General features: G+C 44.0%; 20 protein-coding genes across 20 annotated transcripts; 13 read left to right on the top strand and 7 right to left on the bottom strand.

Moving 5' to 3' along the window:
• Positions 1-33,028: 33,028 nt before the first annotated feature.
• On the bottom strand, positions 33,029-34,759 carry GGS23DRAFT_590659 (phosphotransferase). Its single transcript, XM_051517713.1, has one exon. The coding sequence runs from the start codon at positions 34,607-34,609 to the stop codon at positions 33,098-33,100; it is 1,512 nt and encodes a 503-aa protein (XP_051367074.1). The 5' UTR covers positions 34,610-34,759; the 3' UTR covers positions 33,029-33,097.
• A 1,889-nt stretch (positions 34,760-36,648) lies between these two features.
• GGS23DRAFT_590658 (uncharacterized protein) lies at positions 36,649-37,696 on the bottom strand. The gene is made up of 4 exons (XM_051517712.1): positions 37,503-37,696; positions 37,295-37,450; positions 36,974-37,242; positions 36,649-36,922 (listed from the first exon to the last, which is right to left on the bottom strand). Exons 1-4 carry the CDS (start codon positions 37,645-37,647, stop codon positions 36,902-36,904), a joined length of 591 nt encoding a protein of 196 aa, XP_051367073.1. The 5' UTR covers positions 37,648-37,696; the 3' UTR covers positions 36,649-36,901.
• A 6,615-nt stretch (positions 37,697-44,311) lies between these two features.
• GGS23DRAFT_619758 (major facilitator superfamily domain-containing protein) lies at positions 44,312-45,961 on the bottom strand (the record flags this gene model as incomplete). The annotated part of the gene is made up of 4 exons (XM_051521041.1): positions 45,353-45,961; positions 45,225-45,287; positions 45,068-45,171; positions 44,312-44,990 (listed from the first exon to the last, which is right to left on the bottom strand). The coding sequence occupies exons 1-4, from the start codon at positions 45,566-45,568 to the stop codon at positions 44,312-44,314; spliced, it is 1,062 nt and encodes a 353-aa protein (XP_051367072.1). The 5' UTR covers positions 45,569-45,961.
• A 786-nt stretch (positions 45,962-46,747) lies between these two features.
• Positions 46,748-48,218, top strand: GGS23DRAFT_474836 (uncharacterized protein). Its single transcript, XM_051514254.1, has 5 exons — positions 46,748-47,054; positions 47,113-47,271; positions 47,328-47,434; positions 47,506-47,822; positions 47,885-48,218. The coding sequence occupies exons 1-5, from the start codon at positions 47,013-47,015 to the stop codon at positions 48,070-48,072; spliced, it is 813 nt and encodes a 270-aa protein (XP_051367071.1). The 5' UTR covers positions 46,748-47,012; the 3' UTR covers positions 48,073-48,218.
• A 1,459-nt stretch (positions 48,219-49,677) lies between these two features.
• GGS23DRAFT_590635 (uncharacterized protein) lies at positions 49,678-52,286 on the bottom strand. Its single transcript, XM_051517711.1, has 6 exons — positions 52,127-52,286; positions 51,485-52,030; positions 51,217-51,430; positions 50,759-51,159; positions 50,313-50,689; positions 49,678-50,243 (listed from the first exon to the last, which is right to left on the bottom strand). The coding sequence occupies exons 2-6, from the start codon at positions 51,782-51,784 to the stop codon at positions 49,943-49,945; spliced, it is 1,593 nt and encodes a 530-aa protein (XP_051367070.1). The 5' UTR covers positions 51,785-52,030; positions 52,127-52,286; the 3' UTR covers positions 49,678-49,942.
• An 861-nt stretch (positions 52,287-53,147) lies between these two features.
• Positions 53,148-55,800, bottom strand: GGS23DRAFT_590631 (cytochrome P450). Its single transcript, XM_051517710.1, has 6 exons — positions 55,250-55,800; positions 54,891-55,133; positions 54,801-54,836; positions 54,583-54,741; positions 54,153-54,526; positions 53,148-54,070 (listed from the first exon to the last, which is right to left on the bottom strand). The coding sequence occupies exons 1-6, from the start codon at positions 55,610-55,612 to the stop codon at positions 53,602-53,604; spliced, it is 1,644 nt and encodes a 547-aa protein (XP_051367069.1). The 5' UTR covers positions 55,613-55,800; the 3' UTR covers positions 53,148-53,601.
• A 2,151-nt stretch (positions 55,801-57,951) lies between these two features.
• On the top strand, positions 57,952-60,434 carry GGS23DRAFT_590628 (uncharacterized protein). Its single transcript, XM_051517709.1, has 5 exons — positions 57,952-58,458; positions 58,516-58,599; positions 58,660-58,943; positions 59,003-59,245; positions 59,300-60,434. The coding sequence occupies exons 1-5, from the start codon at positions 58,218-58,220 to the stop codon at positions 59,867-59,869; spliced, it is 1,422 nt and encodes a 473-aa protein (XP_051367068.1). The 5' UTR covers positions 57,952-58,217; the 3' UTR covers positions 59,870-60,434.
• A 37-nt stretch (positions 60,435-60,471) lies between these two features.
• On the top strand, positions 60,472-62,098 carry GGS23DRAFT_619752 (uncharacterized protein). Its single transcript, XM_051521040.1, has 2 exons — positions 60,472-61,477; positions 61,585-62,098. The coding sequence occupies exons 1-2, from the start codon at positions 60,564-60,566 to the stop codon at positions 61,709-61,711; spliced, it is 1,041 nt and encodes a 346-aa protein (XP_051367067.1). The 5' UTR covers positions 60,472-60,563; the 3' UTR covers positions 61,712-62,098.
• A 314-nt stretch (positions 62,099-62,412) lies between these two features.
• On the top strand, positions 62,413-64,347 carry GGS23DRAFT_474725 (uncharacterized protein). Its single transcript, XM_051514253.1, has 5 exons — positions 62,413-62,995; positions 63,065-63,190; positions 63,268-63,549; positions 63,610-64,090; positions 64,163-64,347. Exons 1-4 carry the CDS (start codon positions 62,799-62,801, stop codon positions 63,647-63,649), a joined length of 645 nt encoding a protein of 214 aa, XP_051367066.1. The 5' UTR covers positions 62,413-62,798; the 3' UTR covers positions 63,650-64,090; positions 64,163-64,347.
• Positions 64,348-65,729: 1,382 nt separating this feature from the next.
• On the top strand, positions 65,730-67,504 carry GGS23DRAFT_608303 (uncharacterized protein; the record flags this gene model as incomplete). Its single annotated transcript, XM_051520184.1, has 5 exons — positions 65,730-66,002; positions 66,055-66,286; positions 66,351-66,739; positions 66,805-67,181; positions 67,243-67,504. 5 exons carry the CDS (start codon positions 65,730-65,732, stop codon positions 67,502-67,504), a joined length of 1,533 nt encoding a protein of 510 aa, XP_051367065.1.
• Positions 67,505-69,097: 1,593 nt separating this feature from the next.
• Positions 69,098-71,251, top strand: GGS23DRAFT_590617 (Phospholipase/Carboxylesterase family protein). The gene has a single exon (XM_051517708.1). It carries the CDS (start codon positions 69,702-69,704, stop codon positions 70,527-70,529), a length of 828 nt encoding a protein of 275 aa, XP_051367064.1. The 5' UTR covers positions 69,098-69,701; the 3' UTR covers positions 70,530-71,251.
• A 1,629-nt stretch (positions 71,252-72,880) lies between these two features.
• GGS23DRAFT_590615 (uncharacterized protein) lies at positions 72,881-75,252 on the top strand. The gene is made up of 4 exons (XM_051517707.1): positions 72,881-73,234; positions 73,297-73,463; positions 73,529-73,714; positions 73,774-75,252. The coding sequence occupies exons 1-4, from the start codon at positions 73,015-73,017 to the stop codon at positions 74,914-74,916; spliced, it is 1,716 nt and encodes a 571-aa protein (XP_051367063.1). The 5' UTR covers positions 72,881-73,014; the 3' UTR covers positions 74,917-75,252.
• A 453-nt stretch (positions 75,253-75,705) lies between these two features.
• GGS23DRAFT_590612 (acetyl-CoA synthetase-like protein) lies at positions 75,706-78,045 on the bottom strand. Its single transcript, XM_051517706.1, has 2 exons — positions 77,893-78,045; positions 75,706-77,837 (listed from the first exon to the last, which is right to left on the bottom strand). The coding sequence occupies exons 1-2, from the start codon at positions 78,024-78,026 to the stop codon at positions 75,914-75,916; spliced, it is 2,058 nt and encodes a 685-aa protein (XP_051367062.1). The 5' UTR covers positions 78,027-78,045; the 3' UTR covers positions 75,706-75,913.
• Positions 78,046-85,761: 7,716 nt separating this feature from the next.
• GGS23DRAFT_474640 (Alpha/beta hydrolase fold-1) lies at positions 85,762-87,146 on the top strand. The gene is made up of 3 exons (XM_051514252.1): positions 85,762-86,339; positions 86,409-86,792; positions 86,846-87,146. The coding sequence occupies exons 1-3, from the start codon at positions 85,951-85,953 to the stop codon at positions 87,009-87,011; spliced, it is 939 nt and encodes a 312-aa protein (XP_051367061.1). The 5' UTR covers positions 85,762-85,950; the 3' UTR covers positions 87,012-87,146.
• Positions 87,147-88,181: 1,035 nt separating this feature from the next.
• Positions 88,182-89,551, top strand: GGS23DRAFT_619745 (uncharacterized protein; the record flags this gene model as incomplete). The annotated part of the gene is made up of 5 exons (XM_051521039.1): positions 88,182-88,243; positions 88,311-88,359; positions 88,534-88,938; positions 89,037-89,095; positions 89,149-89,551. 5 exons carry the CDS (start codon positions 88,182-88,184, stop codon positions 89,549-89,551), a joined length of 978 nt encoding a protein of 325 aa, XP_051367060.1.
• Positions 89,552-90,044: 493 nt separating this feature from the next.
• Positions 90,045-90,432, top strand: GGS23DRAFT_590606 (uncharacterized protein). The gene has a single exon (XM_051517705.1). The coding sequence runs from the start codon at positions 90,205-90,207 to the stop codon at positions 90,415-90,417; it is 213 nt and encodes a 70-aa protein (XP_051367059.1). The 5' UTR covers positions 90,045-90,204; the 3' UTR covers positions 90,418-90,432.
• Positions 90,433-93,509: 3,077 nt separating this feature from the next.
• Positions 93,510-94,868, top strand: GGS23DRAFT_590603 (putative short-chain dehydrogenase/reductase family protein). Its single transcript, XM_051517704.1, has 2 exons — positions 93,510-94,543; positions 94,611-94,868. Exons 1-2 carry the CDS (start codon positions 93,642-93,644, stop codon positions 94,735-94,737), a joined length of 1,029 nt encoding a protein of 342 aa, XP_051367058.1. The 5' UTR covers positions 93,510-93,641; the 3' UTR covers positions 94,738-94,868.
• Positions 94,869-95,832: 964 nt separating this feature from the next.
• GGS23DRAFT_619741 (NAD(P)-binding protein) lies at positions 95,833-97,839 on the top strand (the record flags this gene model as incomplete). Its single annotated transcript, XM_051521038.1, has 9 exons — positions 95,833-96,523; positions 96,579-96,800; positions 96,857-97,038; positions 97,109-97,181; positions 97,243-97,258; positions 97,324-97,387; positions 97,442-97,498; positions 97,556-97,695; positions 97,759-97,839. Exons 1-9 carry the CDS (start codon positions 96,489-96,491, stop codon positions 97,837-97,839), a joined length of 870 nt encoding a protein of 289 aa, XP_051367057.1. The 5' UTR covers positions 95,833-96,488.
• Positions 97,840-98,258: 419 nt separating this feature from the next.
• On the bottom strand, positions 98,259-99,754 carry GGS23DRAFT_590597 (uncharacterized protein). The gene is made up of 4 exons (XM_051517703.1): positions 99,459-99,754; positions 99,134-99,381; positions 98,768-99,047; positions 98,259-98,700 (listed from the first exon to the last, which is right to left on the bottom strand). The coding sequence occupies exons 1-4, from the start codon at positions 99,499-99,501 to the stop codon at positions 98,444-98,446; spliced, it is 828 nt and encodes a 275-aa protein (XP_051367056.1). The 5' UTR covers positions 99,502-99,754; the 3' UTR covers positions 98,259-98,443.
• Positions 99,755-100,636: 882 nt separating this feature from the next.
• On the top strand, positions 100,637-108,488 carry GGS23DRAFT_601591 (polyketide synthase; the record flags this gene model as incomplete). Its single annotated transcript, XM_051519215.1, has 9 exons — positions 100,637-100,781; positions 100,847-101,318; positions 101,402-101,710; positions 101,789-101,999; positions 102,063-102,186; positions 102,276-105,259; positions 105,320-105,532; positions 105,589-107,181; positions 107,256-108,488. The coding sequence occupies 9 exons, from the start codon at positions 100,637-100,639 to the stop codon at positions 108,486-108,488; spliced, it is 7,284 nt and encodes a 2,427-aa protein (XP_051367055.1).
• Positions 108,489-114,979: the final 6,491 nt, after the last annotated feature.

The following is a 114,979-nucleotide window of genomic DNA, read 5'->3' as shown; positions in this document are numbered from 1 at the left end:
GATCTAGATAGTAAAAAAGGTATTAATTTCGAACTCCCGCCGGTTAATACTAAAGAATTAACCGGTAGGGGTAAGAGACCTAGATAAACCGTTATCGTTAATCGATTAAGATAAGGATTAAAGTAAGACTATTAAAGAAACTATAGCCGGAAACCGTTAAAGCCGTAATATATTTAATTAATATTAGCCTTAGTTAAGCTTATGATCTTCGTATACCTTACGAGCTTTTAGATACTTAGTTTAAATAATACTTTAGATAGTATACTTTAGAGGTAATAAGGGAACTAACGAGCGACCTACGACCGGACTAGAACGGTATTTATATATATAGGTATCGCGCGTATCCCTTAATAAGAAAACGTACTTAGGATCTTAATAAGAGAGGGTTTAAAGTAAACCTACGAGCTTATATCGGATATTTAATAGGATATTATACTTATAACCTATACCGAATTTAGGTTCCTAGGCTAAGTAAAGTAATCCTAACTAAGGATATAATCTTTAACGAAGAAACGTTTTATAACTAAATAAATAAGCTAAAAGCTTAATAACTCGAACGGAAAGAGATTAATCGAATAAATCTCTCGATACGTATAAGTAATAACGTTATTTAATTAATTATCGAAATACTAAACCTATAAGATTCGCTCGTATTATTTAATCGAAAGCTAAGTAGCGAGTTAACTTCCCTCGGAAGTAGCGAGCCTACCTCGGGTAACCAGGATCTAAATACGACTTAATCCGCCGGTCCTAACTCGGGAATAAGGCAGCCTTTAAAAGAAGAAAAACCAGAAATAAATTCCGATAATTTAAAATACGAAACAGCTAGGTCTAAAAACGAATAACCGTAAAAGGTAATAAAATTATTCGAATTAATCGAATAGGAGATATAAAAGTAATTTAAAGCGGGAACTTAGGAGAAATTAAACGAAGAAGCGGATATATCCTACGGGCTCCCGAGTTTAAAACTTACTCTAATCGTACCCGCGGAAGCTACGGGAAGTAAAAATACTCCGATAAGGAATATAAAATAACTAAAGTTAAGTACGGCTATTAATAAAAGTACTAAAAGTCCGGAGCGGCGAATATACTTCGCCGACGGAATAAATACTCGGGAATAGCCTTTAAAATAATTAACTAAAGAAACGCGTACTTCCTCCGAAGAAGAGGAATAATATAGCCTATTCCCGTAAACTACTTAGCGTAAGTAACGTAAGAAAAAGGTCTATCCTCTTATTATCCGTTATAATAAAAGAAAGAAAGGAAAAAGCCCGGAAAGGAATGGAGTAATAAATAACTTAAGTATTAAAATCTACGTAATATCGGATAACCTAACGGCTAAGAATAACCTCCTAAGAAATCGCTAGCTCGACTTCGTAATAACCTTTTAGCTTAATTAATTAAAAGGATAATAAGTAAAGAGTTACGATAAGTATATTACGCTATACTTAGTTTTCGTAATAGCCGTTAATTAAATAAAAGCCGAGCGATTAAGCGTATCGCTTAATAAGATAAGAATTTATCGCGACGATTTACTTAAACCGCTAAAGATATAAAAGGACCTAGATAAGTATTCATTAGGAAAGCGATTTAAAGAAAACGCTAGATCTAAAATTAAGGCCTTCCTACGTATTAAAATATAGCGTATTATTAATCGCGAATAAATAAAAATAAAGCTAATTTTATTAATATAAGTCTTCGACTATAAATTCGACGAAGATAATTTCCTTACTACCTATAAGTCGCGCTTAATAACGCGAGAAGATTTATAACCTAAAAAATTACTCGAGAGTACTTACGTAACTACGTTAGTAGCGAAATCGTTCCGTATAATAATAATTATTATAACTTAATTCGACCTCGAAGTTGATTAATATAATATTAAAAACGCGTTCCTTAACGTTATAAGACCGGAAAGCGACCTTATACCTATAGAGTTACTAAACGGGTTTAAGGAAAAAGGAAAATACGCCCTCGTTATAAGAGTAGTATATAGGTTTAGAGATTTATTCCTACTTTAGTTTAAGGAGATCGAGAGTATCCTTAACCGCCTAAGACTCTAGAGCTCTCTAAAGAAGCCGTACTTATTCTATATAAAAGGACGAGAAGTCTTCGTATTAATATATATAAACGATATATTAGTTATAAACTATAAAAGCTTAGAAGCGATAACATAAAAAGTAGCTCAGGGATTAAAGGATACCTATAAAACGAAAGAACTTAAACCGGTAAAGTAATATTTAGGGATTAAGGTAATACGTAATCGCAAAATACGAACTATAACCTTAATATACGACGCTTATATCGAAGAGATCGCTAAACGCTTTAAACTAACGGATAATAATTAATTTCCGATAATATTACTACTAATTATAGAACTAGTAAAGTATATAGGCGTTACTTCGAAATAATAAGTTAAGAAATATAAGGAAAAAGTAAGGTTACTATTCTATAGCGTAATTATAATACGCTTAAACGTCGCTTTCGTAGCGTCCTAACTATCCTATTTCCTAATTAATCTAAGACCTTAGTACTTTAAAGCGATTAATTAAACGATTAAATACCTATATATTATACGCTTTTTTAATATAAGGTATAAGGATAAAAGTAATAACGCTTAGGTACTCTTAATTAATAGTAACGCTTCGTTTATAAACGATTCTAAGTTAAGAAAGTCGTCTTAGGGATACGTAATATCCCTATTTAAAGGTCCGATTATATAGAGAACCGCTCGCTAGGATATAGTATCGATATCGACGATTAAAGCTAAACTATTCGTACTAAAGTATATAGCTAAGGAAACGATAGCTTTTAAACGTTTCTTTAGGGATATTACCCTAGAGCTAGGAGAACCTTAAAAGGTATATAGCGATAACTAATAAACGATAAAACTAATAATAGGAAAGAAAGAAAGGATTAATACTAGGTTACGTTATATAGATATATAAAATATATAGCTACGTTAGGAGTACTAAAAGGATACCTTCGAAGTAATTTACCTCCTTATTAACTAAATACTAGTAAACGGACTTACGAAAGCTTTATTACGTTAGTCGTTTAAGTACTTTAAAGTATTACTTAACCTATAGGATACTCGCGGAAAAATAATTATAATAATACTTAAAGAGTCGCCGTAAGTACTAACGGTACGTAAATTCTCCCCTTAATTAGCTAATATATAGGTATAAAGTACTACCGCTATATAGAAATAGCTTTTTTTACCGTTAAATACCGAACTCGTATTACTTTTAAATCCTAATATAGGAAGGCTATTTTAAAATAAAGAACTTAACTACGGGAGTAGTAAGTAAAGCCGGACTAGCGAAAGATACGAATATTAACGGGTTCGTTTTAATATTCGATAATTTCCTCGTATAAGCGGTCGGCCTATCGGTATAATACTTCGTATAGGTATTACTCGAAAGAAATAAACGCGTAAGCGCGAGCGATTTTAAATATTACTTCCTTAGAAAATTACTTTTCGTCCTTAGAAGTTTCTTCTTTTCCTTTCCTTCTTCTAACGTCCTTTATTTTTATATCTAACTCCTACTCGGGAGCGATAACAAGCGAGGCTACGTTAAATATTACGATCGATAAACCGGCGGAAACGTTACTTACGTTAATTAAAGTAATAAAAGGGCTAGTAGGTATAAAGCTAAGGACGGGTACGGTAAAGGCGGTCGATAGTCCGGTAGCCGAAGGGCTTACGCTTAACTAGGTAAATTAACCGGAATTAGTTACGCTTCGTCGCGACTTTACGGTTTCGGGAACCGCGGATATTTATTCCTTATCTTAATAAAGGATTAAGAGTTCTTTTATTATCGTAACGAGCTTAAGGACTTATAAGTAACGTTAATAAATACTAAATAATACGAAATAAAGCTTATATATTAACCGAGGATTCGATACGAACGACGATAAGGTAGGTAGCCGGTAAAATTAAAGCGTCGGCCTTATATAATATTAATTCTAGACCTCGATATACGGAAATAGAAATACTTATAGGGATACGTAAGCGTAGCCGGATAAGTAGCGGTAATAACGGCCGGTATTCTAAAGAAAATCGAAGTACTTTCTAATAAATTTATTTTAAGCCGTATTACGTACGTAACTTAAGTAAGGGATTATACGGTAAGCTTTATACTTTCGATTACGAATAACCGAGGCGGTTCTTAAGGCGACGGTAATAAAAGCTAAAGCGGCCGGCGCGACGGAGGTATTAAACGGAACCGCCGGAACCGCCGGGCTAGAAGGCGTAGCGGAAGCGGTAGTAGCTCCGGAAGCCGAGGAAGCGCTACGGCCTCGTCCTTATTTTCGTTTTCGTTCTACGATATTATTACGAATCGAAGTAATAATAATAACGATCGCTTAGGTTACGCGAGTAACGGCGATATTATTAAAAAACGTAACCTAATATACGCGAATTTAGGCTCGGGTTTTATATGAGGAAACCTTACGAGTAATTAATATAACCGGGCGGTCGCTTTTTTCGACTACTTCTTCGTATAAGGAGGAAGAGTCTTCCTCGGAGGATTCTTTCTTAAAAAATTCGTCGGTAGAAACCTTAATAACTTAAAATACGATACCTTAAAAGGCTCGAATAATTAAGGCCTAGGTACGTTACGTTAAGGCGTTAAATACGATTATATCGACGTCGCTTTTATCGATAAAAGGATCCTTAAGAGGCTAAGCGATAATTAAGGCCCCGGACCCGGAAGTAAAGGATATCCTTCCGCGGCGAGCGGAACTACCGGCCGAAGCTTTAACGCTACCTTCCGTATAAATACGGAAGGTAGGCTAGGAACTCGCGGCGGAAAGGCCGAATATCCTTTACTCTAACGAGGCTACGATACCTTAAAGCGCTAGTATTATTTTACGAAGTTCTTAAGTATCGGATATACTAAGAGATCGTTAATTACGGTACTATATTACTACCGGTAAATAACGAATAAGTAATAAACGGATTATTTCGAATAACCTTTTATTTATTAATATAAAATAACTAACGGTCGCTTTATTATCTTAGGATATTTTAATACTAAGAGTAATATATTAATCGTAAATAATAATCCTTACCGTAATAAGCTAAGTTATTATCTTACGGTCGCTTAATAAAAATATATTACGATTTATATAATACGCGAGTTACGTTTTACGTAAACTATAAAAGAAGTAAACTTACCTTACGATAATAAATTAACAAAGCTTTATTAATTATATTAACTTACGATCGCGTAATTAATAGAATTACTTAATTATAGTTAAGGATATATACCTATAATAAATAACCTAGGAAAGAAAGGAAGAAAGAGAGGCACGCTTAATTCGAGAGCGAGAAATCCTAGATATATTTATACTTAACCGCCTTCGTAAGAGAAACGGTAGAATCGGTTAATATAGGTAACGCGCGCGAACGCGCGCGATAGTAATAAAGGAGATTAAATCCTAGTATTAATACTAGAGCTATTATTATTACTATTATATTACCTATATAACTAACTACCGCTTAATCGAAAGCGAGTAATTATACGAATAATTATACGAGTAATTATTTTTATTTATAATAAACTATGGAGTATTAAATAAGGGATACGAAAAGTATATAACTTAGGAAAAAATACTACTAGTAATAAACCGGAACATATACGGATAAGGGGATATAAGGGAGCCCGAAATAAGGTACCTAGTAATCGATTAACCTTAACGAGGCATAGCGAGACTAGGGAATAACTCCTTAGGCTATTATCGTAAGCAAAGAACTATAGTTAACCTTATTATCGTAAGCTTAACTAGGGGATATATTACGTAGGCATATACCCCTAGTAGGAACTACCTAGCTTACCTAAGCTAGTTAAGTACTACTATATGTACCTATAGATCGCTTCATACTCTTTAGTAGCTTTCCTTCTTTTCTAATTAGTTAATATATACCTTCTTACCCTCATTCCATTACTCTCTTTACGAATAACCTATTAACCTAAGCTTAGCTCTCGCTAGCTACGTAACATATTATAATTACTATAAGCTATAAGCCTTTAATTAATTATTTGCTTTAGATTTCCGACCGAGGTTTAATTATAATATGAAATATTATAGAATTACGCTCCCTCGAGCGTCGTATAGCCCGCCGTATTCCTTCGCTCCTTAGAGCCCTTCCCGTTATACTAAAGCCTAAGGCTGTATCTCGTAAGCGGGTTCGTAAGGAAAGTAGCTCTAGAGGTAAGGCTCGTAAGTAATAAATCCGTTATATTAAACGGGAGTAAGTACGTAAAGATTTAAAGCGAGAGAGGGTCCGTCGCGTTATTTACGAATACGGAGCTATAGAGCTAGATAATAATAATAATACTTCCGAATTTATATCTCGGGACGTAGAAACTACGGATAGCTTTATAAAAGGCGACTCCGGAAATAACTTAAAGGTAATTATTTAAGCTACCCCGGGATCCCGTTAAGCGCTTATTATTATAACCGAATAAGAACTAATAATCGTTCTTATTTCGAGAGCTTAAGTCGCTACCGTATTAATAGCTCTTAAGGAAATTATCGGCAAATACCGAGTACTTATTAAGCCGTCGCTATATATATTAGGTATTTTTACGGAAGTTCGGGGCGGGGAGGATAATTCTCTTATTATTATTACCGCCGTCGCGCCGACGCTTATTCGTTTAACGAAAGCCGGCGGCTTTTTTTCTTTTTTAAGCTACGGATAACCTAATAATCGCTCGTTTATCGTTAACGATACTATACCGAATCTAGGGAAGCGTTATCGCGCTAGCGCTACCGCCGTTTTTATTCTTATTTCTAGCTCGGTTTTATTTTTTATATTCGCGCTTAAAGAATAAGCTCTTAATAAAGGTAGCTCTTTTAAATTCGAGACGGCTCCTATCGTTATTCTTATTACTACCCGTTAGTTAGCCGAACTAAACTCTATCCTTATTACTCGCGTTCCTCGAGAACTTTTAATATGATTTAATTCCTAAGGAGTTATTAAACTATCGCTTACGTTTAAAGGAATCGGTCGAGCTATCCGAGCTAGTAATAATATAGCCTCGTTATTTCCCGTTATTACCGAGAAATACGGCCCGCGTAACGATATTCCTTATTATCGGTATATTAATAGCGCTATATAATATCGTTCGATGGGAAAGTATTTCTAATCTTTAGCTTCTATTAACCGTTACTTACGCTATTCGCGTAACTACTTTTACGTAGCTTTATAAGTATCCCTTAAAGCTATATAAGCTTTCGTCGAAAGCTAATTAATTATAATTACCCTCGCGTTATACGTCTTACTTAGCGGTTTATCGCCGCCTAAATAACCGACCTTAATTTTAAAGTAATAAGTTCCGAGCTTCCTTTATCGTAGATCGCTTTTTTAATTATATTACTCTAAATTACCGCTTTCCGGGAAGAAATAAAAGAGCTACTTCGTTAATATTATCCTAAGTAATAACGTTAGCTTATATTACCGTTAATTATTAAATTATTACGCGGATAAGCGACTACGGATACTTTCGCTTAAGACGATAACTTTCCTACTAGACGTAAATAGGTCTTAATTCTAACCCGTTTCCCTCGTAACTCTCGTACTCGCGGTAGTTACGTCCGTAGTAAAGTTAACCGATAACGAGCTACCCGTATTTCTCGCCGGCTCGTTCGTTTCCGTTAAAATATATAGGTTAATATTAAACGAGGAATTACTTCGGCCTAGAACTTTATTCCCGTTATTATTAACCCGGATATTATTAAATTAAGCTTCGAATAATTATATACGGTTTAGTAATAATAAAACTAATAATACCTTAGCTCCGGTTAGGTTAAGTAATCTAAAGAATAAATATAACCTCAAAAAGGATATTAAAGCCGGTAGTTCTAAAGGTCGTTAGGTTTTCGGGAGTTTTAAGAGTATTATATTAGCTTTATTATATGAATTAGCTCTTTCGTTAAAGGGAGAAGTCTTATTACGCGTAGATTCTTTATAAATTAATACCCCTACGTCGCTTTCGAGTAAAGTATATTATTCTAAGTTAATTCTTTTTATAGTTAAATTAAAATCCTATGTTACTTTCGTATTATTTAAGAGCTTTAATGTCGTTATTTCTCCTCTTATATCTTAGAGGTTAAGTAACGATTTAAAATGCTCAAATAATTAACGAAGAAAAGCTTTAATTAATTTATCCGCCGATATTTACCTTATAGGTAGATAAAGTACCTCGAAGGAGCCCTTTTATCGCTTTTATCGGAGCTATAAGTATTATATATTGTTACATAGAGAGCCACTTGTATATGGCTCCCTACTCCTTCTCGAGTTGCTCGCTTACCTAACATAGCTCCTAGTTCGCTTATATAATATAACTCGTAGCTCCTTATCGTTTATATATAGGTAGCTCGTATCTCCTTTATTAATCTCCTTCCTTCTTAGATAGTTAATTAATTTACCTTCTTTTTCCTACCTTTCGTTATTCTTAAGAAGCAACCTTAGTACCTACGTAGCTCTCCCGATCTACGTATTAATTATAAGCCCGGTAGTCCTTCTAAGGAGCTAAGTTAACTAAGGTCTTACTATATAAGCTTTCGAGTAATCTTATTATTTATCTTTATTTCTTTAATCTTTCGATTAATCGTTTTTTTTTTTAAATATCGCTTTCGTTTTCCTTTCGAGTAATATATCTATAGTAATAACTAGTATTAGCGGAAACTTCTTTATTAAGAAGCTACTTATTAATATTAACCTACGTAACTTCGACGAATATTTACGATAGTTTATTACTTTCTAAGACTACGCCGAATAATTCGATATTTAAAAGGATGTTAATCCTAATGCGAACGATTATAAGCTAAGTTCGGCGATACTCCTACCACTCGAAGAATTTATTACTTAGGAAAAGGAACGAGTAAGGAAGTAATACCTCTAAGCTTTCCACGAGTAGGTTAAGAAAGATCCTAAGATTCGTAGGGAGGAGCCGAAAGCTCTAACCGAAAACCCGCGCTACCTTTTTATCGAAGAATATAAGTAATTATTCGAATAAAGTCGCTCTTAAGAGTCTTAAGTTATTATCGCCGGTAAAATTTACCGAGCTTTTTATCATTAGATTATATCTTCGGTTTTTATTAATTATTTCGAATTCGTCGGTATATAATTTAAAGCTTAGGAACTTAAGCCGAACGTTTAAAATACCGTAAGACTATTCCGCGACTACCTCGCTTTTACCTTTATTATTACGTAAACGTTCGTTCGTTAGGGGTACTACGAGGTTTTATAAAAGGTAAAAGCGGTTATCCTTTACGGCGAATAATTCTTTATTACTTAGAATAACGCTTACTACCGAGCTCTCGCTTACGATATTAACGAGATCCGAGGCGTATTTAAAGCGAAGGATTTCTTCGAAGCTATTAAAACTAAGATCGCTTTAGACTAAGCTACTCGCGCGATTATTAAACTAATTACGGCGGACCGGCTTAAACGATAGTTACTTTTCTTTATAAAGTTAGGTAAAATACTCGGAACTTTTATTTCCGAGGATAAGAAGATAGATAAATCGGGCCTTTATATTTTAGCTACGTATTAAAGAGCTACTTTAGGATATAAAGCCGGAGCGATTAGCGTTAGTAGCTTTAGTAGTTCTAGTAGCTCGACCGATAACGCTAGAGGTAATAAGTATCTATATAATAAATAGTACCGTTAGGTTCCGGAGGTATGCGTTAACCTTTAATTCGCTATTACCGGTAAAACGCTACGATAAATCTTATATATACCCGACGACGTAAAACTAGCTATTAAATAACGGTATTACTTAAGCGACTTTACCTCTTTCCGAGTCCTTATTAAGAGCGACGGATAGAAGGTTACCGTTCTTAGTTAAGGTAGCTCCTTCGGAACTAACTTACTTCGGAATAAGCGTAATAAGAATAATAAGTAGTCTGGTAATATTAACGTAACGGTAATCGACTTACGCATTATTTATATAACCTTTAGCGTAGGGGTATTTTCTACTATAGATTTAGTACGATACTTCCTTTCCGAGAGTACTATCTTCGATAATTACGGAGCCGTTTACCTTATTAATAACCGGGATTTATTAGTCGAGGGTTTCTTTGCTCTCGCTAGAGACGGGTAGACTATCGAAGCTAATATTACGAGCTTTCTTATTACTGGTATTAGTATACGAGTTATTAAGAACTACCTTTAGGATAAGTTTAGTAAGCTTACGATCGACCTTACGCTTAAAGACGTTATTTTCGTTAAAGATTTTTATATTAATATTATTTCCGAAGTAAAGCTTTTTGTCGTTAATGTCTGGTATTATAGTTTTAATTACTTTCTTCGCTAGGGGTCGATTAAAAACGGGTTTATTATAAGAAAGCTCGAACGTCGTTATAACTTAGTATTCTTTAAATTTAAGTAGTTTTTCGTTTATTCGTAAGTTCTTTTTATAATACCGTTACGTACGCCTATAATAATATTATATAGCGTAGTATCGTTCGTTATTATTCCGACGATTAAGGAAAGAGAGACCCGATAAAGAAAATCGAAAGATTAAATAAAACCGAAAGAAAGCTCCGAGTAATTCTAGTACCTTAAAGCTAGGTACCTAGGCCCGGAGGCGCTTAAAGTACTCGTAAAGCATGCTTAAAATATCGAAATTAACGGTATGCCTACGTTTAAGTATAAGTATTATAGGCTTACGATAGGTAAGAGAGTAATTTTACGCCGATTATTATTATATCGCTTACTATGCTTTTTTTAGCGTATATATTAGGATTTATTTAACTTTCCGGAAGGATACGACGGCTTTAAATAAATACTCGTTATTAAAAATAAATATAACGGAATGCTTTAGGTAAAGATCCTTAAGAGTAAATAAGGTTACTTAATTACGAAGATTATTCGATTCTTTAAAAGATAGGTACGACGATAATTCCGCCTTTCGATTTATAAGCTCCGATACGATAATAAGCGAGTAATAATCGGGATTAAAGACCTAACCGGATATAAAATCTAGGCTTAGGAAAAAAGCATCGATCTCGAGCTATTACCGGCGAATACTAAAGAGCTAACTAGTAAGGGTAAGAGAGCTAGATAGTTTATCATCGTTAAATCGATTAAAATAAGAATAAGAATAAGGCTCTTAGAAAAGCTATAGCCTAAGTACGTAAAGGCTACGGCATACCTAATAAATATAAGCTCGAGCTATATATATTATCTTCGCTCGCCTTATAAATTATTTAATACCTAATTTACCGTTTACTTTAGATAGTATACACTTACGCTTATAAGGGAGCTAACGAGCGACCTAAGGCTAGATTAGTACGGAATTTATACGTACGGATATCGCGCGTATTCTTTATTAGAAGAACGCGCTTAAAATTTCGATAGAAGAGGGTTTAAAGTTAAACCGAGAGCTTACGTCGGTTATTTAGTTAGATATTATATATTTAATTTATACCGAGTATGGGTTCCTAGACTAGGGAGAGTAATGCTAACTAAAGACGTCGTTTTCGATAAAGAAACGTTTTACGATAAGTCCGAAAAGCTATAAACCGAAGAACTCACTTAAGAGAAGCTAAACCGAATCGACCTTACGGATAAAGTTATTAATAATATAACGGAAGTTATTATTAAAGCTTTAAATATTTAGGATTTATAAGCTTTCTTTATTATAAAGTTTATTAGCGAGCTACCTTAACTTAGGGATAACGAGCTTATTCCGAGTAATAGTCTAGATATAACTTAGTTTATTAACCCGAATTCGAGGATAGGTAAACCTAAACCGGAGAAAGTTCCGGAAGAAGGAGAATCCGTTACTTTAATTTAAAAGAAAGTTAGATTTATATATGATTAACCTTTAAATAATCGACCGCGGACGCCTTTAGACGCTCCGATTTAATTCATAAAGGAACTCCCGGAATTATTCGATTAAGAAAAAGAGATATAAGAATAATTAGAGGTAGAATCTTAAGCTCTAGAGCTAACGAAGTAAGGGAGTAAGGAGAAATCGGATTAACCTAGTAGGCTTCCGAGTCCTAGGCTAATATTAGAATCTCTTTTAAAACCGTTTAATAACTAAAGAGCTCCTACGGGAAGCCTTTTGCGACTAAAGCGAGGTATCGTAACGGAGAATCGCGTAAAAACTAATACCGATCGGGTAATATATTATCCTAATAAAGTAACGCCTAATAAAGAACTTAATATCCCTTAGAATCGAAAGCTATCTGCTTAATCCGAGCTTAACGAGTTATTAAGTTTATTTTTATTATCTAAAAAAGAGCGGAGGAAATATAACCGTAAAGTATATCCCTTAGCTACGCGTTATAACCGGAAAAAGCGAAGAGAAAGTCCCGAAGAAGAGGGATTAAATAAAGGATAGGCTAGTACCGGCGCCTTTATATCGGGCATAACTTCGAGTAAGCTAATTAACCTAACGAGCGACCGTAATTAATACGAATTTACTTCTATATTCTTACCTAATTAGCTCGACGGAACGTAAGACGATTAATCTTTTATTACGCTATATTTAGTTATTATAGCTACCTTAATATAGGTATAAGCTAAGCGATTAAGCGTAGCCCCCGGTAAGATAATAATCTATCGCGATAAACTAACTAAGCTCCTAAAAACCGTAAAAAGAGCTTAATAGTTACTCCTTAGGGGATCGTTTTAAGGAAAATACTAGGTCGGAAATAAATACCTTCCTAAGCGCGGGGGTTTAAAAAGTTATTAATCGCGACTAAGCTTAAATTAAACTAATACCGTTAAAGTAGGTTTTCGATTATAAATTCGATAAAGATAACTATTTCGATAAATGTAAATCGCGTTTAGTTACGTAAGAAAATCTCCTTCCGAAGGGGTTACTCAAATTAACGTATATAGTAACGCTCGTAGTAAAATCTTTTCAAATAATAATAATAATCGCGGCTTATTTTAATCTTAAGGTAAATTAATTCGATATTAAGAACGCTTTTCTTAACGTAGCTCGACCGGAAGACGACTTAATATTAATCGAGCTATTAAACAGATTTAAATAAGAAGGGAAGTACGTACTCGCTATAAGAGTAGTATATAGGTTCCGAAACTTACCTCTACTTTAGTTTAGGAAACTCGAGAGTACCCTTATCCGTTTAAGATTCTAAAGCTCTCCGGAAAAGCCATATATATTCTATATATTAATAAGGAAAGTATTCGTACTAATATACGTCGACGATTTATTACTTATATACGATAAGAGTAACGATTTTATGGCTTAGAAGGTAGCTTAAGGGTTAAAAACTACCTATATAATAAAAGAGCTAGGGCTAGTAAGTTAATATTTAGAAATTCGGGTAATACGTAATCGTAAAAACTAAACGATAACCTTAGTATATAACGCTTACGTTAAGAAAATCGTAAGTCGCTTTAACTTAGCGGATAATAATTAATTCCTTATAATATTACTACCGATTATCGAGCTTATGAAATTTATAAGCGTCGCGTTAAAGTAATAAATCAAGGAATATTAGGAAAAAATAGGGTCGTTACTTTATAGCGTAATTATAATCCGCCCGGACGTAGCTTTTATTACGTTATAGCTCTCTTATTTCCTTACTAATCCGGGACCTGAGGATATAAAAGCCGTTAACTAAGTAATTAAATACCTTTATATTACGCGCTATCTTAATATTAGGTATAAGGATAAGAGTAATAATATATAAGCGTTATTAATCGCTAGCGACGCTTCTTTTGTAAACGATCTAGAAACTAGAAAATCGTTATAAGGCTATATTATATCGCTTTTTAAAGGCCCGATAGTATAGAAGGTAGCTCGCTAAGCTATAATTTCGACGTCGATAACCGAAGCCGAGCTCCTAGGATTAAAGTATATAGCTAAGGAAACAATAGCTCTTAAACGCTTCTTTAGGGATATTACCTTAGATTTAGGAAAGCTATGAATAATCTATAGCGATAACTAATAAACCATTAAATTAATCGTAGAAGATAAGGAAAGAATTAATATAAGGCTCCGCTATATAGATATATGATACGTAGATTGGGAGAGCTACATAGGTACTGAGGTTGCTTCTTAGGAGTAACGGAAGGTAGAAAGAAGAAGGTAAATTAACTAATTATCTAAGAAGGAAGAAGATTAATAAAGGAGATGCGAGCTACCTATATATAAACGATAGAAAGCTACGAGCTATATTATATAAGTAAACTAAGAGCTATGTTAGGTAAGCGAGTAACTCGAGAAGGAATAAGGAGCTATATATAAGTAGCTCTTTATATAATATACCCCCTAGCTAGGCTCGCGATAGCGAGCTTAGCTAAATAATAATAATAGCTTAGCCGAAGGGCTCGCGATAGTTAGCTTAGCTATCCTTTTATTTAACGTCCTAGGTTAGCTTGAGCCTTACTCGCCTTACTAGCTCTCCGGGGTAATATATTCGTCGCTTTAATTACTTACGCCTCCATATAATACTCCTAATAGCTTAAAGTATCCTTTTAATTAATTATTATATTAACTCTTCTTAATATCTTAATAAAAGAGATATATCGTAGCTCTTAATTAAGTATTTCTACCGTATTTATTATACGCTCGCGAAAGCTTTTATTACTTCGCTTTATATTATTATTATCGTACGCGAACCTTTTTATAACTTTACTAGGTTAATACCCGGTAACGCTCCTTCTTATACTTAAGCTCCTATATTATAAGAGAAAAATCTCTTACTCTTTCGTAATAGCTCTCTCCCGTTCCTCTTTTCTTCTATAGAGGTATATCTAGAGCTAACCCGATACGCTCGTTTTTAATTCCCTATCGCTTTCGGTTACGTATATAACCTATATATTATTTTATCCGCGCGTATTTTATTTAAATAAGTTATCTCTTAATTATGGTACTTCCTTACTATCGCTTACTATCGTAGCGAGCTTATAATAATATATTAACGTAAGCTATATATTAATATAATAAATGCGAGGAATAAAATAAACTTACGCACTAGTAATATTAATACGGATATAAATAATTAAAAGCTAATAATTCGATAGAATATCCGACCGTCTTAGCTCTTACGAGATCCTTATTAATATCGATAGCGCGGCTAAGATATTAAGCGATGGAATAAATTAATTCCGTAACTACGCCTAGATATTCGTCGAGAAGCGAGCTTACGATCTCGTTATACCCGACTAAGGTCCGGCCGAATACGTAGAGCTAGTTACTTAATCTACCGTAATAAAGAGAACTATCGCTATCCTAGGTATTCCCGCGGCCGTTAAAACTACTTTAGTTATTACTTCTAACGCCGCCGAAGAGCGACGTAATATATTCCTCGACGTTACTATCGATCGCCTAGATAACTCTACCTACGATATCGCGATTAATATATATATTTCGGTAATTATTATAGGTAGCTTCCCTTTTAATACCGGTATTAATAATCTCTTTATATACCGCGATAAAGGAAAGTAATTTATTTACCGATATATAAGTTAGTTTTTTTATTATAATTATTATAAGTTATAAGCCTTTAATTAATTATTTACTTTAAATTTCCGACCGAGGTTTAATTATAGTATAGAATATTATAGAACTACGCTTCCTCGAGCGTCGTATAACCCGCCGTATTCCTTCGTTTCCTAAAGCCTTTTCCGTTATACTAAAGTCTAAGGCCGTATCTCGTAAGCAGGCTCGTAAGGAAAGTAGCTCTAGAGGTAAGGCTCGTAAGTAACGAGCTTATTATATTAAACGGAAATAAATACGTAAAGATCTAAAGCGAGAAAGGGTCCGTCGCGTTATTCGTAAGTACGGAACTATGGAGCTAGATAACGATAATAATACTTCCGAGTTTATACCTCGGGATATAAAAACTACGGATAACTTTATAAAAACCGATTCCGGGAGCGACTTAGAAGTAATTATTTAAGTTACCCCGGGATCCCGTTAAGCGCTTATTATTATAACCGAATAAAAGCTAATAATCGCTTCTATCTCGAGATCTTAAACCGCCGCCGTATTAATAGCTCCTAAGGAAACTATCGGCGAATACCGAATACTTATTAAACCGTCGCTATATATACTAGGTATTCTTACGGAAGCTCGGAACGGAAAGGATAATTCTCTTATTATTATTACCGCCGTCGCGCCGACGCTTATTCGCTTAACGAAAACCGGTAGCCCCTTTTCTTTTTTAAACTACGGATAGCTTAATAATCGCTCGTTTATTATTAACGATACTATACCGAGTTTAAGGGAGCGCTATCGCGTTAACGCTACTACCGTTTTTATTCTTATTCCTAATTCGGTTCCTTTTTTTATATTCGCGCTTAAAAAGTAAGCTTTTAATAAAGGTAGCTTTTTTAAATTCGAAACGGCTCTTATCGTTACTCTTATTATTACCCGTTAGTTAATCGAACTAAGCTTTACCTTTATTACTCGCGTTTCTCGAGAGCTTTTAATACGGTCTAGCTCCTAAGAAGCTACCGAATTATCGCTTACGTTTAAAGGAATAAGTCGAATTACCCGAGCTAATAATAATACGGCCTCGTTATTTTCCGTTATTACCGAGGAGTACGGCCCGCGTAACGATATCCCTTATTATCGGTATATTAATAACGTTATATAATATCGTTCGACGGAAAAGTATTTCTAATTTTTAGCTTTTATTAACCGTTACTTACGTTATTCGCGTAGCTACTCTTACGTAGCTTTATAAGTATTTCTTAAAGCTATATAAGGTTTCGTCGAAAGTTAATTAATTATAATTACCCTTACGTTATACGTCTTACTTAACGGCTTATCGCTCCTTAAATAACCGACCTTAACTCTAAGGTAGTAAGTTCCGAGCTTTCTTTATCGTAAATTACTTTTTTAATTATATTACTTTAAACTACCGCTTTCCGCGAAGAAATAAAGAAGCTACTTCGTTAATATTATTCCGAGTAATAGCGTTAGCCTATATTACTACTTATTATCGAGTTTTTACGCGGATAAGCGACTACGGATATTCTCGCTTAGGACGATAGCTCTTTTATTAGACGTAAATAAGTCTTAACTCCGACCCGTTTCCCTCGTAGCTTTCGTACTCGCGTTAATCGCGTCCGTAATAAAGTTAGCCGATAGCGAGCTACCCGTATTCCTCGCCGGTTCGTTCGTTTCCGTTAGAGTATATAGGTTAGTATTAAACGAAGAGCTACTTCGGCCTAGAGCTTTATTCCTATTTCTATTAACCCGGATATTACTAAATTAAGCTTCGAATAATTATATGCGGTTTAATAATAATAAAACTAATAATATCTTAGCTCCGGTTAAGTTAAGTAATCTAAAAAATAAATATAACCCTAAAGAAGGTACTAAAACCGGTAGCTCTAAAGGTCGTTAGATTTTCGGGAGCTTTAAGAGTATTATACTAACTTTATTATATGAATTAGCTCTTTCGTTAAGGGAAGAAGTCTTATTACGCGTAGATTCTTTTTAGATTAATATCCTTACGTTACTCTTCGAGTAAAGTATATTATTCTAAGTTAGTTCTTTTTATAATTAAACTAAAATCCTACGTTACTTTCGTATTATTTAAGAGCTTTAATATCGTTATCTCTCCTCTTATATCTTAAAGGTTAAGTAACGATTTAAAATACTCGAATAATTAACGAGGAAGAGCTTTAATTAATCCATCCGCCGATATCTGCCTTATAGGTAAATAAAGTACCTCGAAGGAGCCCTTTTATCGCTCTTATCGGAGCTATAAGTATTATATATCTATATAGCGGAGCCTTATATTAATTCTTTCCTTATCTTCTACGACTAGTTTAATAATTTATTAATTATCGCTATAAATTATTTATAGCTCTCTTAGATCTAGGGTAATATCCCTAAAGAAGCGTTTAAAAGCTATCGTTTCCTTAGCTATATACTTTAATCCTAAAAGCTTAGCTTCGGTTATCGACGTCGAGACTATAGCTTAACGAGCTACCTTCCATATTATCGGGCCTCTAAAGAGCGATATAATATAGCCTTATAACGATTTTTTAGTTTCTAGATCGTTTATAAAAGAAGCGTCGCTAGCGATTAATAGCGCTTATATATTATTATTCTTACCCCTATACCTAATGCTAAAGTAACGCGTAATATAAAGGTATCTAATCGCTTAATTAACGGCTTTTATATATTAAGGTCCCGGATTAGTAAGGAAGTAAGAGAATTATAACGTAATAAAAGCTACGTCCGGGCGGATTATAATTACGCTATAGAATAACGACCCTACTTTTTCCTAATATTCCTTAATTTATTACTTCGACGCGACGCCTATAAATTTTATAAGCTTGATAATCGGTAGTAATATTATAAGAAACTAGCTATTATCCGCTAAATTAAAGCGACTTACGATTTTCTCGACATAGGCGTCGTATACTAAGGTTATCGTTCGGTTTTCGCGATTACGTATTACCCGAATTCCTAAATACTAGCTTACTAGCCCTAGTTCTTTTACTATGTAGGTAGTTTTTAACCCTTAAGCTACCTTTTAAGCCATAGAATCGTTACTTTTATCGTATATAAGTAATAAATCGTCGACGTATATTAGTACGAATACTTCCCTTATTAATATATAGAATATATATAGCTCTTCCGGAAAGCTTTAGAATCTTAAACGGGTAAGGGTACTCTCGAGTTCCCTAAACTAAGGTAAAGGTAAGTCTCGGAATCCGTATATTATTCTTATAACGAACGTATACTTCTCCTCTTATTTAAATCCGTCTAGTAACTCGATTAATATTAAGTCGTCTTCCGGTCGAGCTACGTAAAGAAAAGCGTTTTTAATATCGAATTAATTTACCTTAAGATTAAAACAAGCCGCGACTATTATTATTATTCGGAAAGATTTTATTACGAGTATTACTATATACGTTAATTCGAGTAATCCCTTCGGAAGGAGATCTCCTTACGTAACTAAACGCGATTTATATTTATCGAAATAGTTATCTTTATCGAATTTATAATCGAAAACCTACTTTAACGGTATTAGTTTAATCTAAGCTTAGTCGCGATTAATGACTTTCTAAACCCTAGCGCTTAGGAAGGTATTTATCTCTGACCTAGCGTTTTCCTTAAAACGATCCCTTAAGGGATAGCTATTAAGCTCTTTTTACGTTTTTAAAGGCTTAATTAATTTATCGTAATAAATTATTATCTTACCGGGCGCTACGCTTAGTCGCTCGGCTTATGCTTATTTAAAGGTAGCTATAATAACTAAATATAGCGTAATAAAAGATTAATCGTCTTACGTTCCGTCGAACTAATTAGGTAAAAATATAGAAGTAAATTCGTACTAATTACGGTCGCTCGATAGGTTAATTAACCTATTCGAAGCTATGCCCGATATAAAGGCGCCGGTACTAGCCTATCCTTTATTTAATCCCTTTCCTTCGGGACTTTCTCCTCGCTTCCTCCGGTTATAACGCGTAACTAAGGGATATACTTTACGGTTATATTTCCTCCGCTCTTTTCTAGATAATAGAAATAAACTTAATAACTCGTTAAGCTCGGATTAAGCGGATTACTTTCGATTCCGAAGGATACTAAGCTCTTTATTAATCGTCGCTCCGTTAGGATAATATATTACCCGATCGGTATTAGTTTTTACGCGATTCTCCGTTACGATGCCTCGCTTTAGTTACGAAGGACTTCCCGTAGAAGCCCTTTAGCCTTTAGGCGGTCCCGAAAGAGACTTTAATATTAACCTAAGACTTAAAAGCCTACTAGGTTAATCCGATTTCTCCTTACTCCTTCGCTTCGTTAGCTTTAGAGCTTAGGATTCCGTCTTTAGTTATTCTTATATTTCTTTTTCCTAATCGAATAATTCTAGGGATTCCTTTATGAATTAAATCGGAACCTTAAAAGGCGTTTACGGTCGATCGTTTAAAGGTTAATCGTTTATAAATCTAACTTTCTTCTGGATTAAAGTAACGGATTCTCCTTCTTCCGGAACTTTCTCCGGTTTAGGTTTACCTATCCCCGAATTCGGGTTAATAAACTAAGTTATATCTAGACTATTACTCGGAGTAAGCTCGTTACCCCTAAGTTAAGGTAGCTCGCTAATAAACTCTATAATAAAGAAAGCTTACTAATCCTAGATATCTAGAGCTTCGATAATAACTTCCGTTATATTATTAATAACTTTACCCGTAAGGTCGATTCGGTTTAGCTTCCCTTAAGCGAGCTCTTCGGTTTATAGCTCTTCGGACTTATCGTAAAACGTTTCTTTATCGAAAACGACGTCTTTAGTTAGCATTACTTTCCCTAGTTTAAGAACCTATACTCGGTATAGATTAAATATATAACAATTAATTAAATAACCTACGTAAGCTCTCGGTTTAATTTTAAACCTTCTTCTATCGAGATCTTAAGCGCGTTCTCCTAATAAAGGGTACGCGCGATACCCGTACGTATAAATTCCGTACTAATTTAGCCTTAGGTCGCTCGTTAGCTCCCTTATAAACGTAGGTATATACTATCTAAAGTAAACGGTAAACTAGGTATTAAGTAATTTATAAGGCGAACGAAGATTATATATATAGCTTAGGCTTATATTCATTAGATATGCCGTAGCCTTTACGTATTTAGGCCATAGCTTCTCTAGGAGCCCTGCTTTTATCCTTATTTTAATCGATTTAACAATAATAAATTATCTAGCTCTCTTATTCTTATTAGTTAGCTTTTTAGTATTCGTCGGTAATAGCTTAAGATTAATGCCTTCTTTCTAAGCCTAGATTTTATATCCGGTTAGGCCTTTAATTCCGATTATTATTCGTTCGTTATCGTATCGGAACTTATAGATCGAGAGACGGAATTATCGTCGTACCTATCTTTTAAAGAGTCGAATGATTCTCGTAACTAAGTAACCTTATTTACTTTTAAGGGTCTTTATTTAAAGCATTCCGTTATATTTATTTCTAATAATAAATATTTATTTAAAGCCGTTATATCCTTCCGGAAAATCAAATAAATCCTAATATATGCGCTAAAAAGAACGTAATAAGCGATGTAATAATAGTCGGCGTAAGATTACTTTCTTACCTATCGTAAGCTTATAATGCTCGTACTTAAGCGTAGGTATACCGTTAATTTCGATATTTTAGGCATGCTTTACAAGTACTTTAAGCGCCTCCGGGCTTAGGTATTTAGTTCTAAGGTACTAGAGTTACTCGGAGCTTTCTTTCGGTTTTATTTAATCTTTCGATTTTCTTTATCGGGTTTTTCTTCCCTTAATAATCGGAATAATAATAAGCGATATTACGTTATATAATATTATTATAGGCGTACGTAGCGGTTTTACGGGAAGAACTTACGAATAAACGGAAAACTACTTAAATTTAAAAAACACTAGGTTATAACGACGTTTAAGCTTTCTTATAATAAACCCGTTCTTAATCGATTCCCGGCGAAGAGAGTAATTAAGATTATAATACTAGATATTAATAATAAGAAGCTTTACTTCGGAAATAATATTAATATAGAAATCTTTAACGAGAATAACGTCTTTAAGCGTAAGGTCGATCGTAAGCTTACTCGACTTATCCTAAAGGTAGTTCTTAATAACGCGAGTATTAGTACCGGTAATAGGAAAGCTCGTAGTACTAGCTTCGATAGTCTATCCGTTTTTAGCGGAAGCGAAGGAGCTTTCGATTAATAAATTCCGGTTATTAATAAGGTAAATAGCTCCGTAATTATCGAAGATAGTATTCTTAGAAAGGAGGTATCGTATTAAATCTATAGTAAAAAATACCCCTACGTTAGAGGTTATATAGATAATACGTAGGTCGATTACCGTTACGTTAATATTACCGGACTATTTATTATTTTTATTACGCTTATTCCGAGGTAGGTTAGTTCCGGAGGAGTTACCTTAATTAGGAGCGGTAACCTTTTATTTATCGCTTTTAATAAGAACTCGGAGTAAGGTAAAGTCGCTTAAGTTATACCGTTATTTAATAGCTAGTTTTACGTTATCGGATATATATGAGATTTATCGTAGCGTTTTACCGGTAATAACGAATTATAGGTTAGCGTATACCTCCGGAGCCTAACGGTATTATTTATTATATAGATACTTATTAGCTTTAGCGTTATCGGTCGAATTACTAAAGCTACTAGAGTTATTAGCGTTAATCGTTCCGGCTTTATATCTTAAAGTAGTGAACAGGAGCAGCGTGGGCACGCTGACGGAGGCACGAAACAAGGACTGCCCAACTGCCAACAACTGGCCCAGTGCCGATCAACCAAGATCACAGCTGTAAACAGCTGTAATCGGTTGATCGGCCAGCTGAAAACGGCAGCTGGGAAAGGTGAGACTGGAAAGGCAAAGACGAGGATGGCTAGAAAGGCATGGTAAAAGGAGTGAATAGCTGTAGGCTGTGATGTCTACAGGTCTAAGTCTGACTGATGAAAATATGAGTGCGCGACCCATATAAATACACATCGAAAAGGCTACGTGGCCTAGATCCACCGCACCACTATAGTAGCTCTTTAATACGTAATTAAGATATAAAGGCCCGATTTACTTATCTTCTTATCCTCGGAAATAAAAGCTCCGAATACTTTACTTAGTTTTATAAGAAAAAGTAGCTATCGTTTAAGCCGGTGCGCCGTAGTTAGTTTAATAATCGCGCGAATAGCTTAGTTTAAAGCGATTTTAACTTTAATAACTTCGAGGAAGTCCTTCGCTTCGAGTACGTCTCGGATCTCGTTAATATCATAAACGAAAGCTCGGTAGTAAGCGTTATTCTAAGTAGTAAAGAATTACTCGCCGTAAAGGGTACCTGCTTTTACCTTTTATAAGACCTCGCGGTACTTCTAACGAACGAACGTTTACGTAATAATAAAGGTAGGAGCGAGGTAGTCGCTAAATAGTCTTACGGTATTTTAAACGTTCGGCTTAAGTCCTTAAGCTTTAAGTTATATATCGACGAATTTAAGATAATTAATAAAAACCGTAGATATAATCTAATAATAGAAAGCTTAGTAACTTTTACTAGCGATAGTAGCTTAAAACTCTTAAGAGCGACTTTATTCGAATAGTTACTTATATTCTTCGATAAAGAAGTAGCGCGGGTTTTCGGTTAAAGCTTTCGGCTCCTTCCTACGAGTCTTAGGATCTTTCTTGTCACGGTTTTAAGAGCTGTTCGCTAGGTAAAAGCCGTATGTTAATGAATTAAAGCTAGACGAGGAGAAAAAGGAAGAAAGTGTACCCTATGGGCCGCACTTGCGATAGCTAGCCTTATCCGCCGTAGGTACTAATTACGTACTATGCCCTGGCATTAGTCAGGGCCTTATTATAGGCATAGCCTATTATATAAGGTCTCCTCCCGGAAAAAAAAAGTACGCCCTGCCGCCCTTTTCTTCGGCGTTTAGCCCTAATAACCTAACCCGTTTTTTCTGCGCCTTAGGATGCGTACCGCATCCTTAGGTACTGCTTCCGTCCCCCGGGGTACGCTACTCGCTTCCCGGGTTGCTAACTCCGCCGCTTAGGGTATTAGTATATCCTTAGGCCTCCTTTCGTTCGTACGTTTCCCGGGGTATTAATGCCCCCCGGGTATAGCCTTACCCTCCTTCTCCTTCCCGGCGGTTATACTATACCCCGGGGTCTCCTCCTTCTCCGCCGTTTCCTTCCCGGGGCCTTTCGTTTCCCGGGGTATTACGCCGGGCGCCTCTAGCCCCCCGGCGCTCTTCCCCCGGGTCCTATTCTTTCCCGAGATCTCCTTCTCTTTCGTAGGTCTCCCGGGTTTCTTCGCTTACCGGGTACGCTTTCCCGGTAGCTACTTCTCCCGAGAGCCTTTCCTCCTTCGCCGTTTCTTAGGTTACGTTATTCGCTTCCCGGGCTATTATCTTCGTTTCCCGGGGTATTACTACTCCCCGGGAACTACTAGTCCCGATCCTTTTATTAAACCGTAAAGCTTTAAAGCCCCGCGTACGAAGTCGTAATCGGCGCTTACTAGGTCTAGCCTAGCTCCCGTAATTACGGGATCGTCGGTTCGTTTACCGCCGTTTAAAGACCCTCGTTTATTTTCCGCTAGCGGATCCCGTCGGATCCGCTAAAGGACGTATTAAAATACGTCGTTTAATTCGTTTAAAAACTATCGTTTATCGTCCGCTAACGGAGTTTAAAGGGCTCCGCTTAAAGGCGTATTAAGGCGCGCCTTTCCGTTTATTACTAAGAGGCTTAGGGCCTCTCCTACCGTTTAAAGGCTAAGGGTTTATCCGTATTACTAACGAAACCGCGAGGCTTCGCCGGAAGACGTATTAAGGTACGCCGTTCCTACTTATTTAAAGACTATCGTTTATCGTCCGTTAACGGAATTTAAAAGACTCCGCTTAAGGACGCGCGGAAGCGCGCCTTTCCGTTTATTACTAGCGTCGTTAGCGCCTTTATCGATACTACTAAGAAACCGGTAGTCTTTCCGAAAACCGCTAATACCTTTAGTACCTTTATCGAAGTATTATTATCCTAATTTAACCTATCGTTTCGTCGCTATTCTAACGCCGTTCCTTTCTTATATTACGCCTCGGGCGTTTTTAACTTTCGACGAACGCTATACTCTAACGCTTTATTATCTTTCTCCGGAAAAAAAATTTTCCGCCGTTTTTAGCCGTATTTTTCGTCGTTCTTATCTCGAAATTACTATTTAAATCTGCGTTTTTTCGGGGTTATCGGTCGTTTTCTTTTCGGGTTATCTTATATCGGTCCTCGTCCGTAGGCTATTACCGGCGCGTATATCTAAAAGCTAATACCGCCTTTCCGACTGCTGACTTAGCCGGCGTAAACACTGGCATCGCCTTTCCTACTGCTGATCCTACGTGCTAAGATACTGGTCTGCTGCTATCGTCGGTCCTCTTCGTAGTAGCTGCCGGCGCGTATATCTAAAAGCTAATACCGCCTTTCCGACTGCTGGCTTAGTACCGCTTCTCTAAGGGCTATATCGCCGTTCCTACTACTGATTCCGCTCGCTTCGATGCTAATCCGTAAAACGATAAAAGAAGGTTAGTCTAGCTTTTTATTACGGTTTTAAGAGCTATTCGCTAGGTAAAAGCCGTATGTTAATAAACTAAAGCTAGACGAGGAGAAAAAGGAAGAAAGTATACCCTATAGGCCGCACTTGCGATAGCTGGCCTTATCCGCCGTGAGTACTGATTACGTACTATGCCCTAGCACTAGCCAGGGCCCTACTATAGGCATAGCCCATTACATTTCTTAACCTATTTATAGAAAGCTTAGAGGTACTACTTCCTCGCTCGCTTCTTTTCTTAAGTAATAAATTCTTCGAGCGATAGAAGTATCGCCGAGCTTAGCTTATAATCGTTCGCATTAGGATTAATATCCTTTTAGATATCGAATTACTCGGCGTAATTTTAGAAAGTAATAAACCATCGTAGATATTCGTCGAAGTTACGTAGGTTAATATTAATAGGTAGCTTTTTAATAGAGAAGTTTCCGTTAGTATTAATAATTACTATAGATATATTACTCGAGAGGAAAACAAAAGCGATGTTTAAAAGAAAACGATTAATCGAAAAATTAAAGAAATAAAGATAAATAATAAGATTACTCGGAAGCTTATATAGTAAGACCTTAGTTAACTTAGCTCCTTAGAAGGGCTACCGGGGTTATAATTAATACGTAGATCGGGAAAGCTACGTAGGTACTAAGGTTACTTCTTAAGAGCAACGGAAGGTAGGAAGAAGAAGGTAAATTAACTACCTCTCTAAAAAGGAAGGAGATAAATAAAGGAGATACGAGCTACCTATATATAAACGATAGGGAGCTACGAGCTATATTTTATAAGCGAGCTAGGAGCCATGTTAGGTAAACGAGTAACTAGAGAAGGAGTAGGGAGCCATATATAGATGGCTCTCTACGTAACAAATTTAATTTATTATTTTAAAAAAACTACGTTTTTTAATAGGTTAAAACCTTTTCAAATCGTACCTATTTTCATAATAAGAATTCTACTTCTCCGACGGCCCTACTTTTTCATACAAAGTATTTCTAAAAAAGAACATTAAAAATCAGTGTTTTTAAAACTTATTTAATTTTGTTAAAATTAAAAAAAGTTTTCAAAAAGAAAAAGAATTTACAAAATATTAACCATTTTTTTATAATATAAAGGAATAGGTAATAGACCTATTCTTTTACCATGAAAGAAATAGGTAAAGAGGTTGATATAATGTATAATTAATGCATTTACTAATAAATTATATAGGAAACTATTAGTATAGTTTAAAAAAACTTTAAATCTATTGGTAGGTACGTACGTAAAGCAAAGTAAATAATAACAGTAGTAAGAAACGATGGGGTGTAAAACTGGCTGTATTAATGTGTCTGATTTAGAAGCTATCTTCTACTATGGGTAGAGGATTAGGTTGGTCCTTATATGCCTATAGGTAGTACGTAATAAATACATAGTACTTAGGTAACTCTCCTTAATCGCTAACCAACCATTACTTACTCTGTTTTCTTTTTGTAATTTAACTATTACGAACTACTATCCCCTTTTTACCTATCCTTTTAATCTTAGGTTAATCTAGTTATTTTCTATTAAGGTCCTTATGGCCTTATTTAGTAATACCTTTGTTATAGTATCGGTAGGATTATAGCTCCCGTAGATCTATCGGATATCGTTAATCTCTCGATTCTTATACGACTACCTTAATGCCATTAGGTCGATCATTAGGCGCTTTTCGTTAGTACTACCTATCTAAACCAGGTATTAGTATAGCGATAAAGAATCCGTATATAACGTTAGCGGTACCTTAGGCAGTACTAGCCGTTCCAGAATAATATTAACTATGCGGTAGATTACGTAACTAACGTCGAATCCTTAAACTATCCCGTATATCTCGCTAGTAAGTACGCTCCGGGTAACTCTTTTATACTTAGTCGATAACTAATGGATTAAGTTACCGATAATTTAGAGCTCGTTATCTTAGGTAGTAGATTCTTCGTTACCTAATACGACGAGGTAGCCGATTTACGAGCTTAAATCTATATTATTAGCGAATAAGCCGTCTACGAAGATATATAAGCGTAAATTATTCGGGTCGAGAATAATATAATTAAGGCCTCGATCCTTATTAGTTATCTACTAATCGATCCTTTTATTAAAAGCCTTCGCCTCCTTATTCCCCGGGTTAATATACTATACCGCCGTAAAATAATCGAAGGCGGCTTCGGGTTAGTAGATTAAGGAGATATATATCCCCCGTACCCGTTATTCGATAAACCTTTTGGCTATATCGCCTGCCTTTAGGTTTAGTAGTTCTAGCTTTTTAGCCTATCCTTTTTAGGCTACGTTAAGTCCGTATCCTTCGTCGTAAAGCCTAATGCGTAATCCGTTAAAATCTTCGATTATTCCCGGTTCTATCGTCTTTTATGGTTTTGCTTTAATTCCTGCCTTCGTAAGTACCTTATCTTCCTATTCGAGGAACTCCTTCGTGCTAACGTTTAGCGTATCGTCCGTTTAGAAACCCGTAATCCTAAACGGTTAATCGGCGTTTATAATTAATAGGTATAGGTCGAATACTAATAAGCTTATTTATAACTCCCGTTAATAGTACTTTAAGTAGGTTTCGAATTAATATATACCTACCTCTACGAGTCCGTATAATAGTTTAACGACTCGTAATAACGTTCCCTCGGGGTATTTATCTTTTAATTCCGAGGGTAGTTATATAAATATCGTTCGTTATATTAGTATCCTCGATTACGTATAAGTTATGGTAATATCTTGGATTATTATCTTTATTCCTCGCTAGCGGAGCGTCGGAGCTAGTACTAGGATTAACCGCTAACTCGCCCTTTAAATGGTAGGCGCGTAGGTTATAATAGACTCCTTTTCGCGGTTTCCGTATCCTTGGATTACTAGTCTAGATTTTTCGTACGGCGTTAGGATATTCTTGCCTTTAATTTCGCGGATTATGCGCGATTTAAAGATAGTAGCCCCTTTATAGACTAAGTCGTCCTAGGTTTCGGGTTATAAAACGCCGTCGTCGAAAAACGTATTAAGCTCCTTTAGATCGGACGCCTTATATGACTTACCGGGTATCGTAATTCTTCCCGTTACCCGTAGCTTTAATACTAAAGTATAGTCGCTCTTTTCCTTTACGTTAGTATACGTTACGGCGAATTCCTCCCCTGGAATTATTTTATATTTATTAAAGTTAATTCGAGGTTATAGTATTTCGATTATTATTTCCTTCGGTAGCGTAATTATAGGTCGGGTATATGGTTTAACGTAAAAGCTCCTAAAGGTAGACGTTCCCTTTATCGATTTAACTATTATATCTTTATTCGTAACGGTAATGACCTTATGGGGTTCCTTCTACCCTTCCTTCTCGCGGAAAACCAGGACTTCGCTACCTAACGGTAGTAGTCCTGGAAGGGTTCTTAAGGTATTCGGTCCGTTCCGTATATTAAGGGTACCCCGGATAAACCTCTATACCTTAAGCCTCTTAACCTCTATTATTACCTTCTAAACGGCTTAAGCTTTTTACGTTTATAACGCCGTAGGTAGTAAGTCTATGTTAATTCTAGGATATGCCCCGAAGACGAGGAGGGTAGGTATAAAGCCGTTCGGGCCGGCTATATCGTTTACTACCTTAACGGTTACCTATAGGCGGGATGCTTTAAATAAACCTTCCGTTTCTTATGTAATAATTTCGTATGCTCTACGGATTAAGCCGTAATACTCCTTAACCTTTCCGATAGATTAATACGCTTCTACTAGTACTTATTTATAGGTAACTTTCATTAACCGTACCTCGTTACGAAATTTAATGCTATCGAAATTTATACCGGTATCGTATGTAATAACGTCCGGTAGTTTTAGATAGGTATTAATCCAGTACTATTTAAGAACTTCCTAGGTCTTTCTAGCGGAAATCTTTCTTATAAACCTTACTACTTAAAACCTAGTCGTTATATTTATAGCGTGGAATATTAATTAGCCGTCGAGGTATATAATATCGATAATTACTTCGTAGTTAAAGTCTATATCTAGATCATTTAGGCTAAACCTAAACCTCTAGGGTAACGCGCCCTTTACTTAGTAATAATAATAGAACTTATTAACAGCCTTAATCTCGTTAATATTAACGTCGTAGCCGGCCTTATTAAGTAAGTTATATAACTTATTAACTAACGAATAGCCGAAGCGGGTATAAATACGCCGTAGTTCTATTTCCGTAAGGTACGCTACGGTAAAATAGGTCCTATCGTCGAATTAAAGCTAGGGATACCCTTATTTACGCGTAACTAGAACTATCGTACTATCTTTAGAAACCAGTTAGTTAGTAACGTTATTAAAGTAAATACCGAAGCGATCCATATCCTTAAGGGATAGGAGAAATAAGGTATCTGTTTTTATTACGTAGAAATCGACGTATCCGAACGGGATATCGACCGTTACGGCTCCTAAGAAGCCTATTAATAATCCGTTTCCGAATCGGATATTCGCTTTTCCCGCCCGGGTATTATTAATTTCGAGTTATTATTCCGGGTATTCCCAGGCGAGAGCAAGGTATTATTCCTTACCGGCGATAGATACTCTTATTATATTTATATTTAATATGATGCCTTAAAAGATATCCTTAGAGTATCGGTCGAAGACGAAAACGGTATCGCCGATACCGGTCGCCTCTTACGGGGAGTACGAGGTAACGCGGTATCGGAATACCTAGTCGGATAGGTAAACGGCAGTTATATATTACTTATTATTACTATCTAACGTTTAATCGGTACCGGGTTCGTCGTTTTATTTAATCCCTAAGCCTTTTTTTTATTTATCGATTTCTTCGTAATCGGCTAGGAACGTCGCATAATTACCCTTAGGCCTGTCCTTATTAACCTTCTACCGCGCCTTTACCTCCTTCCTCTTTTTCTCGGAGTATTTAATAGATTAATATCCCTCCTTTTTACATATCTAATACCTTCTTTTCTACGTTCGTTACTATCCGAAGTAGCCCCTTTCCTTCTTATTATCGTAATATTTACCTCCTTTATCGTTACGGTAGTATTTACGATCGACGTAGTATTAATCGTTTCCCTCGCCGTTATCGCTATCCTTATCCATAATAAATTAGCGTATTCCCTTAAGATTTTCATAGGTATGAATCGAAGTACGGAGCTTACTAGCTATATCTTCGAAACGTATAAAAGGTTCGAAAAGAGTATACTATAATTAGGAAACGTTACGGTAGGCTCGATAAACGGCGGCGATTAATTATTATTTCCCCTTAAAGTCGGGACTAAGTACCCTTTAATATAAGGCTAGCTTATCTAGTATTACTTGGAATACCTCTAGGTCCGATTTACTCTCGTTACCTTTCTCGGCCTTTATATTATAAAAGGTAATAACCGTTTAATCGTAGTAATACTAAACCTTATTCTATTCCGTATTAAAGTAACGTTTTATTACGAAGTATATATTAACGAAATATTAGTATCTAAGGACGCTATATAGGAAGTAGATAGCTACCCTTCCTAATAAGATTATCGAAAAAACGATATGGAATTATATTTACCGGATCCTAGTAATATAATAAACGTCTAGGAAGAATCGGAACTTATCCTCTAGGATATCGTATACTTCTCCCGTATAATTATTTTCCTTATTTTACGCTTTCTTAAAGTACCCTACGATAATCGGAGGGCATAGCTCGTTCGGTACCCTCGTAAGTAATATATCGTAATAGGTCTACTACTTTTAGTTCCCGACGGATATGGATAATTATCGGGGAGGATTAGGCCCTAGAATAAGCGGCGGCGGCGGTTTAGTTCCCGGCGTACGCGATTATCCTATCGGTAAGGAGGAACCGCGTCCTCCGGGGATTCCTTCGTTTAAGTAATTTATTAGTAGTTAGCTTTTAGGATATTAGTTATGTCCTAGTTCCGGGGTAACATATTAGTTTCCCCGGGGGAATTACGTCCTCTCTCTCGCTCGATCGTTTCCTTTTATCGATAGGTATAGCTAAAGGGGAAATAATAATATCTATAGGTTATATGGATTATACGGCCTATACGGTCCGTAGCCTTATTAAAAGCTTATCGGCGGATACGGCGGATATCCGTATAGCGGATACCCTAGAAATAAATACGGATATAAGTAAAGCTAAGAGGGAGGAGAAGCGAAGGGTAGTAATTAAAGAGCCGGAAAAGGTTAGAAAAATAAAAACGCCTTTAGCGCCTGCGGCGGAGGTACCTATTAACGAGGTACGTTCTAACGTAGACCGGGGGAATTATTAGGCGTTAGCGGGACGTTATTTCGAGAAAGGAGAACCGGTTAATTAAGCTAAGGTACTAATAAAGGATTAGGTAGCGACCTTTATTAGCTCCTAGTTAACCTTATTTATTATAGTCTCGGCGTTAGCTCGTTAAGGAATCTAAGGTAAAGAAAACTATACCTAGGCGGGGTTTCGAACTACGGATTAGTCGGAATAAAAGGAGGGTTACTTCCGTATATAACCTTTCGAAACGGAGTAAGGATTTATTATATTAATAATTCGGCCGCTACCTCTTTAAATTATAAGGAAGTTAGTCTCCCTCGTATTAATTCTATTAATTCGGGATATACCGTTCCTTAGTTAGTCTCTATCGTTAGCGTTTTCTATGCTAGCGTATTAAGCTACTTAGCTTTAGCCGTTTAGAGTTCTTAGTAATTCTAGGTCGGAAGGCTTCCCGCTCGTGTTAGTTCCGCGAATTTTCGGGAATATTTCGTATTACTTCTTCCTACGTAGATGCCTTATTTTATTAAGGTATTACGTAGGAACGAACGGAAGGTAGCGGGTATTAATTCGAACTTCCCTTCCCTATAGCCTCGAAATCGTTCCTAATAATTATATAGGGCTTTATTTATAGTACGAACGTTAAGGGTACTAGTATTCGCTACCTTAAAGTCCGCTATTATTATTAATACCTATATTACCTTTTATCGTAGGTTAATAGTTTCCGGTACGAACTATTACCATTTAATTACTTACGGATCGAACTATACTATTATCGCGGTTAGTCGTCCTATAATAAGTTTAAGAAACTCGCGGAAATCTTCTACGTCCCTTAGGTTCTAGCTTCCTAGGGGTCCTTTTAGCGGTTCACGTCCGAAAATAGGTACGGGGGTAGGGTTTTTAGGTTCGCTAGGTCCTAGCTTTATTCGTTATCTACTAGCTCCTTAGGCTAAGGTCTCCGGTACCTTTAAATCCGATATATTTAATGGAATTTAACGGTAGGAATCGAGGGAAGATAGGGGTTATTAATCTTTAGTAGGAAGGCAAGATAGCCTCGTTATAGTTATAGGATATAATAAAGAAAGAGGTAGGATAGCGTTTCTTAACGTAGTCGTAGGGAAAAGGGTAGTTATAAAAATCGTTACCCGTAGAAAGTACTAAAAAGAGATAGGTAGTAATAAAAGGTAATAGAAGATTCTTCTTTTACTAATATCGCTTATATTACTACGGTAATAGTAATTCTCCCGATTAAAGTAGTAATAATTCTTCTAACCTTACTAATCTATATTACTAATTATCTAATAATATTAATTAGTATTAGTAGGTACGTACGTAAAGTAAAGTAAATAATAATAATAGTAAGAAACGATAGGGGGTAAGACTAGCTATATTAATATATCTAATTTAGAAGCTATCTTCTACTATAGGTAGAGGATTAGGTTAGTCCTTATATGCCTATAGGGAGCACGTAATAGATACATAGTACTTGGGTGACTCTCCTTAATCGCTGACCAACCATCAAAATCGTATATAACTTCTTATATTAATAACTTAAGAATTCAAAAAGTTTATATATTAATTTAATTAAGCTAATTGATTATATAAGTAAATTTCGGGTTTTCTAATTTTTTCCCAGGTTTTTACAGCGATAAATCGTTTGCTTGTAAACCTATATAAAATACCCAGCTCGCGAAGGGGTGGCTCGCAGAGCGGTGGTCTAGCTTCTTTAATACTGGCTCAGGGAAGAAATTAAATCTAGTTTAAAACAAGTAGGTATTTATGCTTCACATTGTCGTGTATTTAAATTGAAAATGCCGATTTTTTGTGAGGGAAATATTCTAACTCTATTCTCAATCAAACAAGAGTTCAGATAACCGCTGTCTGGCTTCGGTCGGATCCCAGTTGACAATGCGCCTTTCCTTGGACTCGGTCATCTTTCTCCCCACAAACGGCTCCATTGCTGCTCTCTCTTCCTCACTCAATAGGTTAACTCTCGTCTTCCACAGATCATTCTTAAGAATGCCACTTTCGCGATCGCCAAAAAATCTCTCGTCCAGAAATTTCCAGTACATAGTGTCAAACGCCCAACTTTTCCTGGCCGCATAGCTGAGGAAAAATCTCCCCGTTTTCCAGCTTTCTCGCATATACGTGGACAAATGTGCCGGTAGAAGATTCGGCTCTGTCATTTCTGCTTCTGCTTTTTCCATAGCAGAGAGCCACGTCTTCAAGCGCACGTCGTATGTTTCTCTCCATTCGTCGATGCCGGAGGACCACATCTCAGCCGTCTCGATAAGAAGCCACCATGGAGGGTCAAGGATAAACTGCGTAGGCCCAACATATGTATATTCCCAGTCTATAAGGGCAGCGATCTCATCAGAGTCGGCGAGGAGTATGTTTCCTGCTCGAAAATCGTCGCCCCAGAGTCTGAAAGCGTCAGAGACGGAAGGGGCAGGGGAGAGCGTGGAAGCTGGAATCTTGGATGACTGGGCGGACCAGTTGTCCTCGGCGAATCCGAAAATAGAGAGCCGACCTTGTCTCGCCAATCTGCGGAAGATTTGGCGTGCCACGAACTTGTTTCGGCAATCGTCCTCGGAAGTGACTAGGTCATTATGTTGGAAGATGAGTTGTGCGATATGCATATCTGCCAATGCTGTATACCATTCGTCTGCAGTCCGATACGTCTTCCCCCGTGGTGGGAGAACTCTGAGAGGAATATTCGCGAGTCGAACCATGTCGGTCATGTTATGGGTTATCGGCCTACTAGCCACCTCACAGGTGCCGTCATTGGCCTCGACCAAAGACCCAATCCTTGGGAAGGTTATCCGGCAAAGCTGCAGCAGACAGTGTGCTATCTTGCCCCAGATAGCCTCTAGCGTGGACTCGGAAACGTTGGGATCCAGAACGTGAGGCGCTGAAGAGTCCTCGCTGGGTCGGGTCAGCCTCGCTGAAACGCTCCCGCAATTCTCAACGCGTTCCATGATCACGAAAGGGCCGACTGGTGAGTCCTCGCCATAGAAAAGGTGTCGGGGGATAGGCAGCCGTGTCTGTTTCGCAATAAAAGCTGCTGTGGCTGCCTCATGGATAGTTTTCTCATCTGGAAACTGAACAAGGCTCGGGCAAGGTAGTCGAACCATGATATCTGGAGACGTCCCTTCGAGGCGTATCCTGTAGAGGATGTTGAAGCCACCGAAGATCAAAGGCGATATCAAGGTTGCAGATTTCCCAAATTTTTCCTCCACTAGTTCTTCCACTTTGCGACAGGTGGTTTTGAGTCGCATTTCTTTCTGTGCCTTATCGGAGTCCTCGTCATTCTTGTCCCAGACAAGGTTATCGAGTTCTTCTTGGCTCTCGTACATTGTCATTATGAGATACGTTGCCACAGAGACGGCGACTCGAAAACGAAGAGAGTGATATAGAAAGAGAGTAGGACTGCGATTAGGAAAAATAACAGTTTGCAAGTGGTAAGCTGAATTGTGTCCAATTGTTCGATGAAGATTTTCCCTTTTTGATTTCATTTACGATGGCTCTGACGCGTACTCGATCTGATGGGAGTCTGTCGCGCCCAAGTGGGGCGACTGTGCCGTAGCCAACCGCCGTTGCATAAGGTCAGTCTGAAAATAGCACGAGATAACCAACGACGACGACAGCGGCGGAACCCAACCAACAGCACTCAAAGGCTCGCAATTTCTCCCCCCCCAAACGAAATGCCTACGACCAACAGATGTCTCCTGACGTGCTGATATAGGACGATCACACAGTTACAGGAACTGTTTTTCCATTTCCAAGCAGCCGGGACGATGCGACCAGCTTATCCAAGGAGGTTGCCGAGGTCTGTAGTTCTTTATAATAGGCCTAGAGAAAAGGCAAGGGAAAGTCCTCAGGCCCCAAGGTAACCGAATGATGTATAAACGAGCTCAGATTTTCTACCTTTCATGCCAGCTTTCGAGACAAACGGCGGACTTAAAACTCCACGGCCGTCGGCTGCATCGCAAGAACCTAATACCGGGCTGAGCCTGTATTAGTTCTGTTCACTCTATATCATGTCATTACAACATTAAGATACAGCCTTTGCTTCCAGAAATTACCGGGGCCTGTCGTATTCATCATCCGGCTCATTTTATCCAAAGTTATACCTAGGTCAGAGCCGCAAGCCCAGTCCGTTTTGGCGACCCCCATTTAACCAACTTCTTCCCTGGGCCATCAACCTGAACAGATCAACCATGGCCGACAATAGGAAGAGCAGTGACAGCCTTGAGAAGGAATTGGCGTACGAAGACATTACAATTCAGGCAAGCGAAAGTAGCAGAGCCAGGCGGAAGCGCTAGAAAGAGGTATTAGCTAGTGTTTCTACTTGAAGCCTGTATGGGGCCACTAAGATAACTTGTTGGAGAGGTAATTATTATTTCTCTAATATATCTCTTACCTGCTATGAGATTCTATCGAGTAATATCGAAGTTGACTCCTAGATAGGACCTTCCTGTGTACAGTATGTGTATACTGAGAAGATGATACTAGCTAGCAACTGGTGTCTGTGCCGCATCATCAGCGGGCGAGTAGGTGCAATCAGGCGCAAACAAACTTACCGTCCGCCCTAGGTAGGTAGCCAGGTAGCGGATAGCAAGCATTCCCTGTTAGCCGCTCGTCGGCAACTAGACGTATTAAGAGCTATTATTGCATGTTGGGTACGTTGGCGTGCATTGCAGTCATTATGAATGCGGGTTTCGTATAACATACGCCAATATCGGTCGATAATATGCCTTCTTACCTAACAAGTCTTGTGGTGGCAATTCAACACATCCATTAGTTGCCTCTCACAGCGGCGGTACTGGAATCAGTAGGAATGGAAGTGAATTTCGCATACTCTTCGGTAGACGAGTGGTGGAACTTGTGACGATGCTGTTGGGCTAGTCATAATGTTGGTCGTAGGTTCAGTGGGACTGGGTTGGGAGATGCCTGGGGGTCACAAGATATGCGAGTTAGGTGCACAGTCTAACGCTACTACTTTGGACATACCATAATATTGTATCCTTCTCCTTCGCGTCGGTGCAGCCGTGATACGGTATCACTTCCAGATACCATATATATGTCTCTTCCATTAGATAAACCATGGGCTACTAAGAGAGGAAGGGCCTACCTAGATCTTGTTGGGGACAAGACACCAATTGATTACAATTCAAGACGCGGGCACTGCTGCTACCAACACACTCGCCACGCAAATGCAAAATATGATGCCCCAACATGCCTAGGTAGCTGTTACATACGCATAAATGTTTGGCTGCACATATGAATACAGATGAATATACTATTTAGGTCTTGCATTTAGTGAACCGTAAAAAATCGGTTCTAAAACGGTATTTACAAACTTTTTCGGCACCTTCGTTAATAAATTATATAAAAATCTGTCAAGATAAGGGAAAAAACCCTAAATTTATATGAAACTAGTTAAATTATTAATTAATCAACCAAAAAAATTAACCCGCTTTTTTACGGGTAAAAATCGTTTATTTATAAGCATATTTGTAAAAAGGTGGTCCGCGAAGCGGTGGCTCGTGGAGCGGTGACCTAACTTACAGCCTCTAGTCCATAGTGATACCTTTCGACCCGAATATTAATATTCCCGTCGTAGATTTTTAAAATGCGGAGGCGAGATGCTGTTATCGGTACAGTTTTTGACGCTATGAAAAGGTTAGTAAACGTCTGCCTGGCAAGGAGGACATCGCTCTTACACTCATAAAGACAGACCCAACCAAGCCCAGTGCCGTGGTAGCCAAGATAACCGCGAACACATTGCGGATCGCTAGTGTCACTTCCTCTATAACCTGCGGCTGTAGCTCAAGACCGAGACCTTGGAAGACAGGACTGTTCGCCCCCGTCGTCAACTGCAAGATTTCATCTGAGGATAGGTCTGGTAGGAGGGTGCGGAGGCGATCTGAACCGATGTTCTGGAATAAAGCGCCCGATATACTGAGCACCACGATCTGGCCCATCATTTGGCCTGTGAAAACCTGTTAGCTATCCAGTAGGCTATTATAATTAGTATCACGTACCCGTGGCCATGAAGCCCACCGTGTTACTTAGCTTAGAAACCGGGACGAGGGTCTGGACGACGGTAATGCCGGCAGTGAAATACGATCTACATCCAATACCGATAAGTGCAGTGAGTCCGTAGATGTGGGATTCCGGCGTCGATAAGTTTATGGTGACTTGTGTGGTTAGTTAACCATCTAGATATTGGGGGTTAGATACGCCACTTACGCATAAGCGCAGAGCCGGTTACCATTGTTGCGGTGCCAAAGACATGCCACGGCATGTATGGACCTAGCTTCGGCATTAAGACTCCGTTTAGAACTGACATACATATAATGGCAGCGAGAAACGGTAACAAGCGCACACCGGCCATTAGAGGGCCGTTATCTCTTGTAAATTGGAATAGCAAGGGAGTGTAGTAGAGGGTCGTTATTATGGCCCCCTGTCACACGGGGATGAAACCCTGCACCAATAATTAGGCCATAACGGTTAGGAGGATAACATCGGGCATTAAAGTCGCTTCTTCGGCGACCTACTAAGGAAAGTCCTAAATAAGCTACGGATGGCTTCGGTATTAAGGTACTAAGGTACTAAGGTACGGAAGTACTTCGGGAAATATATTAGGACGCGAGGGGGATTAGGAAACTAAGGAAGGATAAGGACCTAAGAAACCCCTTATAGAATTATTAATTAAATTAAACCTATTTTAAGTATAGCTCCTTGTTATAAATAATTCTATATTATTCTTACCCTTATAACTTTATTATAAGTTAATAATAAGGAAAGCCTACGCCTAAGCCGGTATCGTACGAAGATGCTATCCCGGTACTACTACTAGATTAACCTCGACCCTTTACTAAAGAACCAGAGCCGTAAGCGTTCCTATTTCCGCGACCGGCTGCCTCGGGGCTAGTATCGATCTCTATGGCGGAGGTAGCTTAGATAGTAGCTATAATTAATAAACTAAAAGCCGTTATGATAGAATTAAAAGTAAAAGACGCCGAACGAACTACCCCGGCGCCTTAGCCGGAACTAACCCTAAAACCGACCGATAAATCCCTCGTGGTATACTAACCCTAAGAATACGAAGTAGTTATAGCTAATGCTCCGGAAATCGCGAACTTAGGAGTAGTTATACGAGATCCTTTATAGTAGATCGTAGATTTATATGAGTAAATAAGATAGGCTTACTAAAGCCTGGTAATATTAGCTAATTAAGTCGACGTAGGACATCGGTAGAATACGATTCTAAAGGAATAATACGAATAATTACGATAGCTTTATTAAACCGCTACGGCTATATAAGCTACCGGTATCCGAACTACGAAGATATAGATCTATAAGTTCTAGAAGTAGGTCGTAGAATAAAGCACCTATTTCGCTTAAAACGTATGGGAAACCGTAGCTAAGTTTACTAGATAAGATAAAGTACGAACGGCCGCTATAAATTAACTTTAAAACGCCGTACTCTAGAACTAACGAGCTTTAACTTAGCTACGCGAGGAATATAATAAGTTAGTAACGGACGTTAGCTCCTAGGCTACGTAGAAGGATGGATAGATTAGCGAAATCCTTAGTAAGGAATACCTTATTCCCGGAGCTATGGAAGAAAAAACCTAGCTAATTAAAGACGACCTTAAGGCTTACGCGGTTAATTTAATTAAGGAATATTAATAACGACGATTAAGTAATAAGCCGACGAATATCGAATTTATTATCGCCGGAGCTAGCTAGAAGGTAAGGATACCGATTCCCGCGCCGGCTATCCGTATTATAATAGCGTCGACCGGGAGATATATTAATAGCGAGGTTAGAATAAGGGAAATTATTTTTAACGGCGTACTATAGGATACCGCGGTTAAACGTACCGCTATACGCGCGCGGGCCCGTTTTTAGGATACTACCGTAAGAGCCTTTATATTAAGAGGAGCCGGGTAAGGACTACCGTAACCGTTAAAAATCCCGCGGAATGCCTTAAGGGACCTAAGGGATTCCGATGATTCGGATAGCTCGGAATCTAAGGATCCGTAGAGGCCGCGACGCTTACCCGGCGCCCCTAAAGAACCTTAGGAGCCTCTCGACCCGGCCGAAGAACGTATAGTTCGGGCCTAAACTAAAGCTATGAATAATCGACGAAGTATTACGGTAATAACTAACCTAGTATACCTTATTAAGCCTACGGCTTATAACGGTAAGGACCTAGCTAAGTTCCGATTATAATAAATTAAGGTTAAGTCTTACCTCGAGACTTATAAGGAAAGTTTTACTCGGGATATTTAAAAGATTAATTAGGTAGGATCGATACTTACCGAAAAGGCCTAGCTCTAGTATTAATAACGACTAGCCTAGGTAGAAAGGTTAATAATCGTCGATACTTAGGTAGGGTATTCTTAGGCCCTTTAAGAACGATTTAAGGACCCCGCCGAACGATATCGTAATTCTAAAAAAATATAGGAACTTAAGTACTAAGGAGATATCTCTTAATACCTTACCGAACTTATGGATTTTAACGACGTTATTTAATAATCCGGAACTACCTTCTAGAATTATATCGCCCGTACCTTACCCGATAAAATAATTAAGCTAGTTTATTTACGACTAGGAAGTATCCCTAAAAGCGACGAAGCCTTCCTTAAAGTAATTAAGGAAGCCGGTTAAATCTATGAAAATATAATAGCTAACCTAGGAATTTCGGGAAAAGGAAGGTCCGCTTCGTAGAAGGAGTATACGAAAGCGGATTAATAATAAAGGTAACCCGTAAAAGAGACTCGCTTCCGCTTAAGTTAACCGGTAAACGAACGCAAAAGTAAGGATAATAAGAAACCCGTACCGGCTAAGGACTTACGATAAATAAGAAATAAGGAGGCTTTAGCTAGAATTAACTAAGCCGCTATCGATTAGCGGAAGAAGGATAAGAAAGCCTACTAGCGGTATAGAAGGGATAATTACTAAACCCTAGCCTACTTCGTAAAAAAGGACTTAGAAGGACGGGACTTACCCGCGCCCCTTAAGAAAGTCTTATCGGGAAAAAGAAGAAGGAAGGAGCCCGAACTACTACCTAATAAAAGGGTTAGGATCGATACCGCTATACGATAGAAGGAAACTCTTTTCCGTATTATAGAACTATCCGATTCCGAAGAAGAACGGGATTTTTAAATGCCCCCTCGTAAGCGTTAACGGGAGAAAGGGGCGATAAAGATAACGTAAAAATTACGGCTATAAAACGGCCCGGAACGTTAGAAGTAACGGAGGCTATACCTATAGCGAAGAAACTACGAGTTCCTTAGCGTAACTTAAACGAACTAAAGTTAGGTAAACGACTTATTTATACGATATAAATAAAGTATTAAGGAAAAGAATATCCCTGCGGGTCTTACTAGATACCGGTAGCGAGGTACCTTTAATTAACGCCGCTAAGGTTAAGTAGCTACGCCTTCTTATTAATTAACGCTTACGGCTAAGAATACTAATAGGATTCGACGGCTTTAAGATCTCGTTAAAAGAATTTTAATATATAAACGAAATAAAGCTTCGTAGCTACGAATATATCTACCCCGTCGTTTAAGAAGTTAGTAAATTAAACGAAAAAGTCGACGTTATTTTACCTTAATAGTAAATAAAGGAGTACCTTCCCTAGGGTTTATTTACGGAGGGACGATTATATTTCGACTTACCTTAATGCCGGAACTATCGCCCCTAGCCGATCCGTATAGGAACTACGCGAGAAAAGGACGCTTTATTATAAGTACCCGAATAATTTCGCGACTTCGTTCCTATTATAACTAAGGAAGCGGAATAACGGTTCCTTAATCGGTAACCATAGGACTACGTTATCGAGCTTCGTCCGGGAACTACCCTACCATAGGGACCCCTATACGTTATAAGCGGACGATAATTAGACGCCTTAAAACCTTAGCTCGATAAAATAATAACCATGGGAAGAATCCGGAAATTTAAGGCCTCCTGCGGCGTATCTATAATATTTATAAATAAGAAAGACCCGGGCGCCCTAAAACCGGTAGCCGATTACCGGGGGCTAAATAAAATTATAATATCCGTCCGATACCTAATTCCCTTAATTAACGAATTATAGAACTTATTTTAGACGGTACGATAATTTACTAAGATTAATTTAAAGTCTAGCTTTTATATAGTACGGATTAAGGAGGGCGACGAATGAAAAACTACCTTTAGAATACGCTATAAGTTATACGAGTATACGGTTATGCCTATGGGATTAATTAACGCTTCCGCTATCTTCTAAGTTATAATAAACCATATCTTCCGCGACCTCCTAAACGCCGGGGTTATCGCGTACTTAAATAACGTCTTAATTTATACCGATACGCTAGAAGAATATAATAAACTAATTAAAGAAGTCCTAAAACGGCTTATAAAAAACCATTTAGCGGTAGCTCTAAAGAAATATACCTAGCGAACGTAAGAAGTTAAATTCTTAGGATATAATATAAGCCCTAGGGGTATTATTATATCTAAAGATAAAGTAGAAGCTATCCTTAACTAGCGTATCTTAGCTATATTTAAAAACTTATAGAGCTTTATTAGGTTCGCTAACTTTTACCGTAAATTTATACGTAACTTCTCGGGCATAGCTAGGTTAATTATTAGCGCTAATAAGGAAGATCGTAAGCTATGGAAATAGGAAATCGAAATGGAAAGGGCCTTTTAGGAATTAAAAGAAACCTTTACGAAGGCCTCGATACTTATATATTTCGATCCTAACCGAGTCCCGATCGTTAAAGCCGACGCCTCGGATTTCGTTATTTTAGCCGTTCTCTCGTAGAAAAACGATAAAGGAAGACTAAAACTAGTAGCCTTTTTCTTAAAACGACTTACCCTAGCGGAAATAAATTATAAAATATATAATAAGGAATTATTAGTAATCGTTAACGCATTTAAAAAGTAGCGATATTATTTCGAAGGCGCCTAGTACTAAATAGAAGTATATTCGGATTATTAGAACCTAACGTACTTTACTATAGTAAAGGTATTAAATCGACGATAGGCTTGTTAGGTTTAATAGCTCTTCTCGTATTATTTTATGATATATTACCGCCTAGGAAAGTAAAATAAGAAGGCCGATATTTTATTTAAATTATTATAATATCGCCTTAAAAAAGGGAGAGCCGAGGACTAGCCGATAACGACGGTCCTATAGGAAAAGTATTTTTTAAAAAATTCGGGCTTACCTACGGTAGTACTTTCTAGCGTACGATTAAGTAGTATTTTAATACCTACTTAGACCCTAAAGTTCGTTAAATAGGTTAAAACGATAGCCGTATAGGACCCGGAATACTAGGCCTAGCTAGTTAAATCATTCGGTAGGGAGATAAAGCTCTAGGAAGGCCTTTTCTACCGACGAAATCGCTTTTAGATACCTAAGGACTTATAATAGGAAGTAATTAAATCGGAATACGATACTAAAGTAACGGAATATATAGGTATAAATAAAATTATAGAACTTATTACTCGAAACTTTTAGTAGCTTAACCTAGAAGTAATAATTAAGGAATTCGTTAGGGGATATCGCGAGTATTAATAAAATAAGGTACTACGATATATCCCGTTCGGATTATTATAGTTTATGGAACTATATTATCGATTATAATAGATAATCGCGATAGACTTTATTACGGACTTATTAATGTTTAACGGCTGCGATTCTATATAGGTTATTATAGATTCCTTTATTAAGATAACGTACTTTATTCCGCTAAAAAAGGACGGTAAAAAAGCCGAGGACTTAATACTTATTTTTATCCGTAATTACTAGCGGTTATATAGGATCCCTTTAAATATTATTTCCGACCGAGACTCGCGGTTTATTTCCTATATATAGAAGGATATTCTAAAGCTCCTAGGAATTAAGCCTAGAATAAGTACCGCCTTTTATCCTTAAATAAATAAGTAGACGGAAAGACTTAATTAAATCCTAGAAGTATACCTACGCGCCTTCGTAAATTACGAAATAAGCGACTAGGAAAGCCTACTTCTTACTACCGAATTTACCTATAATAATATTACTTCGATAGCTACTAATATATTATCCTTTTACGCTAACTACGGATAATACCTAGTAGCATATAATCCCTTATTAGGTACCCTTAAGAATCTAGGAAGTAACCTTTATATTTATTAAATAACTAAGGTATATAACGAAGCTAAGTAATATTTAGAAAAAGTACGGTAGCGGATAAAAGGATAGGTAAATAAATACCGGAAAGAGGAACCTCTTTTAGAAGTCGGATAATTTATTATATTAAACGCCCGTAATATTAAAACTAAGCGCCTTATAAAGAAGATAGATAAGAAGATACTCGGTTCCTTTAAGATTTAAAAGATCGTTTCCTTTACCGCCGTAACTCTAGTACTCCCGAAAGGCTAGCGTATTTATAATACTTTCTACGTATCCTTTATCGAATCCTACCGCGCTAGTAATTAAGAATTACCTAACCCTAACTAGGTCTTACGGGAGGTAGCCCCGATTAAGGCAAAAGACTACGAGGTAAATAAGGTACTAGATTCCGCTAGAACCGGAGAAGTCGTTAGGTACCTAGTTAAGTAAGAAGGCTAACCGGTTAAGCGCTACTAAACTTAGGAACCGTAGGAGTACTTTACTACCGAAAAGGTAAAAGAAGCCGTTAAGTTATTTTATTAATAAAACCTTAATAAACCTACTAACTATCGAACCTAGGTACTACGCTTAAAGACGAACTCCTCCGAAGAGGAGAGATAGTATTATACGGGGATGAAACCTTGTACCAATAATTAGGCTATAACGGTTAGGAGGATAATATCGGGTATTAAAGTCGCCTCTTCGGCGACCTACTAAGGAAAGTCCTAGATAAGCCACGGATAGCTTCGGTATTAAGGTACTAAGGTACTAAGGTACGGAGGTACTTCGGGAAATATATTAGGACGCGAGGGGGACTAGGAAACCAAGGAAGGATAAGGACCTAAGAGACCCCCTATAGAATTATTAGTTGAATTAAACCTATTCTAAGTACAGCCCCTTGTCACACCCCCGCTGCCGTAAATAGGGCTAATTGCAAGAGATTGAGCTCCATCTGCTTCATTAAGTGGATAGGATATAACCTGTTCCCCAGTGTCATTGTCGGGTGATAAACGGAGATCGCGATAAAGACGATTAGCAGCACGCCCGTTAATGTCCAGAGCGTAATTTCGGGCCCGCTGTCGAACGCGAAGACGGTGCCGCCAAAGGTCAGAGCCATGGTCAAGCAGACTGACCCGCCTAGAAAGATAACAGTGCCTAGCCAATCTAGCATGAGGAACTTCTGCAAGAACGGCATCTCCACGGGGTTCAAATTGGGGAGACAGAAGAGCAAGCCGGGTGCGGTAACGGCGGCGACGACTAAGTTGATATAAAACGCCCACCGCCAAGTCGCGCTGCTCTGCGCAAAGGCCCCGCCGATGACAGGGCCAACGACGCTCCCGACAGCCCATGTCGCGACCACGCCGGAGAGGTAGAGAGGGCGCTCACGCTTGGTGGTCGTCATGGAAATGTAAGTCAGGGCCCCACAGTAGCAGCCGCACGAACCGGCACCTTGAATGACACGCCCGATAATGAAAGCACCCATGTTGGGCGCGGCGCCGCAGATGACACTGCCGAGCTCGAATACAATCACGCAGGAGAGGAACAGCCATTTCACGTTAAAAATACCGTACGCCTTTCCGCTGTTAGCAACAACAGGTACGCACCCGTTGTTACCGGAGACGAGACGAGGAAAGCAGGGGTAGCGGACGGAGCTTACAGAGGGAGGACAAGCAGGGCGCCCAAGAACAGGGCAACGCCGATCCACGGCAGGTTTTCCGTCTCTCCAAACGTGTCTATGATGGAGGGTTGGATATCTGCAACCTTGGTCGGGTGAGAAGCGCTCAAACCGTTGATCAGCCACGTGGGGCACCTACAATCGTGCCGTCGAGTGCGTAGAACAGGACGGTGGAGATCAGGGAGGTATAAGCAAAGAACCACTGTAACGTGATGTCGATCAGCTCACCGCCGCCCTTTACCGCTGTGGCCGTCAGACGTTGCTAACCTTCATACCATGGACCTCCCTCGCGGCTGCCGCGCTTTCTTCCTCTCCCTTCGTGTTTTGACTCGAGCTGTCGCCGAGTCTCACCTCGGCGAAGGAAGATGCTCCCCTGATATGGCCTGCATCACTGCCGTTATCGGTGGGCAAGCAGTGTTTTTTGCCGGTAAATTTGGGATCCCCCAAGTATGGACTCTCGAAGATATTGGACGTAGTCGACATTGTCGAAGAGTGCTATGTCAGGTGAGTGTGGCCTATTCAGATTCAGCGAAATAATAGAATGACAGTCGAGATAAACGGCGCCTCCACACGCATACTAAATCAGGACGGTATATAAAGATTCATACCAAACGAATCGCCTCGCTACACCAATCTTCCCTCCTTACTGGGGCAGCCTCTTCCTGTCTACGGCGCCGATTCCGCCCTGAGGTCCTAAGGAAGGATCATCGTAATTACTCAATACTTATCCCTCGTCTCTCGCCTGACCCCGCCGCAATGCATCTCGGGGGGACTTCTTAGCACGAGGGCAGACGTGCTCAGCCGGATGTCAGACAGCTTCTTCTATATTCTTGTCATCGTTTCATCTAGAGCTGGGAGTACCGCGTGTAAGGTGCAGTCACAGCCAGACACGTGCAGACATCGTAATACTTACAGCGATACGCCTACATGGAAATGAAGGTGCAGGTGACGACCCCCTGTCAAAAAGACAATACCAGATGTGGTTTGTGAGATAAGAACCGCTTCGCAAATGGAGTTTCTATCATAATGCTGTGGCTGGGAGAGCCCACCTGCGAGGAGGAAGGGCACAGCTACGCACACGACGGGTTCATAGGAATTGGCTCAGTAACCAAAGACATGTCTGCGTATGCATACTTAGAAGAAGGATAATATTACCGCAGGCCGCAGGCCCTTGGCATGTGGCTGGCGAAACGCCCCGTATCGGACCACTGGGCCTCTATACGACTCGCATCGCCAACACGCCCTCGTTATCAGCAAAGGCTGGCTCGGGAGGAGGATGGATTGCCAGTATCATAAGAAACCGAGAGGCTTGCATGCAAAAGAGCTGACCATAGGTGTATAGGTACCTTGTATTGTCACTCAATGGACGCGGGACAGATCTCGGGATTTTAGGTGATGATTCATCTCCTAACAGTGGCGGGGACGTATCATGCCGCTAACGACTAGCGCATCTTAGTCGATCGGCCAATCACGGACCGCCGGACTGGCAGTGCAGGCTATGATTGGCGGGCTTCTCATGCACGCTGGACACACGGCGGCGCTTTAGGAAAGCAGTGACGTCAGAAGACCCTACAGCCACGACCTGCGCGGAAGGTACAAAGCGACGATGGTATCGGTAAGAGGCGGCAGCCACTCCGCGCGGTGGGTCCGCCAACGTAGAATGCAAGAACGACTTCAGACTATATATTAGGCAAGTGTGTAGCCGCTATGCTGAATAATAGAGCCGGATTGGTAATTGCAATATTATGTCAGTCCCTTGGGCTAAGTCCAGAAATATCTTTCCCTGTCTTCGATCCGGTATATAATAAAGAGCGGTTCAACGGATTGCCGGTTGGTTGCGAGCATCGCTCTGTGCCTCGAGAGTAACATACAACCACACCACCTCGTTACCGACGACGACGAAACCTACACTTGCTACGCCGACGCAATGCCGTCCTACGTGATAACGGGTGTTTCGAAAGGTCTGGGTGTGAGTATAACGTAGCCGAGCCGGGCGGACGAGCTGAGTCTGACGGTCTGAGGAATAGTTCGCATTCCTTAGCGAGATCTCTAACGACCCAAACAATACTGTCATTGGGTTGGTCCGGGACAAGCCCACCACTGATAAGCGAGTGGCGGCCGAACTGGCTGGACGGACCAACATCCACATCTTACAGGCCGACATAACCGACTACAACGCCCTGAAGGTGGGAGAATCCAGCGGCCCGACCTAAACCAAGAGACAGCTAATCCATGCATCCAGCAAGCCGCAGCTGATACGGCGAAAATCACAGGCGGATCGCTCGACTATCTCATCGCCAACGCCGGTTATGTCTCGCAGTTCGATTCCTACGACCCGCTGGGAGTTTTGTACGTATTGGGCTTCAGGCTCTACGATCGAGCACGGAGAACGAGACTAACAACGCACACAACCACTACAGAGGAAACAACCCAGAGGTATTATCTGAGGACTTGCGGAAACTCATAGATATCAACGTTATCGGGAATATTCACCTGTATAACCTGTTCTTGCCCCTCATCCTCAAGGGCACCGTTAAGAAGGTCATCGTCATATCGAGCGGCCACGCCGACACGGATTTAATCAACCGATACGACGTCACGACGTCGCCGCTGTACTCGATCAGCAAGGGGGCCATGAACGTGGTGACGGCCAAGTTCAGCGCCCAGTATAAGAAGGACGGGGTCTTGTTCCTGAGCGTGTGCCCAGGTATGGTGGAAGTAGGCCACTATAGCAACTGTATGATACCTACCTCGCGTCGCCCCGAGAGTTTGCGCCTGAGATTCTAACCCTGCCCGTAGTAACCCCACACCAAGCGAAAGCCTTGGGGGAGGTCGGCTCCAAGTTCAAAGAATACGCACCCGACTTTGCCGGCCCCTCCACCCCCGAACAAGCCGTTCGCGACGTCCGCAAGGTTTGGGAAAATGCTACCGCCGAAAAGGACGGCGGCGCGTTCCTATCGCACTTCGGCAACAAGCAATGGCTATGATGTCCGCCAGGCGAGCAGGTCAGATCTTGGTAGAGACGGATGATCGGATAAAGGTCGAGAAATACGTCGAAATTTCTACGATAGAACGGCGCAAGAAAGTTTGAACACGAACTTCCAGATTTGTCGCCATAAACGCAGCACTGATTATTAGAAGTCAGCTATCTCTAATTCCAGACAACAATTGATAATTACACCTATCCGGCAGGAATATATTTATACAGAATAGAAACCAGTTGTGTCAATTAGACGATACAGCAACTGAGACTTTCTGCATCTCATCCAAAGACGCAGACTAGAAACTTGGAGATAGGATTCCCAGATCAGACCTAGCGGATACGACGGGGGTGGACAAGCTTGGACAAATGAAACACAGCTGATTTCCAGGTTCCGTGTGATGCTGTGTGCTGATCCCTTGCCCAGAGGACTGAAGGAAACGCCATGCTTTGTTACCAGGTAAAGGGGATGAGCGACTGGGACGTCGGAGTTCAATGCTGCTGCTGGATGGGCGGCGTGAGTGTTTCATAGGAATTCCTGGCGGGGTGAATGTATTGTTACGTGTTAGTGGGGCAACGAATAATGACGGCCGGTGGTGGTCGAACGCATCGAGCTATGTGCCTGACAGAGTGAACCGAGGAGAGTTGTGTTTTCATCCACCATCAATACCTCAATATCACGTCGCCCGAGAGTGTACAATTCTATGTTGCTGAATATAAGGCACATTTAGGTACCTGTAGGTACCTGTAATACTCATGGCGTTCCCTTGTAGGTACCAGCTAAGTAGGTTATATAATAGAGGACAGGTTCGATTCCTAATAGCGCTACTTAGTAGTTTCTATTATTTAATCTATTTAGTAACTTCGTCCAAGCAGCAGGTACTACGTACTTTAAACCCCAGAAGCTACTAGTTCGAGCCAGAGTACCGCCTTTATAATAAGGTCCTTTTAGGTGGTACGTATATATTAGTATAGGCTATACGATAGTAGTAGAGCGTATCTTATCCTTATAAGATCTTATATTCCGACGTTACTAGAGTAGGTAGTATTTATAATAGCGCGCGGGGGCGCGTACTTGTTATATAGGTCGAGCTAAGTAGGTTATATAATAGAGGATAGGTTCGATTCCTAATAGCGCTACTTAGTAGTCTCTATTATTTAGTCTATCTGTACCTAAGAGCCCCGCACTCGACGGACAGTCCAGTTAGGGCATGCGCCACCCCCACCAGATGTGGCGTGGATACTTCTTGCAAAGTACCTACCTAGGGACCTACCTACCTACCTAACGTAGGTAAGCGAAGAAGATAAAAAAAAGCCCCGACAACGAAACTAGAAGCTGTCGGACATGCGGCCAAGGAACTATACACATGGGCTTGTGGCATGTAAAATGCGTGGAATGAATAACTGGAAGAGAACCCACTTCGGGCCCAGAGACGTTTCGTGGTCTGCAGGTATGGAGCTCAGATTATTGCAAGGACTCCGAGCCGTTAGATCGATTCGACGATGTAAAGGGAAACTGAGGTTCTTGAGATTCTCTCTCCGTAGACACCAGGGTAGGGAAAGCAGACAGAGCTCAGATGAGCTCAAGAGCCAACGCACATATGGTGTAATAGGACAATAGGTATATATATATTAAAAATTCAATGTGGTAACCAAATGGGCGCGTCTTTGTTAGCTTCGCTCCAACCCTGGGTCTTTTGATGGCTCTCTCGCCATTTGACATCGCCACGGCTAACACACTGCCCACACCCCGGCACAGGAGCACGAACGCACCATCGAGAAAGCGCTAGAGTCTAGCTTTAATTGAATAATTGCTTTTTTCCTGCCCTTATATCAACCCTCATATGCGTCCTGAACGCACCGGTATCTCGAGAAGTTCAGTGCATGTCACCCGCATCTGCCGCCTCTCTCTTCCTGTCCGAGATGATAGGAACGTAGTACCGGAAGCTGTTGGTGGGATCGTATTTGGCTTTGAGCTTGCGGAGCCTGTCCAGGCGCCAGGGCTCGTAGCCGTAGATGGCCTCGAGGGTCTCGTACTCGAGCCCTGCCGCGTAGTTGACGTAAGTCGCGGGCCTGCGCCCCGGCTCGCCCGCATTCCACGAGTCCCAGGCGTGGCGGGCCCAGGCTTGAGCGGGGGCCAACAGGTCAGACCCCTGAGGGACGGCGGCGAAGAAGAACCTTGACCGAGGGTGATTGTTAGCCAGGGCAATTGCTTTCCTAGACACGGGCGAGACTGCGACGACCTACATGAGATGGATTTCGTCGCGGTGCGGGTACGCGGACAGAGCCGGGTTCACTTCTTGGGCCGCCTTGGTCGCGTAGCCCTCGTGGTAGAGGCGGGCGGTCGGGATCAACTCCGGGTACAGAGCAATCTGCTGGTTGAAATGCTCGTACAGTTCTCGCTCCGTCGTGGCGTTGTAGGATTTTGTGAGGACGGTGCCAACGGCGTACACGTTGGAGTTGCAAGACCCGCCGGCGGCGTCGGTGCCCTGAACGCCGGGGATTTCGGGGTAGGGGACGTCGCCAATCTGCTCATCCACGGCCCCGATCGCATTGAAAGGAGCCAAAAGCCTCTCGGCGTCTTCAGCGGATCCAGCGTAGACAAAGGACCACCATAGAACGGCCTGCGATCCACCCCACCAAGTCCCACGGGTTAGTTTCGCGAGTAGATCCGTCGTAGAAAGCTTACGTACCTCGGTCTCGCTAATCGTCGTATTGATGGAGATCTGGCCAAAGTTGACACCCATGCGGGCTGGCGTGTCGCCATTGCCATGGAATTTGTTGAGCTCCTCAAATACTGTCTCGAGTTTGTCACCAGTCCAGATGTAGTTGTGGTAGTGCCACGTCTCGACCTCGCGAGGGTAAATCTTCATCTCGAGACTCGTAACGATACCGAAATTGTGGCCAGCACCCTGCATCGCCCAGTACAAGTCAGAATGGCTTGAGGCATTTACGCCGATTGCGGAGCCATCCGCCAATACGACATTCAGGTGGATGATGTTGTCGGAGACCAGGCCGTAAAGGCCCTCCAGACGGCCGTGACCGCCACCCAGAGCAGGTCCCGTTAAACCCACGCATTCGTTGGACCCGGTGGCTAACAGTCCAATATGGTCAGCGGCCTCCTATCCTGAATAAGTACTTATATACTCACTCGCGACATAGCCTTGGTCCCAAAGCGTCTCTATCACCAATCCCCCGTAAGTTCCGCCCTGGAACACAGCGGACTTGCCCCCGTTTTTGATGGTGATCCCCCTCAGCTGGGCGAAGTCAATTTCCAGGCCCTCGAATTTACCTAATGAGGTAGTCAGGCCATGGCCACGGTTCCTCGCCAGGTACTTGATGTTATTGACGTTGCAGTATTTGACCTAAGCTTCCTGTTAACTCAAGGACCTCACACCGGGGCTTGCGAGAGCACTAACGATAGCGGGGATGTCCGATTCCTGTGCCGGTTGGACTACAACCTGGATAGTAGGCGGTGCCAGGATGTTCCATCTCTCGGTCGCCTCGGTCCACGCCGGGTCCTCGGGCCCGAATATGAGAGAACCTTCCGATACGAGCTCACCTAGCTCTTTCTGGACCTGCGTGACCGGCAACTGACGACGTGAGAAGGGGGAATTCTGGAAATAATGGGGCACCTGCCCGAGGGGCAAGGGTGAGCTAGCGACCGTTGCTAGGAGTAGCGGAAGGCTACCGACGACGCGGCGAAGAGACGCACCCATGATCGCGATAGCTTCTGGATGGTTCTACTTGCGAGCGATAGTGAAGCTAGATGCTGCTCCCACGACCTAGGATGACGATCGAAAATCATCAACTCTTATAGTGGCTCAGCTGTGCCATCCGCTCCCCCTTACGTTCCTCCCTCCAACCATCCCGAAGATCCGAATGCCTGACAATCCACGATGGCACGGATGAGCTTCGTTCGGGCGATTGCGCCGTTGCCCCTCAGGTGTAATAGAACTAGGGACCTGCATCTGATCAGCTTGCGCCACTTTTACTAGAAGATGGTGGGGGGTTACATCAGAGTCTTCATGCGTCATAGCATGAGCGAAAATACTACTTACTTAATCCTCAGCTCTACTAGGGCTGAGATTCTGCCTGTGCCCTCGACTCAGCCGCGGCCGGTAAGACGCGCCCAAGCCATGATTCGATTTTAGAGAACGGACTGAACCTCTTTGGGAGCTGAGGCGTGTAGGAACCGGCATAATACACGCACCATGAAGCTCACGGCCAGGGCCAGAATCCATGCCACGAGGGGCACAAGTGGGAAATATTATCCCACCGCATGGCTGGCACGTGCCAGAAACGGGCCTCGCACCCTTTTTACAGGGGTACGCACAAAATGATGTCGTATAACCAGCCGTTCTTCTTCCTGTGACACCAATACGCCGAGTGATGCGGATTCCATTATCTAGCTTGAGGCCGCATGGGCTAGCGTGGCGTAAACATTACTTTCTCGAGCTCGACCAGGACCGACTATGCATCGACAGGCCGTTTTTCAACTTGAGCTGAGAGGAAGGCGACCAATAGCAATCCACGCCGGATAACCGGGTTATTACATGTCATCCCTGCATCATCTACATATCCGCCTTGACCCGCACGCCGACCCAAATACCATTATGTTTTTACGCTCCGCCAGGATCGATCTCCACCGTCCACCCCTCCCCCTCTCCCTCGAGATACGATAGGATCAAGAACCACTGCTTATGTGCGTAGCGTCACCCTGAGGGCCATCACCCATCTTTATCAGGATCTACCCGTTACTTACGAACTTGTATATAGGTAGGTACATAGTTGTGGGACCTATGTGTGCTAGGATTCATAACCGTACTGCCAAGTTCAATGCTATAAAACGGCGCGTGCCTTCGTAGCTCACGTCACAGCGCACGCCCCAAGTCTATTAATATCCAGATTTTCCCGTGGATGCAAGGTTGTCGGTTTGCTGACCGACACACCTGTATTATTGATCAGAGAAAATAAGCAGCTCATGCGTACCCGTGACGATATAAAGTAGGAACGCGGGTTGTCTTGCTGCAGAGGGGGGAGAGTATTATCCGAGCTGATATATAACGTCCTTTCTCATAAGTAAGATGGAGGTGGCTAAGAGAGCGCTTTAGACACAATAATATGCACAGCACCCCTCCCGGTGTCGATTCGGTGGATATGTATTAACTCCGCGAGATATTCACGGCATAGGACCAGGAGGGTCCATCACTGCGGATTATTATACTTCGGTTGATATGGAGCCCCTCGTATGGCCAGGAGACTCAGTTGACCCGCTACCTACGTTATGGTGGAAGAGCCGGAAAGTCCAGGTGTTAGCAGATTGAAACATGGACTTAATGTTAACACCATCGCGTAGAAGAAACCATATTTTCCGAGCAGATTCCTTCAGTACCAGAGGTTGTCAATGGCATTGAATGGATATGCACGTTTCTCTTAGGATCTTGTTCCTGTAATTCTTTCCTGTCCCACGTCTTATCTTAGCCAACGATAGAGTGTGCTATGCACCATTACTGACAACGCATTAGGCTACAGTTCACTCGATGAGTTCATCGACCTGCTCGTCCTTCCAGATGAGCCCCTCGGGAACCGTCTTCCACTGTGCCTCCTCATCAAGCAGCTGTGATACGTCGGCCCACTCGTCTCTCACGCACTGCGCCTTGGCGGCGCTTCTGGGAACGATCTTTGCCGGGAACGCGTTGGGAAGCGCCATCAGGCCGTCCATCATATCGTTCATGTCGGGGATTACCTCCTCGCGCGTTTCGGGATCCACTACCCTCTCAAAGTTAAACGCCCACAGAAGGCGAGAGATCGCCAGAAACACAGATCGGTCGGCAATGTGCATGCCTAGACATCGTCGTCTACCGGCGCCGAAGACGAAGTGGTCGCGCTTCGTTGGGTCCGGGTTATTTGCTGCTTCTATCGACAGCTGGTGATCGTTGATATACCGCATAGGCTCGAACCTACGCGGGTCTGGATGCCTCGCCTGATCGTTATGCACCGCCCTGGGAGGAAATAGCAGTTAGAAACATAGCTGAGCAAGTGTCGTGATGCCTTGACTTGATATCGATATGTAGTGCCGCTCACCAGACATTCAACACAACTGTAGCACCCTTCGGGATGTGATAGCCCATATAGGTATCATCTTGGGTGACGGCGTGCGGTATGCCTAGCATGAATCCGGGCATCCAACGCAGACTCTCCTTAGCACATGCCCGGATATAAGGCAGGTTAGGTACGTCATTCAGATCGGGCATCCGATCCCCGCAAACCCGATCAAGCTCAACCTGAGCCGCCTTGGCTACGTCGGGGAAGATGAGCATCGCCTGGATAAAGCCTACTAGGATGCCTGCCGTCGTCTCAGCGCCAGCTTGCAGTAGCGAGCCGCTGATGTAGGCAGCGGAATCGTCGGAAAGACCTTCGGCCTTTTGGATCTTAACCAGGTCAACGCAAACACAAGGCTATGCGTGTTTCAAGTTAGATTCATCGCGATTTGTCCTGTCATGCCCTTTCCTACCTTGGCTGTCCCATCTTGCAAACCCTGCTTGGCTTTGAGATAGTGGCTACGGAATAGCGCTTTCTCTCTTTCGTGTATCTCCCGTCCCTCTTTTTTGATGGGGAGTAGAAACTCGGGGAGGCGTCTCAATACAGGCACCAGATCCAATATTGCAGCCGTCTAAGATATGAGTCAGATTAGCGACAGGCTCCCATGAACGTATGGCTCCCTGAACAGACCCGAGATGCGATGAGTTCGCCGCTGCGGTCGAAAATCTGAGAGTGATATTAGTGGCCTGTCTGTCTCAACACGACACTCTTTGCACATACGTCAAAGGTCTCCTTGAATCTTTGGTCGTGGATGCTCGTAGTGCGGAAGCCAAACGTCATCTGGGTGGTTAACGAGGCTGTGTACCGTCGCAGGTGATCGGTGAAATCACAAGGACTTTCCAGAAAGCCTAACAGCATCGCCTTGTTTTCAAGGTCCTGATAAGGCACATAGCTTCGCGCGGCGGTAACGCCCAGGATACGATGAACGAACTTCCGGGCGGTTTTCCAGACTCCGGAATTTGGCTGGGACCTGATGGTTAGTCCCACGCACGCATTGTATCTTTCGCGCCGCCCCCCTCCTCTCTCCGGGTTTATCGGCAGCGAGGTGTGGACAGGTGGCGCAACTAACGATGACATACCATGAACAGAACCCGCAGGCCGCCGCTTAGGATATCCTGAGCGACGTAGGCCTCTGGCCTGGAAGCGTAGATGGCGCCGCGCTTATCTATCAAGTCTTTGATCGCGACATCCGAATTTAGGACGACCATGACCTTGGTGCCCAGCATAAGCGAGTATATCGGGCCATACTCCCGCGCCCATTTCTCAAATTGCAAGTATCGCTTCTCGCCAGGTATCTGGTGCAGATTTCCGATAAAAGGGAGCGTGGGCGGCCCTGGGGGATACCCCTTGGGTCTTTGCCCTATCTTCCGGAGCCTCCATAATAGGACGGCAAAAAACGCGACGCCGACAACGACGTAGTATGCGTGGCTGAGGAGAAGCATGACGACGATTCGAAGGGAACCAATAGATTTAGTACCCGAAACTGAGCAGCCGAGGAAAATGTGGTTATCCTCGTTCCATCCGTTGCAACTGTCAGAACTATAAGTGACTTTGTCCTTATACGGAGGTTTTATTCCGTAAGGTGCAGTGTATGCGACAATAAACAGTACCGCCTACTCTTGCACAAAAGGAGCCAAGCGGGTTGATTCTTTGTATAAAAGGCTGTTACGCCATATATTTTAAAGGCACAGCTCAAAGCCCGAGTATGACCCAAGCAGTAAGAATGTTATTGAGGCCGATTATGATAATATCACGCACAGTTCCCCTAGTCCAGAAGCAGCATTACATGCCTATCCCGTCGAGAAACTCCGGAGAAGGTTCTCTTCTCCAAGGAACTTTTTGTGTTTCAGGGCAGTGGAAGGCGTGGGATATAGTAAATCACGGCAGCCTTTCCGTAGGCCTGTTTCGCGGCTATTGTAAATGTGCAAATTTGACCGCGCAGAAAAGGAAAAATCACGTTTTTAAGCCCAAGTACATACTCCGACGCGGAAATGCATGCCTCTATGTTTTGCTTTCACGTGACGGTGTGGGAATCACGGCAACACCATACGACTCCATTGCAGCATTATTATCTCTCAGTCTAACGGCTTACGACTGATACGCAGTATCCTGCTCGGTGCGCTGTGCCACGGTTCGATAGGTAAGCCGTAAGCAAGTGGCGTCCTAGATCGTTGTTGGCGCCGTGATTCCATAAGTTGGGTATTATCCAAAGCGGTGTCGTAACAGAAAGCCTTCCGCTTAGGGAAGCGAGGGTTACGAGTCCTGTGCTGACGCTACTATCGCCTCTAGTAGACCAAGTCATGCTTATCGCCCGCATCCTACTTCGGTGCGTATGCGACCTATAACAATACCCCCGTAATCGGCATTGTAGCATCTGCAATGCGAAAATGAGGTAGACCAAAATGGCTGTAGAGACACGAAGGGTAGGTAATGACCCCAAGATTTATTTTGAACTCGGATATTCCTAAGACGAGATGTATACATTTACACACGTTTTCCATTCGTTTGCCATTGTGCAGTTCCGGGCAGAGGCGTGCCATGGCGAAATCTTGGTATGCATTTCGGAGGGAAGACTATGGATACCCCGCCCGTCCACCGCCTAGTTCTATTACTCTGAGTGAGATAAGCGGATCGCGGTAGAGCCTATTCCTGTCCTATGGGATCGGGATGGGCGCGATGTCATACCGGTGGAATTACCAACAGTCAGATCCTGGGAGTTACCAACATGATAATCACATCCCTCTGCTGGAATATCCTCCTAGTTTGCAGCCAAGCCGGCAAGCCCCGACGATACGATGTCATGTGCCCACTATCCCTGGCCGCAAGGGACGAATTGTGACTACATGTTCCTCCCATCCCGGTTCGGCATTGAATGGATCGGTACACACCGAGAGTTGCTGCGCATAAGGCTGTGGGCTTACGCCAGATAGGAGAACTGCGTATTTCCAAGCAACGGACGCCATGGCTCCGCGAACGCCCTGCCTCCGTACCTAACACGCGGAACGCATGGATAGGTCCTTGAAGCGTGGCGTTCCTGTGCCCACGACTGCGTAGTGGCCCTGCCTCTCCTCTTCTCGAGAGTCTCGAGAATTGCCTATTGGTAGTATCCCTCAGCGCCGCCACCATCTCATACGCCTGCACGGGCGAGTCGGTGTCGCTTGTCGGAGTTGGGTTCCGGGTGACCATTGCCCCCTCTCCCGTTCCCTCTACACGATACCGAATACAACACTCCTCTCGCGCCGTGCTACGTCTCTATCTCCGTCTCTCTCTTATCGTCGTACCAGCATCTACCACATCCATACCCCATACCCACCCTCCAGGCTCATGCGTGCATGAATCGGAATACGGTACCAATGTCCGAGGGGCCAGGGAGACGATTGCGATCTGTGCATAGACTCGGCCAGAAGGGCTGACACAGCAGGAGGTAAGCAAGTAAGATGGAGAAGAAGGAGAAGAAGAAGGGATAGCGAGACGGAATCGTATGGGGGGCATAGGAGGTATGTAGTAGTAACAGTGGTAGAGGACCCGAGGTAGACGCCCGATCGCTACGTACCCCGGAGATGCCCCCCGGCGGCGCTGCCCGCCAATGCCAGAGGCCACCCCCGGCAATATCCGGCACTAGACTAGCGCGCGCAATGCAGTGTAACGTGGGTCTGGGAAAACGGGCAACTTTAAAAGTGTGGGTACTTCGGTACTTCGATACTTCGGTACTTCGAATCGTTTCCCTCAGGGGCTTGGACGTAAGGCTCGGCCGAAGGTGGGCGAATCTCCGTCGTCGTCTGAATAAGCAGCCTCGCTTCCACGCCATCGTCAGATTCCTCTCGGAGCTCAGTACATAGAGTCCTGGAGCTCGAGATGCCCTCTCTGTGAACGCCCTCTTTCGCGCCATTGTGCCGCTCTCCGCCGAGGCACTCGTAATATTCCCTCCACGTGACCCGCCTATCATCTCACCCCCTTCCTCCCCATCTCCCCCCTCCCACCCAGCCGTATCGGATTCATCCGCCCGCAGAGCGTGTTGGCAGTTTAGGCTGCGGAAGCCTCTACATCATGGCGTTGATTTCAGACAGCTCAGTCCCCGACGGGCACGTCACCCCGGTTGGCGCGAAGCGCCTCCGGCCTAAGCGGCTCCGATTGTCGTGGCCACATGCGGGCGATGGCAGACGAGCCATTGTTGGCAAGTCGCCATCTCACAAGGGCGGTGGCCGCCCCATCTCGGACGCGCGCCTGGTGCACGTCTCGTTCTGGGATGTCCAGATGCATTACCACTTGACGAGGTCGGCGCTCAAAGGTGAGCGAGCCGCTTGCTGGCACGAGGAGCCGCCGCTCGTGTTAACCAGATTTGTAGGGCGTGACCGGCCAACTCTTCGCATACCCGTCTGCTGGAGTCCGTTCAAGCTGCAGGTTGGGAACAAAGACCTGTTCCAGTACTGTGCGTTCTGCCTATATGATTGCCTGTATTGATGTAACGTAGATAACTGACCGATCCTAGTCCAATACGCCGCCTCCCACTCGCTGGCCACCTTTGGCTACGATCCCCATAGCCTGGGAAACGTGCTGACGCGCATTGCTCTAGCCAGCAACACGCCTTCCGCTACCGCGGTTCTACATTCGTTGCTGGCGCTGGCCTCGCTGCATCGCCATGGTGTTCAGGCGCAGGCCGTGGAGCTCAAGATCTCCGCCCTCAAGGCGCTATCCTCCGTGTCGGCCGACCAGATCGGCACCATGGAAGCCATCCAGCACGTTGCTGCCGGGATGCTTCTGTGTTCGTTCGAGGCAAGTATCGACGCCGCCGCCACCCACCTGGGGAAGACACCGCTGACCCTGTCCAATAGATCCACCAGGCGTCTTGCACCTCGGGGCAGTGGGCTTGGTACATCCGTGGTGTTAAGGAAGTGATCAACGCTGCCCACCTGAGCGACCTGCATCAGGATAAGGACATGGCTGTCGTGTTGGACTGGGTGAGCTACCACGATGTGCTGGCTCGCTTCACCCTGCGGCACTGGCAAGGGCAGGAATCGATGAGGGCTTCGTCGCCTGCGTCAACCGAATCTCCGTCCTCGAGCGTGTGCACTGAGGTAAGCATGCAGAGCTATTATGTGACTCGGTAGCCAGCTCTGACGTCTCATTAGATTTTCGATACCACACCATCGCTCTCGTTTCCGGCTTTGGGCTTGCTGTCGGCAGTCTGCGATGCAGTATCTGCGCGGCCCCCGGATACGGGGGCTGTCGAAAACTTGGATGATTACAGAAGCTTCCTAAAGGTGCTGGACTGGAGAATTAGGTGTCTCCCGATCTCGACCGTGGCCGGCGACGCCAGCGCAGCACTGCTCGACGAGCTCTATCAGCTGGCCATGTTGGTTTATCTGAACCGAGCGACGGGAGACTTGCTCGGCCAGGCGGCCAAGACCCAGCAGCAGATCGACAGAGGCTTCTCCATATTCACCCAGCTCAGCTCATGCGAGCGGCAGTTCCCCGTATTTATCCTAGGCTGCGAAGCTAGGACAGACGAGCAGCGGGCCGTCGTGCTCGACCTTATCGCGAGAACGGAAAAAAAGGTTTCCTCGCGGTCGTTCAATTTTGTCAGGCTCCTTATACAGGCCATCTGGGCCCAGGAGGACCTGTCAGACGGCGAAATCAATTATTGGGACAAGCTCAGCTCCATAATCGGCTGTTGTTCGATCATGCCTACGTTCGTTTGATATTTCTTCGCGCCGGCTAACGCCAGTCATCTACTCGAAGCCAACCTACTGTCCACCGCTGGTGGCCATGCTCATTGGGTGGGGAGAATTTTTCTTGATCCTTATGTATTGGTTCTGTTTGAATAAGGCGTTGTATTACTATAGTAAAAGCCTTGAAACTAGTGTTATTCCTGTCCTCCCAGCTGTAATTTCTTTGCAACTCCCACCCATCCCTAGTTACCAGGGGTCTTGACAAACAAGTGTGACTCTCGAGCGAGTCATCTCTATTGAAAGTTCCGTCGTGACGCAACCCCCCAGGATATAAAGCTAGGTATGGGGGTAGAGGAGGAGGGAAGCTTAGGACCGAGTGGAGATAGATCCGTCTCACAACCCCTGTCCATGCCTGTGTATGTGTGCTGCCAAACAAAGCCGGATAAGCGTATCGAGGCTGGGCGCTTCACAAAGGCATATTTGCCAAGAGTGTTTGTTATGATTAGTTACAGACCGTCACCGGGAAAAGCGGGGGATTGAATTAATAATGGTATTATAAGGGTGTTATAATGATATTAGAGTAAGGGATGAAGGTACTTAAGCCCGTTGGCAGGGAAAATATCGAGTTCATCTCGTGACAGTTTCGCTTGTCCTGTTGCCTGTCGTTGTTGTCTTTCTACTCCCCTGCCCCCTGCTAATACGACCGCATCTAGTGATCCCCACCATGTCGACGGAATTTGACGTCACGCCTGAGAGGCGGGCATCTCTACTACATTACTTCTATCGGCAGTTCTTCGTTGCGGCGCCGCAGGTCTCACCGCGCGACGTGGACCTGAGCGGGAAGACGGCCATAGTCACGGGGGCCAGCGTAGGACTGGGGCTGGAAGCGGCGCGGCAGCTGCTGGACCTGGGATGCAAAGTCATCATCGCCGTGCGCGACCAGTCGCGGGGCGAGAGGGCGCGGAGGGAGATCACCGAGGGCCGCGATATCTCGCCAGACATGGCCGAGGTCTGGAAGCTGGACCTCGCATCGTACGACTCGGTGACGCGCTTCGCCGAGCGCGCTCGCGGCCTTGAGCACCTCGACATCGCCATCCTCAACGCGGGGCTCTACAAGGCGGCCGAGACCTTCGGCCCGACCGGCTACGAGGAGGGCGTGCAGGTGAACTACCTGTCGAACGTGCTGCTGGCGCTGCTGCTGGCGCCGATCATCCGGGCGAAGAAGACGGGCGGCGCCGGGCCGGGCCACATCGCGCTGGTGTCGTCGGACCAGGCGGCGTGGGCGCGGTTCGAGGAGCGGGGCGCGCGGCCGGTGCTCGCCGCGTTCAAGCAGCCGATGCCGCGCTGGGACAGCGGCGAGCGCTACGGCACGACGAAGCTGCTGGCGCAGCTGTTCGTCGCGGAGCTCGCGCGGCGCGTCCCCGCCGCCGACGTCGCCGTCTCGCTGCCGAACCCGGGCTTCTGCCGCGGGTCCGACCTCGGCCGCGAGACCAGCGGCCTCTTCTGGCTCGCCTACCGCGTCCAGTGCAGCGTGCTCGCGCGCACCTGCGCCGTCGGCGCGCGCACGTTCGTCGCCGCCGCCACCACGCTGCGCGCTGCCGCCCACGGCCAGTACGTCGAGGACGGCAAGGTCCAGCCGTAAGTTGTCACCCCCCCTCCCCTTCCCCCTCTTCCCACCCAGTTGCGGCGGCGGGCGAACCGGGCTCAAATGCAACTACTAACGTGGGCCTCCCGGACACTCACAGGATGGCGCCATTCGTCTACACCCCCGAAGGCCAGCGCGTCGCAAAGCAGCTCTACGAGGAAACCTTAGACGAGCTTGCGTTCGCGGGGGTGAGGGATATCATCGACGGCCTGTCGCAATCTAAATAGCACATCGATATTTTTCGCTTCTCTCTTCCGTACCACATGATATATCGCGACTGTCTAACCGGGAACCCGCATGATACGATGATGTCTCTCCATTGCAGTACCGTGCTACCAGTGTTCAGGACTCCATTTGTGCCTCTGCCGTAGCACTCAGCGTTCAGATGTCCATGGACCCTCGTTACACGTCGCCGTATGATAGAGGACGCCGTGTTGCGCGAATTGGTATGTGCACGTCGCTTGATCTCACCCCTCGAAGTAGTTCCTCTCTTGGTGTAAGCGAAGGCGATCGGATCCACAGAGGAATCCCCGACATTTCCACCTGGCACCGTGACGCGTTGTAGTGCGCCAGATTTTCTCTCCAGCCATTCGCGGAGAGTTCGGCTGCGATGGAACGCTGCGCCATGCCCCCCCCCCCCCCCTTACCCCCCTCCAGGTAGACGACCTCACCGTCAGCTGCAAACCCGGGATGTGGTGGACCTGGATCCCGACGTACGTAAGTGAAGCAGAAGTCATGCACATATGCAGTCCAGGGTGCGAAGCCAGGGGGTAGAACGGAGAGGTTCGGCAGTACCTAGCAATACATCAAGATATCCCTGGCTTCTGGCAGGTAAGCCAAGGCGGGATACAAACACTGCTATATCTAGCGGCGCCCGACACACATTCCGCAGCAGGTATTCGACGCCATCTCGGGACGGTAGCGTAGCATTTAATATAGTTAGTGAATCGGCATCCACGGTAGACCCGTCTTACGCTTGTTTTCTGGGTTAGCATTGCTTTCTTTCACTCGCGGCGTAGTTCGAGACCCCGAGTCCTCGGGTTTGCTTGTGGTGCTCATCATGCCACTCCTTGAGGGCGAGAGCGCATTTGTCAGGATGTATATAGCCTCCTGCGATCGTCTTCTGCCTTTTGTAAGCCTGGTACGAGACGAGAATTCGACTCCTTGCGCTGCCTATATAGGCTAGGCCGAGTCATGGTGATACTGGAGGATTCGGTATGCCAAAGCACATCTTATACTTCCCATGCCCTGTCGTCAGAATCCTATGTACTTTTTATCCGTGTCTTGTACCCTTGATCTGGTGCTAGAATCCTCATGGCGTGGGGTTGGCAGCTCTGGCTCTCACCGCGCCCCTCACGACGCACACCTACCCCCTGCGAGCCCCGCGTGCTCTCCCCAAATGACGCCGCCCTGTATGAGTTTCTTTACGAGGATGATCGCCGCTTCGTGGTAAAGGAAACGCACTACGCAGAAAATCAGGCTGTTCAGGATGGGCTTTCAGGTCCGCCCCTGTAAGGCCCTTGCTATGCCCTCTGCGCTTTCGGCGTCGTCGACGTCACCTAAGCTTACCACCCGGATAGACACATTCACCTACGACAGACCGAGTACTTCGAGGTTCTGCAGGGAGCGCTGGCCGTGGTGAGAGATGGCAAAACCCATGTTCTCACCCAGGATGATGGGACCGTGGCGATAGCTCCCAGCACGCGGTAAGTCTTGGCGAATCCCGCTTTAGACCTTGGTGTGTGTGGCGGATGCTCTAGGCTGGCTGACTAGAGAGCTATAGGCATCGTTTTTGGGCGCACCCTGGGAAGGAAGATCTTATCTTCAAGGTTTATGCCCAACCCGAAGAAGTCGACCGAGGATTCGATGAGAACTACCTCCGGAACGCTCTAGGTTACCTCCGAGATTGTCAAATGTCGAGTATTGAGCCTTCTATCTTCCAGATGGCATTATTTGGCTGCCTTAGCGACACTATCTTCGTTCTTCCCCCTTTCTGGATGCCGATTTGGTCTCTTAAGCTGACCCAGTACGTGTGCGCTTATTGGATAGGCCGGTTCCTTCTAGGGTAAGGGAGCCACCGCACACACATACCCCTGTTCGATCACTGACATTTTCCGCCTGGCAGGTATCGTGAAACGTACCCTGAGTATAGCATCAAGAAGTAGCAGAAGGGTATCGACTATCTCGTAACCAGGGGGGCGGGGGGCATCTACAATCTACAGGTACTCTACTAAGAGCTGCTATTCCGGCCCTTGCATAGAACCACGCTGGATGGGTCGAGAAGCTGTTCATTTGGAGGGGGGGCGCGGGGGCGTCAACGTTGTGCGTCGGGTAGGACACCGAGAAAGCTCCTCTTAGTTTCTGTATATCCCTCAAGGACAACCCGCAGCGTCATGATTTGAGCTTATAACCAATAGTGAAGGGGGGTGCTAGTCAGCTTAACTTGAGATCCGATCATCCTCGTGGTTTTATTTACCGATACCCCTGTAGTGATCGGATCAATGCGAGTCTCCCTCCCCGAGTAAGGCTGAGGTGGCTGATTTCAAAGTAGTACCTGCCTATGAAGCCTATCTAATCCTGTTCCTCGACCGCACACCTAGACGGACGTGAGTGTTGCCGCCATTTTGCTTACAAGTACGTCCGATAAACAACGCTTCTAACGACACATATATCCAAAGTAGAATATACGCGTCTGCACTTCCATGTCGGAAATACTTTTTATCTCTTGGTTATTATTAAACGTTATTACGCACTAACTACTATTTCAAACTACATAGGAGGACATAGGATAGAAAAGACATGTTAATACTGAGCGGTTACGAGGGGCAAGAAACCGAACAAATGAAAAGAGCTTCTGTCAAATTGGAACTTTGGTCGAGGACAACCCCTTTGCTGAATAATGATATCTCGAGAGTTATTTTCGGTTCACCATGTAGTAAGACGCTTGTAAGCCTTTATCGCTGAAATAAGCACTCTATGTGCCTCGTAGAGAAGACCCGGAAGCATGACGTTCACTTTGAACGTTCTCTGTCATTATGTCTAGTCATGTCGAAATATGAGTAGGGAATAGGAAGTTACCGGGTAATATCGCACAAATAAGCCGTAGGGGCAAGCGCATGCAATCCGAATAACATCTCTTAAGAAACTAAGATCTTTCGTACCCTAATAGTGGCACACATGGAACCTCCACGTCCACGGACACCCAGCAAGCATTGCCGAGGATGAAAATGAAACACGGGCTACTCGGATCTTTGGTCTTTATACGCCCGCTTTTCAGTGACAAGAAGGTTGAGATAAGCCTTTCTATTAGCATACCCTGGCTTGTCATCGACCAGAGCGGGACTGTCTACGAAAAACAGCGAACTTTCTGCTCTATGCCTTTCCCTCACGTGCAAGTACCTGTTCCTGCGGCGTACTAACCCTGAAAACCCACACCATCGAGATCGCTGTGGTGGATTCGGACCCCTGGTAGTCATCGCTGGAACTAGGGCACATAAAATTTTGAGCTAGTGTGGAAAAAAACGATAGAACGATGGATTGCGGGAGAATATCCGTGTTATGACTCGTCTGACGTACTCGGCGTGATTATTATTGAGGGTCAAGATGCACTTCCGTCAAGTTATGGGAGACCGAGACGTCCGTGGCGGCCTTGGAATAGCCATGAACTACGGCCTACACCGAACGTTCAGCAGTGCTCCCTAACGCACCGTCGGTCTTGTGGGGACGAGAACCTCAGCTAGCGCCTCAGCTGTAGCCCCGGCACGTGCGATGGAAAATCATGTCCTATTTTTAGGTGCTCAATACCCTCGATTCTGAGCCCCATGGTCAGCTTATGTGAACGGCTGTCCTGGCCCGTTTGTGGCAGAGCTCTGCGCCGCTCGCGTGTTCGTTAAGTCCACCTAGGGATACCTGGTGTTGGACCTGACCGCGATTGTAAGAATCGTGATATGTTTCTTGCCGAGCTTTTCCTGGGCCCACTCGAGCGGCAAGGCAGGCTTTGGTGGCGATTAGCTGAAGGAATGTGAGGCGAACCTCCTGTCATGGGACTATCGATGCTACTTAGGGGCATTTTCCTGTCGATGGGCGGGAGGCGGAGCCGTCTTCAAGAGTCGCTTTGGGGTTGAGGAATAGATATATAATGCGGACTCGTCGTCTCAGCTCCCTATCGCTATTCATCGCAAGAAATACACGCAGGCAATCATCTTCGTTGACTAGCCCTAGTGTTCGCTCGACGTACTTCTCAACATGGCCTATAAAAAGGCCTTTGCGGCCTCGAAGCTGACCCCGGTGCTCCTCGGGCTCGCATTTTCAGTCGGTGGAATCGAGGCGCTCAGTAGCAATCTCACCGATCTGAGACCTATCCTAACGGACCCGTCCATATCTTGGGCAAGCGATACGGTAATCTCGTTTCAAGGCTCTGATGAGTTTCTCAACGCTACGGAGCGATGGACGGTGTTTCGGCCACCAAGCTATACTGCTGCCGTTAGCCCGGCGTCCGAGCAAGATGTCAGACAAGTTGTATGTAAACTAGGTTAACATGAGGAGGAGCTCGCCCCCGAACCCCATAGAGCTAACTGTACTGCGGGTAAAACTTGCGACATCTCGAAACATTCCATTCCTTGCATCAGGGGGGCGCCACGGGTATACTACTACCCTAGGAGACCTACAGAATGGCTTAGCGATCGACCTAAGCCAGTTGAAGAGGCTTGAGTTGAACACAACTGCTCAGACTATCACTGTCGGGGCCGGCATCACCATCGGCGAAGTCTTCGATCCCTTGTACGAAGCTGGGTTCGAAATCCGTGAGTTACCCACTGCTATGCTTAACAGTAGTTATCACAGCTAACCGTTTCTGTTATAAATTAGAAACTGGCACTTGCCCGTGCCCTAGTTTGATCGGTGTCACCCTCGGTGGTGGTGTTGGGCGCTTTCAGGGTGTCTACGGCCTGGTTTTAGACGCGCTGCTTTCTGTGAACATGGTTACGGCCAAGGGAGATCTGATCGAGGTGTCCAAGGAATCGTATTCAGATTTATTCTGGGGACTCAGGGGAGCAGGGGCAAACTTCGGCATCGTTACCTCCGCTACTTACCAGGTGCAACCCCTGGCTAACAACGGCGATGTCTTGATGGCGGAGTTCATCTTCCCGGCCAACCAGAGTCTCGACTTTTTCGAGACTGTACAGTCTCTGAATGATAGGCTGCCCGCGGAGCTGGCCTCAATTTCAATCATAGGCTGGAACTCGACCACGAACGAGGTATGTGGCCATTACCTTGAATCAAGGCTTTTCCAGCGCATCGTGAGACTAATCTCTACTGTTAGACCCAATTGTCTGTGAATTGGGTATACTTGGGGCCAGAGGAAGAGGGACGGAGAGCTCTAAAGCCATTCACCGACCTCAATCCCCCCGTCTCGAGCATCGAGGTTCTCAAATACAACAGGATCGTGGCCGAAACTTTTGGCGGTATCGTCGAGTCTGTTTGCCAAGGGAACATTATCCGGGATCTTTACAGCCTGAATTTGAAGAGCTATTCTGCAGCCAGCTACCAGGAGTCATTTGGTAAGATGGCTGAGTTCTTTGAGCAGTACCCCGGCGGCCGGAACAGTATCCTCCAGTTCGAGTTCTTCCCAAACCAGGCCATGGCGGCTGTGGCCCAGGAGGAGACCGCATGGCCTTGGAGAGACGCAACTGGATACATGTAAGGAGCCTCCTCCTCCAAATCTGTTCGCTCGTTCAAACAAAAGACTGACAGGCAGTAGCAACCCCAACATGCTATGGGACGAGGGAGACGACGAGACGGCCACGGCGGCGATGGCTCTGGGACAGGAGCTCCGCAGAGACCTCGCAGCCACGTCTGGCTATCCCGAGCTCTCTGTTTTCCTCAATTATGCGCGCGGCGACGAGAAGATAGAGCAAATCTACGGGAAGGAGAAGTTGCCACGCCTGGCAAAGCTGAAGAAGACCTGGGATCCGAGTCACCGCTTCAGCTTCAACAACGGCCTTCCCACTAAATACCCTTAGTACACCACTTGCGGCGGCTCTTTAAAGGAGTATACCTGCATAGGGGTGGCCATTTATTATCAAAGACCAGGTGTCTAAACCCATACTGGCTTACACGTAGACTAGGGATATATTATAGACGAGATGTGCTCCCGCAAGGGTGATGGTATACGATTCTTTTGTACATTTAGTTATAACCAATTCCACCGGTACCATTGCACTGGAAGAAAACACGGTCGAATTAGGCCTCGTTCTATCATTACATTGTTGTTCCAACTATTGGCACGCAACGCACAAGGTTTAATAACTGTCAAAGGTAACTAGGCCTATACTATCCTTAGATCAATATGCACCAAGTGGAGAATGAAGTCGCGTTGGGAAAGTGATTGTGGATACGGCGTATATAACTAATGTAAATGAGAGATTGTCACGCTGTATACCCGTCAATAATATACAAATAAGCTGGCTACTGGGCTGGGGCATCCTTCCTCGGAGAACCTCGTTCCTACGTCTCTATGATTGTGACAATATATCGCGGATGCTAGCTTTACAATATGCTACCAATCTCCATAGTATCATGAGCGCGCCGGCATGAGTATCGGAATTGAGACTGCGTCGACATTGACGCACAATCAGAAGACTATTAGTGGGCAAAGTCGAGAGTTGGCTACCTGCTATCTATCTAGAAGAACACCGTCAACGAGCTATTAGGGTTAGACCGCGGCGCGATAGCCGCAGGTATGTTCTATTGTCGCATAGCCACCTGTGTCAGCGCCTGTTTCGTTAAGCATAGTATAGTTGTCTAGCCTGTCGTTATAGGTAACGTCTATCCTGCAATCCCCAGAATGAAGAAATGAAGCCATGGAGAACCCTCTCCTACCCTCCGCCATAGCTCCACATTGCTCGCAGCAAGGAACGTATGGGGTTGTCCCTTCACGGCTAACAGACAGTCCTTCGCCGTAGCAGTCTCGGCTGTTCTGCCGTGAGAACCCGGCCGCCCCTTGATCTATAGCAGAATGACATAGAGTAGGACTGTCTTACTTATACTTGGCATTACACGGGGATGCACCCCAGTGCCAATACAAAGGTCAGAAGGACAACATCAAGCAGGGGTTATAGGAGTAAAGCAGTAAGGTCGCCGGGCTGGCGAGCTACCAACAAAAAAGTCCTAAATAAGCGCGGATATTCGCGGAATAAGAAATATATAGATATAAGCTGTATAGGAACATTCGGAGTATAAAATCCCGGTTGGACGACCTACTGAAAGGGGGTAGAATCATAGCTTTATAATATCGTATATAGATTGATGAATTAAATCAAATTACTCTACGTACTTTGGTTTGTTATAATTAATTCTACATAGGATTTACATTAATTATCGTAGCAGTGTGGTGGGACTAGGCCACGTAGCCTTTCCGATGAGTATTATTTATATGTAAGGTAACCAATACACACTCTATTATATCTATAGACCTGATCGCAGACGTACTAATTAGATCAACGACCGATAAACGATACTACGATACGAAAGATTGAATAGATATTAAATAAGATGGCTCAGAATAGGAATCGTTTTCCTCAATGGTCTTATTATCGTGACTCCTTCTGCTTCATGCTGGCTGTCCGGGTGTCGCAGCTCCGCCACGGGATGCTGACAAGCTCTTAGCAAAAACCTATATAGTAGGTGCCCGGGGTGCCATCTCTGCCAACTTTATTGGATGATTCTCACAAACTCCACTACACGTACATACAGCCGACAACGGCCAATCGTTCTTGGCTGCCCCCGCGACCTGCTCCCTAAAAGCAGTTGGCGCGGAGTCGGAAGATCACCTCGAACTGGTAGCTCCCAACAGGCTTCTGTCAACCAGCTTAGGTGCCGATAGAAAATTCCTCCCTCTTTCACGCTTTGGCGCGCTCCTCATCACAAACGACGGTGTTTCTAAGACGCAGGCCGCCACTCTGCGTGAGTCTTTCCAAGGCCTTGCAAGAAAGCTGCCGGAGGTTGTTGCAAGCACGGGTGTGGGTATACGTGTCAACGTTCCTGGAGGCTGGGAAGAACATCCCATCAGGCACAGTGCCTCCCCAGAGCCACGGAGAGCATCCCTCAGCGAACGGGGATCTCGGTCCAGACGTGCCAGTGCAGTCCATGAAAACGCGACTCGACGCGGCATCTGAGATTGACCACCGGCGCGACCCCATTTCGCCGTGATCCTGTACCATGGATCTTTCCGTTAGAATAATTCCTCCCACGGTACCTCATACACACACGGTGGTGTTCTTGCATGGGCGTGGAGACAATACCCAAAACTTCATATCATCACTAGATCACTCACGCGACTCGCGCAACCGGACACTTCTGGACACCTTCCCTTCTTTCCGCTGGGTGTTCCCACAGGCCAAGATACGGGCGTGCGCGGCATCTCCCAGGCAGACAATGACGCAGTGGTTCGATATCTGGAACGTTGCCGACTTCTCGGAGCAAGAAGACCTGCAAGCGATAGGCCTGCGGGAGAGTGTTGCGAGCTTGGGGGTTATTCTTGAGCGCGAGGCTGCTATCTTAGGCGACCAGTGGGATTGCCTTGTGTTAGCTGGGATCAGCCAAGGCGCTGCGACAAACGTGCACACGCTCCTGAATCTGAATCTGACTACGGGTCAAAATGGGATGCGTCGTCTCGGCGCCTTCCTCGGCTTCTCATGCCGGATGCCGTTCCCTGGAAGGACGCTCACGGAGACCAGAAGTGTGCTTGGCTTGGAAGCCACCCCTGATAACGATGAGGTTATCCGCAATACCCCTGTATTGCTCGAGCATTGTTCCGATGATCTTCTTGTATTGGTAGAAGGCGGTCGGAATTTACGAGATACGCTGCGGAGATTTGGGGCACAGGTTGTATGGAAGGAATATTCCGAAGGGGGGCATTGGTTCAACTCGCCGGCCGGGATAGATGATGCTGTAGAGTTCCTGAGCTCCGTTCTTCTCACGCAGAGGCCGGACACAAACTCCTCGGCGCAAACCCAGATCTCGTTCGAAGCAATGGACTTGTCGTAATAGAGTCTAAAGGAAGCTGGGTAAATTTTAGCAATGTTCTCTGTATGGCACTCGTTCTTGACGAAGCGTTGGTTAGGTTTCTAAATCAAAGTCCAATCGCCTTCCTCGCCAGTACACCGAAGCACGAGTGTGACATCTTGGGCTGTGCATGACAACATTATCGTATACTTGAGGCCACCGCTATAATACGATCTCTTTCGCAAAGAAATCCAATATCCGCCCGAGCCCAGATGGTGACGAGGATATTACCTAGATCTCGCAGTTTGACACATACTAAGTGGGAAAAATCAACGCTGAGGGGGATTTGAGTAATTTTAGTGCCTATTTGTACGTCAAGGACAGGGCTGTCTGTCCACAACCATCGGCTGCGTCGGGAGGTCCAGAGACAGACGATCAGGATTGGCTGGGTACCGACCGAGGCCACCCTCACTGCTCTACGACAAGCAGTGCCCCTCCAAAGGCAAAGAAAATATGATCAGAAAATAGCAAATCCATCTTTGGTAACAGCAGAAAAGGGCTCCTCTCACGTATCACATGATAACGGTTATCATCACATACTACCATGGTTCACCGCCCTACGTCCGAGCTCGTACTACCGCTCCGGCCTATCCTGACACTATTTCATGGTTCTTTGGTTATAACCTTAAAGTATCCACGAAGGTATTTGCAGGAAAACGACAGTTTTTAATACCATACAGCGTGGTGCAGATCGGCTTGTCAACTCCTCCGTCCTGTCCCAAAGCAAATCAGAGTGCGGACTACGGCATGCGGTTCGGGCCGAGCGCCATGATCTTAGCGCCAATTCGGCGGACACGTCTTGGGAGATCTTCCAAGCTAGACATATGAAAGAAGCGGGAGGTAAGTAAAGCTGACGAAATTTGATTCTAATCTGGATTAAACCCTTGAGAACAGGAAAATATTGTAGTGGTCGGTCACTATTCCCCCGGTAGCTTTCGAAGCATAAAAGAAACCCCCCTCTACCGCCATTATCTCGCGCTCCATGAGCTAGCAACTCTTTCCGCCAAGATCGCAGACAAAACCTAACATGAGATAACCCGATTTTCCTACCTAGGAAAGGAAAAAGAGCGACTAGAGCTAGGCGTGTTATTTAGGGTTGCGCTCTTCTGTACGGAGTCGCATAGCTACAACTGGGAAAAAACTCCACTTTTCGGTACGTACACCCTAGGGGTGTGGTAGGTAGGAAGGTGCAGGTTGAATATTCAATTATACGTAGGGAAGGAGCTACCCTCTGGTTGGGTCGGCCAATAGGTAAGCTAGACTACCCCTTCGCGAGTAGGTATTTTATATAGGTTTATATATAAACGATTTATCACCGTAAAAAACCGGAAAAAAAATCGGAAAAATCGGAAATTTGCTTACGTAATTAATTAGCTTAGTTAAATTAATATATAAACTCTTCGGATTTTTTACTTAGTAATATAAGAAACTATATACGATTTAAGGGGTTTTAAAACTATATTAATAATTTACTATATAATTTATTAATAACCTTATTAACTATACTTATATCGATATATTTACTTAATTTTTTATAGTAATGAAGTAGGTCTATTACCTAATACTTTATTTTATAAATAGAAAATGGCTAGTATTAAGTAATCTTATTTTTATTCTTTATTTTCATTTTTATTTAATTTATTATTTTAAGAAAACTACGTTTTTAAAAAGGTTAAAACTTTTTAAAATCGTACCTGTTTTTATAGTAAGAATTTTACCTTTCTAACTGTCTTCTTTTTTTATATAAAGAGGTTCTAAAAAAGAATACTAAAAATTAACGTTTTTAAGACTTAATTAATTTAAAAAAAAAAGTTACGTAATCTTAATTATTATTTTATCTATATTATAAAGGATTAGGTAATAGACCTACTTTATTACCGTAAAAGAAATAACTTAAGAGGCCGATATAAAGTATAGTTAATAGATTTATTAATAAATTATATAGTAAATTATTAATATAGGTTTATAACCCCTTAAATCTTAAATAATTCCTTATATTACTTAGTAAAAAATCCGAAAAGTTTATATATTAATCTAATTAAGCTAATTAATTACGTAAGTAAATTTCCGAATTTTCCGATTTTTTTCCGGTTTTTTACGGTAATAAATCGTTTATATATAAACCTATATAAAATACCCGGCTCGCGAAGGGGTAGCTCGGTAGCCTATAACTCTATTCGTATATATACAAGCTACTACGAATACGATATGAAGCTATCGGGGACTTACATCAAACATACATACCTCCTCCTATTGGGGGCGTATGTGTAGACGATAAAACTGGGGCGTTCGACCGAAAAGTGGAGTTTTTTCCCAGTTGTAGCTATGCGACTCCGTACTTCTGCTGACCAGCCAGCCAATGAGATCGCCATTATTAAAGCACTGACCATTCCCCCACGTGGTCAAACGTCGGGCGGAGGAAGAAAACTTTGCCCAACATCACTGCAGCTTCACAATCGCTTTATCTATGGCCTCCAATTCTCAGGGAGGTGTTCAAGAGGCCTTGGTGCTCATTGAGAACGCCGGGTTATCTCATCCATCTGGCCCATTGCTCTCATCCTTCGTCACGGAGGCTCTCAGCCCGAGGCTGGCCGCCCAACACGTTCTGTGGACGTGTCAGACTAGTCCTGACCGAGAAGCCGATCTTCTTTCACTCGTCTCTGACTGGGCCTATATTGTCGAATCTTGTATGGCATCTACATGTATTGCGTCGTCCCCTATTCTTCGATATTGTTAACGAGCGCTCCAGTCTCTCTTCATGGCTCTCCCGCGCCCGCACCCGACGCTTCCACTCAGCTTGCCATTACCAAGCGAGATGGATTCAAGTGTTGCATTACAGGCAAAGCAGGCCATTTCTGGGATCCGCTGGTCGTTGTTCCAATCCTTCCAGTGCCCTCTAATTTGACTGAACCCGAGGTACGTGCAATCATCCCGGACGGTTACGATACAATAAAAACACAGATTCACTCGTGCCCTCTTAGCCCCGAATCTTCGATATGCTCGGCGCTTTCTTTACCCCGCCATATCGTGACTGGTGGCTCAGTCATACTCGAAACCCCGGGGACATGAGCCCGTATTATACTCACTGGCTCGTCAGAAAATCAGCCGCTGATGCCTTTTCCCGGGGCCTTCTGAGGTTAAATAGAATACAACCGTCAATGATTGAAGTGGGTTATAATCAACGCCGCATATATTCCTTATTTCATGCTGATATACTACCAAATAGTATGAGGTCCAACCAATATCCATCGGCAGCCTGGCAAACCCCATCGATCTCGACGGCTCTTATCCGCTTTTGGGTGATCACTCTCGATCCGGGACCAAGAAGGTTGATGCACGTTTTGTGGGAACCCACGCGCGACTTGCCCCGAGCATTCGGTGGCTCGATGTTGCTAAATATGCATCCTTGAACAAGCGCATTGGACCACCCCCTACGACCGTTCTAGCAAATCAGCAAATTACAAATCGGCAGTTTGGTCAAAGCCACGGTTTCTCCCTGATGGAATTTTTCAACAGCATCTGCCTCGCAGCCTGGCGCACAGTCCCGGCTAGGGCCCGAATAGCGACTTACAGGCTGTTGCAAAAGGTGGGACGTCGCATTTATGGAGCGCCCGGCCCCTTCTGCCTCGTTCAAAGACTCCCGTTCGGACTGTACCTGAAGTATTTGGGGGACCCCGATGGCTTACACAACGAGTTCAATGCCATACAAATGGTCCGCCAGTATACTTCGATTCCTGTTCCCCGACCGCTTGACATAGTCTCCAAACCGACAGAATCAGAAGACGGCTTGTATAGTCGCGACGCGTACCTTCTCACAACCCGCATACCTGGTGTTCCACTTTCCTATTGCCGGGAAATGCTATCGGACGAAGACGCCGCCGATTTTGTTGCTCAAATGCAAGACTACCTGACCCAACTTCGAGCCATCCCTAAGGCCGTTAGCCCGGAATATGCCATTTGTAATACTTTGGGTGGACCTTGCAGAGACACTCGCATCCAGGGTGGAAATCCTGTGGGACCGTTCGTGGACGAGGCGAGCTTTAGCCAGTTGCTGCGTAACCCGGATGAGCCAAGTCGCAGAGGGCACAAGATTGTCTTCACGCATGCAGATTTGAATTCGCGGAATATCTTGGTTGACCAAGTCACTAGGCCGGATGGGACTAGGGGCTGGAGGGTCATGGGGATTGTCGATTGGGAAAACTCCGGTTATTATCCCGAATATTGGGACTATACAAAAGCCTTGTTTGAAGGATTTAGATATACGCAACGATGGCGCAACGTGATGCATGAGACTTTTAGGGCCTTCGGGGACTTCTCGAAAGAGTTTGAGGTGGAGAAGAGAAGCTGGGAGGAAGGAGATTATGTTTAGATGGTATTATATAATAGGTATTTATCCGGGAGCTGTCTACAATCGTCTATCCAGAGGCGAAGCGGCGATTCTCGTGCAGCGGCGAACGAACCGGCGGAAATTGCATTACCTCGCAAAGATCAACGCCTCTCCCACTGACCAATGCGAATATGATCAGCTTGAAACGGTGGTAGCTGTAACAATCACATTTGCCAAAAGCACCGGCGGATTGCATCAGCCGCCCAAGAACAGTCATCAGTAAGATGAGCCGTGGAGTATCCCTCGCCCGGGTTTTGCACGGTTTGTGCCCAGGTATATACGAAGTATTAGAGGCCTCCCATAATTATTGCCTAAGACGTTAATAATTCCCTGTAAGGCAAAAGATGGCTACAGCTAGCCCTAGCCACCTTAGCGCTACCGCCCGGCGGCTCTTTAAATAAGTAGTAGTACCAAACTGTATTTAATTGACGAAAAGATCGAAGCGGAGGAGGAGAGGAAACGTAATCTACTCCGATTATAGCAAACAAAGTAGGATTCTCATAGATTGGCCGGAGGGAACACAGCGACGAGACAAGATTCGGGTCTGAATATGGTCCCCATGTATCTCGGATTGGTAGAGCTGGTGTACTATACGGACACGGTAAGGGTCATCAATAACGGAATTGCTTTAGAGGACGATCGACGCTAGGGCCCCGTCCGCCCGAGGAGCGGAGTATTCCCTACTACGCTGGCAAGGTGAGGCAAACAGACTCGCCTCGGTGGCTAAGCTGTATGATTTAAAGGTAGGTTGCCTGTACACTTATTGTTTGTCTTGGGTGTTTAAAGATCTGGAAGTTGAGCAAGGGAGCGGTTATAATGAACCCGGCGGGAGAGGCATACAAGGAAGTGCGGCTAATTTATCCTGGTGGTAAGTCTCATAGGCGCACGCTGCAAGTATTCGGGATTTACAACTGGATAAAGGTATGCCGGTTTCATTGAATGAATACCCACTGTGGTGAGATTATTGCCGAAACCTTCATTACTCAACAACTGCTGCTACCAACTTCGCGACGGTAGGGTTCGAGTAGATGGCTTCGATCTGAACGAGGTCCACTGGCTGCTCGGACCTAACAATGAACGCGTTGATCGCATTCAGGAGGGAGACGATTTGAAGGCTATCAAGCCTAAATTCAATCAGATCGGTACCATCCTCAAGGTCGTCAACCTCAACATTCTCAGCGAGTGTATCGTAGATTATCTGGCGCAGTCGTCCACTAGCTCGCTTCTTGGAATCGTGGTCACGGGGGGCGGCATGAGCGCTCAACGTACTTGGAGCACTGACGACGCCATTGGTAATTCCCTCTGAACAGGCTACTCCCCCTGCCGGAGACCGTGTTTCCTGTGGAGCAGAGTCGGAGACCGAAGAGCTCATAGAATAGAGCTGACTGGCGGCTGCCAGCAGTGCAGATGCAAACCGGTCGAGAGCTGCCGAAATTTTCCGCTCAACGATAGCCCCAATTGCGGAGGCCATCTTATCAGACAAGACGGAACCGTCATCTGCTTCGCCAGGGTTGCCGTGAGGCTTTCCCGGGGGGGCTGACGAAGGCACCATAGGCCCCTTCGAAGTCGGATTCAACCGAGCCTGGCGCTCGTATAGGGACCCCCACTCCGCCACGTACAGCTTGAAAACCGCATGGCGTTGCACGGTATCCTTACTCGCGCGGGGGAGAGGCTTCGCCGGGTCTGTCAGCATCACGAAACCCCTCATGATTCGGCCGTGGGCGGGACAGTCGCGGTTGGCCTGAACAATGCTTGGCCACACCTGGTCGAGGAAAGTCTGCTCTTCTGCGGCGTTCCTCGGATACTCACGTGGTTCGAGGAGGAGGGACGCCTGGAACTGGCCTTGACCTCCAATGACTGCCGACTTGACACGCGGGTTCGCCTGAATGATACTCTCCATCGTGGAGGGATTTAGCTTCTCCGCCGTGGTGAAAGAGATGATATCGTCTGCCCTTCCGCGGAAGCGCCACAGCCCTGGTTTGAGGGGATGAGGCTCGAACAAATCGCCCATAGCATGCTCTTCCTTCTGCGGGAACGTCGAGAAGACACCTTGGTGCGATTCGTACTTCCTCTGTCTCACGATGGTTAGATTGCCCAACCGGTCGCGATCGTTTCGGAATATATGACCGAGACATGGGCTCAGAGAAATGTACTCCCAGTCCCGAGGGTCGTCAAGCATCTGATGAGGAAGCAACGCCGTCTCGCAAGATCCCATCAGAGTCATCAGTCTGATCCTATGGCAGAGGACATCGCCGACCTCCTCTGGCAACATGCCGCCTCCATATACGATGAACTTCAGGCTCTGAAGCATCCTCACGCAATAGGTGTCATTGTTGTAGCAGTCGACGACAAGAGAGGGTGCCATAACGGCGCCGTAGGATTGGGAATACTGGAAAATTTGGCTGGCCAGATGAGCGGTGAGCGGCATGGGAGGGGGCAGCACGCATATCACTCCGGCGAACAAGGCGAGTCCTATCGTCCAGTTGAGACTGGCGGCGTGGAACACCGGAAGAGCGAAGAACACCCTTTTCCCTCGGACGTAGCTCAAAAACGTCGGTTTGTGGCCGAGCGACGGCAACAGAAGCTGGGAATCCATACCACCATACGACCCGTATGTTATAGGCACAGGCTTCGGGATGCCGGTGGACCCGGACGTATGAAGAATGTAGAACGGCTCATTTCTGACTTCTTCGAAGGTCTTGGGAAACGGAACGACTTCTACTAGCTCTTCGCCAAGAAAAAAGTCCAAATCCGGGGTCGTGACCTGTTCCATCGGCCAGTCTTCCAAAATGTGCCGAGCAACAGGAAGCGGTTTTTCGGAGAGGAGTAGGGCAGAACAACTGGTCCGTTTGACCAATGATATGTGAGCTTCGAGACTGTTCCGGTGGGAGGTGAAGAAGGCCCTGTATCTTCACCGTCAGCCAGGGGGGAATCTTGATGCTCGGGAAGATGGCCTACCGTGTGCCCCGCCTTGGGAGCAGCCATGACGAGAACGACGTATCGTAGATCCAGAGGTCCCAAGTAACAGAAGACCCGTGACTTATCAGTCCCGAGCGTTTGTTGGGGCCAGCGAGCACAGCGATTGACTGCATTTGCAATCGTCTTGTAGGTTATATCTTGAAAGCCATCTTGCATATTATCCGTCTTCGCGATCGAATAGAGCACCCGCCCCGGATCTTGGGCCGCGATCTCATCCAGAAGCGCAGGCGGCAGACGCTGTCCGCACCGAGGCGGCGGCGTATGCCATTCTGGCTGTGCACTCACAACTTCTCCCAGCATCGGAAACGGGGTGGTTTCTAGAACCACGATACTCAACAACACGATGCTCGATGCTCATGCCAGAGATCAATTACATTTCGCAAGCCGTGATGAAGTTCTAAAGAACTAGCTAACTAATAGGCCTAGATTCAACGCACCTCGTACGATACACAGTACGGTAAGCATGGCATACCTAGGTACAGCCCCTCGTCACTTTTGTTAGAAGGTCACCAATGCTATGAACCGTAACACTCCATGCGTAAGTGCCTCTCTCGCAGCCTTCTAGGACAACGAAGGGGTCATTACCGGCTGTGACAAGGGGATATGCTTAGAATAGGTTTAATTTAATTAATAATTCTATAGGGGGTCTCTTAGGTCCTTGTCCTTCCCCTAGTCCGTCGTCCTCTTTTCGTTTTAATATATCTTAGAGGTACCTTTATACCTTAGTACCTTTATACCTTACTACCGAAGTTATCCGAAGCTTATTTAGGACTTTCCTTAGTAGGTCGCCGAGGTAATAGCCTTGATGCTTGATATTATCCTTTTAACCTTTATGACCTAACTATTAGCGTAGGATTCTATCCCCGTATAATAATATCTTTCCTTATTAAAAAAGCTCGTCTTTAAGCGTTAGTTAGGTACCTAGGTTCGTTAGTTAGCGGGCTTATTAAGGTTTTATTAATGGAATAACTTAATAGCTTCTCTTGCTTTTTCGGTAGTAAAGTATTTTTACGGCTCCTAGGTTTAGTAGCGCTTAGCCGGCTATCCTTATTACTTTATTAAATATTTAATAACTTTTCCGGTCCTAGCGGAATTTAGTACCTTATTTACTTCGTAATTTTCTACCTTAATCGGGGCTACTTTCCGTAGGACTTAGTTAGGATTAGGTAATTCTTAATTACTAGCGCGGTAAGGTTCGATAAGGGATACGTAGAAGGTATTATAAATACGTTAGTCTTTCGGGAGTATTAGAGTTACGGCGGTAAGGGAGACGATCTTTTAGATCTTAAAGGAACCGAGTATCTTTTTATTTATCTTCTTTATAAGGCGCTTGGTTTTAATGTTACGGGCGTTTAGTATAATAAGCTATCCGACTTTTAGAGGGGGTTCTTTCTTTCGGTATTTATCTACCTATCCTTTTATCCGCTACCGTACTTTTTCTAAATATTACTTAGCTTCGTTATATATCCTAGTTATTTAATAAGTATAAAGGTTATTTCCTAGGTTCTTAGGAATACCTAATAGGAGATTATATACTACTAGGTATTATTCGTAGTTAACGTAGAAGGATAATATACTAGTAGCTATCGAAGTAATATTATTATAAGTAAATTCGGTAGTAGGGAGTAGGCTTTCCTAGTCGCTTATTTCGTAATTTACGAAGGCGCGTAAGTATATTTCTAGGATTTAATTAAATCTTTTCGTTTACTTATTTATTTAAGGATAAAAGGCGGTACTTATTCTAGGCTTAATTTCTAGGAGCTTTAGAATATCCTTTTATATATAGGAGGTAAACCGTAAGTCTCGGTCGGAAATAATATCTAAGGGGATCCTATATAGCCGTTAGTAATTACGAATAAAGATAGGTATTAAGTCCTTCGCTTTTTTACCGTCTTTCTTTAACGGAATAAAGTACGTTATCTTAGTAAAGGGATCTATAATAACCTATATAAAATCGTAGCCGTTAAATATCGGTAAGTCCGTAATAAAGTCTATCGCGATTATTTATTATGGTCGATAATATAGTTTTATAGGCTATAGTAATCCGAACGGGGTATATCGGGGTACCTTATTTTATTAGTACTCGCGATATCCCCTAACGAATTCCCTAACTATTACTTCTAGGTTAGGCTATTAAAAGTTTCGAGTAATAAGTTCTATAGTTTTATTTATACTTATATATCCCGCTACTTTAGTATCGTATTTTAATTTAGTTACTTCTTATTATAGGTCCTTAGGTATTTAGAGGCGGTTCCGTCGGTAGAGAAGGCCTTCTTAGAGCTTTATCTCCTTACCGAGTAATTTAATTAACTAGGCTTAATACTCTAGGTCTTACGTAGCTACCGTTTTAACCTATTTAACGAACTCTAGGGTTTAAGCGGGTATTAGGATATTACTTAGTCGTACGCTAGAGAGTATTACCGTAAGTAAGCCCGAATATTTTAAAAAATGCTTTTCTTATAGGACCGTCGCTATCGGCTAGTCCTTAGCTCTTCCTTTTTTAAGGCGATATTATAGTAATTTAAATAAAATATCGGCCTTCTTATTTTACTTTCCTAGGCGGTAATATATTATAAAGTAATACGAGAAGAGCTATTAAGCTTAGCGGGCTTATCGTCGATTTAGTACTTTTACCGTAGTAAAGTACGTTAGGTTCTAGTAGTTTAAGTATACTTTTATTTAATGCTAAGTACTTTCGAGATAGTATCGCTACTTTTCGAATGCGTCGACGATTATTAGTAATTCCTTATTATATATTTCGTAATTTATTTCCGCTAGGGTAAGTCGTTTAAAGAAAAAGGCTACGGGTTTTAGTCTTTTTTTTTCGTCTTTTTACGAAAGAACGGCCGAAATAACGAAGTCCGAAGCGTTAGCTTTAACGATCGGGACTTAATTAGGATCGAAATATATAAGTACCGGGGCTTTTATAAAGGTTTCTTTTAGTTCCTAAAAGGCCTTTTCTATTTCGATTTCCTATTTCTATAGCTTGCGGTTCCTTTTATTAGCGCTAATAATTAGCCTAGTTATGCTTAAAAAGTTACGTATGAATTTACGGTAGAAGTTAGCGAACCCGATAAAGCTTTAGGAGTTTTTAAGTATAGCTAGGGTACGCTAGTTAAGGATAGCTTCTATTTTATTCTTAGATATAGTAATACCTTTAGGGCTTATATTATATCCTAAGAACTTAACGTCTTACGTTCGTTAGATATATTTCTTTAGGGCTACCGCTAAATGGTTTTTTATGAGCCGTTTTAGGACTTCTTTAATTAGTTTATTATATTCTTCTAGCGTATCGGCGTAGATTAAAACGTTATTTAAATAAGTAATAATTCCTACGTTTAAGAGGTCGTAGAAGATATGGTTTATTATAACTTGGAAGGTAGCTAGGGCGTTAATTAACCCTATAGGTATAACCGTATATTCGTATAGCTTATATTACGTTTTAAAGGCGGTTTTTTATTCGTCGCCCTTCTTAATTCGTACTATATAAAAGCTAAACTTTAAATTAATCTTAGTAAATTATTACGCCGTTTAAAATAGGTTTTATAATTCGTTAATTAACGGAATCGGGTATCGGATAGGTATTATAATTTTATTTAACCCCCGGTAGTTAGCTACCGGTTTTAAGGCGCCCGGGTTCTTCTTATTTATAAATATTATAAATACGCTATAGGGGGCCTTAGATTTCCGGATTTTCCTTATAACTATTATTTCGTCGAGTTATGGTTTTAAGGCGTTTAATTATCGTCTACTTATAACATATAAGGGTCCTTACGGGGGAGTAGTCCTTAGACGAAGTTCGATAGCGTAGTCCTATAATTACCGATCGGGGAACCGTTACCCCGCTTCTTTAATTATAATAGGAACGAAGTCGCGGAATTACTCGGGTACTTACGCTAAAGCGTCCTTTTCTCGCGTAGTTCCTATACGGATCGGCCGGGGGCGGTAGTTCCGGTATTTAGGTAAGTTAAAATATAATCGTTCCTTCGTAAATAAGCCCTAGGGAGGGTATTCCTTTATTTATTACTAGGGTAGGATAGCGTCGACTTCTTCGTTTAATTTACTAACTTTCCAAGCGACGGGGTAGATATATTCGTAGTTACGGAGCTTTATTTTATTCGTATATTAAAGCCTTTTTAACGAGATTTCGGAGCCGTCGAATCTTATTAGGGTTCTTAGTTTCGAGCGTTAGTTAATAAGAAGGCGTAGCTACTTAACCTTAGCCGTATTAATTAAGGGTACCTCGCTACCGGTATTTAGTAGGACTTGTAAGGGGTATTCCTTTCCTTAGTATTTTATTTATATCGTATGGATAGGCCGTTTATCTAACCTTAGCTCGTTTAGGTTACGCTAAGGGACTCGTAGTTTCTTTACTATTAGTATTATTTCCGTTATTTCTAGCGTTCCGGGCCGTTTAGTAGCCGTAATCTTTACGTTATTTTTATCGCCCTTTTCTTCCGTTAACGCTTGCGGGGGGCGTTTAAAAATCCCGCTCTTTATCGGAATCGGATAGCTTTATAATACGGGGAAGAGTTTCCTCCTATCGTATGGTAGTATCGATCTTAGCCCTTTTATTAGGTAGTAGTTCGGGCTTCTCCCTTCCTCTTTTTCCCGATAAGACCTTTTTAAGTAGCGTAAGTAAGTTCCGTTTTTCTAAGTCCTTTTTTACGAAATAAGCTAGGGTTTAGTAATTATTCCTTTTATACCTTTAGTAGGTCTTTTTATCCTTCTTTCGTTAGTCGATAGCGGTTTAATTAATCCCGGCTAAAGCCTTTTTATTACTTATTTATCGTAAGTTCTTAGCCGGTACGGGTTTCTTATTATTTTTACCTTTACGTTCGTTTACCGGTTAGCTTAAGCGGGAGCGAGTTTCTTTTACGGGTTACCGTAGTTACTAATCCGCTTTTATATGCTCCTTTTACGAAGTAGACCCTCCTTTTCTCGAAATTCCTAGGTTAGCTATTATGTTTTCGTAAATTTAGCCGGCTTTCTTAATTACTTTAAGGAAGGCTTCGTCGCTTTCGGGAATATTATCTAGTTATAAATAAACTAGTTTTATTATTTTATCGGGTAAAGTACGGGCGATATAGTTTTAAAAGGTAGTTCCGGATTATTAAACGACGTCGTTAAGATCTATAAGCTCGGTAAGGTATTAGGAGACGTTTCCTTAGTACTTAAGTTCTTATATCTTCTTAGAGTTACGATATCGTTCGGCGGGATCTTTAAACCGCTTTTAAAATACTTAGGAATATCCTACCTAAATATCGACGACTATTAACCTTTTTACCTAGGTTATTCGTTATTAATGCTAAAGCTAGGCCTTTTCGGTAAGTATCGATTTTATTTAGTTAATCTTTTAGATATCCCGGGTAAAACTTTCTTCGTAAGTTTCGAGGTAGGATTTAACCTTAATTTATTATGGTCGGAACTTAGCTAAGTTTTTACCGTTATAAGCCGTAGGCTTAATAAGGTATACTAGGTTAATAATTATCGTAATATTTCGTCGATTATTTATAGCTTTAGTCTAGGTCCGGATTATACGTTTTTCGGCCGGGTCGAGAGACTCTTAAGGTTCCTTAGGGGCGACGAATAAGCGTCGCGGCCTTTACGGGTCCTTAGATTTTAAGCTATTCGAATTATCGGAATTCCTTAGGTTCCCTAAGGCGTTCCGCGGGGTCTATAGTAGTTACGGTAGTCCTTACCCGGCTTCTCTTAATATAAAGGCGCCTATCGCGGTATTTTAGAAACGGGCTTTTATACGCGCGGCGATACGTTTAGCCGCGGCGTTTTAAAGTACGCCGTCGGAAATGATTTCCTTTATTCTAGCCTTATTATTAAAGTATTTCCCGGTAGACGTTATCGTAATACGGGTACCCGGCGCGGGAATAGGTATCCTTATCCTCTAGTTAGTTCCGGCGATAATGGATTTAATATCCGTTAGCTTATTACTTAGTCGTCGTTATTAGTATTTCTTAATTAAATTAGCCGCGTAAGCTTTAAGGTCGTCTTTAATTAGCTAGGTTTTTTCCTTTATAGCCCCGGGAGTAAGGTATTTCTTACTAAGGATCTCGTTAATTTATTTATCCTTTTACGTAGCTTAGGAGCTAACGTCCGTTATTAATTTATTATATTTTTCGCGTAACTAGGTTAAGGCTCGTTAGTTTTATAACGCGGCGTTTCGAAGTTAGTTTATAACGGCCGTTCGTACTTTATTTTATCGGGTAAACTTAGTTACGGTTTCTTATACGTTCTAAGCGAAGTAGGTACTTTATTCTACGACTTACTTCTAGAACTTATGGATTTATATCTTCGTAGTTCGGATACCGGTAGCTTATATACCCGTAGCGGTTTAATAAAGCTACCGTAGTTATTCGTATTATTTCTTTAGGATCGTATTTTATCGGTATTTTATATCGACTTAGTTAGCTAGTATCGCTAGGCTTTAATATACTTATTTTATTTACTTATATAAATTTACGATTTACTACGGAGGATTACGTATAACTACCCCCGAGTTTATAATCTCCGGGATATCCGTTATAATTACTTCGTATTCTTAGGGTTAGTATACGACGAGGAATTTATCGGTCGGTTCGGGGATTAGTTCTAGCTAGGACGCCGGAGAGTTTCGCTATCGCTCGGCGTCCTTAGCCTTTAACTTTATTATTACGGCTTTTAATTCGTTAATCGTAGTTATTATCTAGGCTACTTTCGCTATAAAAACCGACGTTAGTCTTAGGGTAATAGTTCGCGGGAGCGGGAACGCCTACGGTTTAAGTTCTTTAGTAAAGGATCGAGGTTAATTTAGTAGCGATAGTACCGGGTTAGCGGCTTAGGCGTACGATACCGGCTTAGGCGTAGGCTTTCCTTATTATTAACTTATAATAAAGTTATAAGGGTAAGAGTAATATAAAATTATTTATAATAAGGGGATATACTTAAAATAGGTTTAATTTAATTAATAATTTTATAGGAGGTTTCTTAGGTTCTTATCCTTTCCCTAATCCGTCGTTCTCTTTTCGTTTTAATATATTTTAGAGGTACCTTTATACCTTAATACCTTTATACCTTACTACCGAAGCTATCCGAAGCTTATTTAGGACTTTCCTTAGTAGGTCGCCGAGGTAATAGCCTTAATGCCCGATATTGTCCTCCTGACCCTTATAACCTGACTGTTGGCGCAGGGTTCCATCCCCGTGTGATACCGGCCGAACTTCCCGCAATCCTGTTTTTCTTACCCGAGCGGGATTGTGGTGCTACATCCTGTGCCGGCCCCCGCTGTCTCGCGATTTGGAGCTGCAGTATTCCGCCTGTCTCGACAGCCGGAGGTGTCAGGTAACCCGACCATACCTGCTGCGAGTCTCACCCGTAGCCAGGTTGTCTGTCCACGACCACCTCGCTCTTCGCTCTTGAGGAGTCGCCCCTTTGCCGGATTCCGCCCCCCACACGGAGCCTCGCATCTCAGCCAACCATAGGTTGGGATGCCTTTGATAAGTGGCCATGCTGAGAGGGGGATACGTCGAATTACACAACTCGAGAGGCAGAATGGGTAGCGCTGGCTATCTGCCTAGTTGTCGGCAAAGGACGGAAGGGCGGCGAGGTGGGGGATGCCAAACCACGACGGCTACCTGGCCGGCCGACGCGGCCGTCACAGCATAGCGCGTCACAGCGTCACAACTTGAATCACAGGGCGGCAGCACCCCTATCAAGCGACCACAGAGTAATAAACATTCATATTAGTGTCAGGCTCAATTGGCTTCGGCGCAGTCGGTCAGTTTCGTTATGCTACCAACCGGTCTGAGTAGTCGCGGCTCATTAGCTCTATACTCCGCGCCTATCACAGTGTCTATCACAGTGTCCCGAGATACGATCTGCTAATACCGAGCAATCCACCATCTGGAGCTGCTTTTTTTTTCAAGGTAAAATGGACTCCCTTGGCATATTTTCTTCCCTTTCATCATCAGCGGAAGAACCACCAGCAACAACAGCGAGTCCCGTTTCGTGGCCTATTCAAGGCATCTATCTGTCTGATACAATATGCCTACCGTGGCCCTCCCTTCCAAGACAGACGCCCCAGTGGCGTACGAGATCTTCCCAGGCGATGCCGCCAGCAGTCTCCTTGTCGTCTGTCTGAACGGCCTCGGCCTCGCTCAGGGCGTTTGGAAGCCGACCATCGACCTCGTTCAGCAGTCGAGTCTCTCCCCGAAGCCGTGGATACTTACGTACGACCGCTACGGCCAGGGCGCTTCGGCAAGAGACCCGCGCGAAAGCTGGCCGAACAAGGATCCCGGCTACGCGCACACGCTAGACGATGTCACCGACGATCTTCACGAGTTGATTCAAACTCTGTCTCCAGACCGCTGCTCCCGCATTGTCTTCGTTAACAACAGCATAGGAGCCCACGTGGCGCGAAGATATGCGGACAGGTGATCGCTGACATCGAGCCTATATACCACATTGCTAGCGTTGCTGCTAACGGCTCGCGTCTGAGCTAGATATCCTACCATTGTCGAAGGAATCCTCTTCCTCGACTCCAACCCGGGAAACACCGACTACGCCCAGATCTGGCCCAATCCGAAGGATCCTTCCTCCGATCTGGAGAAGATGGCACCCCCGGACACCCCGCTCGGTGTGTACGAAGCCGCCTACGCAAAGATGACAACGATATTTGCGTCGGACGCCAAAAACAACGAAGGCTTCGATCGGCGGGAGATCAGAAACATCCTCCCCGACCCATCTAAGCCCAAGCTGAAGGGATCGAAGACTTCGGGTAAAGGCCCTTGGGTGACCGTCGTGGGTCAAGAGCTCGAACAATTCTCCCAGGAGGAGTCGGCTATGCTGAAGGTTCCTTTAGGCATGGCCGCGATGTATACTCAACCGTAAGTTAACGCCTGTCCCTTGCTCTATTGCTCGCTCCGCTAAGAAGAAACAGTATGTGGGAGAAGTACAACGAGGGGCTCTGCGGTCTTACCGACCCGGACAGGGCGAAGGGGCCGCTGATCGCACCCAAGTGTGGGCACTTTGTCCAGAAGGACAACCCGCCTTTTGTCGCTGAGCAGCTGGAAGACCTCATCAGCAAGGTTGAAAGTTCCCACTGACTCGGTGAAAAGCTCTGAGGGTATCCGCGTCGGCACACCAAGTTAGCATCTGAGCAGTACCCCTTTTCTATAGCTTGTGCAGTGCACACCAGTTCCGCGGCAACATAAATTCAGCGAACAATCGTTATTTTCCTGAAGGGAACAAGCACAACTCTGGCCTTCTCAGGCATGCCATCCGTGAAGGGGTCGCCCGTGGAAGGGTATCTGAGCTTAATGCCATAATGCTCCATAGGTTCTTATCATTAAGAGTAGCCTTAGCTTTGCTTTTGCTACCAAGTGATATTCTCTCTCTCTCTCAAAAAAAGTAGCCCGCCGATTACCGACAGCTGGAGAACGGGAACCTGTACGAGTGCTGTGGCACGACACTGTCTAACAACACGTCGGCAGGCTCGGGGTGTTGGGTACACAGAAGCCTTATGGAGGAGATACGTGCCAAAATCATGTCCCACCTCACCGTTTCCGCCAAAATGTAGGGGCAGACGGGCCGACTTCTCTTTCAATCCCGTATGGTGTAGCACGCCACATAAGGCTCGCACTTAACTTCGTATTTATCCCCCTTACTTCCAATGCGACGCCCTCGTGGCAGTTTGGAGAACCCACAACAGGAAGAAAACGAAGAGTTTATGCGACGAGGGAATCCTGCGGTATGGGAAGGGGGGGGAGTTTGTGCTCCGAACCGCCTCCCCCCTCCCCCTCCCCTCGCGGCAGCGCGCAAGCTACCTACCTACCTACCTACCTCTCATCATGATAAGAATAGAAGCATACAGTGCTGGTGCGGCGCAAAGCCAGCCTTGTATTGCAGCAAGGAAATCGTGTAATAGACCTCATCCGTGCTTCTCACCACATCTGGACACTGCCTCCGTGCGCCCGCGTAGTATGCGTGAAATAAACAACTCTATGGCTGAAGCCACTCGCCTTCTGCTTTCTGTCCAACGGCACCCAAGCGAGAGTGAGTGGTACAGCACAGTCTCAGACGTATTAGTAGGGCCCCAGCGAGAAGTGTCCGCCACCGGCAGGAAGTGGTAGGAGGCTTCGACGATGGCAACCAGATTCTCCCTCCCCCTCCCCCCTCTCCCCCGAAATTCTTTCAGCTGCAAAACGCCTCTCTGAGCCCTGTGTGATCTGTGATTATTAATAGGCAGGAGGCCATACGAAGCCATCACGTTCAATATGGGAGCCCCGAGACTTAGCATCCTGATACGCGATTCTCCGACTGAATCGGCCATCACACAGTGAGTGTCTACCCTTCCTAAGACCACTTCTTGCCGCGCCTGTCTCCTGCTCTACCATGTCGGCAAGGCCTCAACCTCCCCCTGATGGAGACATCGATATCGGCTGGAAACTGGAAGTGGGCACAACAGTGACGTTTATATGTGCCGCTATCGTGATCGCGCTTCGATGCTTCACACATTGGAAGTACACTCAAAGAGGATGAGACGACTACCTGATGGTGTTCGCATTGGTGGGTGCTCCCCGTCCAGGATTCTTGGTGGTCCCCTGTAAAGGCTCACGGCCCTCGCAGGTCCAGGCTCTTCTCGCCACCATCATCGATTTCGTGGCTACGGATCATGGTCTCGGCCGGCATACGTACCTCACTTACGAACAAGCGGTAAATCAGCAATATTACAGTCTTCTCGCGCAAGTCTTCTGCGTAAATGCTTTGAGCTTTGCGAAGCTGTCCATCGTCGTGTCGTACATACGAGTGCTTCGTGGCTCGGGGAACCGCCTCCACCGAGTCTTGCTATGGACCGTAGGCATCTCGGTCCTTGTTGTCAACACCGTTGTTATCATCACCTTCTATGTTGCGTGCAACCTGACTGAAAAATCGTGGGATCTTCTAACCCCGGGTACATGCTGGACCATGAATACCAGACTTGCATTTCCTCTTCTTCAAGGAGCTGAGTCGTCTAACTTCGCAAAGCCGCCCGTAGCCGCTAGTATCCACGTGGTCTAACTTGCTCTTAGCCTTTTCTTCCTTCTCTGACCTTTTCCCTGGCATCCTCACTTCTCTTCTTCTTACACAAGTTGCAACTTCGGAATGGAACCAAGGTTCTCGTCTTTGGTTTGGTAGATCTGGGCACATTGTGAGTGTAGCTCCGCGGTATCCCGGCGGGTTGGCGGACTGACTACTGGACAGGACCGGAGTGTTTGCTATGACACGAATCGTTGAGACAGGCCCTCAGCTTCATATCCCTGCCGCCCCCGGGCCCGATATGTCGTTCAGCATCGTCCTGGGTCTTATGTGGTCCGGAATGGAGAGAAACATCGCGATTATTATTAGAAGCATACCCGCGCTGAACCCGCTTGTGGGACTAGCTACCAGACTCGTCAAGCAGACCTTGGACTCGTCGATATTGAGACTCCGATCGGTAAGATCTCACTCCCATCAGCCGTCAGACATCCCGCCGTCCCAGAAGCTGCCCGATGATGACAGTCGACGACGAAACCACGTGACTCGGGGAAACCCAAAGACAGGTGCGGCGACATCCAATACGAGCGAGGGATATATCTTGCCTAAGCAGAGCCTAGAAAGGGAGTGATAGAGAATTGCGCTTAGAAGAGAGCTTCGGGATCTGATTTACACCGGTCCTATTTTTGGGCATGATTCGGAAACTCAGCCGGAACTGTACTGCTACGTAGTTTCGTATATAATACATAGAGCGCTGCGGGAATGATAATTGGGGAAGACTATAGAGCATCTAGAATTTAACGGCCCCAGATCGGCACGGTGGAGAACTTGCTTAGGACTGATACGCTACACATATACTGTACCTACAACAAATCTCCCAAGCACGGTACCGAGGTGAAATCCTCCCACCTTGCCCCCAAAGTTCCATCCCCTGTTGAGAAGAAAGGCAGCTGAAAAACAAAACGTCCAGACCACCTCCCTTCCTTACCGACAGAGAACACCACGATCGTTCTAGCCCATACTATATCTCGGCGACGAGACTCTAATTGGGCTTATACGGATCGCGGGAGGGAGCAGCTCAGTGTGAGGTACAGTGACCATGGCGTTCTCGTTCTTTAGAGGGGCTGTGATGGCCGTGATTCTCAGGTTCTCGGCCTCCGAAACGGAGAATCTAACAGAACCGCCGAACTGCTTTCAGGTCATCGAAGCCACCGGTCTGCTGTCAGTTACAGCAAATAGTATACCTGTGCGCACATATCCATATACAGGTATGTACTATAAGCGATGTCGGTAGGCCAGGTTATAGGCTACCTAGGTGCTCAGTACATCAAGGCCCCGGCGGTGGCCTTCTATCAAAAGACCGGCGTCCTCTTGTTCTCGGCCGCTGACTATCATATGCCCCCCGATTTCAAAGGCTGGGTTCGCGTCTCCTTTGCCGTGGAGCCCGAGAGGCTTACCGTCGCAATGGACAGGCTGAAAACAGCCTACCAGATATAGATGTCCCGCGGGCCGTCAACGCAGAAAGAGATACCTCAAAATAATGCCTATAAAAGAAACCCCGGTGACAACAAACTCATCGTAAAAGTCGGTGGGGCGTTTTGATCAGACCTCGATGTTGCTAAACAGGAGATATTAAAGAGGGATGATATTAGATGACCGGACTTCTAAAGCCCTTATTCCTCCGACCTTGATAAAACTACCTTAACAGACCGCTAAGCTTGCCTTGCTGTATTATAGAAAATATATGCTACAACTGTTAATATTTAAGGGTTTTTCGCACGTCCTTCGGTCTGGGTGAATCCGCCTCGAAATCAGTTTCGCCTTATCAGGATACGAAGGAATGTTATCGCTGAATAGCTCCTGCCGGTGGTCATGCTGTCGTCTTGACCGGTTGTGGGCCGGGCTCGCTCGCATTTCTCCACCCGGAGGGCCTAAATCAGGACAGCGGAGATAAGTTTAGTGTTGAAAGCACATTATGTTGACGACGAGGTGCGCTCGAATGCAATGTAATAACCAAGCTTGTTCGAATTTAGGTCGTGCCGTCGAACCCGCAGGAAGAGCGCGCGAATAGCCAGTTTCACTATTAGTAGCATTCGTTGGGCAGTATGCCCAATCTGCAATAAGCCATTTGTGCCAGAACCTAAGCACCTTGTCTAAGAGATCTTAGATATCTGCGGGCAGGCCTTAGTAATCCGGTTTGATTCTTTATGGCGGAGAGTTCCAGCCGCCATTTTTTGCTATTGCATTTAGGGCTCTTATGATCACTAAGATTCTCGGCCTTAACTCGTTGGGCTGAAACAGATTTTTGGTGACATCTACGGTGCACCATTAGTGCGTATCCGACAAACCGATTTTCGGAAATCGAAAATCGGTTTTCGCGAATTGAAAATCGACCGAAACGTAAAAGTGGGGCTACCTTATTGACCTACCATAAAAGTCATCAACTTTAATTATATAGTATTAAATCAATTAAAGAGATATAATTAAACGAATTTTTTATATTTAAATAAACGAATGCTTAATATATAGGGGTATATAGGTTATATGTTACGTAATATAATATCTAAAGAATTATAGATAGTTAAAAGCAGTTGATATTATAAAAGTTATTAACTTTTATAATATATAATAACGTTAATAAAGAAGATATAATTGTGATTTTTCAATATTTAAATAGATGAATACTTAATTTATAAGTAATTATAAATTATTCCTTATATGGAATAAGGTTTATAAAGAAAAGCGTAACTAAAGTAGATTATTATAATAAAAGTTACTAACTTTAACCTTATATTGATAGATTAATTTAAAAGATAGAATAAAAACTATCTAATATTTAGATAGAGAAGTACCTAACTTATAAACAGATATAGATTATTATTTATATAATATAAGGTTTATAAAGAAAAACGTAATTAAACTGGATTATTATAATAAAAGTCATTGACTTTAACCTTATATTTCTAAGTTAACTTAAGAGATATAATAAACCTTGTTTAATATTTAAATAATAGATGGCTTCATTAATGGTTGAATATAAGTTATTATTTATATAATTTATTATTTAAAGATAAAACTATTAATAAAGATGAATGGTTTAATGAAAGCTATTAGCTTTAATTATATATTATAAAGTTAATTAAAGAGATATGATTAAAATAATTTAGTATTTAATGTAAGAAATAAAGAAATAGTTTATATGTATATATATATATATATTAATATTTACTTTATAAAAATTCATATATTTCTAATTTAATATTTACTATGTAATATATAATTATCAATTTAACTTTTACTTCTGTTATTTTTACTAAAGGCCTTTCATTTAAATCAATATATTATATAATACTTATCTTAAAGATAGCTATAATAGATATTTATAAGTTTTATGAAATTCTTTTTATTAATATTATATTATACTATATTATAAAAATAATAATAGTATTATCGTACTTTTTAAATATATATATATATATATATATTCGTACATATATCATTATATATTATATAAATGATATATATATTTATACATAGATTATTTAAACATGAAAAATTTAATATATTTAATTTCATTATTAAAATTAACCTTTTAATATAGTATTAAAATTAGAAACCTTTATTAAAAGCCTTTTCTTTATTTAAATCTTTATTTATAAATATTATATTATATAAGTAATAATATATACATTAATGAACTGTTTATTGAATTATTATATTTATTTCATTATATCTCTTTAGTTAGCTTTATAATATAATGTTAAAATTCTTAACTTTTATTAAAATAGTTTTATTTTATTTACGTTTTTACTTATAAACGTTATATTATATAAATGATGCTCTATATTTATTTATATATCAAGCATTCTTCTATTAAAAGACTAAATATATATAATTATATTGCTTAAATTAATCTATAAATATAAGGTTAAAGTTAGTAAGTTTTATTATAATAATCTACTTTAGTTACGTTTTTCTTTATAAACCTTATTCTATATGAGAAATGATTTATATTAACTTATAAATTAAGCATACATCTATCTATATATTATATAATTTTCATTATATCTTTTAAATTAACTCTATGATATATAATAAAAGTTGATAACTTTCATAACATTAACTATCTTAAACTACTTTCAATTCGTTGAATATTATATTACGTAATATATAACTTAAATACACCTATAAATTAAGCATTCGTTTATTTAAATATAAAATCCATTTAATTATATCTCTTGAAATGATTTAATAATATATAATTGAAGTTGATGACTTTTTTAGTAGCTCAATAAGGTGGCCCCATTTTTACGTTTCGGTCGATTTTCAATTCGCGAAAATCGTTTTGTCGGATACGCACTAATGGTGCACCGTAGACATCGGCTTTTTACTGCACGCTCTGTCGCTATACCTATGCCAAACCTCTCCCTTACGCCCCCGACTTGATACCTTGTTACGCTTAGAAAGAGGGGAAGAGGTGATCTACACGGTCCAGACCCTTGGCGGGGCGCCGTAATTAAATGATTTACCTAGGTTTTTTAATGGCTCCGTTTTAAGAAAAACGGTCGTCCGGCTCCATTACAAAACGAAAGACAGGTGCTTATAAATGGAGGGCAGTTGGAGTGAGGAGAATTGAAAAGGGTGGTAGGCCCGCACACTGCTCCGATAGGTAAGTCATTAGACGCGGTCGTGCCGCATGTTCGATATCGCGACTAGTCATCATGTCCTCCGAGCTCGAGAGCCAAGCTTGGTTCGAGTCTACGTTTATTGGCTTTCTGTTCCGACAGTTCGCCACACCGAAGCCGTTGCCCCCGGGCATCCGACTCACGGATCAGGTCGCCGTCGTCACGGGTAGTAATGTAGGCATAGGATTCGAGGCATCTCGACACCTCCTGAGCCTTGGGCTCTCTCATCTCATCATGGGTGTCCGCTCGCAGTCCAAAGGGGAATCGGCGGCAGCACAGCTGCGCAAAGAGTTTCCCGCTGCCGCCGTATCTGTCTGGATCCTCGACATGCAATCCTACGACTCTGTTCGCGCATTCGTGGATGAGTGCGCGACGTTGCCGCGCCTTGACGCCGTAATTCTCAATGCCGCACTGATGAACATTTCCTATCGAACTGCTGCCACTACGGGGCACGAGCTTACGATGCAAGTGAACTACCTGTCGACCGCACTTCTGACCACCCTCCTCCTGCCCGTTCTCAAAGCCAAGAAGATCCCCGGGGCTCCGCGGCCGCCGGTGATCTGCGTGGTCGGGTCGGACTTGGCCTATCGGGTGGATGTCGAGACCAGAGGTTCTCTGCTCCAGCACTTCAACACCCCCGAAGGCTTCGGCCAGTTTCTCTGGTACGGAAGGTCTAAGGTGCTGCTCACCTTCTTCCTCACCAAACTGGCCGAGTTCGTCAACCCCGATGATGTCCTCGTAAACATGCCAAACCCCGGCACGACTAGGGGCACCGCCTTCTTCCGCGAGTTCTCGACGCTGGTTACCAAAATCATAGCGATTGGCCAGTTTCTCATCGCCAGGCCGGCAGCCACGGCAGCCACTACATATCTTGACGCTGCTCTCGTTCGTGGCAAAGAGAGCCACGGGTGTTTCGTCAGTGACTGGGCTATCAAACCGTGAGTACCCTCTTCGTGCGTCACAATTTCAGAGCCTCTTGAGTGCCAAGGTGCTGACCGTCAACAGGTACCCGCAATTTTGGTACACGGCAGAAGGCAAGGAGTTCGGCGAGAAGTTGTGGGAGGAGACCATGGAAGAGCTCAACTTCGCCGGGGCATCTAAGGTTATACAGGATATGAGTGCGTCTCGATAGTCTCGCAGTTCGCTGGGGAAATGTCCATATAATTTAATTGAAAGCTACGGTGCAGAATGTCATAGCCGGCGAATCCCAGAATCGTAGCAAGCCGTAGGTAATTGTTGTCCTAGCATCATCCATTAAGCCCTAGGTCTTGTGTCATAACTTTTTCCAACTAGCACTGGCAGCCATCCCGCCATTTACACCCTCATCAACGATCACGACAACGAACTTTTAGCCAATTAATACGTTATTCCTCAGAGAGGCGTATTAGATGGCGTATTATGCGTCGGCTGATTCCTTCTGCGAATGCAGCCGAACCTTATTTGAGCGACGGGGATGACGTCCGCTTTGTTGTCCACGATCGACTCTAACGATAAGGGTCCATATTCTACGTATTATCGTACCGCCCGACCTGCATTCCTGACGATCTGAACATCGTATGCGCCGGCGTTGCGGATAGTACAGGCTTAACTGGCTCAAGATCTTGGTGAACAAACGAGAGCAATCCATTAAGTCGTTACTGCACCGAGAGTGTAGTTAATGAGATAGGTGGCTTCTACGTCGGCTCTATGTTGGACTGACAGACTGACGAGTGCCTGCTTGTCTTACGTTCGCTTAGAGCCTCGGAGACGGGGAGACGTAAGAGGGCCAGAGTTATTCCGTCGTTCCAACCGTTTGTTCCATGCATTCTGTAAGCACACTTGCCGCAAATCCACCGTGTTGTCTTATATGCGTATCTGCGTTCATCACAGAACATATTCGACCCGACAATTCATGTCCACCCTGTCCCCCCCGTCTTTGATTTGCTCACAACGCTGCATTGAGACTGTCCGTAAGATGGAAAGATTGGCCAACATACCCCGTCAGCACAGATGTACGATTACCCTGTATGATCACCGCAAGGGCTACCAGGATGCACAGAGCCACCCCGTCACAGCCCAGTCCCGTCCCGACGAGACGATAACCCCACACAATAAGCCCACCTAAGCATCGGGACGGGGGCAGCGCGGTTCAAGTCTAGTCGAACCGCGTAATATCGCGACAACCAACCCCACACGTGTACGACTACAGAGTGCGTACTACCTCCGACGCCGGGACTCTCTATCACACGCCTTCGTTCACCCGAATCGGGGTATCCCGCGCCCCAAGCTTACGCCTTTCCGCCCGAAGACTGGGGTGAGGCTCTGCTTTACTACATATCAAGAACCCCACACCGGTGTCGGGTATTGAATTATGCTACTCGGGGTGAACAGAAATAGACAGTTGGCAACCTGCGGTGATGTGAAGACCTTTCGTAAACATGAAACGCGGGGGCTTGCAGCGTTCATAATGCTCTTGTGTGCTTATCACACACCACTCCATCATTGGAATGCTCGTAAGCCGCAGCATATAGGGTGTGATCGAAATCGAGCGTATCGCCAACAGAAAGCTATGCTCCCGAACCCCCCCCCCAACTCCCTCTTTTTCCCTCCCCGTTCCCGACTTTTCCCCTGCTCTGGTTATGCTATTAACACAGACATGTAGACAAGACTTGAACCTGCTCAGTGAAATAACTTCCTAGCAGAGTAATCATGGCTTAACCAATATCCCGAGGATATCCATGTATCGAAGACGGAAACGTGCTTATGCGCCATTAACTCGCCGTATGACGCGGCTTCTGCCATTTACTACTACTTCATGCTCTCCTTTCTGAGGACCTGGACATCTCGAAATTACCGACTTTAATACTCGACATTCGATTTTGCTTCTGGGTTGCGTATGTCGATATGGCTCGCAGTCACAAATATGCTCTCGTCACTGGGTGTGTGACTGGTACACCTCCACCCCTCCCCGCGCGTTTGCTAACGGCAGAATAGATGCGGCCAAGGCGGGATTGGCGAGGCACTGGTCACCGAGTACACACGCCGCGGCGTCCATGCCATAGCTACGGTACTGCCCACAGAGGCGAGCGACCATCTGACCAAGGCTGGCATTACCTTCTTCCCTCTCGACGTTACCGTCGAGGCCTCGGTCACACAATTGAAGGCTAGCGTGCAAGAGTTGACGGGAGGATACTTGGATGTTCTCGTGAACTGTGCGTACGTGCCATATTCTACCCTCGTGCTCGCAGAGGGTAATAACTCCGAGGTATTAGTGGCATAGCATACACCATGACAGCCATCGATACCGACGTTGTCGCCGTGCAACGGATGTTCGATATCAACGTGTTTGGGCCCATGCGCATGGTGCATCACTTCCATGGCATGATTATCAAAGCCGCCGGCGCCATCGTGAACATCGGGTCTATTGGCGGAGTCATACCATATCTATACGGAGGTAAGAGCTGATCTCAATATCTCTCCGCCCTCGCACGCGGCAATGGTTTCTTCACTAAGTAGTCTATTAGCATCGTACAATGCTACTAAAGCCGCGCTCCATCACTGGTCGAACACCCTCCGTGTAGAGATGTCGCCCTTCAAGTAAGTCCCTCCACTAACAGGATCTGCGTTAGTATTACATGGCTAACGGTGTCAACATCAGTGTCAAGGTCATCACGGTGAGTCTGGAGGATCTTTTTGTTCGGTAAATAAATCGTAACAAGCTAACGAATATTTCCGAAAGGTCATCTCAGGGGAAGTGAGCACGAACATCTTGAAGAACGACGCGCATAGGGCGCTCCCAGAAGGTCTGCCCCTAGAACGGTGACTCCCTCAGTTTCTCGCTAACGTCGAACGACTAGGATCTTATTATTCTCCTCTGGCTGAGAATTTCCGACTGCACGTCACACGAACTCCAGGTAGGTTACTCCACAACATCATTCCCACCGTCCGAAATTTGCTAATACACTTTGCAGCTGGTGCTACGGATCGCTTCCAGTACGCCACAAACGTTGTTGCTGAGAGCCTCAAAGCGTCTCCTAGCGCGTGGTTTTGGTATGGAAGCTTCACTCGCATGATTCGTTTCCTCGATACCTTTGGCTGGCGAACTGTCTGGGTACGTACGCCCTCTGCTCTCCCGCTTTATTCGATTCCGGACGTATAACCAACGGCTCTACAGGACTCCATGCTGTGGGGGATGTTTGATCTGGGGAAGCTGAAGCAAGCGTACGAATCCGAAATTAAAAATAAACGGGATTGAGTACGTATAATTGGTTGAATGTACAGTCATTGTCTACACCAGGATTATTCAGAGTAACATACCCTACTCCAGCAGCATTTACTCGTATCCTTAGATGCAGCTACAAATTTCCAAGTTCGAATATCCATATATCAACCCTCATAATATGCTATTGTTCAATGTTTCTACACGCAGGATCTCTCATCCCTATTATATGCCTGCTCGGCATTCTATCGATGAGGGAATAACTCCCCTTCTCCTGGTCGAGAGCCTAGATATTCGGGTAATTTCAATCTACATCGTATAAACCTGTAGGAACAAAGTAAAATCTGACGGTCTGTGCGTCTTGAGACAAACTAGATATAAATCCCACCCTCGTATAATACACAAGTCGCTGGGGCGATATGCTGGTCCATAATGTCGGCTTTCATTTGTTACTTGGCTCTTCATGGTGGCGGTTGTATTGCAGCAGTGTGCCGCCTCTATACACGAAATGTGACCCTACACAATCTTGTATTCATGGCTATCGTAGATCCTCGATGTGTTGCCTCAATGCGTAACGCGGGCGTCCCCAGAGGCTGACCCGGTCTGACCTATCACTACCGCTGAGACCTACATGTAAGCACTATCTCAACGCCGTAAGCGTCGTTCCGCCATCGACAACCAGGCTGCTGCCGGTCATGTAGCTTGATCTAGGACTACACAAGAACACAACGGTGTCCGCCACTTCTTCCGGCAAGGCCATCCGACCAATCGGCACCGCAGCGGCTATTAACTTGGCGAGATCCTCCGTGCCGTTTATGGCAGCCTGCACCATGGGGGTGTCTGTCCAGGACGGGCAGACACAGTTGACCCTTATTCCGTAAGCTGCGTTATCAAGAGCTTAGGTGACTCGCGTCAGCACGATATCTTCACGATACTAGCCGGTGGCTCGGAATGATAGACTCACCGCTGTTCTTGGTCAAACCAAGCACTGCATGCTTAGACGTAGTATAAGGAAGAATCCCGGGTGAGGCAATCAATGAGGATCCCGAACCAAGGTTAACGATGGAGCCTCTTGTTGGTCCTCGGCCGGGAGAGGTTGGCGAAGCGGGCAGGAGTTTCTGAGAACGCATCACTATGGAAGCCTCCCGCGTCACTAGGAAGGTCCCTGTAGCATTGACGTCAAGGAAGCGCCGGAACGCGTCCGACGACGTGTCTGCGATGTCAACTGCCTGCTCAACTCCGATCTGAACCGCATGCAGGTCAGCAAGCACCCACCGAGGTGTTTCTGGGTGCAGAATCCGTCGCCCTATGTGGCGTATGAGAGACTCACCCCGGCGCAATTCACACAGTAGTCGATCCGGCCGAAGATCCGAACCATCTGACCAAGAGCATGGCGAACCGAATCCTCTTGGGTCACATCGACCTCGACTGCCTCGGCGTGGAAACGAGCGTTTGTAGCGACGGCACGACACTCGGCCACAACATCCCTTGCCGCGCTGATTGCTAAATCTGCGACCATTACTCCAGCGGCGCCGTCTTTGGCAAGAAGTATGGCGGTAGCCCTTCCGATACCGCTGGCTGTAAGGGAATTCCTTCAGTCAATATCATCAAGTATCCGCGTTGGGTACTTCGGAGGATCCCCGAATTGCACTTACCTCCACCAACAACCAAGGCATTTCCGAAGATTTCCATTTTCATGAGGCTTTAATGTTAGCGGCAGGGTCGTGAGGGAAAGAAGACTTGCGTGCTATCGAGGCTGACAAGTGGCTTAATTTATGCTCCGGCATACTGTGCGAGAGGAATGATTAACTAGACAAAGTCTCAATCATGCGAGTATCAATCCGATCCGAGGGATAATTATAATACGTAAGTCCTCGTGTTATTTCTATGCCGATTGGCTTTATTAAAAATAGGTAAAGCCTACGAGATTGGTTCTACTTGTGCGTATCCCCTTGCCCTTAGCCTTCGGGATAGTACCTAATATAGTTACAACGCAATGTGATTCAATGATAATCAACCAGAGAGTATACAAGATATACTGACGGCAGGGGTATCTTCAAATATAATCGGATAGTCGCACCCCTATCCCTAGTCAACTACTACCCATCCTGACTGTATTATAATCCCAAAGGAATAGCAACGCCGAGGGTTAGACATGAAGACAGAAATGTGCCGATGCTGCTGTTGAATAAAAGACGCAGGTAATAATCTTAACGGCGCCACGTAGATCGTTTCTAAAGTCTACCTAGATATTAGTTCCTGAGAACCGGCGTCGAGATCCTTACATGACGCCGGCCTTGTTCATCTTTGCGTGTTGTCACTGTGGATTCGAACTAGCGGAGGCAGTGGCTTAGACCATTATACGACGACGCTGATATTATAACTGCAGCAAAATCATGCAGGGCTTTCAAAGATCCCAAGGGATCTACCGCAAGGTTTTAATCTGATTATGTTACGCCGATATCATGCCTACATCGTAATGAAGATCTGTGTTCCTAACTAAGGCGTTCCGAGCTGTGGCCGCAGTAATCCTTCAATGGTGTCTCCTATTTTCAATATGCCCGCCGCGCCGCAGCTAGACCGGGATATAGAAGCTATTACTTTTCTATCGCCCAGAAGATGCATGCCCTGCAAGCTAATACTCGTATGACTGCATATATAATGTCCCGTTGGACCGAGAACTGGTTATCGCATAATGATATATAAGGGCCTCGATCTCCGACGTTGGTAGCTCTACTACACCGAGCCAACCCGTTAGTTATATATGTAGAGGCGAACGCGGAACAATATTTTGCGATCCCGTGTCTGGAGCCCATACCAAACTTCACTCGCCATGTCCAGCTCTGACCTCGTTATCGTTGGGTCTTCGGGCTCTTCTTCTGGAGATAACTCTAGCATAATGCTCACCAACCATGAAGAGGAGGGGACTGGTGGTATCACGTCTTTCAGCGACGACCCTCCTTGCATTGTGGGCATAGGTATTGCTTCCCACTCCCCTCGAATCTTGCCGGCAAATAAGACGACCAGCTAATCAAGAATGCAGCATGTCGTCTTCCGGGGGACATCGGCTCCCCCTCAGATCTGTGGGACTTTCTAGTTGAGCAAAAGTCAGCTCAGGGGCCAGTACCACCTGAACGATACAACATCGGCGGTTTCTACCACCCCAGCCCAAACCGTAGTGGCAGCACGAACGTGCCAGGAGGTTATTTCATCAACGAGGACCTACGACAATTCGACAATTCCTTTTTTGGCATTAATAACCTAGAAGCTACATATATGGATCCGCAACAACGTAAATTGCTCGAGGTTGTATACGAATGCCTCACGAGTGCTGGCGTGACTATGGACAGTGTCTCCGGGTCCACCACCGGCGTCTTCGTTGCCAACTTTTCAGTCGATTACCAACCCATTCAAACACGCGACCCGGATTACCTACACAGATATGTTGCAACTGGTTCAGGCGCCACTGTCATGTCCAATCGCATTAGCCATATCTTTAACCTTCACGGGCCAAGGTCAGCCTCTCACATCTTCTACGCGCGGCGTATCTTCTTTTAGATACCAATACCCGGTTTTGCTGATACCTTTTCTCGTATAGCAATACGATAGATACTGCGTGCTCTTCATCTATCTACGCCCTCCACCAGGCTACCAACGCTCTCAAGACGGGCGATTGTGATAGTGTCATCGTCGCAAGCGCTAATATGATAATGTCGCCTGAACTACATATCGCAGCAGCGAAGAGCGGCGTTCTCTCACCTAATGGTACATGCCGAACTTTTGATGTAGCAGCAGACGGTTATGGTCGAGCCGAAGGAGTCAACGCTATTTATATAAAACGTTTATCGGCCGCACTTAGAGATGGAAACCCCATTCGAGCCATCATCCGCGGTAGTGCAGTGAACGCGTAAGTGATTACTCCTAGGAAGGGGAAAGACATAAACCCAAGTGTAGGAGACTTGAACCTGACATGAGCCAACGACAGGAGCGGGAGGACCCCTGGGATCTCGCTGCCAAGCGGGAAGCTTCAAGAGGTAGTCATGCGCAAAGCTTACCAGAATGCCGGCCTGGACTTTGCGGGGACGGATTATGTCGAGTGTCACGGCACCGGCACTCCGGTGGGCGACCCTATAGAGGTGGACGCCGTCGGAAAGTGCTTTTCGCCGCGCGAAGGGCCTCCATTACTTATCGGATCGGTGAGAAATGCCACATGATATGTCGAAGCATCTCGAGGAGCGCGGCAAACTAACGGAATATAGGTGAAAACCAATGTCGGTCACAGCGAGGGAGCCAGTGGCCTCACTTCTATCCTCAAGGTCGTCAAGTCCTTTGAGAACGGCCAAATCCCCCCATCGCGAGGCATAGTCAAACTGAACCCCAAGTGTAAGGCTGTCACCTCGGGCTGGTTCATTTATCCAGTTCAAGCCTCCTCGGGCTTTTGGCGATCAAGACTGACTTTAGATCTGTATTAGTGATTCTAGGGGAACGGAATCTGAAAGTCGCCACTGAAGTAGAGAAGTGGCCTCGGGCGCTACGTCGTGCCAGTATCAACTCGTTCGGGTATGGCGGCGCCAACGCCCACGTTATTCTAGAATCAGCCGAAAGCTACCTCGGTCAGGACTACCAAACAAAGTATTTCTCTCCAATCAGTGGTTTAAGCCTACTAGATGAGCAGAAGCTTGTTGTATTGCCTGTGTCGGCGGCATCATCGAAGTCGCTGGAAACGCTCATCAGGCAAATATCCAACAGTGCGACTCTGTGCGCTGACGGAGCCGCCCTCCAAAGTCTGGCTTACACACTCAGTAAAGGTCGAGACCACTTGCGACACAGAAGTTTCCTTGTAGCGAAGCATGAAGCCGGGGCCATAACGGTGACCGAGGCTGCACCCGCCAAACCTGCAAACCAGCTACCCTTCGCCTTTGTGTTTACAGGCCAGGGAGCGCAATTCCCTGGCATGGCCAAAGAGCTGCTAGTTCGCAGTCAGCACTTCCGCGACACTATCCGTCGCCTCGATGAAGTCCTCCACGCCCTCCCTGCCCCTTACACTCCGTCCTGGACCCTCGAGCAGACTCTGCTTGACGGCCCAAATAGCCGCATCAATGAAGTAACGCGCAGTCAGCCAATATGTACTGCAGTCCAAATCGGGCTTGTCGACTTGCTAAGATCCTGGGGTATCCAACCTACATCCGTAGTTGGCCACTCTTCTGGAGAGATTGCGGCTGCCTACGCCGCCGGCCTCATAAGCTGGTCGAAAGCTATTCTAGTCGCATACTACCGCGGTTATGCAGTGGGCGGCTTACGCACTCGGGGTGCTATGATGGCAGCGGGTATAGGTCCCGAGTCAGCCCAGGCCCTTATTGATAGCAAAGGACTCCAAGGAGAAGTGCGTGTCGCCTGTGCCAACTCCCCAGAAAGCGTAACTCTGAGCGGTTCTCAGGAGGGCATCGAAGCGCTGAAGCAGGAGCTTGAGAACCAGAAAAAGTTCGTACGGAAGTTGGAAACCGGCGGGCGGGCTTACCACTCCCATATGATGGAGGAGATCGGTCCATTATATGAAGAGCTTCTCACACCGTTATTCGCCGGCGAGGGCAGTAAGAACGGAACTACTGAAGCGAAGATGTTCTCGTCCGTCGGTCACGACCCCAAGAAGCTTAGCCTACTTGACGGCGACGTCAGCTTGGCGGCTTACTGGAGGCAAAACCTCGAGCAGCCAGTCCAGTTCAGCTCCGCTTTGGCGAATCTAGTAGCAGCTGGAAACAACAAGATCCACCTCATTGAGATTGGCCCTCACTCCGCACTCAAGGGGCCCATCAACCAGATCCGGACCGGCCTCAAGCTGGACGAGAAAGCCCTTCCCTATTCATCAACACTCGTCAGGAACGAAGACGCAGACTTTTGTATGAAGAGCCTTGCTGGAATACTTTTCACTTACGGTCACGCCCTTAATTGGGAGAAAGCGGATGGCCTGCCTGAACTTGGTTTAAGGATACTCCATAACCTTCCACCCTACCCATGGGACCACTCTGGGGACTTGCTCTGGAGTGAACCCCGAGCTAGTATTGAGATGAGAAACCGCAAGCACTTGCGTCACGAGCTTCTCGGAACGCTAGCACTCACCGGCAACGGCATCGATCACACCTGGCGCAACATTGTCCGCCTTGGAGAGATACCGTGGATGCCGGACCACAAGGTGGAGGACCAAATCGTCTTCCCTGCTGCCGGATACATGGCATTGGCCATCGAGGCTGTGTCGCAGGTTACGGGATCCAAGGGCAAGCCCGCATCTCAACTTGCCTTCGAGTTCCGAAACGTAAATATCAGCGCGGCGCTTAACATCAAGGAAGACCGAGATATCTACTCTGTGGCAAAGGACGTAGAACTCCACACTACCATGTCCCTTCGTAAGATATCCAACGCGCACGCTTCTGTTCACTGGCACGACTTCTCTATCTCATCGTGGGCCAACAGTCAAACCACTGTCCACTGTACCGGGAGTATCCGCCTCACGGACCCTCGGAGAGGAATTGAGACAAAGCATGAGGGAATCAAGGTATTAGACACGGACGGCTTCGATGCTTGGTCCACCGACCGGTGGTATAAGAAGTGGTATGAGGAAGGATTGTGCTTCGGCCCGCATTTCCGATCCCTGACCGGCCTTCGAACTGACGGAGGACGAAACCGGCGCGAGGTTGTCGGAGCTACCCATATTGTGCCTCCGGTTGCTAAGACAGGAGGTTCTGACTATGTCGTGCACCCCGTCACCATCGACGCAGCTCTACAAGCTGCAATTCTTAGCACGACGGCGGGACACGTGCCAGCTCTGAAATGTTGGCTCCCCGTGTTTATTGCTGAATGCAGAATCCAGCCACCCCGGGATGACGAGCCTGATGTTGAGGTGAAAGTCCATGCGCGCTCGGAGGAAACCGGTCTCTCGAGCAGGAAGATAGAGGGCACACTAAGAGATTCACGCGGGACACCTGTGGTCGACTTTAAGGGCGGACGCATCTCGCTATACACCGGCAAGGCTTCCGCGCCCTCGGCTCAATCCGATGGCAGCGGCGACAATCTCCGAGACCTATTCATGCAACGCCAGCCGACTCTGAGGATCCACTGGAAGCCAGACATCATGCGGTTAGGCCCAGAAGCCGAGATTCAGCTGCGGGAGTACGTAGACGCCTTTGTAGAACAACAGCACCCAGATCTAAGGGACGACGAGAGCCTGGCTGTTATCGGGGCTCTCTTGGATCTTGCCGGGCACAAGAACCCGCGCATGCGCGTCCTGGAACTCGACGGAGATACGTTTGGCTACAAGGCGAAGCAATGGCTGAGCATCCTGGACAAGGAGACGGCTTTCTCGCGTTGCCGGTCATGGCATCCGGCCAAGATGAATGAGGATGGAAATATCACCGTACAAGATGACGCCGAAGGTCCATTTGATGTCCTACTGATCCCCAGAGTGAGTTTACACCTGCCGAGCAGTTTATATATACCTGCTAACCGGTGCTTCGCTACACAGCATGCCGCTTCCAAACGAGTCTCGGTGGAAGATGAGAAGCGGTTCGTGTCTCTTGTCTCTGAAAATGGCATCGTCATTACTCGGAAGTCGGATGTCTGCATTGATATACTCAAGACGATGGGATTCGAGGTTCTAGATGTTGGCAAGAGAGTGATATTGGCCGTACGGCCGCTGCAGACGAGTGTCTTACGGGGTCGAAATGCCCTCATTGTAGTAGGTCTCTTCTCCCTCTATGATTCGGCCTGTGTGGTCATTAATTATCCGAACAGCGGACCGAGAACGCGTCCCCTGCGACCACCCAGCTCGCAACAGCATTAGCGACGTACCTACAGAAGAGCGCCGGCGTGTCACAAGTTAACATCGTAGGACTAGAGCAGATCGACAAAACAGAGATCGCCGAACAGGACATCTGCATCTCCCTTCTGGAGGCGGAGCGCGAGTTCCTCGCTACTATGAGCCCGCAAGACATGAACCGTCTGCGCGCCATAACGGATGTCGTGACAGACCTAGTCTGGTTTACGGGCGCCAACATGCTAGGCAGTATCCCGGACCCGAACCTGACTCTATCGAGCGGCCTCTCGCGCGCGCTTATGCTAGAACAGCCGACGTTACGATACTCGGTCCTGGACGTTGGGCCGATTAAAGAGTTGAACGTGGCCAAGGCCTGTGAAAACGTTCTGAAGGTCCTAGTTGCCAAATACGATAAGGACGACTGCGAATTCGTAAATAAGGAAGGCCTCCTGCACGTGAGCAGATACGGACCTGATTTCGAAGTCAACTCCCTCTTCCGGCGGCGACTAGACCCGAAAACGGAGAGGAAGACGCGAACACTCGCCGAGGCTAAGCCGGCCCGGCTATCAATCGACCGTGCTGGTGTCACGGACACGATTCACTTGCAGCAGCTGTCGGATCCAGAGCAGTACAGCGCGCCGCCAGACGGGTTCGTCGATATCGATGTCAAGGCGGTCAGTCTCAACGCCAAGGATGTATATGCCATGAACGGCCGCGTAGATACGCGCGACAAGACCACGGCGTTCGACTTCTCAGGTATCGTGACCGCGGTTGGCAGCGGTATCGAGCACCTAAAGGTCGGCGACCGCGCCGTGGCCTATGCCCCCCACCACCTCGGAACGACGGTACGGGTGCCCTCCGGATCAGTGCACAAGATGTTGGACAGCGAAGAGTTCACGGTAGTGCCGACGCTGCTGCTCGTCTACGCCACCGCGCTTTACGCCATTAATCACCGGGCCCATCTGCGAGCGGGAGAGTCCATCCTAATCCACGCCGGCTCCGGCGGTCTAGGTATCGCAGCCATCACCCTAGCCCAGGAGATCGGCGCCACGGTGTACACCACAGTGGGCTCCCAGTCCAAGCGGGATTACCTAATCAAGCAACTGAACGTCCCGGCGTCCCACATCTTCAGCTCGCGCGACGCTTCCTTCGTCCGGGAGGTCATGGAGGCGACGGGCGGCCGCGGCGTCGACGTCGTGCTGAACTCGCTCGTCGGTGACCTGATGCACGACAGCTGGAACTGCGTGGCCGAGTTCGGGCGCTTCGTCGAGGTCGGCAAGCGCGAGCTCCTCGACGCCGGCAAGCTGGACATGCGCGTGTTCCTGCGCAACGTGACCTTCACTGCGTTCGACCTGTCCGAGCTCTACTATGCCGAGGACCCCTACAATCGCGCCATCTGGGACAAGCTCATGGTTGAGACGCTCGAGCTCTACCGCAGCCGGAAGATCCGGCCCCTGCCGATGAAGGTGTTCGACATCAGCCAGGTCTCGCAGGCGTACCGCTACTTCGCTAACAAGGATCGCGTGGGCAAGGTCGTCATTTCCATGGAGGACCCGCGGGCCCGCGTCCCGGTAAGTGATGCCCGCAAGGCACAGATGCCGGCCAGCGATCAGAGGAAGATGCTGACGTTTCTGGTCCCACACAGGTCGCGCCGGCTACATTTAACAGCGTCTTTAATCCCCAAAAGGTCTATCTTCTCATCGGCTGTCTCGGCGGTCTGGGCCGCAGCCTAAGCCGATGGATGATGGCGCGAGGGGCCCGTCACTTTGTCTTCCTCGGCCGTTCGGGAGCGGACAAGCCCAACGCCAAAGAACTCGTAACGCGGCTCGAAAGGGCCGGGGCTACAGTTGGCGTGGTTCGCGGCGACGTCTCTAAGGCCGCCGACGTAAGCGCCTCAGTCGCAGCCTGTGCCGCCACCGGACGACCCATCGGCGGCGTCATCCAAGCCGCCATGGGTCTCCACGAGGCGCTGTTCACTCGTATGCCGAACGAGGCCTGGCATACGGGCATCGACCCCAAGTGGCAGGGCACCTGGAACATCCACAACGCGTTGGAAGTGCAAGGGCAGGATGACGCGCTCGACTTCTTCCTACTGACATCGTCGGTGTCGGGAACCGTCGGCACGGCGACCGAGAGCAACTACTGCGCGGCGAACGGCTTCCTCGACGCGTTCGCGACGTGGCGCCGCTCGATGGGCAAGCCCTGCGTCTCGGTGGGCCTGGGCATGATCTCGGAGGTGGGCTACCTGCACGAGAACCCGGAGATCGAGGCGCTGCTGCTCCGCAAGGGCATCCAGCCGCTCAACGAGGACGAGTTCCTCCAGGTGGTCGACCTCGCGCTCGCCAGCGAGCCGGCGCGCGACCCGCGGGAGGCGCACCTGTTGACGGGGCTGGAGCCGGCGGCGATCCGCGAGCTGAGCGCGCGCGGCTTCGACGTCACGAGCCACGGGGTGTTGGTGGAGGCGCGGGCGGCGGTGCTGCTGGCGTCGCTGCAGGCCGAGAAGGAGGCGGGCGAGGCGCAGCCGCAGGGCGCCAGCGCAGCGGTGGCGGCCGCGCCGTGGTTCCAGGACGTGCCGCCAGCAGTGGCGGCTGCGCTCATGCCCGAGGCCGACGCCGAGTCGATGCAGGCGGCCGTCCTGCGCCTCGTCAAGAAGCGCTTCTCCAACCTGATCCTGATGCCGTTCGACCAGATCGACGAGCGCAAGGCGCTGCCCGAGTTCGGCGTCGACAGCATGATCGCGTCCGAGTTCCGCGCCTGGTTCTGGACCGTGTTCCGCATCGACGTCCCGTTCCTAGATATCATGAGCGCGCAAAAGTCGCTGTCGCTTTTGGCGGAATTCGTAGAGGTGAAGGTGCAGGCGGCTGCCACATCGAGTTGAGAGCTGCCCGCCGAGAAACTGGCATCCTTAGGGATTGGACCGTGTCTGAAAGGCAGGTATAGATTCACAGGTTAGGTACCTATTTACAGCTATCAATATTGGCAGGCACCTACAATAAGTATAATACGGAGTCGCATAGCTACAACTGGGAAAAAACTCCACTTTTCGGTCGAACGCCTTAGTTTTATCGTCTATACATACGCCCCCAATAGGAGGAGGTATGTATGTTTAATGCAAGTCCCCGAAAGCCTGATATCATAATCGTAGTAGCTTATATATGTACGAATAGAGTTATAGGCTACCGCTTTACGAGCTACCCCTTCGCGAGATAAACGATTTATCCCTATAAAAAACCGGGAAAAAATCGGAAAAATCGGAAATTTACTTACGTAATTAATTAGCTTAATTAAATTAACATATAGACTTTTCGGATTTTTCGCTTAATAATATAAGAAGTTATGTATAATTTAGAGTTTTTTAAAATTATATTAATAGTTTCTTATATAGTTTATTAATAACCTTATTAACTATACTTATATTAATATATTTACCTAATTTTTTACGATAATAAAGTAAGTTTATTACTTAATACTTTATTTTCTCAATAAAAAAAGAACTAATATTAAGTATTTTTATTTTTATTTTTTATTTCCGTTTTTATTTAATTTATTATTTTAAAAAAATTACGTTTTTAAATAGGTTAAGACTTTTTAAAATTATACCTATTTTATAGTAAGAATTTTACCTTTCCGACTATGCTATTTTTCTATATAAAGAGGTTTTAAAAAAGAATATTAAAAATTTACGTTTTCAAGACTTAATTAATTTAATAAAAATTAGACAAATAAGAAGAAAAAAGTTTACGTAATCTTAATTATTATTATATTTATAATATAAAGGATTAAGTAATAAACTTATTTTATTACCGTAAAAGAAATAAGTTAAAAAGCCGATATAAAGCATAGTTAATAGATTTATTAATACATTATACGGCAAATTATTAATATAGTTTTAAAAAACCTTAAATCGTAAATAATTTCTTATATTAGTAAGCGAAAAATCTGAAAATTTTATATGTTAATTTAATTAAACTAATTAATTACGTAAGTAAATTTCCGATTTTTCCGATTCTTTCCCGGTTTTTTACGGCGATAAATCGTTTATATGTAAACCTATATAAAATACCTAGCTCGCGAAGGGGTGTCTAGCTTACCTATTAGCCGACCTAACCAGAGGGTAGCTCCTTCCCTACGTGTAATTGAATATGAGTCTATAGATCAGCCCAACTGGTCCCCTGAACCTTATCCCAAAGCGGGTCGCGGCTTCCTGAAGATTCTATTAGCTCCTTTTAAAATAATTAATCCTATTAACTGGTTAGGGGTAAGATCTTTCTAATTAATCCCTACTTAATACCCTTTTTCCTTACTACCCTTTTTTTTTCTCCCTTCCTTTCTTTTATAATAACTAACCTACTACCGCTACTACCCTCCTACTACTACCCTCCTACTACTATCCTCTTATTACTACCTAATTAATTAACATTCTTATTAATTAATTCGCGTTTCTAATAATATAGTAAAGCTATATAACTTTCGTTTATCGGTAAGATTCGATTCTTAATAAGTATATATTTAATTACGAATTAATTATTACTAACGTAGCTTTAGGAGGCGTTTTAATAGTATACTTCGTTTACGACGCGCCTTAAAGGTATGCTAGAATTCGAATTAAACGAGGTAAATATTATTTCGAAATTAATTAGTAATTAATTATTAATCGATTAAGCCGGCCTTCCGATTATCGTACCTAGCGAGCTCTTTTATCGCGCCCGTATCGACGGTAATATATATAGAAATATAATATGTATTAATATTTAATTAGATGTTAATTAATTACTAACTAATTAAATCCGTTAATTTTCGACCTCTAACCTACGATAGTACTTAAAACGTACTTATAAGTATTAAATTAAGAATTATATATCTGGAGTAATAAATAATATATAGCATTAGCGAGCTATAGGTAAGTTATTATTTTTAATTCGTTTTTTAAATAATTATTAATTAATTAGTATTTTATTAACGATTAATGGAACGAATGATAGCTAACGAGGCTTCCGCGTAAGTTAGAAACGAAGCGGAGTAAGTATGTTTTTCGTATAATTTATTTCTTAATTAATTATTAATTAATTAATATCTCGTCGATTTTTAATACTCCTCGTAAGCCTGTTACGAAGCCTGTCGTAAAATCCAGCCGCTTTACTGCTGCTGTTCTATTAATAATTCTACGTAAGAGAGTAAGTATTAATTAAATTCGAATTAATTAAGAACTAATGTAGTGGTACGGTAAGACATATCCTCTTAATACATTACGTAATACGCTACGATAGGCCTTATGCCTATATAGAGTAACCATAGCTCCCGTAAGTGCGGGAGATGCTATGTTTATTATTTAATTTATTACCTAGCTAGATTACTATCTTTATTATTTTTACCTTAATTAAAGATTCGTTTTTATTATTAGATTCGTTATTCTCCGATTAATATATCTATCTTAATTATAGGCGCTTAAGTTACTTCGTCGTACCGCTATAGCCGAATAAGTAACCTTTACGTTTTATCCCTTTTCTCCCCTTACCTCTTATACCTTCGGGCTAGCGACTACTATATTTCTACGATTAAGGGATATAGCTAAGATACGATAACTATATTAGATTCCTTACCTTTCGATTAATATAGCGATACTAGTTTTATCCGTTTTAAATTATCGTACGTACTATAATCTTCGATAAAGTATATTTTTAAGTAAATATATCCGGGTCTTTAATATCGCGTACGCTTTACTCCTCCTTAATAGCGACTACCCTATAACTTTTTCGACCCCTTAACCTTTAGTTTACGGAGTTTCTATTACGCTACTAGGATTTAAAGAACATCGATCGCCGTCGGTACCGCTATTTAACCCGCGAGGTAGTCCGTATTTTACGTTAAATAAAGTATCCCGCCTTATAGTTATTTATCTACTATAGGAAGGTACGTATAAGCCCGGGAACTTTTATAACGATACTATAGCTACTAGGATAACGCTTAGCCCTTAATACTTATAACGCTAATAAGCTATCGATACTACGATATAATACGACGATTAAACCGCGCTTATACCGATTAAGATATCCTTCGTATAATTTTTTATTTATTATACGGAGGAACCCGTAAAACCCGGGAGAACTTTCGTCGTAATACTACCGCTACTAAGGATAGTACTTAGCCCTCGATATTAACCGTTTCCTCGAACCGTTAATAATATAATATATTTCGTACGAATAAACAAAGCTTATAGCGATTAAGGTAGCCCCCTTATAATTATCTATCTACTATATAAATTAAACGTACGAACGCCTTAATATAAATTACGATAACCCATACGACCCGTTACTTCCTTACTAATACTAAAGGCGAATAAAGGCTAATAATAATTATATCCTTAACCGACCTTACGATAGCTTCTTTTTCCCTCTAAACCTATTAATCGATATAAACTAAATATATAAATACTAATAACTTATTATACTAGAGGCATTTTAAAATACCTAGGCGTAGCGACTCGACGATATAGTATACGATATAACATAGATATTTACATTAATAATATAAATAAAATTAATAGACTAATAGTTATTAATAACCGATAGTTTTAAAGAGAATTAAAAATTAATATTAATAAGACTACGTAAATATAAAGGATTAAAGAAACGGAACTAAAGTCGAGTTAATAAATATACCTATATATAGACTAGCCTTATATTACTAATTAATAATTAATATAGCGAGAAGTATTAATATAAACGTAAAACGGCGCCTAGCGGTAATACCGTTAATACTATTAAATAACCTCCGTTAGATCGAAACCGGCCTATAGCTATAACCGGTATCGTATCTAGCGCGATCCTTTACTCGGGATTTATTCCTTATACGTATTACCTTAACGAAGGTTATACGTTAGAAGTTCTAGACCTTAATAAGAGGAATTATCGTCGACTTATTTATAATAATTAAACTATTAATCCAAGGAATACGTATCGTACTTTAGTTAGGCGTTAACCGACTAAAGAAGCTCGTATAATACCCGGACCTTATCGATCGAGATAATATAATAAATAATAATATACCTATACTAAAGGAAAAGTATTAGGATATAAATAATAGCTATTATACCTTTATCCTTATGTTAAATAATAAGACCCTTACTACCTCCTTTTCTACTTTATACCTCGTACCGTTAAACCAAACGGAGTTTATAACTAGGAAACGAAATAAATCGCTATCGGGATTTAAAGTAATTAAGATTAAACCACTAATAAATACCTTAAGAATCGATACTAGCTTTCCGCTCCTATATCCGCCCGAAAAGGAAGAAGACGACGATAAAACTCTTACTTAACTACCCCTTACCCGCGGCTCTATACTTATCCCGCTAATTCTTATGGCATTATCTTAGAATAATAATAACGGGGCCTCTAGTAGCTAGAATATACCGGTAGCTATCCCGATTATCGTAATATTAGTTATTAAATTCCCTAACCCTACCGATTACCCTAGGCTTAAGTTTAACGAATATAATATAACCTAATAATTAAAGAGGGTAAATCGATTATTTAATCGCTACCGTATAAGCGACGACGATAAGATTAAAGAAATCGGCGAATAAATTACGATTAAAACCATTAAAAAGCGTATTAACGATGTTATAAAGGATTAAACGATTTAAAGAGTTATCGTTATAGCCTTAAAGTACCGCTTTAAGATTACCGATAAACTAAGCTAAGCTAATATTAAACGTAAATTCGTATAACTAAAACGAGGTAACGTAATTAACGATCTTAAGGCGATCTTTACGTATCTTATAAATTATAAACGTCTTTTTAAGCTCGTAAACGATAACGGAAAGCTTCCCTAGAAAGTAGGATACCTAACCGATATACTTCGGATATCCTTAATTATAAAGTTCTATAAAACGGAAGATTATAATTATAATAAGATCGGAAATATCGATTACCGGATTCTTTATACCTAGCTTTATAAGTAAGCGGAACGTCGTATAGTAATATAAATTACCGATAGAACCTAAGCCGAGGAACGACGATAATAAAAAACGGTAACTTTCGAGAAACCCGAGAAAGCTATAATATAAATAGTTTAACGATTAGCGATTCCTAGCCTTTAGATACCTCTACTACCGCCTTTCTCGTAATTAAAACCTTCTTACGGCTACCTAAGTATTAGTTAAAAAGCTAGTATATAAGCCCTTTATAACCGACTTAACGCTTTAAAGATAAAGATAACTTCGTAGAACTACCGTTAGGATAATAGTTTTTATAACCTTAAGGATACGTATAGCGCCGATTAATAATATTAATAAGAAAATCCGTTCCTAGTAAACGCGGTTCGGAACCTAAGTCTTTATAACATATAAATTAGCGGAAGAACCCTAGTAAGCTTTAAACGTAGTATTATATTAAACTACCGAGGCATACGTAGTAGGATTTTACTAACCTAAACGAATAACTATAAGGAATTCGAATATTAGTTTTATAGTACTTTCGATCGGCTTTATAACTATAGCCGTTATTCGCTACTAATAGATATAACCTAAAATCGGTTCTAATATAGGAGTAATAAGCGATTATATTACCTCGAGAACGGAAACCCGGATAAGCCGGAGTTAATATTAATCCTAAGATCGATTATTACTTAAGTTAAGCGTAAAGGAGAACCGATCGCTTATTATATCTTATTTTACGTATATTAAAGTAAGGAATCTTTAGAGTAGGTACGTAGGATAGCATATTATTATTTAGCCGGAAAGCTAAAGCTTATATCCCTCGACTTACGATACTTTAAAAGCGAGGAAGTAATATTAAAGTAAAAAGAAATACTAAGAGCTATATCGGAGATTAACGTTATTTAAATAATCGAACGTAAATATAGCTACGAATTATACGAAACGGGGATCTTAGGTTATAATTAAACTAAGGATTTTATCGACGACGAGGATATCTATTATTATAAAGGTACTATTAAAACGGACCTAATCGAAGTTAAGGTAATTAAGCGAGCTAAAGGTCCTAACGGCGAATATATTAAAAGAGAAGTACCCGATTAAGAGGATATAAAAGTCCTATCGTTATAACCTAAGCGTAAACCGACTAAAGCCGGTAAGAATACTACTTCGAATACGAACGACCTAGCTAAGAAAACGAAGACTATTAACGAATTATTAAGGGAGTTTTAGTTAGATAAGATTAATAAGAATAATAGGAAACGCTTCGAAGTTTCGTAAGACGATTTAATTAAGTTTATACCCGGGTTTTCGGAATAAGTAATTAAGTACCTTACGATACGCGTTATAGAAATTAATAAAAGTTAGCTTAAGGTTATTAAAATTATAAAGGAATAAGTATAAAAGGATCGGGAAGAAAGCGTTAAAATACC

The sequence above is a fragment of the Durotheca rogersii genome (genome assembly GCF_024521655.1).
Source record: "Durotheca rogersii strain YMJ 92031201 chromosome Unknown GGS23scaffold_65, whole genome shotgun sequence".
Lineage (NCBI taxonomy): Eukaryota > Fungi > Ascomycota > Sordariomycetes > Xylariales > Xylariaceae > Durotheca > Durotheca rogersii.
This window is presented reverse-complemented; position numbering and strand designations above follow the sequence as displayed.

Bases quoted from the DNA above. Each gene is read 5' to 3' on its own strand.
- GGS23DRAFT_590606 (XM_051517705.1), top strand. From the start codon at position 90,205: ATGTCGGTAGGCCAGGTTATAGGCTACCTAGGTGCTCAGTACATCAAG.
- GGS23DRAFT_590631 (XM_051517710.1), bottom strand. From the start codon at position 55,612: ATGCTTCTCCTCAGCCACGCATACTACGTCGTTGTCGGCGTCGCGTTT. The intron at 54,837-54,890 runs GTATGTGCAAAG...TATCACTCTCAG, and splicing joins GATTCAAGGAGACCTTTGAC to ATTTTCGACCGCAGCGGCGA. The intron at 54,071-54,152 runs GTGAGCGGCACT...ATTTCCTCCCAG, and splicing joins ACAGTTGTGTTGAATGTCTG to GGCGGTGCATAACGATCAGG.
- GGS23DRAFT_590603 (XM_051517704.1), top strand. From the start codon at position 93,642: ATGTCCTCCGAGCTCGAGAGCCAAGCTTGGTTCGAGTCTACGTTTATT. The intron at 94,544-94,610 runs GTGAGTACCCTC...GACCGTCAACAG, and splicing joins AGTGACTGGGCTATCAAACC to GTACCCGCAATTTTGGTACA.
- GGS23DRAFT_590615 (XM_051517707.1), top strand. From the start codon at position 73,015: ATGGCCTCCAATTCTCAGGGAGGTGTTCAAGAGGCCTTGGTGCTCATT. The intron at 73,235-73,296 runs GTATGGCATCTA...CGAGCGCTCCAG, and splicing joins GGCCTATATTGTCGAATCTT to TCTCTCTTCATGGCTCTCCC. The intron at 73,464-73,528 runs GTACGTGCAATC...GTGCCCTCTTAG, and splicing joins CTAATTTGACTGAACCCGAG to CCCCGAATCTTCGATATGCT.
- GGS23DRAFT_590597 (XM_051517703.1), bottom strand. From the start codon at position 99,501: ATGAAAATGGAAATCTTCGGAAATGCCTTGGTTGTTGGTGGAG. The intron at 99,382-99,458 runs GTAAGTGCAATT...ATTCCCTTACAG, and splicing joins TGCCTTGGTTGTTGGTGGAG to CCAGCGGTATCGGAAGGGCT. The intron at 99,048-99,133 runs GTGAGTCTCTCA...CATGCGGTTCAG, and splicing joins ACTGTGTGAATTGCGCCGGG to ATCGGAGTTGAGCAGGCAGT.
- GGS23DRAFT_590635 (XM_051517711.1), bottom strand. From the start codon at position 51,784: ATGGGTGCGTCTCTTCGCCGCGTCGTCGGTAGCCTTCCGCTACTCCTA. The intron at 50,690-50,758 runs GTACGTAAGCTT...GGTGGATCGCAG, and splicing joins CGACGATTAGCGAGACCGAG to GCCGTTCTATGGTGGTCCTT. The intron at 50,244-50,312 runs GTAGGTCGTCGC...CCCTCGGTCAAG, and splicing joins CGCGACGAAATCCATCTCAT to GTTCTTCTTCGCCGCCGTCC.
- GGS23DRAFT_474725 (XM_051514253.1), top strand. From the start codon at position 62,799: ATGGCGTGGGGTTGGCAGCTCTGGCTCTCACCGCGCCCCTCACGACGC. The intron at 62,996-63,064 runs GTAAGGCCCTTG...CCACCCGGATAG, and splicing joins GGGCTTTCAGGTCCGCCCCT to ACACATTCACCTACGACAGA. The intron at 63,550-63,609 runs GTAAGGGAGCCA...TCCGCCTGGCAG, and splicing joins ATAGGCCGGTTCCTTCTAGG to GTATCGTGAAACGTACCCTG.
- GGS23DRAFT_474640 (XM_051514252.1), top strand. From the start codon at position 85,951: ATGCCTACCGTGGCCCTCCCTTCCAAGACAGACGCCCCAGTGGCGTAC. The intron at 86,340-86,408 runs GTGATCGCTGAC...CGTCTGAGCTAG, and splicing joins GCGCGAAGATATGCGGACAG to ATATCCTACCATTGTCGAAG. The intron at 86,793-86,845 runs GTAAGTTAACGC...AAGAAGAAACAG, and splicing joins GCCGCGATGTATACTCAACC to TATGTGGGAGAAGTACAACG.
- GGS23DRAFT_474836 (XM_051514254.1), top strand. From the start codon at position 47,013: ATGCCGTCCTACGTGATAACGGGTGTTTCGAAAGGTCTGGGT. The intron at 47,272-47,327 runs GTGGGAGAATCC...CCATGCATCCAG, and splicing joins CCGACTACAACGCCCTGAAG to CAAGCCGCAGCTGATACGGC. The intron at 47,823-47,884 runs GTATGATACCTA...CCCTGCCCGTAG, and splicing joins AGTAGGCCACTATAGCAACT to TAACCCCACACCAAGCGAAA.
- GGS23DRAFT_590617 (XM_051517708.1), top strand. From the start codon at position 69,702: ATGGATCTTTCCGTTAGAATAATTCCTCCCACGGTACCTCATACACAC.
- GGS23DRAFT_619752 (XM_051521040.1), top strand. From the start codon at position 60,564: ATGTCGACGGAATTTGACGTCACGCCTGAGAGGCGGGCATCTCTACTA. The intron at 61,478-61,584 runs GTAAGTTGTCAC...GGACACTCACAG, and splicing joins GAGGACGGCAAGGTCCAGCC to GATGGCGCCATTCGTCTACA.
- GGS23DRAFT_590628 (XM_051517709.1), top strand. From the start codon at position 58,218: ATGGCGTTGATTTCAGACAGCTCAGTCCCCGACGGGCACGTCACCCCG. The intron at 58,600-58,659 runs GTGCGTTCTGCC...GACCGATCCTAG, and splicing joins CAAAGACCTGTTCCAGTACT to TCCAATACGCCGCCTCCCAC. The intron at 59,246-59,299 runs GTAAGCATGCAG...ACGTCTCATTAG, and splicing joins CCTCGAGCGTGTGCACTGAG to ATTTTCGATACCACACCATC.
- GGS23DRAFT_590658 (XM_051517712.1), bottom strand. From the start codon at position 37,647: ATGGCCGGTGTGCGCTTGTTACCGTTTCTCGCTGCCATTATATGTATG. The intron at 37,451-37,502 runs GTAAGTGGCGTA...TAACCACACAAG, and splicing joins AACCGGCTCTGCGCTTATGC to TCACCATAAACTTATCGACG. The intron at 36,923-36,973 runs GTAAGAGCGATG...ACCTTTTCATAG, and splicing joins TTGGGTCTGTCTTTATGAGT to CGTCAAAAACTGTACCGATA.
- GGS23DRAFT_590612 (XM_051517706.1), bottom strand. From the start codon at position 78,026: ATGCAGTCAATCGCTGTGCTCGCTGGCCCCAACAAACGCTCGGGACTG. The intron at 77,838-77,892 runs GTAGGCCATCTT...GTGAAGATACAG, and splicing joins CTCCCAAGGCGGGGCACACG to GGCCTTCTTCACCTCCCACC.
- GGS23DRAFT_590659 (XM_051517713.1), bottom strand. From the start codon at position 34,609: ATGACAATGTACGAGAGCCAAGAAGAACTCGATAACCTTGTCTGGGAC.